This window comes from Eleutherodactylus coqui, chromosome 11, assembly GCF_035609145.1.
Source record: "Eleutherodactylus coqui strain aEleCoq1 chromosome 11, aEleCoq1.hap1, whole genome shotgun sequence".
In the NCBI taxonomy this organism is placed as follows: Eukaryota; Metazoa; Chordata; class Amphibia; order Anura; family Eleutherodactylidae; genus Eleutherodactylus; species Eleutherodactylus coqui.
This window is the reverse complement of record NC_089847.1, coordinates 7,678,699-7,791,062: the sequence shown is the minus strand read 5'-3', so window position 1 is coordinate 7,791,062 and position 112,364 is coordinate 7,678,699. Positions and strand designations below refer to the sequence as shown.

Here is a 112,364-nt window from a genome sequence, read left to right as displayed (position 1 = left end):
GGGGGGCTGTGTTATTACTGGGGGCTGTGTGTTATTACTGGGGGGCTGTAGTGCGGGGGCTGTAGTGCTGGGGGGCTGTGTGTTATTACTGGGGGGCTGTAGTGCCGGGGGGCCGTGTGTTATTACTGGGGGCTGTGTGTTATTACTGGGGGGCCGTGTGTTATTACTGGGGGCTGTGTGTTATTACTGGGGGGCTGTAGTGCTGGGGGCTCTTTGTTATTACTGGGGGGCTCTTTGTTATTACTGGGGGGCTGTAGTGCGGGGGGCTGTGTGTTATTACTGGGGGGCTGTGTGTTATTGGGGGGCTGTGTTATTACTGGGGGCTGTGTGTTATTACTGGGGGGCTGTAGTGCTGGGGGCTCTTTGTTATTACTGGGGGCTGTAGTGCGGGGGGCTGTGTGTTATTACTGGGGGGCTGTAGTGCTGGGGGCCGTGTGTTATTACTGGGGGGCTGTGTGTTATTACTGGGGGGCTGTAGTGCTGGGGGCTGTGTGTTATTACTGGGGGGCTGTGTGTTATTACAGGGGGGCCGTGTGTTATTACTGGGGGGCCGTGTGTTATTACAGGGGGGCCGTGTGTTATTACTGGGGGGCTGTGTGTTATTTCTGGGGGCAGTAGTGCTGGGGGCTGTATTATTACTGGGGGGCTACAGTGCTGGGGGCTGTATTACTGGGGGGGCTGTGTGTTATTACTGGGGGGCTGTAGTGCTGGGGGCTGTGTTATTACTGGGGGGCTGTGTGTTATTACTGGGGGGCTGTAGTGCTGGGGGGCTGTGTGTTATTACTGGGGGGGCTGTGTGTTATTACTGGGGGGCTGTAGTGCTGGGGGCTGTGTTATTACTGGGGGGGCTGTAGTGCTGGGGGGCTGTGTGTTATTACTGGGGGGCTGTAGTGCTGGGGGCTGTGTTATTACTGGGGGGCTGTGTGTTATTACTGGGTGGCTGTAGTGCTGGGGGGCTGTGTTATTACTGGGGGGCTGTAGTGCTGTGGGCTGTTATAACTGGGGGGCTGTAGTGCTGGGGGGCTGTGTGTTATTACTGGGGGGCTGTAGTGCTGGGGGCTGTGTTATTACTGGGGGGCTGTGTGTTATTACTGGGGGGCTGTGTTATTACTGGGGGGCAGTAGTGCTGGGGGGCTGTGTTATTACTGGGGGGCTGTAGTGCTGGGGGCTGTGTTATTACTGGGGGGCTGTAGTGCTGGGGGCTCTTTGTTATTACTGGGGGGCTGTAGTGCGGGGGCTGTGTGTTATTACTGGGGGGCTGTGTGTTATTACTGGGGGGCTGTGTTATTACTGGGGGCTGTGTGTTATTACTGGGGGGCTGTAGTGCGGGGGCTGTAGTGCTGGGGGGCTGTGTGTTATTACTGGGGGCTGTGTGTTATTACTGGGGGGCCGTGTGTTATTACTGGGGGCTGTGTGTTATTACTGGGGGGCTGTAGTGCTGGGGGCTCTTTGTTATTACTGGGGGGGCTCTTTGTTATTACTGGGGGGCTGTAGTGCGGGGGGCTGTGTGTTATTACTGGGGGGCTGTGTTATTACTGGGGGCTGTGTGTTATTACTGGGGGGCTGTAGTGCGGGGGGCTGTGTTATTACTGGGGGGCTGTGTGTTATTACTGGGGGGCTGTAGTGCTGGGGGCCGTGTGTTATTACTGGGGGGCTGTGTGTTATTACTGGGGGGCTGTGTGTTATTACTGGGGGGCTGTAGTGCTGGGGGCTGTGTGTTATTACTGGGGGGCTGTGTGTTATTACAGGGGGGCCGTGTGTTATTACTGGGGGGCTGTGTGTTATTACAGGGGGGCCGTGTGTTATTACTGGGGGGCTGTGTGTTATTACTGGGGGCAGTAGTGCTGGGGGCTGTATTATTACTGGGGGGCTACAGTGCTGGGGGCTGTATTACTGGGGGGGCTGTGTGTTATTACTGGGGGGCTGTAGTGCTGGGGGCTGTGTTATTACTGGGGGGCTGTGTTATTACTGGGGGGCTGTAGTGCTGGGGGGCTGTTATAACTGGGGGGCTGTGTGTTATTACTGGGGGGGGCTGTAGTGCTGGGGGGCTGTGTGTTATTACTGGGGGGCTGTGTGTTATTACTGGGGGGCTGTGTTATTACTGGGGGCTGTGTGTTATTACTGGGGGGGCTGTAGTGCTGGGGGCTGTGTTATTACTGGGGGGCTGTGTGTTATTACTGGGGGGGCTGTAGTGCTGGGGGGCTGTGTGTTATTACTGGGGGGCTGTAGTGCTGGGGGTTGTGTTATTACTGGGGGCTGTGTGTTATTACTGGGGGGCTGTGTTATTACTGGGGGGCTGTAGTGCTGTGGGCTGTTATAACTGGGGGGCTGCAGTTCTGGGGGCTGTGTGTTATAACTGGGGGGCTGTAGTGCGGGGGGGCTATGTTATTACTGGGGGGCAGTAGTGCTGGGGGGCTGTGTTATTACTGGGGGGCTGTAGTGCTGGGGGCTGTGTTATTACTGGGGGGCTGTAGTGCTGGGGGGCTGTGTTATTACTGGGGGGCTGTAGTGCTGGGGGGCTGTGTTATTACTGGGGGGCAGTAGTGCTGGGGGGCTGTGTGTTATTACTGGGGGCTGTAGTGCGGGGGGCTGTGTTATTACTGGGGGGCTGTAGTGCTGGGGGCTGTGTTATTACTGGGGGGCTGTAGTGCTGGGGGGCTGTGTTATTACTGAGGGGCTGTAGTGCTGGGGGCTGTGTTATTACTGAGGGGCTGTGTTATTACTGGGGGGCTGTAGTGCTGGGGGCTGTGTTATTACTGGGGGCTGGGGGGCTGTGTTATTGCTGGGGGCTTTCTGTTATTACTGGGGGGGCTGTAGTGTGGGGGGCTGTGTGTTATTACTGGGGGGCTGTAGTGCAGGGGGCTCTTTGTTATTACTGGGGGGCTGTGTTATTACTGGGGGTCTGCAGTGCAGGGGGCTCTTTGTTATTACTGGGGGGCTGTAGTGATGGGAGGCTGTGTGTTATTACTGGGGGGCTGTAGTGATGGGAGGCTGTGTGTTATTACTGGGGGGCTGTAGAGCTGGGGGCTCTGTGTAATTACTGGGGGTCGCTGTTATTACTGGGGGGCTGTAGTGCGGGGGGCTCTGTGTAATTACTGGGGGTCGCTGTTATTACTGGGGGGCTGTAGTGCGGGGGGCTGTGTGTTATTACTGGGGGGCTGTGTGTTATTACTGGGGGGCTGTAGTGCTGGGGGCTGTGTGTTATTACTGGGGGGCTGTGTGTTATTACTGGGGGGCTGTAGTGCTGGGGGCTGTGTGTTATTACTGGGGGGCTGTAGTGCTGGGGGCTGTGTTATTACTGGGGGGCTGTAGTGCTGGGGGGCTGTGTTATTACTGGGGGGCAGTAGTGCTGGGGGGCTGTGTGTTATTACTGGGGGCTGTAGTGCTGGGGGCTGTGTGTTATTACTGGGGGGCTGTAGTGCTGGGGGGCTGTGTGTTATTACTGGGGGCTGTAGTGCGGGGGGCTGTGTGTTATTACTGGGGGCTGTAGTGCTGGGGGGCTGTGTTATTACTGGGGGGCTGTAGTGCTGGGGGCTGTGTTATTACTGGGGGGGGGCTCTAGTGCGGGGGCTGTGTGTTATTACTGGGGGGCTGTAGTGCAGGGGGCTCTTTGTTATTACTGGGGGGCTGTGTTATTACTGGGGGTCTGCAGTGCAGGGGGCTCTTTGTTATTACTGGGGGGCTGTAGTGATGGGAGGCTGTGTGTTATTACTGGGGGGCTGTAGTGATGGGAGGCTGTGTGTTATTACTGGGGGGCTGTAGTGATGGGAGGCTGTGTGTTATTACTGGGGGGCTGTAGAGCTGGGGGCTCTGTGTAATTACTGGGGGTCGCTGTTATTACTGGGGGGCTGTAGTGCGGGGGGCTGTGTGTTATTACTGGGGGGCTGTGTGTTATTACTGGGGGGCTGTAGTGCTGGGGGCTGTGTGTTATTACTGGGGGGCTGTGTGTTATTACTGGGGGGCTGTAGTGCTGGGGGCTGTGTGTTATTACTGGGGGGCTGTAGTGCTGGGGGGCTGTGTTATTACTGGGGGGCAGTAGTGCTGGGGGGCTGTGTTATTACTGGGGGGCTGTAGTGCTGGGGGGCTGTGTGTTATTACTGGGGGCTGTAGTGCGGGGGGCTGTGTGTTATTACTGGGGGCTGTGTTATTACTGGGGGGCTGTAGTGCTGGGGGCTGTGTTATTACTGGGGGGCTGTAGTGCTGGGGGCTGTGTTATTACTGGGGGGCTGTAGTGCGGGGGGCTGTGTTATTACTGAGGGGCTGTAGTGCTGGGGGCTGTGTTATTACTGAGGGGCTGTGTTATTACTGGGGGGCTGTAGTGCTGGGGGCTATGTTATTACTGGGGGGCTGTGTTATTGCTGGGGGCTTTGTGTTATTACTGGGGGGGCTGTAGTGCGGGGGGCTGTGTGTTATTACTGGGGGGGCTGTAGTTCTGGGGGCTGTGTGTTATTACTGGGGGGGGCTGTAGTGCGGGGGCTGTGTGTTATTACTGGGGGGCTGTAGTGCCGGGGGCTCTTTGTTATTACTGGGGGGCTGTGTTATTACTGGGGGTCTGCAGTGCAGGGGGCTCTTTGTTATTACTGGGGGGCTGTAGTGATGGGAGGCTGTGTGTTATTACTGGGGGGCTGTGTGTTATTACTGGGGGGCTGTAGTGATGGGAGGCTGTGTGTTATTACTGGGGGGCTGTAGTGATGGGAGGCTGTGTGTTATTACTGGGGGGCTGTAGAGCTGGGGGCTCTGTGTAATTACTGGGGGTCGCTGTTATTACTGGGGGGCTGTAGTGCGGGGGGCTGTGTGTTATTACTGGGGGGCTGTAGTGCTGGGGGCTGTGTGTTATTACTGGGGGGCTGTGTGTTATTACTGGGGGGCTGTAGTGCTGGGGGCTGTGTGTTATTACTGGGGGGCTGTAGTGCTGGGGGCTGTGTGTTATTACTGGGGGCTGTGTTATTACTGGGGGGCTGTAGTGCGGGGGGCTGTGTGTTATTACTGGGGGGCTGTATTACTGGGGGGCTGTGTGTTATTACTGGGGGGCTGTAGTGCTGCGGGCTGTGTTATTACTGGGGGCAGTAGTGCTGGGGGCTGTATTATTACTGGGGGGCTACAGTGCTGGGGGCTGTATTACTGGGGGGCTGTGTTATTAAACAACTACACAGGACACCCTTAGTACTTGTCCTAATATATAGGGAGCAGACATGACTACACAGTGCACCCTTAGTACTTGTCCTAATATATAGGGACCAGACATGGCTACACAGGGCACCCTTAGTACTTGTCCTAATATATAGGGAGCAGACATGACTACACAGGGCACCCTTAGTACTTGTCCTAATATATAGGGAGCAGACATGACTACACAGGGCACCCTTAGTACTTGTCCTAATATATAGGGGACCCAGACATGACTACACAGGGCACCCTTAGTACTTGTCCTAATATATAGGGGACCCAGACATGACTACACAGGGCACCCTTAGTACTTGTCCTAATCTATAGAGACCAGACATGGCTACACAGGACACCCTTAGTACTTGTCCTAATATATAGGGACCAGACATGACTACACAGGGCACCCTTAGTACTTGTCCTAATATATAGGGACCAGACATGACTACACAGGGCATCCTTAGTACTTGTCCTAATATATAGGAGACCAGACATGGCTACTCAGGGCACCCTTAGTACTTGTCCTAATATATAGGGACCAGACATGACTACACAGGGCATCCTTAGTACTTGTCCTAATATATAGGGACCAGACATGACTACACAGGGCACCCTTAGTACTTGTCCTAATATATAGGGAGCAGACATGACTACACAGGACACCCTTAGTACTTGTCCTAATATATAGGGACCAGACATGGCTACACAGGGCACCCTTAGTACTTGTCCTAATATATAGGGACCAGACATGACTACACAGGGCACCCTTAGTACTTGTCCTAATATATAGGGACCAGACATGGCTACTCAGGGCACCCTTAGTACTTGTCCTAATATATAGGGACCAGACATGACTACACAGGACACCCTTAGTACTTGTCCTAATATATAGGGCCCAGACATGACTACACAGGGCACCCTTAGTACTTGGCCTAATATATAGGAGACCCAGACATGACTACACAGGACACCCTTAGTACTTGTCCTAATATATAGACCAGACATGACTACACAGGACACCCTTAGTACTTGTCCTAATATATAGGGGACCCAGACATGACTACACAGGGCACCCTTAGTACTTGTCCTAATATATAGAGACCAGACATGACTACACCGGACACCCTTAGTACTTGTCCTAATATATAGGGACCCAGACATGGCTACACAGCGCACCCTTAGTACTTGTCCTAATATATAGAGACCCAGACATGACTACACAGTGCACCCTTAGTACTTGTCCTAATATATAGGGACCCAGACATGGCTACACAGAGCACCGTTAGTGTTTGTCCTAATATATAGGGACCAGACATGACTACACAGCGCACCCTTAGTACTTGTCCTAATATATAGGGGACCAGACATGGCTACTCAGTGCACCCTTTGTACGTGTCCTAATATATAGGGGACCCAGACATGACTACACAGGGCACCCTTAGTACTTGTCCTAATATATAGGGACCAGACATGACTACACAGGGCACCCTTAGTACTTGTCCTAATATATAGGGACCAGACATGACTACACAGGACACACTTAGTACTTGTCCTAATATATAGGGGACCCAGACATGACTACACAGGGCACCCTTAGTACTTGTCCTAATATATAGGGGACCCAGACATGACTACACAGGACACCCTTAGTACTTGTCCTAATATATAGGGACCAGACATGACTACACAGGACACCCTTAGTACTTGTCCTAATATATAGGGACCCAGACATGGCTACACAGCGCACCGTTAGTGTTTGTCCTAAAATATAGTAGACCCAGACATGGATACACAGTGCACCCTTAGTACTTGTCCTAATATATAGGGGACCCAGACATGACTACACAGGGCACCCTTAGTACTTGTCCTAATATATAGGGGACCCAGACATGACTACACAGGGCACCCTTAGTACTTGTCCTAATATATAGGGACCCAGACATGGCTACACAGAGCACCGTTAGTGTTTGTCCTAATATATAGTAGACCCAGACATGTCTACACCGGGCACCCTTAGTACTTGTCCTAATATATAGGGACCAGACATGACTACACAGTGCACCCTTAGTACTTGTCCTAATATATAGACCAGACATGACTACACAGGGCACCCTTAGTACTTGTCCTAATATATAGGGACCAGACATGACTACACAGGGCACCCTTAGTACTTGTCCTAATATATAGACCAGACATGACTACACAGGGCACCCTTAGTACTTGTCCTAATATATAGGGACCAGACATGTCTACACAGGGCACCCTTAGTACTTGTCCTAATATATAGACCAGACATGACTACACAGGGCACTCTTAGTACTTGTCCTAATATATAGACCAGACATGACTACACCTGGCATCCTTAGTACTTAGTCTTATGAGCTTGGTTCTGGTGCTGTATTTATGTTAATAACTTGATTCTGGCACCACATTTATAACTAATCTTTTCTGGTGTGCGTATGCTGTTATGCCGCTCTCTGTAACGCAGAATACAGGCGGACTGCCCACCACTGAGATATAACGTTTTTGGTTTTTTTGCCAGGGGCACAGAAAAGGAATTCAGCATAGGTTGCAATCTAAGGCCTTATCGCAGCGGGATCCGACCCGGACGTCTGCAGCGGTCTAACCCATATTACTGGTATGAATATTGGCCGTTCAGAAGTCTGGGAAAGTTGGGGCTGCCGCAGACATCCGCTACTTGTTGCCCAGCTATGGAGTGATACAATGTGTTAGACTTCGCCACCTGACAACACAACACTGGCATGCCAGCGCTCCACAGGGGTGGCAGCAGTGACTTGGCAATTAGTCAACAATGTATCAATGACAACTTCCCGAAAGGAAAGCTCCTGCGCCGATAAGGATGACGTCATCAATGAATATACGGCGCCCGGGTGGAGCAGGAAACAGAATACACATAGGACCATCCACATAAATCACCGAGGGGCTGAATGGCTCCAATCTACTCCCATTCTAAAAAATAACTGATGACATTGCCAGACGGAAAACATTCCTGCAGCAGCAGCAGGCGACGGCTGAGTTATAGTATATTGTCTCAGAGTGGGTAATATACCATCCTATAGTATATAATATACCATCCTATAGCATATAATATACCATCCTATAGTATATAATATACCATCCTATAGTATATAATATACCATCCTATAGTATATAATATACCATCCTATAGTATATAATATACCATCCTATAGTATATAATATACCATCCTATAGTATATAATATACCATCCTGTAGTATATAATATACCATCCTATAGTATATAATATACCATCCTATAGTATATAATATATACCATCCTATAGTATATAATATACCATCCTATAGCATATAATATACCATCCTATAGCATATAATATACCATCCTATAGTATATAATATACCATCCTATAGTATATAATATACCATCCTATAGCATATAATATACCATCCTATAGCGTATAATATACCATCCTATAGTATATAATATACCATCCTATAGCGTATAATATACCATCCTATAGCGTATAATATACCATCCTATAGCGTATAATATACCATCCTATAGCATATAATATACCATCCTGTAGTATATAATATACCATCCTATAGCGTATAATATACCATCCTATAGCATATAATATACCATCCTATAGTATATAATATACCATCCTATAGTATATAATATACCATCCTATAGCATATAATATACCATCCTATAGCGTATAATATACCATCCTATAGTATATAATATACCATCCTATAGCGTATAATATACCATCCTATAGCGTATAATATACCATCCTATAGCGTATAATATACCATCCTATAGCATATAATATACCATCCTGTAGTATATAATATACCATCCTATAGCGTATAATATACCATCCTATAGCATATAATATACCATCCTATAGTATATAATATACCATCCTATAGTATATAATATACCATCCTATAGTTATAATATACCTTCCTATACCATTTAATATACCATCCTATAGCATATAATATACCATCCTATAGTATATATTATACCATCCTATAGCATCTAATATACCATCCTGTAGTGTATAATATACCATCCTATCGCATATAATATACCATCCTATAGTATATAATATACCATCCTGTAGTATATAATATACCATCCTATAGCATATAATATACCATCCTGTAGTGTATAATATACCATCCTGTAAGGTATAATATACCATCCTATAACGTATAATATACCATCCTTTAGTATATAATATACCATCCTATAGTATATAATATACCATCCTATAGTTATAATATACCATCCTATAGCATATAATATATCCTCCTGTAGTGTATAATATACCATCCTATAGCATATAATATACCATCCTGTAGTATATAATATACCATCCTATAGCATATAATATACCATCCTGTAGTGTATAATATACCATCCTATAGCATATAATATACTATCCTATAGCGTATAAAATACCATCCTTTAGTCTATAATATACCATCCTATAGCATATAATATACCATCCTGTAGCATATAATATACCATCCTGTAGCATATAATCTACCATCCTGTAGCGTATAATATACCATCCTGTAGCATATAATATACCATCCTGTAGCATATAATATATCATCCTATAGCGTATAATCTACCATCCTATAGCATATAATATACCATCCTTTAGTATATAATATACCATCCTATAGTATATAATATACCATCCTGTAGTATATAATATACCATCCTATAGTATATAATATACCATCCTGTAGTATATAATATACCATCCTATAGCATATAATATACCATCCTATAGCATATAATATACCATCCTGTACTGTATAATATACCATCCTATCGCATATAATATACCATCCTATCGCATATAATATACCATCCTATAGCATCTAATATACCATCCTGTAGTATATAATATACCATCCTATAGCATATAATATACCATCCTGTAGTGTATAATATACCATCCTATAGCATATAATATACCATCCTATAGCATATAATATATCCTCCTGTAGTGTATAATATACCATCCTATAGCATATAGTATACCATCCTGTAGTGTTTAATATACCATCCTATAGTATATAATATACCATCCTATAGTATATAATATACCATCCTATAGTATATAATATACCATCCTGTAGTATATAATATACCATCCTATAGTGTATAATATACCATCCTATAGCATATAATATACCATCCTGTAGTGTTTAATATACCATCCTATAGTATATAATATACCATCCTATAGTATATAATATACCATCCTATAGTATATAATATACCATCCTGTAGTATATAATATACCATCCTATAGTATATAATATACCATCCTATAGTATATAATATACCATCCTATAGTATATAATATACCATCCTATAGTGTATAATATACCATCCTATAGTATATAATATACTATCCTGTAGCGTATAATATACCATCCTATAGTATATAATATACCATCCTGTAGCGTATAATATACCATCCTATAGCGTATAATATACCATCCTATAGCGTATAATATACAATCCTATAGTATATAATATACCATCCTATAGTATATAATATACCATCCTATAGTATATAATATACCATCCTGTAGTGTATAATATACCATCCTATAGCATATAATATACCATCCTATAGTATATAATATACCATCCTGTAGCGTATAATATACCATCCTGTAGCATATAATATACCATCCTATAGTATATAATATACCATCCTATAGTATATAATATACCATCCTGTAGCGTATAATATACCATCCTGTAGCGTATAATATACCATCCTATAGCATATAATATACCATCCTGTAGTATATAATATACCATCCTATAGTATATAATATACCATCCTATAGTATATAATATACCATCCTGTAGCGTATAATATACCATCCTGTAGCGTATAATATACCATCCTGTAGCGTATAATATACCATCCTATAGTATATAATATACCATCCTATAGTGTATAATATACAATCCTGTAGCGTATAATATACCATCCTGTAGCGTATAATATACCATCCTATAGTATATAATATACCATCCTATAGTATATAATATACCATCCTGTAGCGTATAATATACCATCCTGTAGCGTATAATATACCATCCTATAGTATATAATATACCATCCTATAGTGTATAATATACAATCCTGTAGCGTATAATATACCATCCTATAGTGTATAATATACCATTCTATAGTGTATAATATACCATCCTATAGCGTATAATATACCATCCTATAGCGTATAATATACCATCCTATAGCGTATAATATACCATCCTATAATATATAATATACCATCCTGTAGTGTATAATATACCATCCTGTAGTATATAATATACCATCCTACAGTGTATAAAATACCATCCTATAGCGTATAATATACCATCCTATAGCGTATAATATACCATCCTGTAGCGTATAATATACAATCCTATAGTATATAATATACCATCCTATAGCGTATAATATACCATCCTGTAGTATATAATATACCATCCTATAGCGTATAATATACCATCCTATAATATATAATATACCATCCTGTAGTATATAATATACCATCCTATAGTGTATAATATACCATCCTATAGTGTATAATATACCATCCTATAGTGTATAATATACCATCCTACAGTGTATAAAATACCATCCTATAGCGTATAATATACCATCCTATAGCGTATAATATACCATCCTATAGCGTATAATATACCATCCTATAGCGTATAATATACCATCCTATAGCATATAATATACCATCCTGTAGTATATAATATACCATCCTATAGCGTATAATATACCATCCTATAGCATATAATATACCATCCTATAGTATATAATATACCATCCTATAGCATATAATATACCATCCTATAGTATATAATATACCATCCTGTAGTGTATAATATACCATCCTATAGCGTATAATATACCATCCTGTAGTATATAATATACCATCCTATAGTATGGTATATTATGTGGTGCGGACTGAATTCCGCATGTAGGAGGCCCGCAGCGGATTCCAGCTGTGAGCCCAGCCAGTAGCCTTATTTCCCTGTATTACGGATGACCGCGGCGGCTCGCTGCAGTTTCTTCTTTGTCTGCTTACATTTCCGCCGCCGTCGATACGCAATGTTAATGGGCTGCGGGTCGGACGGCTCCTATTGACTTCAATGGAGTCCGTCCGCACAGAATCCGCGGCCCAATAGAGCATGCTGCGATCTTTCCTCCGCTTGTGGAATACGCAATTTCTAGCTGTGAGTATGAGTGAAAAAGCGAGCTTACATGCTTTCCAATGCCGGCGTTTTGCCACAGATGCTCCCCGAACACGGATCACGGATTCCACAACTGGAGGGGGCCCGTGTGACCCCAGCCGTATACTGAAGAATGAAGGCCCTGTAAATATCTAAGTCACTTTAGGATCCATCACATTCTGCTGAATACATCAATACTCCGGAGCTGCACTCAATATTCTGCTGACTTCAGAGCTGCAATCCCCAAGTATATCCTGCTTGTTCAGGGTGTGGCCAAAGCTTGCTCTGGTGATTTGTGTTATCAGAAGTATTGTCTTTACATCAGGCTCAGTACAGAAGCTCAATCTAGGAAAAACTAATCACCCCGTTTATTATAGCAAGTCAGCAGAGCTGTTGAGGAAGGGCGGAGTGTCTGATAACAAGGGTACTGACTATTAGCAATAAATACTAGCAGAATAGTGAGTGCAGCTCTGCAGTATAATACAGGATGTAACTCAGGAGCAGTACAGGATAAGTAATGTATGCACACAGTGACTCCACCAGCAGAATAGTGAGTGCAGCTCTGGAGTATAATACAGGATATAACTCAGGAGCAGTACAGGATAAGTAATGTATGTACACAGTGACTCCACCAGCAGAATAGCGAGTGCAGCTCTGGAGTATAATAGAGGATGTAACTCAGGAGCAGTACAGGTTAAGTAATGTATGTACACAGTGACTCCACCAGCAGAATAGTGAGTGCAGCTCTGGAGTATAATACAGGATATAACTCAGGATCAGTACAGGATAAGTAATGTATGTACTCAGTGACTCCACCAGCAGAATAGCGAGTGCAGCTCTGGAGTATAATAGAGGATGTAACTCAGGAGCAGTACAGGATAAGTAATGTATGTACACAGTGACTCCACCAGCAGAATAGTGAGTGCAGCTCTGGGGTATAATACAGGATGGAACTCGGGATCAGTACAAGATAAGTAATGTATGTACATAGTGACTCCACCAGCAGAATAGTGAGTGCAGCTCTGGAGTATAATACAGGGTGTAACTCAGGATCAGTACAGGATAAGTAATGTATGTACTCAGTGACTCCACCAGCAGAATAGCGAGTGCAGCTCTGGAGTATAATAGAGGATGTAACTCAGGAGCAGTACAGGTTAAGTAATGTATGTACACAGTGACTCCACCAGCAGAATAGTGAGTGCAGCTCTGGAGTATAATACAGGATATAACTTAGGAGCAGTACAGGATAAGTAATGTATGTACACAGTGACTCCACCAGCAGAATAGTGAGTGCAGCTCTGGAGTATAATACAGGGTGTAACTCAGGATCAGTTAAGTAATGCACATACAAACTGACTCACCTTTTTTTATATAAAGTACTTACTGGTCTCTATACACATTACAGAAATATTGGCAATGACTTCTGGGACATCCTGTCAAAAAAAGATTATTTATTCGCTGCCGGGTGGAGTTCCCCTTTAAGAATCGCATGTTAGAAAAGGTCTCTACCTTAGAGAATGGGATAGATGAGTGATAGAGGAGGAAGCCGGAGTGACTCACAGTCTGTCCAACCTTGTGATCACTTCGCGGCACATGAAATAACGCAGCGAGAGTCGTTATTCTCCGGAGTTTAATGGGATTGTTAGTTTAATGTTTGATTTGATTTTCTAGCCACATAATGGCCCCGAGAGGTTCCCTGCAATAACCCGAGCAGACAAACAATCTTCACCATAGTTTCCTACCAAACACGGTAATACAAGGAACAAAAACCCATTCATATCTCAGAGGCTTAATGGACTGTTTACCTTCACAGGCAGAAAGGTGGATTAGAGGCGAGGTCTCCCAGCGTATTTCACAGGCTGGGCTGCTGTGCCCGCAGACTTGGCATCTTACTCAAGTCTACATCCTTTTTAACCTGTGCTGTGCCTGGCATGACTGCAATGTGGCAACCTGAACCGTAAATGGGAATTCCTTCTGTTAACTAAAACGTCGGAGAATTTTGCAACCGTTTATCACATCTCATAAAAGTGCAGGATTTCTGGCCGTGTAACCACCGAGCCCAAACTACCACCAGTGCAGTAATACATACATAACATTACTTATCCTGTATTATACTCCAGAGCTGCACTCACTGTTCTGCTGGTGGAGTCACTGTGTATATACATTACTTATCCTGTACTGCCCCTGAGTTACATCCAGTATTATACTCCAGAGCTGCACTCACTGTTCTGCTGGTGGAGTCACTGTGTATATACATTACTGATCCTGTACTGATGCTGAGTTACATCCTGTATTATACCCCAGAGCTGCACTCACTATTCTGCTGGTGGAGTAACTGTGTACATACATTACTTATCCTGTACTGCTCCGGAGTTATATCCTGTATTATACTCCAGAGCTGCACTCACTGTTCTGCTGGTGGAGTCACTGTGTACATACATTACTGATCCTGTACTGATCCTGAGTTACATCCTGTATTATACCCCAGAGCTGCACTCACTATTCTGCTGGTGGAGTAACTGTGTACATACATTACTTATCCTGTACTGCTCCGGAGTTACATCCTGTATTATACTCCAGAGCTGCACTCACTATTCTGCTGGTGGAGTCACTGTGTACATACATTACTTATCCTGTATTATACTCCAGAGCTGCACTCACTATTCTGCTGGTGGAGTCACTGTGTACATACATTACTTATCCTGTACGGATCCTGAGTTACATCCTGTATTATACTCCAGAGCTGCACTCACTATTCTGCTGGTGGAGTAACTGTGTACATACATTACTTATCCTGTACTGCTCCGGAGTTACATCCTGTATTATACTCCAGAGCTGCACTCACTATTCTGCTGGTGGAGTCACTGTGTACATACATTACTTATCCTGTACTGATGCTGAGTTACATCCTGTATTATACTCCAGAGCTGCACTCACTATTCTGCTGGTGGAGTCACTGTGTACATACATTGCTGATTCTGTACTGATCCTGAGATACATCCTGTATTATACTCCAGAGCTGCAATCACTATTCTGCTGGTGGAGTCACTGTGTATATACATTACTGATCCTGTACTGATCCTGAGTTACATCCTGTATTATACTCCAGAGCTGCACTCACTATTCTGCTGGTGGAGTCACTGTGTACATACATTACTTATCCTGTACTGATCCTGAGTTACATCCTGTATTATACCCCAGAGCTGCACTCACTATTCTGCTTGTGGAGTCACTGTGTACATATATTACTTATCCTGTACTGATCCTGAGTTACATCCTGTATTATACTCCAGAGCTGCACTCACTATTCTGCTGGTGGAGTCACTGTGTACATACATTACTTATCCTGTACTGCTCCTGAGTTACATCCAGTATTATACTCCAGAGCTGCACTCACTATTCTGCTGGTGGAGTCACTGTGTACATACATTACTTATCCTGTACGGATCCTGAGTTACATCCTGTATTATACTCCAGAGCTGCACTCACTATTCTGCTGGTGGAGTCGCTGTGTACATACATTACTGATCCTGTACTGATCCTGAGTTGCATCCTGTATTATACTCCAGAGCTGCACTCGCTATTCTGCTGGTGGATTTACTATATACTTGCTCTGTCTAGCTGAATAGTGAGTGCAGCTCTGGAGTATAATACAGGATATAAATCAGTATCAGTACAGGGTAAGTAGATTATGTACACAGTGACTCATGTAGATATGTAATATGCTGTATATCGCCCGTCACCTTTCCTGCTCCTCTCATATATTTGTTCTGTGTTACATTACACTATTTTTGTTGTATAATCAGAGCCTCGATAATAATGTGACTTCGGGTCGATTTACTATTAGTTTACGATGACCTGAGAGCTGCAGCCGCCCCGCCTCTCGAGGTTCCAGTCCCCGCGATAGTCACAGAGACCCTTCAGCCCCCCTTCTGGGTGGGGAATATGCAAAGTCTGCAGACACTTCCTGAGCCCACAGCTGGGATAAGATAAACAGTCCGGCCCATGTGCTCCGGCATCACTTTCCCTGCTGCTTCTGTCACTGGGATCCTGGAGCCCCCCATATTGTCAGCCCCCCATATTGTCAGCCCCCCATCCCGTCAGCCCCCCATACTGTCGGCCCCCCATCCCGTCAGCCCCCCATACTGTCGGCCCCCCATACTGTCAGCCCCCCATACTGTCGGTCCCCCATCCCGTCAGCCCCCCCATACTGTCAGCCCCCGATCCCGTCAGCCCCCCATCCCGTCAGCCCCCCATACTGTCAGCCCCCCATCCCGTCAGCCCCCCATATTGTCAGCCCCCCCCCCATATTGTCAGCCCCCCATACTGTCAGCCCCCCATACTGTCGGCCCCCCGGGGGCTCCTGTCTCTGCTGTTAGGGGGTCGGGGTACAAAAATGGAGGCGAAAAATGTTACAAAAACATAAAGTATCGCAAGTCGCATCAGAGACTCCGAATGTAGCGAGTAGATGACTGTATCCAAAGGAGGAACTGCGAGTAAAGCTCTTCCGGCTGTGGGGATCGCTGCTCTGCTTGCTGTCAGTGAACACCCCTCTTGTTCACATCCAGAGGTAATATTCCCACACGGCAGTATAATGGAGAGGTTCGCCCGGCTTCCGTATTTTGGACCCGCAGCCGGATTTGACTGTAATGGGTAGTCGCCCTTAACGTGGCGTCCATTCTGCGCCGCCGGCCGCGCTGACAATTCTCCCACATGCAATGCCAATAGCGCATTCGTTTCTATTGTGCGGTTTTTTGCACGCTCCTTCACGCTTGCGATAAAATCATGCCATTTTTTGCGCGATGCGAGAGCGAGTGAAAACGCTGAATTCTGGAACCAACGATTTTCACTGGTTTCCTCCCCATTTGCGATGTTTTCACTCATGCGATGGGGTGTTAAAGAACATTTGCAGCGCCTCCGATCTTTTAGTGTTTCGCTTTTCGTGTCTCCCGCGTTCCCCATTTGAGCCTCCCTTTTATCGCATCACAAAGCTCCAACCTGTGATCTTCGGGCGATGCAGTTTGGGGGCTCATTCACACCCCGCCAATATATGGTGCCCCTTTCTGCAGGGGGAGGAGGCGGGCCGGGCTGGGAGCAGTGCACTGAGCTCCCGCCCCCTCTCTGCTCCTCGCCACTGTTTGCAATGGCAGGGGCAGGATGGGGGTGGAGCTAAGTTCTGCCCCATCCCATTGCAAATATTGGAAAGGGGCGGGAGCTCAGTGCACTGCACCCAGCCCGGCCCGCCTCCTCACCCTGCAGATAGGGGCAGCGTATATAAGCCGGGCGTGAAAACCTGCCAATATCCGGACGTGTGAATAAGCCCCTAACATTAGAATCTAGTATTGTCTATGGTGAAAAACCGCGTGAAAATCGTAAGCGGCAGCGCTGCTCCTGCAAGAAAAAGCATCCCTGAAGCTCCAACATCTCATGCGCAAAATTACGATTTAGCCGCGATTTTCTCACAGTGGTATGGCACTTGTTAATGTGCAGGAGACCTTCCAGTGGTTTGCGCCCGGCCGCCCCGGGGGGTGAACATCCTGCACTTCAGAGCGCTGTCACACGGCCGCGAAACTCGAGCGAGATTTGTGGGCTGCAAGATGCACAAAATGTGTGCGAATACGACCCTCATTGTGTTGGATGGAGACACACGAGCGATGGGGGGCGCAGCCCGCCCCTTCACAAGGCATCGGCCATTGATTTCAATGAGACCTTTAATGCATCGCACGGATCTCGCATGTCACGCGATGGGTGCGCGAGCGCGATGCAAGGTTTCCATTAAAATCCATAAAAAACACTTTACATCCTCGAACAAGTGCGAAACTCGCAAGGGGATCGGAATTTCACCGATATGGGGGGTTTTTGCCTGAAAATCGCCTCGCATCTGCTGGTACATCGCTTGTGGATTTTTTTGCGCTTGTAAATATGCAGCGATTACACTTCCAAAAAGGAAAAAAAAATAAATCGCAATCCGGGCCGCATATATAGGGAATACGCTGCGTATTCATGGACCGAAGTCTACAGACGACCCTGTGAATAAGCCTGAGTGAATGAGGGTTTTACTAGGCTATGTGTCTTATGCCCTATTGTCTCTAGCTGGTTATGCTGAGACTAGTAGTTCCACAAGAGTCTTCCAGAGAGTGACTGACTGCATTAACCCTTTCCAATCCAATTTGTATCCTGGTTTTCCTAGGGGGGCTTACTCTTTTTCTACTGTTATACAGCGGCGCTATCTGCTGGCTAAAGCCAGTACTACATGAGGTGACACGTTGGATAGGCTCCAACAGCAGAGAGGCTGGCAATATACAGTAAGAGGAGCCCGACGGATGTCTTCCAACATCGGAGCTGTACAGCCTTAAATCATAATGTCTTCAGACGTCAGACAGTGGATTGGAAAGGGTTAAGCATCAATGCAGAGGCGGAAGCCTCCAGCCGAATGGAGCTGATTGAGAATGGTCTGACATGGATATGTGAACCCCCCCCCCCCCCCAAACGTGACGCACTTTATGGTTTGTTTCTTGTTGGCTTCGTGGCGAGCGTGCGCAGGATAGGATATGGCTGTATCATCCAACTACTTCCATAGTAACATGTATGCTGGATGTCAGTACTGCCTGGAGCGGGGGGCCGTGCACAGCTCCACCATACAGGGGGGTAATGTCCAGTGAAGTGGGGCCGGCCCTTTATCACCGGATTCACACTGACAGTTGTGATGCTTTCTGATGACTATGATATTTGCAGTAGACGGCAGATATTGCACCATAGCATCTGAATGGCATTGTGCCCACATTGACGTCAATGGCGCTGGAACTGTTATGTCACTTAGTGCCACCGGGTTATAAGAGTCATCACAATCTGCTGCAAACATTTAGCAAGTGACAACTTCTTAAAGCGCCACAAAATGGCAAGAAGGTCTCGTTCAGACGGGCCACAAAGCAGCGGGATTTTGGCGCATTGCTACAAATCACATGTATGTGAAGCCCATGCCTCCCTATGGGTTACTTCACACACCGTTACATGAGAGATCCCTCCAGGGTTGGCAGTGAGCCCCCGGCTAGTCCAGCACTGATGACCGGCCTCGCTGGAAGTCGCTCCGATCGCTGGATTTTCCATATAATGTGGATTCACACTGAAACTGATCCACAGAAAACTTGTCACGTGACTTTATGCCGCACTCCGGGGTCATGGGGGAATTACCATACAGGGCAGCGCCAATCATGAGGGGGCCGGGTCTAATAAAGGGGCGTCTCGCTGTATATTTCGGTCCGGTTCGTTGGGCTGAGAAATCTCTTGTTCTGATTTGTAAACATATTAATCCAAAAGAAACACAGAAAGAAGCCGAGACGCCAACCGCGGCCGCGCAAATGACGAAGACACCGGAGCGGAGCTAGAAAAGGAAAAGGAGGATTGGCCCGATGCCCACCTGTGGATTTTATGTGTGGCATCCGCCTGGATTGTCGCCCGTTATTTAGAATCCGCCTGGATCTAAAAATCGCAGCCGGTGCCATTACATCGTGACTTCGGCGCGGATCAGGCTCCATTCATCTCTATGGGAGCTGAGGATCCGCAGCGCATCCGCAAATACATTAAAATGCGATCCACGATAGACGATCCGCAGCAGATGGACATTGGGCCTTAACCCTTTCCTGCCCGGCTCCTGCTCGCCTGCAGCTTGGTACAAAACTAACCAATTTTTTTTTTTTTAATTCCCTGTAAAATCCTCTGTAATTCCGCTCGTCCGGCATCCGACGGTCCGGAGAGGCTAACTGAGTGATACGAAGTAGTATTTCCAGTAGCCTTCGGGCCACAGCTGCCAGGGTTCCCGTCGGTGCGGCTACAGGAGCGCTAGCGAGGCGGGCGCTCATCCTGGATGGGGGGTCAGGCTCGCACTCAGCCGGGATTCAGGTGAGTCTGAGGTCGGACCCTTCAGGTTCTGCTATTTCTTCTGTCCCTCGGGGGTTGTTATACCCAATCAGGGGGCTGCCATCATCTAATTCTCTGCAAGGTTACTTTCTTGAGCTTTAAGATTCCCATTCCATACAAAGAAGAAGCTTGAAGACGGCGAAACAAACAGTCCAAGGAGCCGCGATGTAAATCCGTCCTACAAGACATACTGAGGATTTAGAGACGCCGGGAGATTCGGCCACTTATGATAACTTTCTACTGGATGGAGGCGAGAATCACGACTCATGTACAGCTCAACGCTGCCTCTAGTGACAGAACTGGGACACTACATACTCAGCATGAGGCTCCAGTCTTACCTACAAGTGACTTTTGTAGCCCAACATAAAGTGATAGAAGAACACGAGGGGTTAATGCAGCAAGTCGCGTCACGCCATCCCGTACGAACGAGGATCTCCGTGCCCTAAAGATGCCCTATATACTTAGTAAGCCAAAGTGAGGGAGTCCGGGCATGGAGATCCCCTCGCAGGGCTTTAGGGGACACTGCGGTCACCCTGGGATCGTTTTCTATATCTACACTGACTGTCAGAGTACAGACCGCAGGCGACCTCGTGTGTCCTCTGTTGTCTGTCACCGCAGCAGATACTTCTGGGACAATGGCCGTCTGACAACACTGATAGCAAACACAGCGATAAGACGCTCGCCATCATCACCGGCCCACTAGTCGCCCGGAGATCACCGGTGATGAAGGAGGTGACAGAGATGAGAATGACCCCCAGAGTCAATAACAACGCTGCAGGCATAATAATGTATGTACACAGTGACTCCACCAGCAGAATAGTGAGTGCAGCTCTGGGGTATAATACAGGATAAGTAATGTATGTACACAGTGACTCCATCAGCAGAATAGTGAGTGCAGCTCTGGAGTATAATACAGGATGTAACTCAGGGTCAGTACAGGATAAGTAATGTATGTACACAGTGACTCCACCAGCAGAATAGTGAGTGCAGCTCTGGGGTATAATACAGGATAAGTAATGTATGTACACAGTGACTCCATCAGCAGAATAGTGAGTGCAGCTCTGGGGTATAATACAGGATAAGTAATGTATGTACACAGTGACTCCATCAGCAGAATAGTGAGTGCAGCTCTGGGGTATAATACAGGATAAGTAATGTATGTACACAGTGACTCCATCAGCAGAATAGTGAGTGCAGCTCTGGAGTATAATACAGGATGTAACTCAGGAGCAGTACAGAATAAGTAATGTATGTACACAGTGACTCCAGCAGCAGAATAGTGAGTGCAGCTCTGGGGTATAATACAGGATGGAACTCAGGATAAGTAATGTATGTACACAGTGACTCCACCAGCAGAATAGTGAGTGCAGCTCTGGGGTATAATACAGGATGTAACTCAGGATCAGTACAGGATAAGTAATGTATGTACACAGGGACTCCACCAGCAGAATAGTGAGTGCAGCTCTGGAGTATAATACAGGATAAGTAATGTATGTACACAGTGACTCCACCAGCAGAATAGTGAGTGCAGCTCTGGAGTATAATACAGGATAAGTAATGTATGTACACAGTGACTCCACCAGCAGAATAGTGAGTGCAGCTCTGGGGTATAATACAGGATGTAACTCAGGATCAGTACAGGATAAGTAATGTATGTACACAGTGACTCCACCAGCAGAATAGTGAGTGCAGCTCTGGGGTATAATACAGGATGTAATGTAGCTATATCACTGATTTAGACGTTTCAGTTACATTTCTGTGAATAAAGGTTTTCCTCGGTACACATAACCTGTAAACGGCAGAGATCTCCAGTAATGACTAAACCGACCGACAAAACTGCAATCAATGGGCCAGAACAAAGTGCACAAGAACAATTAATGCTGGATGAGTCAGGAAGGGGTTAATTTCCTGGCAGCCGTGAACTAGCAGGTACCAGTCGGTGATGTGATGGATGTGACATGGGGCGGCACTGAGGCAGAAAGAGGATTAGGAATCAGCAGAGAGCCTGCACTAATATCTGGCGCCCCTCCCGCCTCCAGTTACAGGCGCCCGCGGTTATATAACTGCTGAGGTGCTCAGAGAAGCTTCCAGCAGGTATTAAAGGGATAAAAAGTTTTTCACTTTGTGCAAACTTAAAGGAGACGTCCTACCAAATAAAGTTACCCCTCTCCTGCGGGGGGCAGCAGGTGGGCGAACTCGACTGTGGCAGTCCTAGTGTTATGAATGGAGGAGCGATGTGCGTATGTGTCCACCACCCCGTTCATCTGGGGACCCCCGTTTCTGGGATCGGTGGGGGTCCCAGAAGTCATCCCCCCGCGGATCAGATACTCATCACCTATCCTGCAAGAATCCCAAAAAAATGTAATGATCCTCCTGCGGCTGAACCTGATGGACGCTCCATGACTCGCGGCGGTGAGCGGCGTTACGTAATCCTCGCATGTTTTTCTCATTTTCAGCTATTAATCCCCAAATCAGCGTCTCTCAGCGGAAGAGAATTTCCTTTTCTTTCTACACGACACTCAAGCGGCGGCGGCTTCTATCTCTCGGCACAGACTTCCCTTCCATCGTGTCACGGCGTGTGTTCTTCACAAGCGCAACGCCGCACGGTATAACATGAGGCCGTGGCAATACAAGCCAGAGAAGACGCCAAGTTCATCAAGTCCTGGACTCCATTCCCTGCTAAAGCAGCATCCAAGATTTAAGGCCGCTTCACACGGGACGATTATCATGCAAACCGCTAATTAGATCGATAATCGCACGATAATTTGCAGCGCGAACGCATGCGCTGAACGACCGATTAACGATGAATCGCCACGTGAAAAGAGTGCGCCATTCATCTGGAAATGACGGCCTGTTTGCTGTGAATGGAGGCGGGCTGGAATGATCCCCGGCGCTCCGTCTCCATTCGCTTAGTGGCGATCCTTTGTAAAAGCCTTGGAGCGATCATCGCTGCGACAGTCGGACCGCGTAGAAGGGCTTCTACAATACCCTAAGGCGGCTCCAGGCGAGCACATGCCCAAATACGCGCACCTCGGCGCCATGTATGGGTGCAGAGAACTAGGTTGACCTGAGCGTGTTTCGGAACATGTTAAAAACGTATCGCAAGTTTGTGCGCTGCGATAGAAAGGAGACTCCATAGGGAAAACGGACGATTAAAAAAAAAAAAGCAAAACGCAGAAAGATGGGGCGCGCCACGTTTATTTCATCGCGAGTGAAAACATCGCAAATGGGAGTGAAACCAGTGAAAATCATTGCGCTTTTACTCTCGCATCGCGCCATTCTGTCGGCCCCCTTTGCCATTGAGATCAGCGGGGTCTATTCTCTGCCCCTTTAACAGGAAAATGGCGCACAGACAAATACGTTCGTCTGAAGGAGCCCTGAGAGCGGCACCAGGAGGGACTTGTATCAGCGATTCACAGGAGGGGTAATGGGAGTCTGATTGTCGAAGATCTCACCGCTGACACCCGGGCTGTTACACCGTGAGCGCAGGTGGCGCCTGGCAGTTGTTGGCACAGCTTGTTAATAGAGCTAACCACCAGCAATTGTTGGGAAAACATGAGTACTAATAGCACCCCAACACCAGCCAATCCAGACACTACCAGGGAACGATCGATGGTTAAAGGAGTTGTCCACTTGTAAACTCTTCATGGTCTATCCGCAAAACAGGCTACCAATAATGGATTGGCAGGGGTTCAACGTCTGGCACCCCCTCTGATCAGCTATTCTCTGGGCTGGTGCGATTGTGCACTGAGCTGATTTCTGCAGGAAGCAGATAGCTCCATTCCCACTGTAGTGGCCAGGCTTGGTATTACAGGCAAAGTTACTATTGAAGTGAATAGCCTGTAATACCAAGTCTGGCCACTAAAGGTGGAACGAAGCTGTCTGCTTCCTGCAGAAATCAGTGCAGTGTACAAGCACACCAATCCAGAGAAGTCCCAGGCAGCAGACCCTCTCTGATATAATGTTAGTTAATACGATCATTCAACCCCATTGAATTGTCATCTCCTCGTTTACACAGGATTAGTTGATGAATGGGCATTTACTTATTTTACAGGCTGCACTTTTATACGCCCTGATGATCCAGCAAAAGTATGTTCCGGCTCGTGTTCTTGTCCGATTAGGAGTCCCTTAAAGGGATTTTCCATGAAAATACTATTGATGATCTATCCTCATTTCCCCGGCCGATCAGCCATCAATATACACTAGGGTCGGAAGGGAAGCCACAGCTCCGACCTGTGTGGTGGCCGGCGCTTGTAACTGCAGGTCTCATTGAAATCAATGGGCCGCGTTATGATTTAGGGGGGCGCAGTTGCTTCTCTCCCAGTAAGATGATCGGCGTCTCCGGATAGTTAATGATAGCTCTCCGTCTCCGCCGCTAGTAAAACGCTCGGATCCTGGCATTCACTATCCGGAGCATCAACCGTCCGGCGACGGCTCTATAATCAGCGACAGTAAAAGACAAGTAATAACCGTGTATTAATCGCGGTGACATCACATTTCCATGACTTCAGCTGGATTTACAGGCAGCCGCTTGTGATGGAACCTGACACCAGCGAGTCACAGCGCAATTATAGCCGCGAACCAGGCAATTATGGCTCAGTGATTCAGCAGCTTCTCCGCAGTTTATTCTCGGCTTCGGAGAGTTTGCGGCTCGGGACAAATTGCCAGGAAAATGTCTTCAATGCGGAGGAGATCTGGGGGGCGCTCTCCTGGGACGAGGGGGGGGGGGCACGGCTGCTGCTGGAGGCTTTCATTTCTGGTTGTACGTTAATAGCTTACAGGAGCACTTTGGAAAAAACTGAAGCAAAGCTCTAGCGTTAAAGAGGTTAACTCACTTCTAAGGAAGCAGACTGCTCCATGCATTATGCAGTGGCCAGTTTTGGTACTGCAGGCTGAGTCTTATTTACTCTAGCAGGAATCAACCTGCAGTACCAACCTAGGCCACTGCACAATGTATGGAGCTGTCTGCTTCCTGCAGCAAAGCAGCTAGAAGTGGGATAAATCCTTTAATGCAGGATCGGGGGCAGGTGGGTAGCATGACACAGGGATTCTATCTTAGGTGGCCCTTGATTTCTTGTGTCATGCTCCGCCCTGTCAGGCCATATAAACATGGGAGGGGCTGCTAATAAATATGTTCTGCAGGGGTATGAATGATCATACTAATAGTTGTTCGCCTCGCACTACCCATCCTCTGACGCACGTGTAGAGTAGTATTAAGTACTTGAATGGTTGAATTGGCGCTCGTTAATCCTGCAATCAGCCCACATATTAGGGCGCTTTAAGGGTGATTTCCCAGGTAACAGGTAACTCTTGCAGACGAGACTCCGCCCAGCTGCGGCTCCCAGTGTTGTAAGCAGGTAACCCCTCCCCCCCCATTCCCTTTTTTCCAGCTGCCACAGAAGTCTATGGATGCTTGCCTCATATTACGGCTAAAGAACAGGCAAGATTGGCGCGGTCCCATTGACCACGATGGGCTACTTTGATCCGTAATACGAACCAACATGGGGCATTCTGCGCTTTTATCTCAGGTGCGTAAAATACGCAGGTCTGAACGCAACAATGCCAACCACTGAGGATTCCCCGCTCCGTGCTAAATATGGAGATTGGCGCAGTTTACGCAACGTAAATAGACGCCGCGGATTTCTAAACTGTAACAATTTCAAAATGTTTCACGCTTTTCCACAGCAAAAAAAAAATCTGCGCAATCTGGCCATCCGCGGTACGGTAAATGGAGGCACGCAGGCTCACCGGCCTCACGGTACTGCCAACGCTGCTGAAGATCTGCGTAGATTCCGTAGCATTTACTGCCTGTGTGAAGGCGCCCTCAGGGGGCTAGTATACAAGCGCCCGCCAATTACTGGGTGGCACCTGTGAGCGCGGGTGCCGCCCAGCAATTAGCGCTGCTGCAGCTTGTTAATAGTGCCAGTTGCTGGGCGGCACCCGCGCTCATAGGTGCCACCCAGTAATTGGCGGGTAAATGCAAGAGCTAGCGGCTCACAGTAGCCCTCGTGTAGCGGCTCCCTGAGGCTCGGTTCACACGGGATGGGTTTGCCGCGGAAATTCGGTGCAGGAATTTCTGTGCGGCAAATCCGCCCGCAGCTCCTTAATCCGGGATTAGCGGCCATTTGCAAAAATCTCGACCACACGGGGTGGGCAATCCGTCGTGGCAAAGCCGGGCGGAACCGGAGATGCGGCGCGGAATTGACAGCCACAGCATGTCAATTCTTTTTTTTTCCCACTGCGGCCTCACTCCTCTTTATGGGGAGAGAAATCTGAATGCCGACGGCCGAACCGCTCCAAAACCTGCGACGACATGCAGCGGGTTTTGAAGCTGTGTCTCTCCTGCGGAAATCTCGTGATTTTTTTGTGCGGCCAAGACGCGAGATTTCCGTCCCGTGTGACCCCAGCCGAAGGCTTATTCATACGGACGCAGCTACACCGCGGATAGACGTTATTGATTGGGGCCGGCAGTAGCATCGCACCGCGTGCTAGGTGTATGCGGAAACAATGGGAGAAACTCCGCCATCACCCGCAGCGGAGGATCGCTGCTCCGCTGATGTGATGCGAGGAGGTTCTGTTACAAAACCGCCTTGATTCCACGGAAAAGTCGCGTGTTGGTGAGCGCGATATCGGCTCGTACTTCACGACTCGCCCGCGGGAAGTTAGCCTGAGGGTGTTGTTACATGAGCGCTACTCTACTATGAAACCAAATCGGACCCGCGCTGATTGCTACTATGGGGGTCCCGGTGCCGGCTGCACTCAGCAGTTCTCCACCTGTGTTTTGCTGCCGTGTTAGAACACAACCCAATGATTGGGCACGAATGTTTGTAGGAACGGTAATTTGCGTGAACATTGGGTCGTGTGAATACGCCCCCGTGGGGTGCGCTGCCGACAGCAGTGAATCTATAAGGGAGACGAACGATTGCATTAATAACCCTTCGCCCCCCATGCGTTATGAATTGGCTTCTGGGAAGCCCAATTTAAGGAGTTTTCCAGGACTAAATTATTGAAGACCGTAAGTCACCAATAGTCGATCAGCAGCGATCAGCTGATTAAAGTGACAGCAGCGCTTCAGTGAGCTTCGCAGTCACTACCGTACCAGGCACAGCGCCGAACTTAGAGAGTACTGAGCTACTATTAGGTCAGGTGACTGATAAACGTGATCAGAAAGGGAGCAAGACGGAGCGTGGGTGGGGCACCCCTAAATATTAGATGCGCCGGCCATGATGGCCAACGGCTGTGAAGATCTGTACCGAAGTGCTGCCAATCCAGAGATGCGCCACATCTAAAGAGCGGGCGCGCTACGGATAACTGGAGATGCAAAAACCTGCGATGTCTATGCGGTGGGTTTTTCGAGAAAAATCGCATTGCAGTTCATGCGTGTGAAATTCACGTGTAATAGGAAAAATCGTATCACGGTCACATGACACCCGTAAGCACACGCACGTTTCACGTGAGTGTGACGCGATTTATAAAACTCGCTCATAGCAAGTTTTCTGTGATCTCACTCAAAAACGGAACATGCTGCGGTTTTATCCGTGCGGGAAGAAAAAACAGCCCCTGTAAAATGAACCCATTGGAAACAAAGGGTTAATACATCACATGCGACTGTCTTGCCCGTATAAAGACTCGGCTTACACAGCCCACGACTTTCTTGCACACTGGCCTATACATTATGGCGCTGGGAGTGCGGCTCCAGGTGCGCGGCTGCGATGGCCGCCCCTCCCGGCCCGGATTTACAATGACAACATTCATAGAGCGCCCCCCTCCGACGCCAGAAGCAGCTGCTCCGATCATCAAACATTTCCAGCCAACAGGGAGGTGAGCAGAGAAATCCTGCAAACTGCAGCGCGTCCTCCGATGGCCGAGGAACAATGGGGACCCCCTGTCCCAGCGCGCCATTCTTCACAGACGGGTTGTGTGTCATCAGTCCGCTCGGGGCTTTCAATTCGAATGCAAAAAAGAACTTATCCCTTAAAGGAGAACTCCCGAAAAACCAAACTGGAGGAGGACAACGGGGTGGGGAGAGGTAGAGTCGAGCGGAGACTCATGGGTCATCCGGGACTTCCTGGCTCCCGGACGGGCCCCCTAATGTCCTACGTGCACGCTCCGCACCCCCTATGACACTCCAGATCCTTCGTCACGTTGCGACACCTGCTAGAAGGTGGGACATTGACTTACAGCAGGGGTGACAATCTCATGGTCACCGAGGGCCACAGCAGCATCATGGTTGCCATCAAGGGCCGTTTATAAGGGCTCGTTCACGCGGGCGTATTGGCGCTCCGTATTATGTAACACGGACAGCTTAATCCCCATTGGCTTTCACATCTGTAAACTTGCAGCGTCCTATTTGGTCCATATATAGTAAACCGCGCATTTACACATGAAGGCGGCAGAAAACGTTGGGACCGCCTAGCGTTTTTTTTTCCACAGTAAATACGCGCAAAATAACACAAGAAGATCCCAAATACAGCGAATACGTACAAGAAAATCCTGGCGAAAATCAGCGGTGCTTTTTATAGAATAATCTCGTATTGCTTCGCCGCCGCCTGCGATTAAATTGCGCGATTTTTTTATCACGAAAGTCATTAGGACCTTATAAGCTTAAAATCGCAATGCAAGTTTGTGCGCTGCGACGCGATAAAAAAAATTGCACATGGCGGAAAGATAGAGCATGACGCAATTTTTTGTTCTCGCAACACGCCGCTAATGTGAAGGAGACCATTGAAAATCGTTGGCGTCATCATTTCGATTTTTTTACTCGCTCCCGCATCGCGCGATTTTGTTGAGCTCTCTGCACTGTGATGGTTTCTCCGCTTCCACCTCTTTACCGTCCTACCTTGGAGGGTGGCTTAAATGCCCGGGTAGAGCGGTTGAGGAGGTGCGCCGAAGCTCAGAATGCAAGATGGCACCCGCTCTGTGCGCTGGCGTCGCCCCTCTGTCAAGAGAGTGTGTCCTCCGGGGAAAGTCCTTCTGTGTCTGGTCCTCGTCACAAGCCACATTCAGCCTGTGGACCTTGAGTCTGACACATATGACTTATAAGAAAAGTTACCTTCCAGTAGGTGGCGCTGCAGAGGCATTATACCTTCTATCATTTGCATAATAAATCCCGTGTCGGGCTCCGCCCTCTCGCAGTGCCACTTTGAGTGTATCTTCAAAAAAACATTTTGGAAGTGAGACACCCCGGGGACACCTATCAAAAAAACAGAGTAGCCTAAGATCCAGTGCAGGATTTCCGCAACGCCCCCATGTGAGCGATAACGCCACCGGTCAGCGACTTCTGCACAGCAGCCCCAACATTTTCGTATTTTCTTGTGGGACAGAAAATCGTAGTAGGCGACGCTTTTCCATCGTACAAAAAATTGCGCAGAAGCGTATGCTAGGCTGAACGTATGCTAGGCTGAACGTATGCATCGCATGACTGTTTATCCCCCTGTAGCACATGGATCCGTTAACGCTACCATTTGGTGCAGTAAAACGTGTACGTTTCACGGATGAGCAGCGCGAACGGGCCGTAAGACACAGTAAAGAGGACTGGCGGACGAGGCCATCGAGATGACAGTAATAGCAGATCGCACAAGTCATAAATAGAGAGAGTGAGCAGGCTGCGATCCCACAGTCATGACGCTGATGGCGCTATAGCGGCGCTTTCCCTCCGGTGGAATATGTCTACAAGCCGCACCAAAAGCTTAATTTGCGCTGCGCATTTCCGAACCGTAATGCACCTGTATACACGTGGGTGCAGAAATTTCTGCATTTTTAGAAGTATTCGTGTCAAGGCACCCTAGAAATGAATGGAATCTGTCGATGCACTCACCATGTGGCAGAAACCAAGAAATAGAGGCTCATGTGAAAGTATCCCCCAACCTACAGATGTTGTACCGCACACTAGCAGCATTACACGATACGGCGCCCTCCGGCGCCCCGAGTCATAGCAGCCCGGCCATCTACGGTAGCAGCACACTAATCCCCGGACTCACAGGGGGGCACATACTTCCTAACTCCCCAGCATTGCTATCCCACTCACGGTGACAGCTCCGTAGATTCGCCCGGCTTCATCCAGGAAGACTCCGACTGTTGACGTTCCGGCGCAGCCAAAACTTTGGGAAAACTGTATCCTGCTATGAGCTCAGCGGCGGCGAAGTAACCGGAGAGGAAACCTCCTCAGGAATAATCACAGGCTGCGCTTCCCCCGGCGCCCCCTCCCTTCATCTACATAAGCTGCCTGATCCCTGGCTTCTGCTTTGGCGGAGTACAGTGCAGGATCCGGGCGCTAATAAAGCCCGCGAGGGGGTGCTAAAAGGCATTCTGGAACGATTGCGCCAAATTTGGTGCAATTACTTCTAATCAGCGTGAAAGGATGAAGTTCTGTCCAGAAAGTTAGAATAAAGAGTCATGAAAAGTTCTGGAACTTCCAACGTACTTTGTGATCTCAAGATCTCTGCTGTCTGTCAGTGAATGAGAACTCTTTTGGTTCTATTATAGCACATTTACACGGGCGATTTTTCTGCGCGTTGCGAAATATTTACAGAAATCACATGGGACATTAACGCGTGCCCGTAAGGGGTGTATGTAGGGCGTATTTACACGGGCGGGTACGAGAGCGGTCCGAGAAACTCGGAGAAATATCGCACCTAAAAAGTTGCAAGTTTGTGTGCGAGGAATTTTGCAAGAAAACTAAAACCCATCGCAGCAGTCGCAATATTCATGCGCGTGAAAAACACACGAAAATCGCGCATTATTTCCTATGGGAGTAAAAATGCGTCGCACCACACCTTCATCGCATGGAACTTGCGTGTACGTGTAAGCGCAGCGTGTATTCCCCCGCCCCGCTGGGATCGTTGATCCTTCCTGAATTTGTGTTACTTTGTTGCACGTTTGGTTTCGCAGTCGCCACCAAGTGATCCGTAGAAGACGCAACGGCGGCGCGATGAGGCGTCAGGATAATAAACGTCGCACGGCGGCACAACGCCCGGCCCAGCGATCCGCGACAAGATTCCAGACACTCCAGGGAAGCCGCGGCCGTCACATCATCACCCTCAGCGCTCATACAAGGTAGCCGGCCATTTTATGAGCGCGACTTCCAGACGGGACAGATGTGATTGCCATTAAACCTGCAGCAGAAGGTCACGCGGAAATCAGGAGAGGAACGCGGGTCCGGTTACACGACTTCTAGTAAAACGAACTGCTGCTTGTCTCATCCCACCATCCAGGGAATACAAAGCGACTCCAGCAGCAGCAGAATAGTGAGTGCAGCTCTGGAGTGTAATACAGTACAGAATAAGTAATGTATGTACACAGTGACCCCACCAGCAGAATAGTGAGTGCAGCTCTGGAGTATAATACTGGATGTAACTCAGGAACAGTACAGGATAAGTAATGTATGTACACAGTGACTCCACCAGCAGAATAGTGAGTGCAGCTCTGGAGGATAATACAGGATGTAACTCAGGATCAGTACAGAATAAGTAATGTATGTACACAGTGACTCCACCAGCAGAATAGTGAGTGCAGCTCTGGAGTATAATACAGGATGTAACTCAGGATCAGTACAGGATAAGTAATGTATGTACACAGTGACTCCACCAGCAGAATAGTGAGTGCAGCTCTGGAGTATAATACAGGATGTAACTCAGGATCAGTACAGAATAAGTAATGTATGTACACAGTGACTCCACCAGCAGAATAGTGAGTGCAGCTCTGGAGGATAATACAGGATGTAACTCAGGATCAGTACAGAATAAGTAATGTATGTACACAGTGACTCCACCAGCAGAATAGTGAGTGCAGCTCTGGAGTATAATACAGGATGTAACTCAGGATCAGTACAGGATAAGTAATGTATGTACACAGTGACTCCACCAGCAGAATAGTGAGTGCAGCTCTGGGGTATAATACAGGATGTAACTCAGGATCAGTACAGGATAAGTAATGTATGTAAACAGTGACTCCACCAGCAGAATAGTGAGTGCAGCTCTGGAGTATAATACAGGATGTAACTCAGGATCAGTACAGGATAAGTAATGTATGTACACAGTGACTCCACCAGCAGAACAGTGAGTGCAGCTCTGGAGTATAATACAGGATGTAACTCAGGATCAGTACAGGATAAGTAATGTATGTACACAGTGACTCCACCAGCAGAATAGTGAGTTCAGCTCTGGAGTATAATACAGGATGTAACTCAGGGTCAGTACAGGATAAATAATGTATGTACACAGAGACTCCACCAGCAGAATAGTGAGTTCAGCTCTGGAGGAGCAGTACAGGATAAGTAATGTAATATATTTATAAAGTGACTCAACTCTTCATGTAGATGAATTCCAGATGTAGCTCTTAATATCGCACACATCAGGAACGAGCTGCGTCTACTGATCACACTTTTCCCCTTAAAATCTCGACCCCTCCTCCCCCCACAAGACATAATCCGGTGACCTGCATCCAGCGTAATCCACCGCTCGCAGCCAAGTGCAAACAGAAGTCTTATGTCTGCAAGGGAACTCAAGATGTTCGCCCCTTTTCTCAGCTCTGCTGTCTGCAACCGCTTCTGACTACATAAGAAGACAAGACGCTGAATCTTCGCTCCCGGATGGGGGGGGGGGGGGGTGTCATTATTTTTGATCTTGTAAGATAAAGGATGCCGAGAGCGGCGACTGCAGTCCGAATCCTGTAGAGACTGACTGTTCCAACAACACTGTGTAATCCCATTCACTGACAGCAATCAGAGATTTTGGAAACACAAAATGTATTAGAAAGTTGCAGAACTTTTTATTGCAGTATCAACATCCAATATCCGATCCTACCTGCAGCGATAACAGGTGTCATATATTCCGCGCAATTCTGCGGCGCAGACGCAGCCCGGCCGCACGTAGAATGGCCCCCGAGTCTGTGGAGGCTTCGCTGCTCGGCTCTCTGGGTATTTCCAGCTACTGTATGACTTGAGCTCCTAGAAGAAGGAGGGGGAAGGATCGGTCCGGCTGCCCAAGTCAACACTGCCGCCTTTGTGCAGGTGGTGACAAGGTATTTAACAAGTCCTGCCGAAAAGCCGGGGATTTATATCCACAGATGCCGAGTCGGAGGGAGGCAAGAACAACAGTCGTCAGATTACCGGAGCGGCTGCAACCTCTGGCTGAACCGCGGCGCAAAGACGGCGAAGTCTACCTGCACTCTTCAAGTGACGCTGGCAGGGAAGGAGTTAAAGGGGTATTCTGGACGCAGACTGACGCTGGGCTCACACGGGCGGTTTGGATTGCGGATTCCACGGGCATTAAAAGGCGCGCATTTTCACTTCTGTGTTCACAATCACGGCTATGAATGGTGTAGAAAAATCGCAGCGTGCTCTTTTTTTGTCGCGGAATCCGTGCCGATGGCCTCATGTCAATGGAGGCCGTCTGACCTGCAGCCCATATGCAGTTTACATTGCGAATGGCCTGTGGGTACCTGCGGCATCGCTAAGCGACAGCCCGCGAAATACAAAAGGTACTGCGCATGACCTCTAGTGAGCCGCCACGGATATTCGCAATACAGAAATAGCAGGCACGCAGGGGCGCCAGCCGTGTCGCCGGGCTCGCGCTATATTGCTTATATGCCATTCGGTCCGGTCCGTCGGCTTCAGCAGGTTCTCTGGCTCTCTGAGTGGGAGGGAGGTAGGTAGGTGCTGGTAAGTTGTAGAACCTGCAAGCTGGGGGCGGAGCTGCAGTGCTGCAGGGAGATAAGCTCTTGCATGCTGGAAGTTGTAGGTAACAGTTTGTTACTGCGGAAGCGATGCTTGTAAGCACAGCGGCAGATCGGCGGCTGCGGGGGGTGAAGAGGAGGGTGCAGGGCGGCAGATAAGAGTCACAGATCGCCGCTACTTGGCTGAACCGCCTAGATTTCAGCATTTTCAGAATTTCCATTTTGTGCCCGTCTTTAACTCTTCCATTCAGGCAGCGGTTTTCATAAGGGGCTTGCCGAAAGTCTGTGCAAGACGTGAAGGAACATCTCGTGTCGCTGGGATCTACCGCATGGGTATGGAATACGGGAGCAGCTCCGGCCAATCAGAGTGCAGATATAGGCTAATGGACCAATGCGCTGTGGGGGTTAAAGGGTTTGAAGATTGCATCAGCCATGGCCGAAAAAGGGACCCAGAACCAGCGGACCAGAACAGAACAACAAGTGGCGGCATTACCCCCTCCAATCTCAGGACAGAAACCAGAGGGTCACTTTAATGGCTCCTCCAGCTTGATGGTCAGCAATCTCTCTTGTGACTGGTGGACGGAGGCAGAAGGTTTAAAATGGCCATATGTAGACTTTGCACCCCCTACGGACATCCGCTGTGCCCTGCTCCGGTGGGGGTTGGGTCAGCGCTGCTTGTGAAAAGGTTCAATAGTTTTGTTTCTACAGCTCCTATGCAGAGTTACATGTTTCCACGGCAACAGACAACAAATAGACCTTCCGTAGTCGGATCCTGCAGTCATAGTTTCTTCCATCAGCCCGTCCTCCTTGGTGACCTACTGAGTATATATTAGCATAAAGTCTGGAAGAGACAGAAGAAAGTATAACTGCAGGATCAGACCTCGGGGGTGGGAGTGTACGGGGTGGAGGGGGGGGGGGGGTAGTGCTCGGACTGTTACTGGAATCATGGCCGATTGCAGTTTGACGTCCTTTTTGGTTCTGGATGCCTTGGGTAATACAAGATCTGGCTGGGAGTGTGGGCCTAGCCCTTAGATAGATGACGCACTGCTCAGGAGAAGCTCAGGAACTTTTAAGGATCCCAGTATAACCCCAAGTCACTTCCACTTGAGGGATATCAATCTGTCCGGTTAGGAAGCAGAAGCCATTGTGAATCAACTCCACCTGCTTTGGTGCAAATGAAAGTGACAGCAAGACACCCCAAAAAGGCACCGGAGACAAGTCCTCTTGTTTTGCGGGCATCCTTGTCACTACCGGTACATGAGCCGCTACCTGCCGCCCAATCAGGTTGTACAGGTAGTGCTGCTCCTCCAGGATGGCACATCCATACGTGCCAGAGCAAGAAGGTTTACGGTGTTTCCTGGCACAAGAGCATGGAGAGGGTACCAGGACATGGCCATTACACAAGGAGAGCCGGACAGCAGGGCATCAACCCAACATGAGGAGCTACCTGAGTCCTACAAAATGACCTCCGGCAGCTACTGACCAAGCTGTCATACACAGACTCCATGAGGGTCCGACCCCGTGTAGTGGTACCTGCACTCACAGCCGAGCACTGGGCAGCTCCATTGGCATTCATCAGAGGACAGCGAAGTTCGCAGCTCCGCCATTGGCCATTTTTTCTTGTTGCAGAGACTTCGCAGGGTCGCTCCGAGGACGTAGCGGTTGTTCATTGAGATCCGATGTCTGATTTAAGGGTTGCCTTAATATTTTTGCACGGTGTACCAATATTTTACAACAAGCGGCGCATCTTTTATGGCTACAAGTTGGATGGAATTCTCGGGTTTTCTGCTGATTTAGCTATTTCTGTAATTCTTATTCAGTTGAACTAATAAAAGTTCAGCATAAAACTTCCATCCCTACAATATAAAGCGCAGCAGCGGCTCCATCGGATAGGAGGCTACAGCCGCAGCGCTCCCCTGCAGCGCCGTACCCAGATCACAGAGCAATACTGCAGGAAGATAGAACACGCTGCGGTGTTTCCGGAATAGCATCGTATGGCGGTGCCCTGCAGGAAGCCATCGCTCATGTGTACCACCGCATTCAAATAATTGGGGTTCATATTAGTGCGAGATTTGTGCATTGCGAGACACGATTTTCTTGGCCGTGTGAAACCGGCCATTAAAGACACTTATCCCCCTTAAGCACAAAACAGGGGATACATGTCTGATCGCTGGGGGTCTGAGCGCGAGAATACGCAGTGATTCCAAGATTGGCGCACAGTCGATGTGAATGTAGCAGCAATGCACATGTTCAACCGTCGCTCTATTCACTTCTATGGGCCGGAGGAAGGCTGCCAAGCGCACTGATCTCCCTTCTTCCAATGGAAGTGAATGGAGCTGCAGTCGGGCATGTGCGCCACTACTCCATTCACATCTGTGGAGAGGGGATAAATGTCTTTAGTGGGAGAAACCCAAGCAGGTAACGAGTGCCAATGGATGATATAGTAAGTCAATCCGCACTTGTTTTAACGCCATTTTACATCAAGCGATTGTTGAGCGATGGTCGGCCACAGACACGATCATTCATGACTTAAGCTGCCCATAGACATTCAGCAACCTTTAGATGAACCATTGTCTGTCCAGCAGCCACATCCCCTGGCTGCCCCTAACAGATGAACGGCTCAGCGGAGGTAAGTCAACGCCACATAACTCTGATTCGGCTTATCTCCCGGGGAATGAAAGGATCGGTCGTTGAAATGTAACATCCCCGATCCTGCTTTCTCTGTCCCCATACACATCAGAGTCGTCTAGCCTCGCCCTTATAGGTGGGTTTGGAGAACTAAAGTCTAACGTATATAGGGACCCCTACAAGGGTTCATCCACATCCCCTGTATACACATAAAAGATGCTGCTATATCGTTAGTCGGCTACTTGCTGGGATGTTGACTTGGGGCAATGACTGGGGACAAACATGGCTGATCATGGGCGCAGTGTAAGGGGTCAACAAAACAATGCCTAATAATGAAGGGTCACGGGTCTGTTTAATACAAATCAAATGCAGCCTTTATAGGAAGCAGGTCTGCAATAACACAAGGCAGATGCACAAAGCAATGAGAATTAAAGGTCTAGAAGAATTTTAAAAAGGGCTAAACATATTAGAAAGGCATCACAGACGGCATAGAAATAAATACAGACGTAATATGGAATCAGCAGAACCGAAGCCATGAAATAGTAACAGACCGTAAGACCGCCACGTGTCTAGAGAACCTCATCTACTAAGTAGAAGGCCAGAGACGGTAGGGTGGAGACGTCTCCATGAATGGACACAAACATCGATGTATGAACAGGTATACAAGCAAAACGGAAAGGCAGAAAGTAATACAACATGGCGGCACTTCTGCTCGAAGCCACTGGATGACGTCTGTATGGAGTTTGCATGGACTTCCTTTAGGTTCTGCAGTGCCGACACTTTAAAAGTATGCTAAGGAGGCTTTCCCAAGAGAGGGATGACAGCCATATCGGTGGTCACCAATCGTTTCCAAAAACAGTTGTAGTTTAAAAGAACCTGAGCGACTCGCTCTTCGCTTTCCAATTAAATTTTTAAGAATTTGAACGTAACTTAAAAACACAAAGAAGAAGGAAGAACCACCCTCTTACATAACAGAAGGACCAATCCAACCATCATCCATGGATTCCCGTCCTCCATGGGCACCACATAAACCTTCTAACCAGATCATTTTGGCGCACCCCATAATGAGATATACGATATTCATCTAGGGTGACAAGGAACGTCCAGAAACATGGCGTCTGCTGATAAAGTCGCCATGACTTCTCCTTCCGATGTCCCATCAAAGCCTTTGGCAATCAGAAGACACCTTCCAAGGTTCTAGGATACGAACCGACCCTAAACCCCAACCAGCGTCAGATTTTAGAAGTCCGATGGATCTGCAATCGTCTTGTCTTACAGCCGTGCCTGGTGGACACAGGACTCAACCCGGAAACCTCTCCGGGAGGCATTAATGGCTGAAGTTCTTGTTGCTGGATGTCTGCAGGAGCTAAACGACTTTTTGTACCTTGTGATGGAGAACTAGTAAAAGGAAAACAGCTGCAGGTCTCCGGCAGAGTCTGAAGCCCTGGAGGACTGCAGATCTCCTGCCTCAAACACTTAGCGTTGGCGTCAGGTGCCGGTGGAGAACTGATGCTCTCCAGAGAAGAGATGCTTTGCTTCCAGGACTTTTGTAGATCCACCGGGACTATTTTTGTGGTCTCTGAAGAGATACGGACAGTGTTTTCATCTGGTTCCCCTTTCCATGGAAGAACCTTCTCAGCCATGGTTGGCGATGGTGGGATCATTCGAGGACTCTGACAGACTCCCAACAGTCCTGCGGATAGAGTAAAGTTTTTGTAGAGCTCATGATGTGATTTACTGAATTTGGTGCATTTTCACACAAAGCATAAGGACAACGGATGGAATTTGACGTGACTCGGATGGATATGGGGTAAACGTGAATCCCATTAAAGACCGTTTCTTCACAATCAGGACATTCTCTATATTTGATGCTTTGGTAGTAGAATGAGGACTGTTTAGCTAAACCTTACGATCTTCTACTCTTCTACATTGACATGAAACCCAGTAAAGCATGCATGTTACTTCTCTGGCACTAGTAGGAAATAAGAAGCTTCCAGATACCCATTCGGTCCTTTGGTGCGAAGGGTAAAAATCCAATCTGTCTGGTCTACCAACTAGAATCCCACGTCTCCGGCTGGTTTAAAGGCATACCACTATCCACAGGACCCCAGTGATTAAGAGATCTGTGCACCCCGAATGTCCCACATGAATGGATCAATGGTGCGCATGCTCAAGCACCGCTACATTCACTTATATGCGATGGTGGATCTATCTCTCTTTGTACCACAGAAGTGAATGGAGCAGCGGTCGAGCATGAATACCCTTGATCCATACACATGGAGAATTTGGAGTGTGCAGACCTCAAGATCTGTGAGGGTCCCAGCAGTTGGACCCCCAGCGATGCCAGCAGTTGGACCCCCAGCGATGCCAGCAGTTGGACCCCCAGCGATGCCAGCAGTTGGACCCCCAGCGATGCCAGCAGTTGGACCCCCAGCGATGCCAACAGTTGGACCCCCAGCGATCAGACATTTATTCCCTATCCTGTTGAAAAGTCTGATCGGTGGGGGTCTCTCCCCGATCCTGAGAATGGGTGTCCCGTGGCCTCCTTTTCTGGTCACTGTGAGCTCGCTGCACCACTGCAGTGAGAAGGAGATGTAATTGATCGGTGGTCGCACATATACGGTAACACTCCATTCATTTCAACAGGGCTGACAGAAATAGTAGAGTACAAGTGCATGCCTATCGCCAGCGGTCCCACTGAAGATAAATGGAGTGGCATCGTGCATGCAAGACCACCACTCAATTCAATCAACTTTTCACTGCGGGGGTGCAGCAAGCCCACAGTGACGAGAAAAGGAGGCCACGGGACCCCCATTCTCAGGATCGGTGACGGACTCAGTGGTGAGCCCCCCACTGATCAGACTTTTATCAGCTTTATTGGTCCAACCCATTTAAAGAAGAATAAGGTGGTTTCTCTGGCTCCTCAATGGGGAGACCCCCTACTAATCAGACGTTTATCGCCGCTCCTATGGATTGGTGATAAAAGTCAATCTTTCAATCTTGGAACAACCCCTTTAAGTCAAACGTAACATCTTACCTGAGATTTTGACATTGTGGGGAGTCTCGTCTGTTGCTCGAGCAAAAAAGGTAATCCCCTCGTCCTCTTCTATCCCAACATCCGAACACTCATCTTCTGAGTCTGGGGTGATCACAATGGAGGCTGAGAGGATGAAAACATGTAAAAATGATATTTCTAGTGAAGCATCATTGGTGCGTCCTGCAGCATGATAAGTATACATGGGCTGCAGTGAAGCTTCAGCGTGTCATGGAGCTTCCAGAACATCGCCTGTAGAGTCGAGGTCACCTGACAGGAAACCCATGCACAGAAAAAATTAATCCGTCTGATGATGTACTATGGCAACCCCAGAGCAAGCATGATATGAATGGAAACCAGTCATCAACTGCAGGCACCATAGACTAAGTTATGGTGCTTATAGTTCAGGCGACGAGGAGTCTGGGGAGCCTCGTTACTTACTCACCCGGCCCCCCGTTCCTGCAGTGTCCCCCAATGACGTGTGAGCACAGTCCCGCTCGCTGTGTGCGCGCTCACTAGGCTGGGAGACACCGCGGGAGCGGAGCACCGGGCGAGTATGAGGCTGAGCTCCTGAACTCCACATCACCTACACTATACGCACCCTAACATACTTTAGGGTGCTCGTAGCGGATGACAGGTTCCCTTTAATGAAGGCCTCTACAACAAGAAGTTTGGCAGATCTTTGGCCGGTTCCAGCAACGTTCGGGTTTTCAAAAGGCAGAAAGTCAATAGATCTCTTCTGATTTGCAAACCCCACATATTCGGTAGATGCCTACAATATTCACTTATGGTCACCAGCAAGCATGATCATAATGATGACGAACGTCAAACCTTACCGGTATTCTCCCAGTTGACCACCCTGCTGTGCCTTGCATTCTGTGAGTCCTGCTCCATGCTAGTTCTTCTCTGTAGGTACCAAGACAAATAATGGTACAAATTAAATGACTACATGTACGGCTCAGGTTATATACCGCTCCGCATCGGCGTGTATTTGGACCCCCCCTATCAGTAGAATGGATCGTGCCTTATTAGCATGTCTCATATCCTAAACCATGCTACATAGGATGCTGAGCCTCGGAGGAGTCAGCCATAGTCTGTGATGGGAGCTGTAAAGTATTGGACATACAGGTTATCGCTGCACGCAGGCCGTCCATCATGAAGCGCCATGCATCGGCCGGTCTACACTGGTGCAAGCAGCGTCGTCATTGGGCAGCTGAGCGATGGAAGAATGTTCTATGGAGTGATGAATCACATTACTTCATCTTTACATCAGACGGATGTACCCGGGTGTGGAGGATTCTGGGGAACACCTTTTACTTGAGAGTGTTGTCCCAACAGTTACATACAGGGGAGGTTCCGTTGGTCTGGGGATGTGTTACGTGGCATGGTCCCGGTCCGTTGGCTGTAGTGACAATAACCATGAACACGGAGGTGACCCTGACATTCTAGACAATAATGTGCTGCCAACACTGTAGCAATACTCTGGGAATGGTCGGCCATACTTCCAACGCTGTGTTACATTGATTTGAGGACATGGATGTTCCACCATTGGACAGGACGGCACAGAGTCCGGACCTGAACCCTACTGAACATCTGGAACGTCGGGTCAGGAAATATAAATAGTGTCCATCTTCTTTGAGAGAACTCGTCAGACGTTTGCAGAATGAATGGAGGGAAATACCAGCTGAAGTGTATCAGACATTAGTAGAAATATGCCACAGAGAGTATCCAATGTCATTAGGGCCAAAGGATCCCCACAAAGTATTAATATATAGAAAAAACTACTACGTGTGATTCCTGCTCAGGTGTCCCATTACTTGTGGTAATTAAGGGATGGAATAATACCTCCACAGTGCCACCCAGTCATTGTTACAAGGCTTGTATAAAGAGTCTCACTTTGGCTTGAAGGAATGCTGCCTTCCAATTGGTGGTGCTGTGGAGGTATTATTCCATCTCCCCTATTTGCATATTACCCAGAGAAGCATGAATGGCCTTTTAAGTCTCCTCACTCACCGTCTAGGTGCTCTCCCTAAGGAGACAAGACAGCGTTTCTGATCCCCATTACTTGTGGTAGGATGGTGTAGAAGGAGGGGTGCTCCATAGCAGAATACAAGGATCCATTCTGGTGCCGCACCCCAAGATACAAGATGATGTCTCTTGGTCAGACAGCGCCCCTCCCAAGTTTGTGATGCCAGTGGAGGGGAAGCATTACACTTTTTATGGGAAAAAGGATGGGACTAACCATGACGGGGCCATGGAAACCACAGGAGCTCTTCTGTATGTACAGCTCTAGTATAGCCCAAGCAGGACCTTATATGATCAGGTCACGTGCCTACAAGGGGCGAGGGCTAATGCCTGCAGACGGTGGAAGTGACCCGGCATCCAGAACAAGCGATGATAGATTACTACATCCCCAAAGAAAAGGTGGAGGAGACGGGCGGATCAGAGCGGGGGACCTTCTAAAGACAATGAGAAACTTCAATCACAAAGTCAAATCCTTCAAGGAAGCCAACATGTTCTGTGAGCTGCAGGATCCGTCGCGTCGCTGATGCGGATTCACTGAATTCTGGGGAATCTACAAGTTCTAACCGGTTTTATGGGAGTTTAGGTCCACAGCTTCACTGAGAGCATCCCCAGGGTATCCACACCATACGGATATTAATGAGCTGCTCGATGTGAAGGCTGGATGTAAGAACGGAGGAGGCAGAGATAGTCAATGTAATCCGCGTCTTGGGGGCTCGTCAGAAAACATACAATAATCTGAACATGCGGGACTATGAACACACTGCAGATCAATAACGGGGCTGTTTCAATGCATGCGATAGAGCCCCGGCCCTCTCATGATTGGCGCTGCCCTGGATGGTAATTCTCCCGTGACCTCGGAGTGCGGCATTAAATCACGTGACAAGTTCTCCGTGGATCAGTTTCAGTGTGAATCCACATTAGATGGGAAAATCCAGCGATCGGAGTGACTTCCAGCGAGGCCGGTCATCGGTGCTGGACTAGCCGGGGGCTCACTGCCAACTGCGGGGGATTAGTCTTGTAACAGGGTGGAGAGTATACAGAGAATGGCGCGATCGAGGAAAACACCCAGCAGAAGGGGATCCTGTAGAAGGAAACAACTCATCCCAGAAAGGGGTCGGAGGAGGATGTCAGGAATCGTTCTGACCAACAGGCTGCAGAGTCAGCCGAATACAACGCTGGAGCTCCAACTAACGTGTCCGAACGCACAACTCGCCGTTCCTCCGCATGGGATATAACAGCAGGCGACCGGTTGCAGCGCCATTGTGTTTAAGAGAAACAGAAAGGTGAGACTCCAGCGGGCAAAAGAGCAAAAAACCTGTATCACTAAGCAGCGGAAAAACATCTCCTGGTCAGATGGATCCAGATGTCTGTTGCTGATAGGAGGTCAGAATTTGGCACAAGCAGCATGAATCGATGCCCCCTTCCTGTCAGCTGGCCAGAACATGTCAGCACCGGCATCTAATCTGCAGCAGCTATTAGAAGCTTCCTAGTCCTACAGGATGAGTTCATCAGCTAGTAGAATCTATACCATGGGGAATTGCTGCAGTGCTGAAAGCCAAGGAGTCCAACGCTACTAGATGGGGTCTCTAATAAAGGGTCTGTTTAGTGTCGTCATGACTACAGATGTCACACAGTTTGTCCCCCGATGGCGGTGTGGGCTTCGGGCAACAGTCTTGCTCTTCGATAACATTGTCCACGGGAAAGAAGCCCCCCACTACAAGTCCCAGAGCGGCTGAGTCTCTGCTATACAGTATACACCAAACTGTTTATTTATTGGGGTGTATACAGCCAGGAGCTCTGCACCCCCAAAGTAACAAAACGTCCTACGAAGACCCCCCGGTTGGCGCTCCAGTGAGCAGTCGGCCTCCCACACTCTCATTTCCAAAACCTATTTATCTCCAGAAGCTAGTAAGCCTGATTGGCGCTGCGGCGGCGGCGGAGGGTCACGCTCCACTCTGCACTAATAGATCCAGAGTCGATGAGTCAGTAATTCGACAAGATGAAAGAAGAAGGGTCAACGTCTGTCTAGCTGAAGAGCGAGGCCGGACCCCCGGACCCCCACGCAACTCATCACGGGAAGACAGAGTAGAGCTGCCGAGCGTCCGGCACGACAAACAGTCCGAGGACCAGAAGCAAGACGCAGTGTGCAGGAAGTGAGGAATTCGATGCCGCAGAGCACTAATCGTGCCGCCCGCTCATGCGCCATCCAGCAACTTTTATTAGGTTAATTGAACTTTTTTTTACAATGGCTTTCAGAGTTTTTTTTCCCTCTCGGTCTTTATTGGAAACAGAGGCCGCTTCATTCAATGCGGGGGACGCGTGCCAATGTACTCAGCGCTCGAGGAGAGGGAGAGGTTCAGCCAAGTTGCATCTGTCAGAAATACAGTAAAATAGATGCAGATCTCAGCGGGCGCTGCGGTGATAAGTTGGGGGGGGGGGGGGGCGTATTTAAAGGGGTTTCCATTTTTAGGTAAATAAAACATGTTTGATGCATAATGGAAAGTTCTCATACTCTGGTGGAAGTGGGAAAAAGTTGCACATTTTGGCACAAACCTTACTAGTGCAAAAAATGTGATTTTTTTTAAAGTTTAAGCAAATCAAATCAAGACAGTTTTAAAGGGGGCGTGGCCACCGCAATCTGATTTATGCATAATTTATGACAAACACGCATAAATTATACACGCAGGAATCTACTCTGCTGGCATAATTTCTTTTTTGCTGCACGGACGGCCCGAGGTGAACCTTATATATGAAGAGCTTTGCACCCCCTCCTTCATCAGGTCCCTCCCGTGCCAATAGGAATCATAGTAAGACAGAGGCTCCAAACTCCCGCCTTAATAAATTCCCCTCTTTGTGTTTAAAGGGTCTTCTGGCGAAAAAAAAATAATTATATATTACGGGTGGGGGAGGGGGCAAAAGGAAGCAAGTGGTACAAACCTCTTAAGACCACAGGACATAAACGTCCTGATAAGTAGTTTCCTCCGCAGGATGTAAGCTTACGTCCTCGCGATGGACCATCTGCAGCGAGAGCCGGCTGTGAATTGACAGTCAGCCTCCCGCTGCAACAGCAGGGATCAGTGAGAACACCTCTGTTAACCCCATAGAAGCTGCAAGCAATCTTGATTGTGGCATATAAAGAGTTCACAGAGAGGGAGGGAAGGCACTCCCTCTGTACGGTTATGGTCCCTCCACCATGTAATCACAGAGGGCCAATGCATTGCCATGGCAACTGGACGCGCCATGGCCTGGGATTGCCGTTATTAGCAATAATAAATTGCAGTACAGAAGTAGTGCAATGTATTATCACAACACAGCAGGTTGAGGTTCCCTACAGGGACGTAAATATAGTAAGAAAAAAAAACAACAAAAAAACTTTTTTCTGCACTTTCCCCTCTTTGTATTCTGCACAGCAGACATTGCAAAAGGGTAAAATAAAAAAAAAAGTTTAAAAAAACGGAGGAAAAAATGCTTTATTTTGGTTCATTTTGCCCTCCAAAAACCACAATGAAAGTTTTCAGAAAAGCCATAAGTAGCCCAAAATGGTACCCACAAAAACTGCAGCTCATCACGCAAAAGACAAAAAGACAAGCCTTCACAGAGCTCCATGCCACGTTCTGGGACTTTGAATGCAGCAATGTAAAGAAAAAACATTTTCCGAAAAAAAGGCTTTTTACTATGCAAAAGTGGAAACACCTAAAACAATATAATTTTGGTATTCCTGTAATCGTCTCAGCCGGCAGAAAAAAATGCATCACGTCATTTATGCTGCAGGATTAACGCTGTAAAAACAAAAAATTGGCAGAATTGATGTATTCTCGCTGCCCTCTAAAAAAAACGTATAAAAAGGTCTACAATACAATGTATGTCCACGCAACATGATGCCAATACAGTCTACAGCTCGCCGCGGGAAAAAACTCCTCATACGGCCGCGGCGACAAAAATATAGAGATGGAGAGGAGAGTTCAAAAATCGTCACTAAAGGGTTAAACGGCTCCCAATCCAGCACGGCCGCTCAGGTCATGTGACGTTCACAGCATTATCACCACTGGAGCCCCCGATGGTCAACGTGAAGAGTGACAGGACAGCTGTGCTGGGGCTGTACGAAGAATCACTTTTATATGACCGGTGGGGGTCTCACTGCTGAGAATGGTGGTCCCATTTACCCCGTCCACCTCACTGCGGACTCACCACACCATCCGTGTCAGAACATCCGCGGCGCCGCGCCATTTATTCTGCCTTCACTGCAGGTGGGAGAAGCTTCCCTGCAGCGACTAGAAGAGGGGAACATGGGACCCCCGTCCTCGGGATCAGCGGTGAGACCCCCACTGATCAGACATCCATCTATCCTGTGGATAGGTGATAAGTGCATCTTGGTACAACCCCTTTAAGAGGGGATTTGTGCTTATTTTCCTATGTGACATCACTTCCCACCTGTTACATTTTCTAATCCCAGAAAACCCCTTTAAACGCCTTGAAATATATCCCTACCCCAAAAATAAGCCCTAGCTGCAAAAGAAAAAAAAGGAATACATTACCCAGCAGGCTCGATTCAGGTCCCTCCTGCTGCTTTCTGGAGCTCCAACGCACTTCTTGCAGTTCTCAGCCGCCCAGAGAAAATCACCTTCTGGTTACGGGAATCATAAATCCCACCTCCAGGAAGCAATGGTTCTGATTGGTTCTCGAGTGCTGCTCAGCCAAGCAGTGCAGCGTTCGGTGAACCGATGCGATGGCTGTAATTGGCTCATTGAGCGCCACATTGATTGGCTGTGCAGCCGTCAAAAGAACCAATCACAGCGATTGCGTTGTGACGGCGGGATTTATGAATTGGCCAATCAATGCCGCAGATTAGCCAATTCATAAATCCTGCCTCCACAATGCAATGGATGTGATCTTCTGTGGGCGGCCAAGGACTGCAAGAAGCGCGTCGGGGCTCCAGAGAGCAGCGGGAGGGACCTGGACCAAGTCTACTAGGTAAGTATAATAAGACATCCCCTGAAAATAAGACCCAGTGTTTCATTTGTGCCAAAAATTAATATAAGAAAGGGTCTTATTTTCGGGAAAACACAGTAATTTTATGATTTCTTCTTGTCATCACTGAATGGAAACTTCTGATTCACATCGAGGGGCCGAGAAGCTGTAAGGAGTTAATACTTCTCACAGTAAGAACTTGTTACATTGAGGGAACTAAACACATCAGAGCTACAAGTCTCTCCGATCGCTTGTTACAATGTATCAGTCTGGGGTTTTGGATATAACTGACGCTCCTGGTTTTAGGTCCGGGGGGGGGGGGGGGGGGGGGGGGGTGTTCATCCCCTAGCTTGTAGTAAAATAAAAATAGTTGGCCCAAAATACATAATTGGAGCAGAATTAACCCCTTCACGACTGCCTAATGTAAATTTACGTCATGCGCTTGTGAGGTGTGAATGGAGTCAGCTCTGATCACTGCAGTTAACCATTTAGATGCCGCGGTCAAAGCTGATCACGCATGTAAACCCTTCTCGCACTCCATCTGCACCCCTCACAACACAATCTGGGGGTGCCCATGGGCTACTGTGGCAGCCTGGAGTCCATTGTAGGTTCTCAGGGCTGCCATTCATAGATGCCCATCCAGCCCAAAAACCGTTACTGATGAAGCATCATCAACCGCTGTTCCGGCCTCATTCATCAGTAATGGTTTTTGGTCGTCCAGATTTGGCCCATCATGCGATAGAACCGGTTTCTCGAACTTTGGAACGTAGTTTGGCCAACGGCTCTGTGGGTGATGGGAGGTCGGGCGGGTTGGGCGGCGTTGGATGAATCTGCTGCAATGACACTTGTGCTTCGTTCACCTGACATAACGACGATCCCAACACGTTCTGCTTGAGACAACGCCATCATTCGCATTGACTGTACTGCAGAAACATCCCTGTGTTACCATGAGAACGAACAAAGTTATGGTAAAATGAAGCGCGCCGTTGGCTTTCTGGTGAAATCCTCCGCCAGTCTGACATATCACACACCGACCTTAAAGTGGAATCCAATATGGCGGCATTCAGAATGGCCGACACATTGATGACATTGGCAGCAGCTTTCTCCCTTCCCCCGCAACTTGTATGCAAAGTTGTATCACAATCTATCAAACTATCCGGGTGTTTCCCCACTTCTGAGACCCCCTGAGTAGGTCGCCCCGTGTACTACGCAGAGCAGAGTCTCCGTTCCCCATAGAAGCACTTGATAATCTCCCCGCGGACATTAAGCGGGAGCCCCGAAACCGATTATCAGCCTGTCGATAATATAAGACGACGTCTGCTCCAGGCGAGAGAGAAAACAGAGGGTTATATAAAAGCCAGACTGCAAAATCCATCATGCTCTCACCATACCGCAGCGCTGGAAAATCTAAGTCAGCGCAGAGAGCGGCGGATTATTCAGGCAGCAGCGCCCGCCGCTCTCAGGCTTATTCTCCAGCTTGTAAAGTCTCCGAACTCGGAGGAAATTGGAGTTTGTAACCTAAAGAATGATTGGAAAAAGCTGGCACGGGAGCAGGGCTGGCGCGGGAGCAGGGTTGGCGCGGGAGCAGGGCTGGCGCGGGAGCAGGGCTGGCGCGGGAGCAGGGTTGGCGCGGGAGCAGGGCTGGCGCGGGAGCAGGGCTGGCGCGGGAGCAGGGCTGGCGCGGGAGCAGGGTTGGCGCGGGAGCAGGGTTGGCGCGGGAGCAGGGCTGGCGCAGGAGCAGGGTTGGCGCGGGAGCGCGGGACACGTCTCCCTCTCAGATCAGATTCGTTTGCTCTGTTTGCTTGCGGTGCGGCCGCCTCCGGCTGATGGGGGGTTTGGATTAATAATACAAGCGTGCGCTCGCAGAATGCTGACTCGCTGCTTTTCTATTAAGACACAATGCGGTGGGTCCTGATTTCTGGAGTTCTGTAGTGTCAGTCATGTGCGAGCCGCAGCGGTTGGTGGGACCGTTTATACAGACGGACCCTGAATTATCAGTAATGTCGCTGCTCACTGAGTTCTGTCAGTCCATTCACACTGCCAGAAGCAACAAATACAGAATCAGCTTCTGGGAAAAGTTCTAGGTTTCCATTAATCGCTATTTTCAAGACCTCTGCTTGCTGGCAGTGAAAGTGAATGATCTGGTTTGTATTCAGAACCTGAAAACCCAGTACAGGTTTCAGTACTGCTCACAGCTGAGGATTTGCTACAGTGAGTCCAATCTAGGGAATCCTCTAACTGTGTGTATATTATATATACACACACTCAGGGTTATTACAGATGATCCCCCCGATGTGAGACCCCAGAACTCCGGTTAATGACACTCAGATACAGAAATCTGATGTCAATGGAAATAAAATCTCAAAAACTTTTCTCCCCTCAGAGGTGTCAGTGCGGCCCCCTTTGTCACCGGACACTCGTGGAGTCACGTCCACCTTGTAGCAGATTCCAACTGACGGATGCAATGGCTTCAGGGATGCCGCAGATCATGGTGGGCGATAGGGGGGCATGTAGACTAATCACAAGGTGTAATTTCCGGGGAATGGGGAGGAATCCATCTGTTTGATGGTCGCCGCTCACTTCTGACTTCATTATGATAATGGGGGCCATTCTGGTGGGACTTCCTGTTCCCGCTGCGGCGGCAGACGCCATATCTGTAGCGGCTCTAGGTACGAAATCCCCTGGATTGTTTCCTCATGGAGTAAGAAGGGACGGACACTTTCCTATAGGTTATGGCGCAAAACACATTCACCTCGGGGGAGTCGCCCGTAAGCTCCACGTAGACCGATGGGTTCCCCTCCCCCACATTCTGATGTCACGTTTGTCGGCTTGAAGGTGGCTTCATTACTAAACACTAAAGACCCCATGAAACCATCACCTTCCATTACAGTCTGCAGACTCCCGCAGAAAGAAGGTCGCCGCGCTTTGTTTCAGGGCTGGAAACAATTGTAATTGGCAGAAACAACACTGCAAACCTTTGCGCAGAATCTCCCACACGGTCGGCGGCGGGACGCCCGGTTCTCTGCTCGCTCTGACGGTGGAGTTCTGAGGACTTCGTGTGAAACTTGCACGGACGCGCTCCGCTGTTTCCACGCTTACTGGTGGACGGCCGGCTGATTTTCGCTAACAGATAGAGCACCACGGACGGATTGTGCGCCTGCTGGGCGGAGCTTCAGAAACTGACATTACTCACCAATAACCCGATAGCTCATTATACTAGGTATATACTATGTAGCGCTCCCATCCATATACTACACCGCAGCCCTCCTCCTGCATGCTGGGCGCCGGTCTCAGGCTTTGCATCCAGGCAGCGGGGATTCACAAGCGCCGAATCCTGGCGGTTGTAGTGAACGTCGGACAGCTCGCGGTTTGTCACATGTCACAATGCCCACCTTTCTCTGATCTCTCACTCTTAGGCCTTGCTCACATGACCGTATAATACGCTAAGTAAGATCGCGGCTATTCTTCTTTCATGTGATTTTATGGCGCATACGCCGTGTGAACGAGGCCTTATGTTTCATTTCCTTGCTATTGCGCCATGTGATTCTCCTAGTGATCCCAGTCAGCAGGTATTTACCTGAAGCATTAAATGCACTGAATTCATCAGATCTTGGAATATTGCAGAACGGAAAGCATCTTTTCAATCTTTCATCATTTTCAATACTTCTGCTTGCTGTCAGTGAATGGATACATTGTTTACAGCCAGAGGATCTAATCTACAGCTCTGTCCAGTATTCTAGGCCTCCAGTACTAAGAACTAAAAAGGAACAGGTCGTCAGCCTCAGGATATAAACAAGAGCGCTCCCATTCACTGACAGCAAAGAGTAGCGAGCACCCGAAAAACAATAGAAATGGCTGGAGTCTCGTCTTTCTGTTTCTCCTAGACATAACGGCGCTGGAACTGGTCGTACGCTGTTATACCATCCGTGCGGAGGAACAGCGAGTTGTGTGTTCGCACACGTTAGTTGGAGCTACAGCGTTGTATTCAGCTGACTGTGCAGCCTGTTGGACAGAACGATTCCTGACATCCTCCTCCGACCCCTTCCAGTGATGAGCTGTTTCCATCCACAGGATCCCCTTTCTTTGGATGTTTTCCTTGATCGCGCCATTCTCGGTATACACTCTAGACCATTACACGATAAATCCCCACGCGGTTGGCAGTGAGCCCCCGGCTAGTCTAGGACCGATGACCGGCCTCGTTGAAAGTCGCTCCGATCGCTGGATTTTCCCATCTAATGTGGATTCACACTGAAACTGATCAGCGGAAAACTTGTCACGTGATTTTATGCTCCGGGGTCACGGGAGAATTACCATACAGGGCAGCGCCAATTGTGAGAGGGCCGGGGCTCTGATAAAGGGGCGGGGGACTCTAATAAAGGGGCGGGGGACTCTAATAAAGGGTCTGTTTAGTGCAGATCACTGAATTAGAGGCCCCTCCTGCATCTGGATCAGTGTCATCTTCACAGAGAAGCAGCAATGAAGTTAATCTACAGACTCAGGACTGGCTAACCCGCAGCGGTCGCGTTCTGTTGGCCGCGGTTCTCATCCGGAGGTTTTCCTATAATTACCCAGAGGAAAAATCTTGAAAATGAATCTTATATGATAACCATGCGAGGATGGAATTACCCGGGACGGCGGCTCTATTTACACAGCACCATTACGTCAATGGAATCCGCTTGTAAATACATGCGATCTGATGTTTCCACTCACTGAGAAAGTCGACCCGGATACAAGAACCTCTCAATATTATAGATCTCGCTGCCAGAGGCGCTATAAACACCCTAATAAACCACCCGCAGCACAAGGAGCGGCTCCAGTTGTGTCCGCGGCGCTGACCGAGGAAAATATAGGAAGACATGGGGCAGAGCGCATCATGCCAGCGTGGAGCTAGAATGTATCAAGTCACAGCGATACATCACATTGCTACATATTCGATACATTGTTACATATTAGATACATTGTTACATATTCGATACATTGTTACGTATAGCAAGGGTGGAAGCAGATCTTCGGCACAATCAGTCTTCCTCTCATTGGGCCCATCATCCCAGCCTTACCTTCTTCCGTCCATCTTTCTTCACCCGGGACTTGGAGGAGCAGATGTTGTGCTTGGTGGATTTGAAGGACTCCAGTCTACGCTTCATGTTCTGCTGGAAGACCTCTTTTTCCTGCCGCTCCTGCTCATCCTGCGTCATGAAGTGGCGGCTGTAGCTGGCTTTGCACTGTAACGAGATGATTCGTTGTGAAGGTCAATTCAATAACGGACCGTTTCAGCACCCGGCAGTATCGCCCCATCGGCGCGGTGGCTACGAGAAATACATGCATCCATTAAGGTCTCTGTCACACTGGCGATTGCGATATCGCCGCGAGAAGGTCGCAGCAAAATTGCAGTTTTCTTCAGATGTTTTTTGAGCGTAAATGATGCTTCTTCTTGTGAAACATCGCGCATCCCCGCCGCCTGCGATAAAATCATGCGATTTCTTGCGTGAAAGTCAATAGACGTTTTCTAATGTTAAAAACGCATTGCATGAAAATCGCTAATCCGTGCGATGGAATAAAAAGGAGGCTCCGTAGGGAAACACGGGCTAGAAAGAAAAAAAATCATAAAACGCAGACAGATAGCACATGCCGCCATTTTTTTTTCACACCACATCACATGAGTGAAAACATCGCAAGGTAGAATGAAACCAATAAAAATCATTGGTTTCACAATTCTGCATTTTCATTCGCTCTCACATAACACGAAAATCTCACGATTTGAAGGAGGACGAGACTCTGGCACATCGCTGCTATTTACTCATTTACTTGGAATCCCCGATGAATTAATAAAGCGTCCTATGCCCAGATTCAAGCTAGGAGAGAAGGACCTTACACAGTTTACCCAAGCCCTGGTCCGGCTGAGGGCGCTATGCTAGAGACTCCCTCCCAACCCAGAATGGGAATAGAACTGCAAAGTCAAGAGCCGTGGCTTTCAAGCGAGACCAGAACCACAGTGGTAGCCCCGTTCTAGCTACCAGCAGGTTGAAGTGGGACCTGCATGTACTATACTTGCAGCTGTCACTTCAAACCATGCAGAGTAGAGCGGGGCCAGTGGGTGACAAGCAGGGGAAGAAGGACAAACTGTAAGTATCCTGTGTTTCTGGAAGCCTTCAGATGACCCCAAGACAGGGGTAACATGGACTTTTGACCATGATAACACCCCCCCCCCCCCCCCCCCCCCCCCCCCCGCATACTTGCTCTCCAATTGTCACACATATGGGTCTCTTTTTGCCAATAGATAAGCACTTGCCCAACTAATCAATCTTCTGTGCCTAACTAGGCTTGTTACTGACTCTACAACCCAGTTGTTTAACCCCTCGGAAGCCAAGGTTAACGTCAACAATGGCACCTCAGGGATTTGACAAAAAAAAACAAAAAACTAAAAAAGTGTTTTAACTTTTTTCTGTTACACAATGTATTATTAGTGAAAAAAAGAAGATAAAAAAATTGCAGGAATAGCTGTTTTATGGTCATCTCGCCTCCCAATAACAGGAATAAAAAAAAAAGTCGTAGGTGGTTATGGCCCCCTGCACATGGGTGGAAATTCTGCAGCGGGATTTCCCGCAGAATTTCCGCCCGTGCCCGCCTGCATAGGATTGCATTGCAATCCTATGCAGACGGCCGCGATTTGTCAAATCACAGCATGTTCTATTTCTATGGGTTTCGCAGAGGCCCGCACAGAAAGGTCAGTAGTGACGGGCCGGCTCCTCTCTGCACAAGCGCCGGCTGGGCGGCAGCCGACACTTAGCAGAGGAGACGAGACGCCGGGAGCGGGTGAGCCGCAGGTCTCTGCAGGGGCACGGGTCCGCATCCCGCTGTGAGAATTGCGCCCTATTGCTGAGTATTCTTACACCCTTCTAAAAAATTTATAAAGTTATTCAATACATGATATCTGCCCCAAAATGAATTATTTGAACTACAACTCGTCCCACAAAATCTCACAAGTTGTTGCACAACATAGAATCAAAGCTATAGAAGCTATGACGACTGGAACGCAGAGGGGGGAAAGAATGTTGCTGATCCTTACGCTGGCTCCACGCGGGCAAACGCCATTTTTCAGGAGAAAATTGCTGCAAAATCGCATCTTCATTCACTGCGATTTGTGAGCGCGAGCCATGCCATTTTTGGAGAATAATCTCGCATAAGTTAATGGGATTTTGTAATGTTAAAAATCGCATTGCTCCGCGCGTTTGTAGCGTTGCGATGAGATAAAGAGACGCCTCCATAAGCGTACATGGGGGATCGCAGAAAGGTAGAGAAGTCACAATCTGTGAACACATGGCAGATGGGAATGGAACCGTTGTAAATCATTGGTTTCATATTCTGCTTTTTTACGGACTATCGCAGCAGGCGAAAATCGCACGATTTTCTTGCCTGTGTGGAACCAGCCTTAAAGGGGTTTTCTAGAGAAATACAACTGATGATATATCCCCTCAGGAAAGGTCATCAACAGTTAAATCGACTGGTGTCTACCATTCAGGACCCGGACTGAGCAGCTGATTGGGCGACTGCTGTCAACACCAAAACAGAGCATCAGCCGCTGCTCCGACCCCTGTGTAGTGGGCGGTGCTTGTAACTGCAGGTGCAGCCCTCACTGACTGCAAAGGGACCCAGCCGGCGAATGGCAAGCAGCAGCCACTACACTGGGGTCAGAGCTAAGTGTTCCCACTTCATTCCCCATGTGTTGTGGCGCTGGCAGTGGTGCCTGATTAGCTGATTGGTCAGAGTCCCGAGCAGTGGACACCAGCTGATCAATTATCGAAGACCTATCCTGAGTGTACTTCATCAATAGTATTTCCCTGGAAGACCCCTTAGAGCCTAAAATTAGTTACATCACTTAGAGGTTAAAATGCAGTTTTGCGCTAAATATGTTTTCTTGAAGCATAAATTAAAAATGTGACTAGTAGGAAGCTAAGAGGTATTTTATAAAACATAGCGCACCATCCTGCGTGGTTTGTAGAGGCCGCCCTTCAGCACATGGTGCATAACCGCATCTTCTCTGTCCCTCCCGCTGCGCACAGTGTCGATGGCCTGAAGATCCAGACACGCTTTGCTCCCATTTTCCCGCCTGGGATGAAAAAAAAAAAAAAAAATATATATATATACACACACATCACATAAAAAGGGACATTAATAGATGTAGGGAGTTCCTGCAATGATTGAGTGATGTCATGTGATGATGTCACTAGGGATTCCCCTCAGCAGATAGATGGAAAGACAAGGTACAGATGACTGAGCGATGCAAATAAGATGACTTATGGCTTCTTACAGAAGGTTGGTCACTGAAGTCTCCGACATGGACGCTCGGCTCGGCATGGAGGGTAACGATAGCTTATCCGGGGATACTATGTGACCTCCCTATGAGAGAGGGTTGTTCACAGGTTAGTGGGAAGGAGGTGAAGAGTTAGCAGAGGCACATCTGGGGGGATTTCTAAAAACGGACACAACATAAGAAGTACAGGAGACGTCTGCAAAAACCAAACAAAAAGAAAGATGGGGAACAATATACATCAAGTGCAAATATGAAGAAGAAGCACTTAAAGGGACCCGCCATCACTTTTTATAAACCCCCGCCATGATGCTACAGCACTTGCCAACTGCGGCAGACTCAGGTTTTGTCCAAATTGCTGGTGTGTTGTATCGCACAAAAAGAATACTTTTATTGTAACGTCTGCAGAATGCAAATTGGGTCTCTGGAGTCCCCCGGGCGGTCCCAGAGGTCCCAAGTCAATAGTGTCACCGTGCCCAGTCGAGGTAGACTGGCAGGTCCAAGGGTGGGTGATATCACTAGCAGCGCTGAAATCCCACGCATGCTCCACCCATCTTACTTAAACAGTAGGTTATACACATGCATAGTGAACCCCCTTCACAGGTAAGTAGGTGCAGGACAAGTCCTCGGAGTGAGGTGTTTCCAGCACATGCAGAATGAAGCCGAGGAGGATGCGTGAGCACATCTACCGGCAAAGGGGGATGGATGGAGCAGGCACGGGACTTCAGCGCTGCTAGGGATGACATCAAGCACCCGGGAGCTGCCAATTAACTAGAGATGAGCGAGTATACTCGCTAAGGTACATGACTCGAGCGAGTAGTGCCTTAGCCGAGTAACTCCCCGCTCGTCTCTAAAGATTTGGGGGCCGGCGGGGGGCGGGGAGTGGCGGGGGAAAGCGGGGAGGAACGGAGGGGAGATCTCTCTCTCCCTCCCTCCCTCGCCCCCCGCTCCCCGCCACAACTCACCTGTCACCCCCACCGGCCCCCGAATCTTTAGAGACGAGTGGGGAGATACTCGGCTAAGGCACTACTCGCTCCAGTAATGTGCCTTACCGAGTATACTCGCTCATCTCTACAATTAACCTGTGGATAAGGGACAACTTGCAATTTTGGTACAACCCTTTTAAGGTTTTCTCCCCAGACCACCCCTTTTTAATTTGGGGGAGATGCTAAAATGCTTGTAAATCTCAATAATACGATTCTCCGTGTAAATGAGCAGTTCTGGAGACCCTTCCCCGATCCCTCTCCATTAGTGCGCCCATCCTCCGCTCCGCTCCCGGCCCTGACTCATTGTCCATCTGGCCAGGATATCTATTTTTGAGTTGGTATATTTGGGGATGGACCGGCACGGTTCCTGCCGCACAGATGCAGGATTCCTGCCCGCTCAGCGCTTTTGCTGATGGCTTCATCTTCTGAATCACCACAAATTCCAGGTGTTCTCATTTTTACGCTTTTGTGTTCCGTTTTGGGTTTTTCCTCCCATTGAAATGTTCTGCAAATATCTAACGTACTTTGTGCTTTAATTTCTCACAATTGTTCCATTTTTCGCCATCATGGAAACGTATTCAGAGGCTGAACACCACAAGGACTGAGAGCTGCTCACAGCTGATGGGTTTGTTACAATGTATCCTGATGGGCAAGCTCCTGAATACATGGACATCACTGACCCCCCCTTCATCCGGATCCCAGGCTGATCGCTCTTACTTCACTACTACATTCTAGCAGACCCTCAGCTGTGGACAGTCTGACTGTGAAGCCTGGAGATTCTGGAAGTGCTGAGGAACTGAAACCAAAAATGAGAAATTTGCAGAACATGTCATTATACAAGGTGTAATCGAAAAACCCGGATCTGGCGCCATATCTCACTACTATGTCCTATAGTGAAATGACAGTAGGGTACTTGAATAGGAAGGTGTGGATGTGCTACATGATAGCATGGTGCACGGCCCCTGGGGAAATGGATTTCAATTTTGTGTTGTGGCCCTAGAGACCAAAACCTAACTGCACAATTAAAGAGTAGAATGTAAGAAGCAGCAATCCGCTTCCGCGTCTCTCTAAGTTCGGTGGGACGGCTGCGATGACTGAAGTAAGGACAGCTTACTCGAAGTGGCTCCTCCACGCATGGAGCCGTTCCACAGTGAGTCCAGGGCCAACGCCATCATTGTGGGACTGTGATAGTGAAGGCGAAGCGCCAATTCTGTGTAGATGCGATGCAGAATACTAGTAAGAGCACGACCCAATGGGAAGACGAGGCAGTTGTCAGCAGTTGGAATTTGGCACGATCGCCTCGTCGGACCTGTGCTCATTCCAGGGGTGTTCAACGCGGATCAGTACCTGGATCTCACGCAGATGACGGCGGACCGCGTCCTGGATGATCGGCCCCCATGACAGCAGAAGGAGCCTCTTCTAATACATTGTCCTCATTTCAGTCATCGCAGCAGCCGCACGGGACTTAGGAAGATGCAGAAAGCAGATTTTTGCTCCTTATGTGCTGCGCTTCAACTTTGCAGTTGGGTTTTGCTCTCTACCTTTTACAGGGGCCACAACATGAAATTTTGACAGGAGTCCCTGTGCACCATGGGGAACCCCCCCCCCCCCCCCCCCATCCACTCCCCCTCGCCCTGTAATGCAGCAGGCCCTGGCCCCACCTCCACAACATAGCGTGGAGACGCAGCACTGCTGTCATCAACGCGCCGGGCGCCATTGTCTTTTCGTTCCCAGCCAGTGAGCTGAGAGCCACTGAGTCGAGGAAGAGTCAGCACCTCCATAACTTGGTAAGTCAGCACACATACTGCCTGAGGCAGACTTTCTGGGGACTGGGGGGCACTTACTTAAAAAGCAGCATAGGGGTGTAATTATTACACAGAACACCCCTCTACTGCTTTATAGGTATGGGTGTTTATCAACTGGAGGCATCTTCCTAATGGAGGGGTGGGGGGGGGGAGGGATTACCTACATACTGCGGGCATCTACCTAATGGGGCGGAAATTACCTACCTACTGGGACCATCTACTAATGTGGGGGCATCACCACCCTCACCCAATCCACCTCCCCCTCTTACTATGCGCGGCACCACGAGAGCGTTATTTGGGATACAGCTCCGTGCTGGAGGTGGCAGCGGCGGCTCCTATCTAACTTGGACCTAAAGGACATCTCGGCAGGTCACTTGGTTCCATGTTTCTGGTGGAACAATTTAAATCCCAACATTTCCACCAGAACAGCTGGTGCAGAAGGAGGGCGATCCAAGGAAGACGGGAAGGAGAATACGTCTGTGCTTCAAGGAGAAAAACTGGTGGTAAAAGACTGCAATATATATCATACATTGGCTTAACTGTTAGGGAGGGGTCAGATTAATACAGTCTTACAATTACAGTCGCCCCTTTGAAGGGACCGGAAGGCTGATGGAGCCCTCAGTGACCAGGAGACACTAGAAACATTCAAAGACCTGATCAGTCAGTGGAAAAAAATCCATCTGGCGTACAATGGTAAACAGGAAGAGGGGATATGAGGGGGATGCAGCTTCAGCAGAAGGGGATGCAGCTTAAGCAGGAGGAGGGGATATGAGGGGGATGAAGCTGCAGCAGAAGGGGATATGAGGGGGATGCAGCTTAAGCAGGAGGAGGGGCTATGAGGGGGATGCAGCTTAAGCAGGAGGAGGGGCTATGAGGGGGATGCAGCTTAAGCAGGAGGAGGGGCTATGAGGGGGATGCAGCTGAAGCAGGAGGAGGGGATATGAGGGGGATGCAGCTGCAGCAGGAGAAAGGGATATGAGGGGGATCTAGTTGCAGCAGGAAGGGATATGATGGGGATGCAGCTGTAGCGGGAAGGGGATATGAGGGGGGTGGAACTGCAGCAGGAAGGGGATATGAGGGGGGTGGAACTGCAGCAGGAAGGGATATGAGGGGGATGCAGCTGCAGCAGGAAGGGATATGATGGGGATGCAGCTGTAGCGGGAAGGGATATGAGGGGGATGCAGCTGCAGCAGATATAAGGGGGATGCAGCTGTAGCAAGAAGGGATATGAGGGGGATGCAGCTGCAGCAGGAAGGGATATGATGGGGATGCAGCTGCAGCAGGAAGAGATATGATGGGGATGCAGCTGCAGCAGGAAGGGATATGATGGGGATGCAGCTGCAGCAGGAAGGGATATGAGGGGGATGTAGCTGCAGCAGAAGGGGATATAAGGGGGATGCAGCTGCAGCAGGAAGGGATATGAGGGGGATGCAGCTGCAGAGGGAAGGGATATGAGGGGGATGCAGCTGCAGAGGGAAGGGATATAAGGGGGATGCAGCTGCAGCAGGAAGGGATATAAGGGGGATGCAGCTGTAGCGGGAAGGGATATGAGGGGGATGCAGCTGCAGAGGGAAGGGATATGAGGGAGATGCAGCTGCAGCAGGAAGGGATATGATGGGGATGCAGCTGTTGTGGGAAGGGATATGAGGGGGATGCAGCTGCAGCAGAAGGGGATATAAGGGGGATGCAGCTGAGGCAGGAGGAGAGTATATGAGGGGGATGCAGCTGAGGCAGGAGGAGAGTATATGAGGGGAATGCAGCTGAGGCAGGAGGAGAGTATATGAGGGGGATGCAGCTGAGGCAGGAGGAGAGTATATGAGGGGAATGCAGCTGAGGCAGGGGGAGAGTATATGAGGGGGATGCAGCTGAGGCAGGAGGAGAGTATATGAGGGGGATGCAGCTGAGGCAGGAGGAGAGTATATGAGGGGGATGCAGCTGAGGCAGGGGGACAGTATATGAGGGGGATGCAGCTGAGGCAGGGGGAGAGTATATGAGGGGGATGCAGCTGAAGCAGGAGGAGAGTATATGAGGGGGATGCAGCTGAAGCAGGAGGAGAGTATAAGAGGGGGATGCAGCTGAAGCAGGAGGAGAGTATATGAGGGGGATGCAGCTGAAGCAGGAGGAGAGTATAAGAGGGGGATGCAGCTGAAGCAGGAGGAGAGTATATGAGGGGGATGCAGCTGAAGCAGGAGGAGAGTATATGAGGGGGATGCAGCTGAAGCAGGAGGAGAGTATATGAGGGGGATGCAGCTGAAGCAGGAGGAGAGTATATGAGGGGGATGCAGCGGAGGCTCTGGCATTACATCTGGGAGGAAAAAAATATACATTTATAGAAAGCAGAAAAGGACCTAAAATCCCGAGGTGTAACATACGTCATTAACATACATGTAGCGTTGCCTCAGTTACCTGATCCGCCAGACTTAATGCGTCCCGAATATTCAGCTTATAGCAAACCTCCCATATCTCGTCCTTGATCCGATATGCAGATTTCCTCATCAGCAGCTGACTCAGGTACTTCTTATCAAACTGCTCCCACCTGGACAGTCCGAGGAGTAAAGCCCAACGAGAAAAACAGTTTAGAAGGGTCACACTGTGCTGCATTCTGCTGCGCCATCTGCCCGCTGACGTAATGGGCAGGGAAGTATGTGCAATACATAAAAAGATATTGTACCCCCCCCCCCTTTATACCCGCACTCTCTCCCATGTGATGCACATCAGTCTCTCTCGTCTGGTCAGAAACATTATGAACAGGGCGACAGATGTGCTAAATACACCACTGCAGATTCAGGCACAAATTGCACCAGAGATCTGCCTTACATGGTTAACCGGCGGTTTTAGGTACTTTCTGACACTCCTTATAACTTGTCCAACAAAGGGGGTGTGGCTTTGAGAAAACAGGGAGTGGCCTAAATTAGACATTTTGTACCAAAGTTTGCACTGTCCAACTATTAGACCATATTAGTAAAGCTGGATTCAGACGACCCTATATCGGCTGGGTATTCACGCCGAGCCGATATACGGTGTCCTCATCTGCAGGGGGGGAGGATGGAAGAGCCAGGAGCAGGAACTGAGCTCCCGCCCTCTCTCCGCCCCTCTGCACTATTTGCAATGAAAGGAGGCAGGGCGGAGCTAAATTCTGAGAATTAGCCCCGCCCCGTCTCGCCTCTCCCCATTGCAAATAGTGCAGAGGGGCGGAGAGGAGGCAGAGAGGGGGCGGGAGCTCAGAGCACTGCTCCTGGCTCTTCCAGGCTCCTCCCCTGCAGAGAGAGACGACGTATATCGGCTGGGCGTGAAAACCCGGCCGATATAGGGTCGTCTGAATCCAGCCTAAGTGTGTGTTACATATTCGTGCAATGTCAGGGGTCACTTACTTGTCTCTCCAGTGATGGTAGCCATGGTGACCAATTATGTCCTCAACGGCTGCCATAATGTGGTCAAAGGCCTGAAGATGAGAAAAAACATCAAAACACTTTCAAGACTACCAAAGTTTTTTCATGGAGATCCCATCATGTATTTTGTCCTAAAGGGGTCACATCAAGATACACAACCCCTCCCAGAATGCGGGGTCCGGGTAATCAGCTGACTGCCAGCGACACGGGGATGTAGTATTACTGGACGGCAGAGTTTCCGCTAGAACAGTAGCCACTTTTATGGAGCCGCCCTTTCTTCTGGGTCATAGAAGGGGGTCCTAATAGAGGGACCTCTGATGTTCACGTTGAAGTTATCTTTAGACAATCATTAAGCTTTATAGGTTAATCATATATCATATTATTGCACTGCAAAGGCTTTTCAGGCATCAAACCACTGAAGACCAACTTTTTGTAGCTGCTAATACACAAACGTGCCAAAAGTCATGGGAAAGGATTATTCTGCAATAATAATTTCCCTCTAGTCTGGCAATGTGCAGCAGCTCGATGTGGCATTGACTGATTAAAAACTTCTGGAGGGATGTTGAGGTGTCCGGATGCACCCCACAGCTCCGGGTATCTGTAGGTGCGGGGTCTCAGGTGTGAACGGACCTCTCCACCACATCCCATAAATGCTTGATTGGGCTCATGTCAGATCAATGTGCCGGCTGCACCAGTCATAGGACCTCTCCAGAATGTTCCTCCAACCAGTTCTGGACACCCTGGGCCCGATGGCATGGAGCATTATCTGCTGGAATATCCATCATTGTGGGGGGAGAGGAAGACTATGAAGGGCAGCAAATGGTCACCAAGCAGTGAAACATAGCAGGAACCGGTCAGTAAGGTGTTCAGGCGGACCAGTGGCCCAACCTATGCCATGAGAGCCCACCACCAGCATGGAGCCGCCACCAGCCTGCACAGTGCCTTGCTGACAACTGGGGTCCGTGGCTTCATGGGGTCTCCTCAACACATGAACCTACCATCAGCCCAAAACAATTAACGCGAGTCATCAATACCACACCCCATGCTGGCAGTCCTCTAGGGTCCAGTTAGCAACCTCACAAGCCCAGGTGGGGCGCTGTGCCCGGGGTCGTGGTGATAACAGAGGCCTCTGGTGGGTCATTTGCTCCCATATTCCATGGAAGGTAAAGTGGGGTATCCTATACGGAATGTGGATGTGATTTCTGCCGGAGTCGCTTGTCTGTTCACATGCAAAAGTCTAGGCAGATACCACCAATCATGAACGTTAAGCATCAGTAGGCGGCGTCTGCGCTGTCCACTATGGGTGGTAATGCCTTCTATGAGGTTAAATGCCCTCACAATTTCAGAAATGGAACGTCCCATCCGTCTGCCACCCGCTATCACACCTTGTTCCAAGTCCGATAATTCACATTGCCTCGCCATGAGAACGCTGGACAGTGTTCAGCCTCACTCACAAGATAACCGCTCACAACTTCTACAGTTAGGGGCGCTCCCGAGCCACCCCGAGGTAATGCCACTTCATCATCAATTTGCATACTACTATCCCAGGACTTTTGGCACGTCCTTGTAATTTGCAAGGCTACAAGCAGTGTCGTGCATCATCATCCACTATGAGACACCACCGGCCCTTTCGTAGCCATACCCAAAAATAACGGAGTATTCGGCATGCCATTGTGAGGTCTCATCTATGTGATATGCTCTTCGGCGCTCTCTGACATCTTTATCTCTACCCCCCATCTCCTTCCAACCACAGAAAAGCTGACCGGGCTCTGCGGTTTGCTGAGGGCACTTAATTAGATGGCACGGAGGATGAGGATGGTGGAGGAACAGCTGCTATGGCTGAAGATCTTACGTGCTCATGTAATTCCTCACTTAGCGTTGGCTTGTGGTGGTCTCGTCTCTTCACTTTCAGCCACTTGACAAGAGGTTTGATGGTCAGACCCTGAAATAGAAGAGAAGAGGAGGCCTTTTTTACATTTTAGCTCCAGTATCCGCTCCTGACAGGTCTAATCCATTTAGTCATAAAACTTCACCTACTACTGAGCTTTACGAAAACCTCCGATTGTTCTGGTTCACGTGAGGAGAACATGTGCTCTCCAGAGCTTCAGAGAGCAGCGACATCTGAAAAGCTCAGATAAAGGCTTCTCATAATACAAGTGCCGAAATCAGAGATGGAAAGGGACTTAGAGACACTAGTGAGCAGTAAGCTGAGTAATGACACCTAATGCCAGGCAGCTGCTGGAAAGCCTAAGATGGTCTTAGCTGAGGACCACTGGAATGCGCCAGCATTGTAGGATCTATTATGAAGCTCTAATAAAAGTACGACATGGATCAGCTTCACACAATGAGCATCATGAGTACGTCATGCAGAGCGGGGTGCAGGATGCATTTCGGGATGATCATCATAAAACACGATCTTCTTTTGATGGCCACTGATTTTTAACCCCGGAGTGCAGGAGAAAATCACGATTCGCATGGCCCTTAAAGTAAAAGTGCCTTACTATAAAAAAAAAACCAATATCGCAACGAGAGCTGCAGAGAATCATCTGAACAGACGGTTTGTAAGCCCTGAAGTCCTGAGCTTTAGCTGCGATCTTTCCATGCCCAACGGGAGGGACTGAAAATATGCATTGCTGGAGAGAGATGGAGGGAGTCCCGGGGGGAACCCCTCTTCATCTCTCTCTGTCTCTTCAGTGAAGGGAAGCCCGCCGCGGAGATGAAAGACGTTCCCCAAGGGCTTTCCTTCATCGCTGGGGACTCCCTTTCATCGCAGAGTGGATGCCGGGGTTCCTCCTGCTGGGGAATCCCTTCATTTCCCCTGCAGGGGAACCCTGGCATCTGCTCTGCTGGGGAATCCTTCCATCCCCCTTTGCCGCCCAGCTCGCAGTTTCCCATAGGAGTCTATGGAGGCTTCTGCGCTTAGTGCACCAAAGATAGGTCAGCATCTATATTTTCGCACAGCAGGTAATTTCAGTCGCAAGTTCCCTCATGAGCCCTAAGGGTGCATTCACACGTTGCTGATTTTTTGCGGATTTTGGTGCGATCCGTAGGAGATTTCACCCTTTCAGTTGAATTCAAATTGCAGAAGTGAAATCTGCTGCAGATCTGCAACCAATCAGCTACGTGTGAACGCATCCCAAATGTTGGATGTTAATCAGTGGTCTGCAAGCCGCAACTCCCAGCTCACTGCGGAAGCAACACTGATAATAGGTTATGGCCTTGTTACACAGAACGATTGTTCCAACGAGCGACAATGCCCGATAATTGTTCAGTGTGAACGCAGTCAACCAATGATAAACCGTTCATTGTTTATCTTATGGAGGCATAAAAATCATCATTGGCGCATTCGCTAATCGTTCCGTTTAAATACCGATCAGTCGTTCTCATTCACTTAAACAGTCAATGCGAACGACTGAACGATTTCTCGTTTGAACGAGTCAACGAGGGTCACAGCAGTCCAAAGCTACTGATCGCACCGACGTCACATCCAATGTGTCATCCGTGTCTGAACTAAGAAATCCCCTATAAGAGGGTTTTGTTTCGCTCCTGAGAACACAAGAGGTGCAGCACTGCGGCCTTTTCTAAGCGTTCCCTGCACAGCAGCGCAGCTGACCACCCGGCTGAGCCAGGGACTGCATCTACTTGACTAGGGCCACAGGAGACCCTCCTTAGTATAGACTCAATACACTGAACGATCACTGCATTTGGAACACCTACTCAAAAAATGGGTTGATCCACTTTTTTGGGCGATCACTGCCCCATGCCCACTGCAGCAGCTTCATCAGTTGGTGCCGATTTTGCGGATAAGTAGGAGCAGATCTCACAGCCCTTTCCAGCAGATCCCAAACATGTTCCATGGGGTTACAGTCCGGGCAGTTTGGGGGCCGGCAGTGAGGAGAATTTATTGTCGTGCTCCTACAACCACTCATTAATGATCTGAGCTCGAAGGTATAGTTCCTTGTCCTGTTGAAAGATGGCACTGTGGTCGGGGAAGACTTCTTGGATATAGGTGTGCAGATGGTCAGCTAGCAGGTCCCTGGAGCGTTCACCATTCAAGGAATGTGGTATCATGACCAACGGTTCTAGGTAATGCCGGGGAAGCGATCTCTGGACCATGACACCGCCAACACTGGCCTTTGGAACCCAACGGGGCACCAATGGGTTACGGCTTCACACCGTTTATGATGCAGACCTGGACATCCGTATGGTTCTGCAGGAAACAGGACTAGACACTGCAGATGACCTTCTACCACATGTCAAAGTTCATGAATGTATTTCCTGTGCCCATGCGAGGCGTTGTTGGTGAGGATGTGGGGTCATCATTGCTGGTCTTCTGCTGTTGAACCCCAGTCTATGCAAGGTACTCCACATGGTCCTTGTGGAACTTTGTCTACGTTCCCTGCTGTTGTACTGCTGGGTCAGTTGGTCCACTGTGGCACGTTGTTCCTGAGATACCGGCACTCTCCTCTAAAATCCACCATACGTGGCCTGCCGTTACATGATCTGTTGGATATCTGTCCATGCTTCAACCACTCTTGAAATCATGATTCAGGAACAGCCAACAAGTGCGACCGTTTCAAAAATCCTGCATCCCCTCCGGGCACCAACTATCTGCCCGCAGTCAAATCACCAGGTTTACCTATGCCTACTAAGTACTGCCTTCTGCTGTACAGAAGAGCGGTCAGCGGATTATCTGAGAGCTGACCGTCACACGGCCATCACATGGTACCGCGTTACTGATCCCAACAGGTCACGTAGCGGCTGCCCCTAATGCAGTGATCGTTCAGTGTATATCCTAAGCAGATCAATCATTGGTATATACACAGCCATGGGGGGGGGGGGGGGGGGGGGTGTCTGCTGCCTTCCTGATGCTGTCAAGTCCCCCCCCCCCCCCTCCTCCAGGGACATCTTTACTTGGGACCTCTGACAGCTCAGGAGACTCCCATGACTTCCCCGTGTCCCCAATGTCTCCTCTGGATGATACTAATATACGGACAGAAGACGTCTCCGATCTGTAAGCAGGTTAGCGACGGTTGGAAGCAGAACTTGTAGACGGCGGCCGAGGAGCTCCAAAGGGGGAGAACAAAATTAAAAATAATAGTGACATGTATTTCCTGATAGAAGCCGATATAAAGGAGGCTTTATAGTGAGATCCACCCCGGACAAAGGGATATTATGTGCTGCTCTGTTGTCCCAACTTCAAAAGGTTCCAGTCGGGAGAAACAAAGATCGCATCGTACAAAGTATTACGGTTCCCATAGAGGCTCCTAACCAGCTTCACCACACTCAAACTGCTGGTATAACCTGGGCGTCCCCTGTGTAGAATATACCAGCCGTACATATATACAGCATAATGTTACACATTTCCTGTATATAGTGATATGGAGCATGCTGGTATAACCTGGGTATCTCCTGTATATAATTATATATGTACAGCTGGTATAAGTTATACATTTCCTGTATATAGTGATATGGAGCATGCTGGTATAACCTGGGTATCTCCTGTATATAATTATATATGTACAGCTGGTATAAGTTATACATCTCCGTGTATATAGTGATATGGAGCATGCTGGTATAACCTGGGTATCTCCTGTATATAATTATATATGTACAGCTGGTATAAGTTATACATCTCCTGTATATAGTGATATGGAGCATGCTGGTATAACCTGGGTATCCCCTATATATAATTATATATGTACAGCTGGTATAAGTTATACATCCTGTATATAGTGATATGGAGCATGCTGGTATAACCTGGGTATCTCCTGTATATAATTATATATGTACAGCTGGTATAAGTTATACATCCTGTATACAGTGATATGGAGCATGTTGGTATAACCTGGGTATCCCCTATATATAATTATATATGTACAGCTGGTATATAACCTGGGCATCTGCTGGTATATTGTATATAATAAGTGGATAAATTATACATATATACATAATTGATCTTGAAGTCTCTCTAGTACAAAAGCGGTTACATTAGTATCACCAGCACAAGCTGAGCTCATGGTAATATATTGTATTATCTGGGTATAGTCCTTACCGATGAGTGACAGCTCGCGCCCTGTAAGAAATATTTTCTTGCCCTAATGGGCTCAAACATGAAGGCAGGGCACCAATGCTGCCAGCTGTCATTAACCCTTCTCAGGGTTACCCTCAGTTACCCACTTTGCATCTTGCAAGCCTCCCTCTTGACAGCAGTGAAGGGGTTAACATCAGGTAATTAAATCACATCAAATAACAGGACAATTAAAGGCAGATCCCACTTAACTATTCCTGACTGCGTTGTGAATGGCGCGTCTGGCGGACGGCGCTGCGGCGCAGCTGATGTATCCGAGGTGTTCGTGAACGATGAAGCGCATTATACACAGATAGAACCACATGTAAGAGAATTAGGGCCAAAGAGATACTAATGGACCCGTCACATTATCATCCTAACCTAATCGCCTGTCACTGCCATTGTATCCGGAATAAAGCCTAATCCGCGTCTAATGAACGGTCCACAACTTTCTCATGTACCGTGAAGTTGTCCTTGCTGTCAGTGAATAAGAACATTCAGAGGCTACAAACCCAAAGGGCACAAAGAGTTCTCCAGATGAGGGTGAATGGAGACGATCTGCATTGGATACAATTGTAACACACCCTCATCTCACAAATCCATCTGCGGTCTCGTGGCTTGTTACAATGTATCAGTCTGCAGGGTGTTTAGATCACAGAGGATTGTCTAGATACAATGTAGCAAATGCTCAGCTGAGAGAACTATTACATCTCTGCAGGTCTTTATCCTCTAGCTATAAGCCAGAAGATTTCCATTCACTGACATCGGAGGAACTTCTGCTTCGGACTTGTTCACACTGGCGGCTGAATAGAACATCATGGTGGAGCAACCTCCGCGAAAAATACTAAAAGAAATTGGGGACAATGTCGTCTTCTGAAGGACGGGGAGCTGGAATCTGTTACATAAATGGAAAAATCCCTAAAACCAGTAGGTGCAGCCGACCCCACGGACCGGCATACCCAACTGGATCAACATTTGGTCAATAGATGCCAAAATAGTCAAAAGAATTGGGTGCAGGGCGCCACCTGTGGCCGTATGTAACCGCATGGACGGATGTTTACCAGACATGTTTATTTAGAAAATGGTTTTAAAAGTAAACAGACATGAAGGGTTTAACTGGCTGAAGCCGGAGCCGAGCACCGCAGGACGGACGCCACTGACTAGAATAGGAACATCCCACTTCTCTCCACCTATTTAGCATTTTCCGAGGCAATGCGCTACTCCATCCAGCCTGCGGGGCGGATGTGACCATTCCCTTCGGGCTCACTCACACGGGCGTAATACGGTGGCTGCATATTACACAGCTGAATAGACATGTAACATATGTATTTTAAAAGCCCATAGCGCATAACGGGTGTAATACGCACCAAAATAGGGCAGGTTGCATTTTTTTCATGCACGTAGAAAGAAAAAAAATGTATGTCTGAACGGCCCAATGGAGATCAACGAGCTTTCAGGACTGCGTATTAAACAGGCCCAGTACACCCGTGTCAGCGAGTCCTTAGGCTTACTTTAGACGGGCGAGTGCGATATTGGGCTGTAAATGACGGCCCGATATCTAGCTCACCAACACGCAATATTGCTGTTTTAGGGTGGATTCAGACGACTGTATGTCGGCTGGGTATTCACGCCCAGCCGATATCTGGCATCTCTCTCTGCAGGGGGAGGAGGATGGAAGAGCCGGGAGCAGTGCTCTGAGCTCCCGTCCTCTCTCCACCCCTCACCACTATTTTCAATGAGAGGCGGGGCAGGGGCAGAGCTAATTCCCGGAACTTAGCCTCGCCCCTGTTCTACCTCCTCTCAGTGCAAATAGTGCAGAGGGGCGGAGAGGAGGCAGAGAGGGGGTGGGAGCTCAGAGCACTGCTCCCGGCTCTTCCATCCTCCTCCCCCTGCAGAGAGAGATGCCGTATATCGGCTGGGCGTGAATACCCAGCCGATAAACAGCTGTCTGAATGCGCCCTTCGCTAGGCATTTTTAGATCAAAACCGCCGTGCTTAACTTTGGGGAAGTAGCAATCCAGCAGCTGTCAGCCCCGGCGGAGGATCATAGAGTGTCTGCCGTTATTTTCAATAGGGAAACCTCGCATCGCATGCACCTAGCACGTGGTTTAATGCTGCCGCCGGCCCTATTGACAACAATGGGTGCTGTGATGTGAGGGTGTGCCCAAAGATAGGAGTGCCACACTTTGTATGACCCAATTCATTTGATTGTGGTTTACATTTGTGCGTCCTGCACAAATCTCACCCCATTTTCCCGGCCTTAGTCATCTCTGCTCAGTGTGGGAGACACATACCGGATTATTGGATTTCTGGATTGTCAGATGAAAGACTAATCCCTTCAGGATGCAGACTTTTTTTTGTCTGTTTTTGATTTCTCCTCTTCACCTTCGGAAAAAACCCAACTGAAGTTTTCCATAAATGTCGCGGTCTGAGGGCTGGTTGGTTTTTGTGGGGAGAGTTGTATTTTACAAAAAGTCTTATTTAGCGGACCAGTTTATTTGCTGTACTAATTTTTAAAATTATAATCCCTTATAAAAAAAAACATACTTCTACCGCCATCTTTTTGACAGTCATAACCTTCTTTATCTTTCTCTCTAGCTGCCCGAGGGCTCGTTTTTTATAGGACGATCTGTGGTTTCTATTGGGACCATTTTTTGACTTTTTGACGGCTTTAAGCTAAAATGTTTTCTTGAAGACTGGATGATGCAACGGCGCAGTTCCTGCGCTGTGTATTATATTTGTAATGACATTCCTGGTGCAAGATAAAGTGTTATTTTGATAGATTAGGCTTTTATGGTTGCGGCAATACCAAATAGGTTTCTTTTTCTTTTAACTATGGGAAAGGAGAGGGGACTTAAAACGTAATATCCTTTTTTTTTAATGAAAAAAAAGAAGAAAAAAAAAAACCTCACTTATTTTTTTTAAATAAATCCCCATAGGGGACTTGAACTTGTGATCGTTTGATCACTTACACCAGTGTTCCCCAACTCCAGTCCTCAGTGTTCTTACTATAGGATATCCTGAAAACATGACCTCCTGGTGGTCCCTGAAGACTGGAGTTGGGGACCCCTGACACCATATACTGCAATACTTCAGAATTGCAATATACGTCATTTCTGCCAGCATTATATTTAAACAGGCCACAGTCTGACTACGCTGAAATACATGACAGCCCTGGGGACCTTCGTAACGTCTCTGGCTGCCATGATACCCATATGACACCTCAAGAGGTCATTGTGCGGGGCCGTTAATAACCCCGAACTCCAATTGGGGCATTTAAATGCCACTGTCAGAATTGACACAGGCATTTAAAGGGTTAACAGCCACGATCGGTGTATGCGCTGTGTGTGGAGGGGGATCCCTTGCACACCCAGGATACTCATCTACATCCTGGGGTGCTCAGCGGTCAGAGCAACAATCAGTGCGGTTTCATTGATCATGTACATTAGATTGCACAGAAAGCCTTGAGAGGTAAGTTATTGACTATCCGCAGGATAGGGGGGCACTTGCTGATCGGAGGGGTCTGACTGCTGGAACCCCCACTGATCCCCAGAATGGGAGTCCAGTGCATCCAGCGTTGGTTGCATGTACCTGCTGCCGCTCCATACATTTCAATGGGGCTGCCAGGGGGAGTTCTTGCGCGACCTCTGCTCCATTCATGCAGTGCCCCCGGGGACCACTTTTTCTCGGGAACACTGGGGTCCCAGGGGTCGCCCCCCACGATCAACTAGTTATCTGCTATCCTGTGGATAAGACAGAGCTTTAAAAGTTGCCCCTTTAATCAGAGCATGACTTCTTGTCCAATGGAGGGATGACAGTGACAGGCCCGTCTGCAGCCTGACTTGTCCGGGGACTGAACCTCCAGGCCTGCACTGCTGTAACACAAGAGGAATCCGGGCTTTGTTCCATTGTGCATGTGACTGCTTCTACACATGACTGGGGTAGGGCTCGCCATTAGCGAGGGAGGAAGCATCTGGGGCCCACTTGCTTAAAACGTGCTTCCTTCTCTAGCTGCTCGCTAGTTTTGTCTGCAAACAGCACATACAGGTGACAGAACGGCGCGATGGCCACAACCCTCTATGTGATGGTCAAGGTTGGACGGACCAGAGGTGCAGCTTAAAGGGGTTGTCCAGAGTTAGAAAAACATGGCCGCTCTCTTCCAAACACAGGAAGCTTCTTGTAGTTGCCGCAGATTAGATGGCGGTGCTGACATGTTCTGACCGGCTGACAGGAAGGGGTCAGCGATTCATGCTGCTTGTGCCAAATTCTGACCTTCCATCAGCAACAGAAATCTGGAGTCTCACCTTACTGTTTCTCTTAGGCACAATGGCGCTGGAACTGGTCGTCTGCTGTTATATCATCCGTGCGGAGGAATGGCGAGTTGTGCGTTCGGACACGTTAGTTGGAGCTCCAGTGTTGTATTTGGTTGCTCTGGACTGTGCAGCTCCTGTTGGTCAGAACGATTCCTGACATCCTCCTCCGACCCCTTTCGGAGTTGTTTTCGCCCACAAGATCCCCTTTTGCTGGATGTTTTTCCTCGATCGCGCCGTTCTCTGTATACTCTCCACTTGTTACACAAGAACCCCCCCATGTGGTTGGCAGTGAGACCCTGGCTAGTCCAGCACCGATGACCGGCCCCGCTGGATGTCGCTCCGATCGCTGGATTTTCCCATCTAATGTGGATTCACCTTGAAACTGATCAGCGGAAAACTTGTCACGTGATTTTATGCCGCACTCCAGAGTCACGGGGAGAATTACCAAACAGGGCAGCGCCAATTGTTAGGGGGCCGGGGGCTGTAATAATGGAGCCAGTGTGTATATGCAGCATAAACAACCAGTTTTAGGTTATTTTCAGGGCGCTCCATACAGTTGGACTCCATCACTATGCAATGATTTGACCTTCACATATAGAACTGCTGTTCCCTCATATAAGGCATTGGGGTCTTCAAAGCAAAAGCGCCCCCAGTGGATTCCCCATAGGGTGTGTTTACACATGGCGGAAGCTGATTTCAGAAGGCACAGCACTCACCGCCGAAGCATTTCGGCCATCGTGCATCACCTGACCAGCGGCACTGCGCTCAGTGCAGGCCGCCGGGTGAAGAAAGTGCTGACAGATGAAGACTTCGGAAATAAGCCCTGTGCCTTCTGACATCAGCCGCCGGATTCGCACGGATGACGGGGTTTTGGAAGCAGAAATGCTGCTGAGTTTGATGCAGATTGTCCACCACATGCAAACACACCTCGGGGGCTTTTACTCCTTTACAGGTGAGTTTTCTGGGTTTTTACAGCCATCCAATAATCCAGAACATCTGCTAATCTGACATGTATTACATTCTGCTGATGCTGGATGAGGGGGGTGTTACTCTACACGCTCCTATCTATAACTAAGGACTGGCAGCCTTCAAGGACAATGCAAATGGTGCCACCTAGTGGTGATATTGTTGATCTGCAGCAATATGAACAATTAGGAGCATTATGAGCATTCTATAAATGACCTACCTGTATACTGGGGGCTACTTATAGTATCTACCTGCATTGTAAACCCAAGGAATGGGGTGAACCCCAAGTGATAGGTGGGGTGACCTCTGGCCCTGATATTAATCTTGAAGCAGAGACTCTCTAGGGGCACCGATGTAGATGAGGAGGTCAGAAGGACTGAAGAGAGGAGGAGGAGGAGGAGGAGGAGGATGCCCCAACTGATTCCTCCCACTATGAGAGTATAGAGGAGGATAACAGAAAATGGCTAGCGAAGAAATTGGGTGCAAGGAGAAAGAAAATGAGCCGTGAAGGTGAGCCTCCTCGAGTGGAAGCCATCTGTACAAATCACTCCGATCCAACTTCCTGAGGAAGGCCCCGCCGGATCCCCTCTGGTCGATCTGTCCAGCAGGCACCCTTGATTCCACCCCCCCCCCCCCTCCTTGGAAGGGGAGAGCGAGGGGCCAAAGGTGGTGGCAGGGTCTGATCCTCTCTATTTGGGGACTACAAAGCCTTCAGGGGGGTAGGTTGTCCTGCTGTCAGTGGACAATGACCCCAATATAGTTGCAGTGGATACAACTGTGCCGCTTAAGAGGGCAAATCCTTAATCAGAAAGGGAGGTTGGAAGGGATAATAAGAAAATGGCCATCCAGTCCGATCATTCATGATGGCGGCACTCATTGCGTCGACACGAGCGACCATTAAAGTTGCTAGCATTAAGTTGAATATGGCTGGATTTGTGGCGTCCGTGCGTAAGGCGAGGCAGGAGTGGAGGCATGGACCTTACTACTGGTCCCTTCAGGCCGTATAGCGGGGTAGCGGTCCTTTATGAGGCTGATGGCAGATAAGTGATTGAATTAGAAGTGTGGAGGTGCGTGATCCTAGATGTCCTCATAAAGGGACCAGAGCTTTGGCTCATTAACATCTACGGTCCCCAAAGTAAGTGGGACCGGAAGGATCTCTGTAGGACGAGCAATTCTTTCCTCGGCAGGTGGCCTTTGGAGGGACTTCAATACTGTCGCAGGTCCTCGATATGCGGGAGGTTCCAGAGGCCGGCTGACTTAGGACAGCGTCGCTCCAGTGTAGTTAGTGGGACTCGTCTGGTGGATGCCCACATTCGGCCCACCCCAAACTACACAGGGTTCACTTATTTTAGAGGTATTCACTGTAGGTCTAGGACAGATAGGTGTTATGTAATGGAGGAAGCCGCCTCCTCAGTCATCGGTGGTGACGTTCTCCGCTCGCTGTCTTTGGTTTTCCCTGAATGTTACAGAAATTTTCTTTGGATTTTGAAGTCTGGGAACCTAGTGGTCAACAAGCTCTACAAGCGGAGGAAGAGGTCACTACACACAAGGAGCCTCCGAGAGCCTCTTATAGGCCAGGGGGGGAACCACTGTTAGGGCCTCCAGTGACAAGACCGCCCATCTAATCACCACAACTCTCATCATTTACAGATCTGCCTGAGATGGAGCCGCATGCTGGGTCTGCAGCAAAACGACACCTTCTCCTGGGGCGCCGGAGTGTTTTTCTGACAGTGTATAAAGCCCGGCAGGACTTGGGTGAGCTGCAGTGATAAGAGCCATTGTAGGTTTCGGTATCTCCCATTATGCAGGACTTGTTCCTCGCTGCCTCGTCTTCAGGCTGACGGGTCAGAAGTACTTCTGTGGCTACAGATAATACGACGGTAATCAGTGGCCCCGCAGCTCTGCGCCGGCATTATGGCGAGAAAGAGCAACATGACAACCCGATCGATGAGTACAATGACCTGGTGTGACGCAGCGCCGAGGACTCTTCATAATCCACGACCTAGATGCAGGCTGAGCATTGTGATTTCATAACTCCTTCTAGGTGCTTGATTTTCTTGGAAAATGTATGTACACAGTGACTCCACCAGCAGAATAGTGAGTGCAGCTCTGGAGTATAATACAGGATGTAACTCCGGATCAGTACAGGATAAGTAATGTATGTACACAATGACCCCACCAGCAGAATAGTGAGTGCAGCTCTGGAGTATAATACAGGATGTAACTCAGGATCAGTACAGGATAAGTAATGTATGTACACAGTGACTCCACCAGCAGAATAGTGAGTGCAGCTCTGGAGTATAATACAGGATGGAACTCAGGATCAGTACAAGATAAGTAATGTATGTACACAGTGACTCCACCAGCAGAATAGTGAGTGCAGCTCTGGAGTATAATACAGGATGTAACTCAGGATCAGTACAGGGTAAGTAATGTATGTACACAGTGACTGCACAGCAGAATAGTGAGTGCAGCTCTGGGGTATAATACAGGATGTAACTCAGGATCAGTACAGGATAAGTAATGTATGTACACAGTGACTCCACCAGCAGAATAGTGAGTGCAGCTCTGGAGTATAATACAGGATGTAACTCAGGATCAGTACAGGATAAGTAATGTATGTACACAGTGACTCCACCAGCAGAATAGTGAGTGCAGCTCTGGAGTATAATACAGGATGGAACTCAGGATCAGTACAGGATAAGTAATGTATGTACACAGTGACTCCACCAGCAGAATAGTGAGTGCAGCTCTGGAGTATAATACAGCATGTAACTCAGGATCAGTACAGGATAAGTAATGTATGTACACAGTAACTCCACCAGCAGAATAGTGAGTACAGCTCTGGAGTATAATACAGCATGTAACTCAGGATCAGTAATGTATGTACACAGTGACTCCACCAGCAGAATAGTGAGTGCAGCTCTGGAGTATAATACAGGAGGTAACTCAGGATCAGTACAGGATAAGTAATGTATGTACACAGTGACCCCACCAGCAGAATAGTGAGTGCAGCTCTGGAGTATAATATACGATATAACTCAGGATCAGTAATGTATGTACACAGTGACTCCACCAGCAGAATAGTGAGTGCAGCTCTGGAGTATAATACAGGATGTAACTCAGGATCAGTACAGGATAAGTAATGTATGTACACAGTGACCCCACCAGCAGAATAGTGAGTGCAGCTCTGGAGTATAATACAGGATGTAACTCAGGATCAGTACAGGATAAGTAATGTATGTACACAGTGACCCCACCAGCAGAATAGTGAGTGCAGCTCTGGAGTATAATATACGATATAACTCAGGATCAGTAATGTATGTACACAGTGACTCCACCAGCAGAATAGTGAGTGCAGCTCTGGAGTATAATACAGCATGTAACTCAGGATCAGTACAGGATCAGTAATGTATGTACACAGTGACTCCACCAGCAGAATAGTGAGTGCAGCTCTGGAGTATAATACAGGATGTAACTGAGGATCAGTACAGGATAAGTAATGTATGTACACAGTGACTCCACCAGCAGAATAGTGAGTGCAGCTCTGGGGTATAATACAGGATGTAACTGAGGATCAGTACAGGATAAGTAATGTATGTACACAGTGACTCCACCAGCAGAATAGTGAGCGCAGCTCTGGAGTATAATACAGGATGTAACTCAGGGTCAGAACAGGATAAGTAATGTATGTACACGGTGACTCCACCAGCAGAATAGTGAGCGCAGCTCTGGAGTATAATACAGGATGTAACTGAGGATCAGTACAGGATAAGTAATGTATGTACACAGTGACTCCACCAGCAGAATAGTGAGTGCAGCTCTGGGGTATAATACAGGATGTAACTGAGGATCAGTACAGGATAAGTAATGTATGTACACAGTGACTCCACCAGCAGAATAGTGAGCGCAGTGACTGGAGTATAATACTAGATGTAACTCAGGATCACTACAGGATAAGTAATGTATGTACACAGTGACTCCACCAGCTGAATAGTGAGTGCAGCTCTGCAGTATAATACAGGATGTAACTCAGGATCAGTACATGATAAGTAATGTATGTACACAGTGACTCCAGCAGAATAGTGAGTGCAGCTCTGGAGTATAATACAGGATGTAACTCAGGATCAGTACAGGATAAGTAATGTATGTACACAGTGACTCCACCAGCAGAATAGTGAGTGCAGCTCTGCAGTATAATACAGGATGTAACTCTAGGATCAGTACAGGATAAGTAATATATGTACACAGTGACTCCACCAGCAGAATAGTGAGCGCAGCTCTGGAGTATAATACAGGATGTAACTCAGGGTCAGAACAGGATAAGTAATGTATGTACACGGTGACTCCACCAGCAGAATAGTGAGCGCAGCTCTGGAGTATAATACAGGATGTAACTGAGGATCAGTACAGGATAAGTAATGTATGTACACAGTGACTCCACCAGCAGAATAGTGAGTGCAGCTCTGGGGTATAATACAGGATGTAACTGAGGATCAGTACAGGATAAGTAATGTATGTACACAGTGACTCCACCAGCAGAATAGTGAGCGCAGTGACTGGAGTATAATACTAGATGTAACTCAGGATCACTACAGGATAAGTAATGTATGTACACAGTGACTCCACCAGCAGAATAGTGAGTGCAGCTCTGCAGTATAATACAGGATGTAACTCAGGATCAGTACATGATAAGTAATGTATGTACACAGTGACTCCAGCAGAATAGTGAGTGCAGCTCTGGAGTATAATACAGGATGTAACTCAGGATCAGTACAGGATAAGTAATGTATGTACACAGTGACTCCACCAGCAGAATAGTGAGTGCAGCTCTGGAGTATAATACAGGATAAGTCATGTATGTCCATAGTGATTTCACTTTCCTATAAATTCCTTCTACAAGTAAATCTCCCTTTAAGATATTTGATATTTTACAAGAAAAACTTCAATGTATGTCCCGTTGCTACTAACGAAGATAGACCATCGGGTCGTAATCCTGCTCAAGCCTCATTACTAAGTGCAGAGCGGTGGTTCACCTACCTGAAACATGACGGTGAAGAACACCACCACGATTGTAGTTGCCACAAAATAGTCTTTAGCTTTCACTTTTCTCCCATCCAGTAATATGACCAGAGCAAAGGCGACCGCTCCCCGAAGACCACCGTATGACATCACAACTTGGTCTATCCTGTCCAATGGGAGGAGTCGGAAGTGGTTTAATACGCAAGTCTGTAGCACAACACCTAGAACATAAAATTATTTGTCAGCGTCCTTTCTGGGGTAATCTCACTTTCAACAAGCCCTTTTATTAGGGAGCTGCTACCCCAGCGCTCGTGGCCACTATTCAGACTCGCTCTTTAGGCGGTATTCACATCGGGTTCCGCTCAAGAATTCCGTTCTCCTGCTCAGTTATGGAAAAACCTGCACGGATCCATCCTACGGTGGAATCCAATGGTGCTGAACAGACCTCACTGACTAGAACGGCGTCTGTCTGGCTTCTGTTAGGTCCTCCAGGCAATAGCACATCATGCAGAGCTATTCCATGCGGGATCTCCTTCCAGAGCTGCGCCCGATGTTCTGAATGGGTTTTCCATGGAAAATACTATTGATGTGCTATCCTCAGGATAGGTTATCACTAGTTGATTGGCTGGGGTCCGGCGCTCAGGACCCCGACCGATCAGCTGAGTGAGTGCATGCTGTCAGCTCCACAATAACACAGAAGTCTGTGCGCTGACCTGTGTGTAGTGGCCGGCACTTGTAACTGCAAGCACGGCTCTCATTGAAATCAACGCAAGCTCTACCTGCCGTTATTAGACTGCGTTTTATGTTGCACTTGTACTTCAGAGCTGCAGTCAAAAGTCTGCTGTGCGCTACTGGAAACAGTCAGCAAGATTGTTGCCAGAGACCCCTTAAATGGATTTTCCAGGACTAAACTATTCATAACCTACCTTCAAGATATCTCATCAATAGTTGATCAGCAGCGGTCTTCTGCTCGGGACTTCCACTGATCAGCTGATTGATCTAACAGTGGCATCTGGGAGAGCAACACTGCCACTTCAGGCCATGCCAGGTACTGCGCCATATATTGCATAGTGGCAGTGCCTGGTATAGCAGCTCAATCTCAATCACTTGAATTCATTTGAGCTGCTCTCAGGCCATGTGACCAATAAACATGATGTCACAGGCCTGACAAGAGGTGGCGGCGCTCAACCGAGCACTGTGGCCTGTTCAAACAGCTGATTGCTGGGGTTGCAAATGGCAGACCCATGCCAATACCAATGAACTATTGATGACCTACCCTGAGGAAAACCCCTTCAAACATTTAGTTGCACCCCTATAACCCGGGGCAGTTGTTTTCTCCTACATCAAATTACAATGCATGAAAATGAAATCTCCCAGCATTCCCTTCTCATTAATGAATGAGAAGGGAATGCTGGGAGATTTCAGCTCTGAAGCCTGCAGATTAGTGAATACAGCTGTTGACTATAATACAGGATACATTGCAAGTTATCCTCTATCCACAGGGAGAGGGATAAGTTGATGATTGGTGGGGGTCTCACTGCCGAGACCCCCGCTGATGTCAAGAACAGGAGTCCTGTGTAGTCTGTCCTCCTCACTGTCGGGTTACTGCAACCCCCACAGTGAGGACAAGACTGAACAGAGCGCTGTTTGAACATGCTCGGCCACCGTTCCCTTCACTGCGGGCGGAGAAGTGACCCTGCAGTGACAGGTAGAACGGGACATGGAAGTCCCAGTCTGCAGATTAGCGGGGGTCTTAGTGGCAAGCCCCCCATTGATCAGCACGTTATTCCCTATTGTATGGATAGGGGATACATTGGATTAGTGGTACAACCCCTTTAAGAAATGTATGTAACGAACTTGGCTGTTACAGCAGAAACCTGGCTGTTAGGCTCCCGCTCTTCCCAGCCCAGGACACCCGTGCCATGCTAAACCTGCAGTAGCGTAAGTGGGCACATTGGCAGATTGAGAGCCCACTAGGGACTGCCATACAAATTAGTGTTAGCAGTCCCCAACAGGTTTAGCCAAAGACTGGAGGACAGGCGGTTTCTTCCCCTCGGCAGCAGAAAGACTTGAGTAGCGCTAGTCGCCGACTACAGTAACAACTCACCAACAGCCCTGAAGACAAAGATGAAGATGAGTGTGGACAGGACCAGCGCGGTGTCCCACGTCCACTTGGATGTGTCCACTGCAGAGATTCCCAGGAAGATGAAGATGATGGTCTCGGAGCTGCTGGCCAGGGTCTTCATCGTGTACTTGACGGTGGTCCGAGATTTGTTGGAGATGTTGGCTTCTACGTATTTTTTGCAGCACAGGCCACAGAAGGTCACCCTGCGCGGAGAACAGAGAGATCTACCAGGAGGAGAAGAGACTCTACATACCCCCATGTATCTATAGACCTGGGTGGGACAAAAACCACAGAGGAACTACAAAGCCCAGCAGTGTCACATGATCATACAAATAGAAAATGCCAAATCAGCAATATTTTACACTGACCGCCCCTTTATCAGCCCCATCTAGTAGCGTTGGACTCCTTTGGCTTTCAGAATTGCAGCAATTCGTTGTGGTGTAGATCCCGCCAGGTGAGGAGATCGTTCTGCAGGAATATCGGCCCCTGCGGACAGGAAGCTTCTGGTAGTTGCCGCAGATTGGATGGCGGTGCTGACATTTTCTGATCAGCTGATAGGAAGGGTCAGCGATTCATGCTGCTTGCGCCAAATTCTGACCTCCTATCAGCAACAGAAATCTGGACCCATCTGACAGGAGATGTTTTTCTGCTGCTCAATGTTACAAATTTTGCGCTCTTTTGCCCCCCCGGGGAGGGGTGTCTCACTTTTTTGTTTCTCTTAGACACAATGGCGCTGGTACTGGTACTGAGGAACGGTGAGTTGTGCGTTCGCACACGTTAGTTGGAGCTTCAGCTTTGTATTCAGCTGACTGTGCAGCCTGTTGGTCAGAATGATTCCTGACATCCTCCTCCGACCCCTTTCAGTGATGAGCTGTTTCCGTCCATAGGATCCCCTTTCTCTGGATGTTTTCCTCAATTGCGCCATTCTCTGTATACTCTCCACACCACTATATGAGAAAACCCCCATGCGGTTGGCAGTGAGGACCCGGCTAGTCTAGCACCGATGACCCGGCCTCGTTGGAAGTCGCTCCGATCGCTGGATTTTCCCACCTAATGTAGATTCACACTGAAACTGATCTGCGGAGAACTTGTCACGTGATTTTATGCTCCGGGGTCACGGAGACTATCCATAGAGCGCCGGGGGATCTAATAAAGCAGCCAGTGTGTACTGTACCAACAGATGTGTGACCATAACCCGTCCTTCCCAAGAGCACCACAAGGTGGTGCTGCAAGTTTACAATATCATGGGGCATCAATCTAAAGAAGGTTTTTATTTCTAAGCTCCGCATTGGTCGTGTTATTAAAGGGTTTTCCGATATTAATGATCTGTCCTCAGGATAGTTCATCAATATCAGGTCGTGGGGGTCCGCCGCTCAGAATCCCCACCAATTAGCAGTTCGAATTGACAAGAGGTGAGCGCCGCTGTCATACGAGGCACGGCGCCGCACACTGTATAGCGGCTCATCACTCTCACGTTGCTGTAAATGAATAGAAACATTCCTGTACATCCAGAGCCCGATGGCCTGCGCCGCTCTCGGTTCGCAACAATGTATCAGATTACTCTCATAATAAACCTCTGTTTGTAAACAATTCTTCAGGGGAGTTCTAGATGCAAACAGGGGTTTGTATTCACTGACAGCATGCATGGATCTTGTTCCAGGGTTTAGTATTCATTATATGACATAATCGCCCTCTGCACCGCGGCGGCACATCATGCGCGGACCCCGGCGGGTTGTGTGGGCTCCGGCTTACATCACTCTGTGTTTGCTTCAGCCGGTCACATGGATGAGTCACGGAGGAGCGCCGGCTTCACCTTGTCCTTTTCCCATCGCTCGTGACTCAGCCTTTTCTTTTTTTTTTCTTCATTGTATTAGCAAGGGAGCGAGAAAACTGCAGCGATGCGAGGAGGCTGCGGCCACCGTGACCCCTCCTCGCTGCAAGGCCGTTACTGGAATTTTAATGCAACATTATCATCAATGTCTTTGTAGAGAGCGGCTGCCTGTACTGTACATTATACCGCCAGTACTGTATATTATACCGCCTGTACTGTACATTATACCGCCAGTACTGTATATTATACCGCCTGTACTGTACATTATACCGCCAGTACTGTATATACCGCCTGTACTGTACATTATACCACCAGTACTGTATATACCGCCTGTACTGTATATTATACCGCCTGTACTGTACATTATACCACCAGTACTGTATATACCGCCTGTACTGTATATTATACCGCCAGTACTGTATATTATACCGCCTGTACTGTATATTATACCGCCAGTACTGTATATACCGCCTGTACTGTACATTATACCACCAGTACTGTATATACCGCCTGTACTGTATATTATACCGCCTGTACTGTACATTATACCACCAGTACTGTATATACCGCCTGTACTGTACATTATACCGCCTGTACTGTATATTATACCGCCTGTACTGTACATACCGCCTGTACTGTACATTATACCGCCTGTACTGTACATTATACCGCCAGTACTGTATATTATACCGCCAGTACTGTACATTATACCACTAGTGCATTATACCGCCAGTACTGTACATTATACCACTAGCGCATTATACCCCCAGTGCTGTACATTATACCACCTGTACTGTATATTATACCGCCTGTACTGTACATTATACCGCCAGTACTGTATATTATACCGCCAGTACTGTATATTATACCGCCTGTACTGTACATTATACCCCCAGTGCTGTACATTATACCACTAGTGCATTATACCCCCAGTGCTGTACATTATACCACCTGTACTGTACATTATACCGCCTGTACTGTACATTATACCGCCAGTACTGTATATTATACCGCCAGTACTGTATATTATACCGCCAGTACTGTACATTATACCCCCAGTGCTGTACATTATACCACTAGTGCATTATACCGCCAGTACTGTACATTATACCGCCAGTACTGTACATTATACCGCCTGTACTGTACATTATACCACTAGTGCATTATACCACCAGTACTGTACATTATACCACCAGTACTGTATATTATACCGCCTGTACTGTACATTATACCGCCTGTACTGTACATTATAACACTAGTGCATTATACCGCCAGTACTGTACATTATACCGCCAGTACTGTACATTATACCGCCTGTACTGTATATACCGCCTGTACTGTATATACCGCCTGTACTGTACATTATACCGCCAGTACTGTATATACCGCCTGTACTGTACATTATACCGCCTGTACTGTACATTATACCGCCAGTACTGTATATACCGCCTGTACTGTACATTATACCGCCAGTACTGTACATTATACCACTAGTGCATTATACCGCCTGTACTGTACATTATACCGCCAGTACTGTACATTATACCGCCTGTACTGTACATTATACCGCCAGTACTGTATATACCGCCTGTACTGTACATTATACAGCCTGTACTGTACATTATACCGCCTGTACTGTACATTATACCACTAGCGCATTATACACTCAGTACATTATACTGCCTATATTATACCGCCTATACATTATAGCACCTGTACTGTACATTATACTGCCTCTATTATACAGCCTGTACTGTACATTATACCACCTATACATTATAGCACCTGTACTGTACATTATAGCACCTATACATTATAGCACCTGTACTGTACATTATAGCACCTATATTATGCATTATACAGCCTGTACATTATACATTAGCCTGCAGTGTCGGAGACCTTTATTGTCTGAATGGAGGCACATTTCAGGTTTTATGTAATGCAGTATGCTGATTTTAAAAATCAAGATGAAAAAAATTCTCTGAAAATCGGAACACCTCCCTAAATGACCGGAAAAAACGGAAAAATATACCGCCTGTATATTATACCGCCTGTACTGCACATTAGACCGCTTGTATATCACACTGCCTGTACTGTAACGTGCACCAGGACCTTCCATGCCAGGCAGCTCGGATTATGCATCTATACTGTACAAGGCCTGTAGGAATCTCCTCTCTACACCTGGGCGCATCTCTCACAATGCCAACCACAGCGCTCGTTGTTGGCAGCACATATTAGTGAGGGTTGTGCTGCCAACAATGATGAAAATGTGACCGATCCTTCGTCGCATCTGCAGTCTGAATTGGCCTGTGTGAACGTCATTCTAACGAGCGCTAATACTGCAGAGCAGCGCTCATCATTCTGCTTATATTGACTCATGTACAGATTGTTCTCCCCACATCTCATGCTATCTCTGCCCTATTACCGCCATGTACCTGCGCGCATGCGTCTGATCGAGGAATGCAGCGGCGCCTTCATTTTTTTCAACTGAGGTTCCCCTCTTCAGATACCGCAAAAGTTCTTCCTGCGCCATATGCAAATTAGCGGTTGTCCATCCAATGGGCTTGCCTCTGCAAGCGGTCTGGTCTCTTCCCATGCCTCTTCTGCTCACACGTCCCCTTCTTTGCTGGATTAGGCCTCTAGACGCCAAGAGGCGCAGGAAGAACTTTGGGGGTCGAGATCTGAAGATGGTCGCCTCAGTTGGGAAAATAAATTCATCGTGTAGCGACATTCCGATCCCGATACTAAACCAAGGGCGGTCGTACTTTTATGTGAAGCGTTTAACATGTCCGCTGAAGGCGGGGAGAAGGCACTCACGCCAATATGGAAGACAGCGACACCATCTCTGCAGTGAGGTGAGCGAGATACACAATCAGGAAGATGAAGAGCGGCTCGATGATGCGGACTCTCTTGGTGAAGCGGGTGATGAAGGCGAGCAGGAAAGCGAAGACTAAACCGACCGCCGTTCCTCCAAGACTCACTACAAAGAAGGAGCCTGCCGGGAGAGAGAAGAGAAGAGAGGATGACGGGGAAGGGAGGACGACCCGTGGCACCAGATCAGTTATGCGGGCACTGATCAGCCATGCGGGCACCGATCAGCCATGCGGGCATCACACTACCAGCACTAATAAGGTCCATGAAAAAATGGCTTGTGGACTTGGGTGAGAAAAAGTTACAGGGGGGCACATTTACCAAACTCTTTACGCCAGCTTCTGGCATATAAAAGTCGCAACTTTTTGTTCAAAAAGTTGCAACTTTTTAGTTTTCTGCGCCAGCCTTGACATTTTTCTTTAAAGTGGGCGGGGCTTGTTGGGAGGGAACATGGCTGACCCGAACCTGCAGATTCACAGATCATTAATTCCAGAAACTGGTGTCAATTATACCAAAAATGTAAGTCAGGTCGGACCTTTCTGAGGAGGCGCACAGAGATGACGGGATGCATGAAGAGGCGTGCGCACCGCGGGAAATCATACTAAGCCCGGCGTCGGAAATGCCGGATTTCGTAGATTTACCCCAGAGAGCCAATATCAGCCCCATTGCACATATGATCAAGAGCAGAGGCGTAACTTGAAGCTCCCGGGCCCCAATGCAAAACTTGTAACAGGGCCCCCAACTATAATGCTTTATTCATAGTACTGGGCTCCCTATATGTAGAAGAGGAGCCTTATGGGCCCCCTGAGGTTCCTGGGCCCGGGTGCAACCGCATCCCCTGCATCCCCTATAGTTACGCCCCTGATCAAGAGTCAATCAGGACCGATCACCCAATGTCAGCCATGATCCAAAGTCTAATGGAGGGCAGTTCTGTGGACCTTACAGACGGGTGAGGGGCACATAAATCATGGAGCTGGCGCTCACACATCATGGTACAATAACATAACCCGCTCTTAGGCCGGGTCCATATGGGGGCTGATTTCCTGCGGAATGTCGCCCCTGAGTCCGTACCATTTGGTGTGAACTTTGAAGTGTGTCCGATCACATATTTCTGAGCGGATTTCACCGCCTCAGGGATAAAGAGGTGAATTCCGCAGGAGAAATGGCGACAAAATTGTCATGCTGGGGAATTGAATTCCGCAGCGCATGTCAATTTCGGCATGGGTTTTGTGAGGATCCCCCCCTTACGGGTTCTGCCACTGCGTTATATATATTTATTCTGGCAGAATGCAACAATTTCATTATTTCCATCTTTCGTCATGTTACAGATCATTGACTTGGAAGGAAGCTGCCTTCCAGCAGGTGGCGCTGCAGAGACATCTGCAATTTGCATATTCAATTTCCCAGGAAGCATTGCATGGTCTAGAAGTCTCCTCATATTAACTTGGCACTCTCCACAAGGAGAAGCAATACTCCTTGCAACCCAGATCAGATGCCGCTTATCCAGCCCAAAACTTATGGTACACTGATGAGGGACAAGAACCCCAAAACAGCTGTTTGTACATGGATATCTCTTCCTTCTGGGGAAGACTACCTTATATTCCCAGTCATGACAGAGGTCAAACATTGATTTATAGGGAAGCTAACTTCCAATAGGTGGCGCTGTAGAGTCACTGTGCCATCTATTTGCATGCCCAAATTTCCCAGGGAGCATTGCATGGCCTTACAAGTCTTCTCACTCCAACCGGACGCTCTCCACAAGATTAAGCCTTACCCCTTCTGGCCATTATTTTTGTAGCTATACCTTTGCTTCTGCTGGCACTCTGTAGTGCCAGCCGGGCATGAACAGGGATCATTTGGGTTTGCAATATACAGGCCTGACTTTCAGTGACCTAGAAAGGTGGCGGAGGGGTAGAAAAGTACAACTGCACATGTGTGGGCCAAGTGGCGCCGTGATAGAGGGCTTATAGTCTGGGGCGAGACTTGGGTGAATAGACAATGCGACCCGCAGTACTAACGCCAGGGAATGCCATATCCATCAATGGTAATCATCTTTGTAACGGGCATGGTCACTTCAATGGAAGCAGTGGAGACAGCAGAGATCAAGCAGTCGGCTATCTCAGGAGCTCCGAAGAGTCAACGAGGTGCAGCCCGCATACACTACGGGATGCGCTGGAGCCATGATCTAGGGATTGGTGGGGGTTCCATCAAGTCAGATCCCCCAATCAGCAGGTTATCCCCCAACCCCTTTAATTTGTAGCATTCTGCCTGAATAAACAAATGTTATGGTGACACATCCCCTTTAACCCCTTAGTGACGCGGCCCATTTTGCCCATAAAGACTAATGATTTTTTGGGGATTTTCATCTTCACTTTTCAAAAGTCATTACTTTTTTATTCTCCATCGACACGGCGGCAGGAGGCTCGTTATCCGTGTGGCCAACTGCAGTTATTGGGAACTTCTTTGGGTGCATATAATGTATTGCAGAACTTTCATTAATTTTTTTTTGGAAGGAAGAAAAAATAAATTGTCCTGTTTTTTTATTTCTCCTTCTACAGTGTTCGGGCGCAGTCAGACGGGCGTATTAATGTGCAAATTTTTGTGCTCAGAACGCACAAAAAGTTCTCTGCCCGCTATCCCCTGCTGCGGCTGCGACAGCTGCAGCAGGGGATTCCTTGGATGTGAAACCCCTGGATGCGGTCACATCCAGGGGCTTCACCTGTGGTCAATAGAGCCGGCGGCAGCTGCGGCGACCCCACTGACATACAGAGAACATCGCGCTCCTCTGCTACAGCTGTGGCAGAGGATTTCTTAATCCCGGCGGGGAGTTCCCTTGTCACAGTCACACTGAATCACAGCATTGTCACAGTGACAAGGGGACTCCCCGCGGGGGATGAAGAAATTCGCTGTCACAACTGTGGCAGAGGATCGCAATGTTCTCCAATTTAATTCAATGGAACCGGCACTACAGCCGGCTCCATTGAAAGCAATGGGCTGCCGGCAAGCCCTGCTGTGAACTTTGGGGAAGGGCTTTAAATATAATTCAAAAGCTGAGTGCTGCCTCTGATTGGTCACAGTGCTCAGCCAATCAGAGGCAGCCTTTTCAGCAGGCAGGGATTTTAAATCCCCACTTGCTGAAAGCACTTCAGAGCAGTGCAGGGAGGAGACCCGGCTGGACGCGCCCAAGCCCCGGCAGCTGCAGGGAGGTGAGTATACATGTTTTTTTTCATTTATTTACACACTTTAGGGATGATTTTCAGGGAAGTGCTTATATTTAAAGCCCTTCCCCGAAAATCACTGCAGAGCTTGCCAGCATCCCATTGCTTTCAATGGAGCTGGCTGTAGCGCCGGCTCCACTGAATTCAATGGGAGAACATCGTGCTCCTGTGCCAGAGGATTGCGATCTTCACTGTATGTTCTCAATGGGGTCGGCCCCATTGAGTACAAGGTGAAACCCGTGGATGTGACAGCATCCAGGGGTTTCCCATCCAAAAAAGTTGAAGGCCGCAATTACCTGCGTTTTAAAACCCGCTGCCATTGAAAAACATTGTTTCTATATAGATGCGGGTCGCAAATGCAAATTAACATACGCACATAAAAACGCCCGTCTGACTGAGCTCTTAGCACGTTTAATTTATTGTATAGGTTACGAATGTAACAATGCCAAACGGATTTTATTTTGTTTTTCATACAAGAGGGGATAAATTCTCAGCTAAGTTCCAAGAATTAGCCCCGCCCCCGCCCCACCTCATTGCAAATAGTGCAGAGGGGCGGAGAGGAGGCACAGAGGGGGCGGGAGCTCAGAGCACTGCTCCTGGCTCTTCCAGCCTCCCCCCCTGCAGAGAGAGCCGACGTATATCGGCTCGCCTGGGCTGATATACGTTCATCTGAATCCAGCCTTAAGAAGTGGGAAATGCCCTCAAAAATCATTGCGCCCTTAGGTCCAGAATCGCCCGTGTCGCTCTTGGCGTGTGTAAAACCGCGCTCGGCGTCCACTGCGGTAGAAGGAAAATACTACAAGCTCTGGTGGCTGATAACTAGCAGCTCGCTGCGGGTACTCACCCACGCCTTTTACGTAATCGCCAGCCTGGACGTTTCGCGGTCCCATCTCAACAAAAGCATTAAACACTTTATACAAAACCTGCAAGGTGTAAGAAGAGGAGACATAAATAAGTGCTGTCAGACGCCTCGCCGGAGGGAAGGAGGACAATTATGTGCTAATTACAGCAAATACAATCACAGCAGAGGATTATTAGTGTTATTAGAGCAACCCCAGAAGAGGCATTATAGGAAAAATATAGCCCTCATCCATTCCGTGCATTTTTGAAGCCTTGGTAATCCTTCTAGTCACCGACTAAACTGCTGTACATAGAACAGAAGCAACAGCACAAAAACAAAAAAAAAAGTTTTGGGTCAGGAGGGGAATCGTTTCTCCTTAGGGAGAGCACCTAGAAGGTGGGAGGAGACTTATAAGGCCACCCATGCTCCTCTGGGAAATATGCAAATTGAAAAAAGTACAATGCCTCTACAGCACCACCTATTGGAAGGCAGCATTCCTGCAAGTCAAAGTCACACCTTTCAACAAGCCTTGTAACAGTGACTGGGAATATGAGACAAAGCCAGAATCTTCTCTAGAAGGAAGAGCTAATCATACACAGACAGCTGTTTTGGGGCGATCGCCCTTCAGTGTCTGGCAGGTTGCTGGCTTGGCTGGTGAGAGGCCTATAGATGTGGGTTGGGAAGAGTATGGTTTCTCCTTAGGGAGAGCACCTAGACGTTGAGTGAGGAGACTTACAATGCTTGTTATATCAGACCTTTTAACAAGCCTTGCAACAATGACTGGGAATTATGAGCCAAAACCAAAGCCAACCCCCTCCCCGCCACCCCCTCCCTGACCCTCGTCTATTGGCATCTCACCAGCCAGAAACCTACTGCACACTGACGAGGGGCAAACCCCCTGAAACAGCTGTCTGTACATGATGAGCTATTGCTAGTGGCTTTGGCTCATATTCCCGGTCACTGTTAAAGGACTTGTTAACAGGTCTGACATTGATTTGTACGTATGCTGCCTTTCAGTAGGTGGCGCTGTAGAGGTTGTGTTCCATCTTCCCATTTAGGAAAAAAGATTGCATTGGTTCAAGTCTCCACACTGTCAAGGTGAGAGCAGAATAGAAATACCCAAGATGTACTACAGAGCTGTGCTGATGTCAGGGTGCACACACTCCGATGGAAATAAATCATTTATTACAAAAAATGAAAAATCTAATTTTAAACAATCAGGAGTGTGCATGTGCCACCCCCAGCACCCCCAGCCCCTCCTGCACCTCCAGCCCCTCCTGCACCTCCAGCCCCTCCAGCCCCTCCAGTACCTCCAGCACCCCCACCACTTCCAGCACCTCCAGTACCTCCAGCACCCCCACCACCTCCAGCCCCTCCAGTACCTCCAGCACCCCCACCACTTCCAGCACCTCCAGTACCTCCAGCACCCCCACCACCTCCAGCACCTCCAGTACCTCCAGCACCCCCACCACCTCCAGCACCCCCACCACCTCCAGCACCCCCACCACCTCCTGCACCCCCACCACCTCCTGCACCTCCAGTACCTCCAGCCCCTCCTGCACCTCCAGCCCCTCCAGCACCCCCACCACCTCCTGCACCTCCAGCACCTTCAGCCACCTCCTGCACCCCCATCACCTTCAGCACTTCCAGACGTCTGCTGTACCGTTGTGGGGTTACAGCTCCTATGTAGAGATGCAAAGAATAGCCCCTTTATTAGATCCCCCGGCGCTCTCACGTTTCGTGCTTCCCTGGATGGACATTTCCCCCGTGACCCCGGAGTGCAGCATAAAATCACGTGACAAGTTCTCCGTCGATCAGTTTCCGTGTGAATCCACATTAGATGGGAAAATCCAGCGATCGGAGCGACTTCCAACGACGCCGGTCATCGGTGCTGGACTAACCGGGGCCTCACTGCCAACTGCAGGGGTTTCTCAGAATGGCGCGATCTAGGAAAAATATCCAGCGAAAGAGGATCCTGTAGACTGAAACAACTCTTCACTGAAAGGGGTCGGAGGAGGATGTCAGGAATCATTCTGACCAACAGGCTGTACAGTCAGCTCAATACAACACTGGAGCTCCAACTAACGTGTCCGAATGCACAACTCGCCGTTCCTCCGCACGGATGGGCTATAAGAGCGGACGACCAGTTCCAGCACCATTGTGTGTAAGAAAAAAAAAGACAGACAAGACTCCAGCGGGCAAAAGAGCGCAAAACTTGTATCACTGAGCAGCGGGAAAACATCTCCTGGTCAGATAGGTCAAGATTTATGTTGCTGATGGGAGGGCAGAATTTGGTGCAAGCAGCATGAATCGCTGACCCCTTCCTGTCAGCTGGTCAGAACATGTCAGCACCGCCATCTAATCTACAGCAACTACAAGAAGCTTCCTGTCCGCAGGGGCCGATATTCCTGCAGGACGATTTTATCACCTGGTGGAGTCTACACCACAAAGAGTTTCTGCAGTTCTACAGGAGTCTAAAATGACTCTTGATGGGTTCTAATAAAGGGGTCATTCAGCATAGATGTAATGTAGTTGGAAGTCAATTCTTAAAGCAGCCGCCGCTACAGGCGGAGCTACAGATGCAGCTCTGAACTCCCGAGTTGTACAAGTGTCGGGTCAGCCTGTCCTCCGAGTGACGTTCTTAGACTGCGTTATGAAATCACAATGCTCAGCCTGCATCTAGGTCGTGGATTATGAAGAGTCCTCGGCGCTGCGTCACACCCGGTCATTGTACTCATCGATCGGGTTGTTATGTTGCTCTTTCTCGCCATAATGCCGGCGCAGAGCTGCGGGGCCGCTGATTATCGTCTTATTATCTGTAGCCACAGAAGTACTTCTGACCCGTCAGCCTGAAGACGAGGCAGCGAGGAACAAGTCCTGTATAATGGGAGATGCCGAAACCTACAATGGCTCTTATCACTGCAGTTTTCAAAGAGATTTCACCCCGTTACCAGAGGGGGGCGCATTATTGGGATGTGAGAAGCTGGATGGTTGTATCGATGAATTGGTCCCCACCGGACGTTCTGACCAGACTGTTAGATGGTGTTCGGACCAGTGGATGTGTGAGGGCACACAAGGTGACCGGGCTCAGGACGCCCCCTACAGACCACCAGTAGAGAGGAGCAACTGATCAGACTGTTAGGAGGTGTTGGGATCAGTGGATGGGGCACACAAGGTGACTGGGCTCAGGACCCCCGACAGACCACCAGTAGAGAGGAGCGTCTGACCAGACTGTTAGGAGGTGTTCGGATCAGTGGATGGGGGCACACAAGGTGACCGGGCTCAGGATGCCCAATACAGACCACCAGTAGAGAGGAGTGTCTGACCAGACTGTTAGGAGGTGTTAGGATCAGTGGATGGGGCACACAAGGTGACCGGGCTCAGGACGCCCCCTACAGACCACCAGTAGAGAGGAGCGTCTGACCAGACTGTTAGGAGGTGTTGGGACCAGTGGATGGGGGCACACAAGGTGACCGGGCTCAGGACGCCCCCTACAGACCACGAGTAGAGAGGAGCATCTGACCAGACTGTTAGGAGGTGTTGGGACCAGTGGATGAGGGCATACAAGGTGACCGGGCTCAGGACCCCTACAGACCACCAGTAGAGACGAGCTCTCAACCAGACTGTTAGGAGGTGTTGGGACCAGTGGATGGGGGCACACAAGGTGACTGGGCTCAGGACGCCCCCTACAGACCACCAGAAGAGAGAAGTGTCTGATCAGACTGTTAGGGGATGTTGGGACTAGTGGATGTGTGAGGACACAAGGTGACCGGGCTCGGGACGCCCCCTACAGACCAGCAGTAGAGAGGAGCATCTGACCAGACTGTTAGGAGGTGTTAGGACTGGTGGATAGGGGCACACAAGGTGACCGGGCTCAGGACGCCCCCTACAGACCACCAGAAGAGAGGAGTGTCTGATCAGACTGTTAGGGGATGTTGGGACTAGTGGATGTGTGAGGACACAAGGTGACCAGGCTCAGGACGCCCGACAGACCACCAGTAGAGAGGAGCATCTGATCGTCCGACAAGCACTAGCAGCTCCAACTGTTTAGTTGTCCGCCATCCAGAGACAGGGGGCGCCATAGTTATACCCCTGTCTGCCAGGACCATTTTTAGGTGCTTGGCTGAAGGACATTTAGTCTCACAGCGGCCATTATGTGAACGACCTTTGTCACCCACTGTCACTTCCATTTGCAGTGGAGTTGTGAATGATATAATTGGATGCTCCAGAGTGGAACTGGGTTGTCTTTAGTCAGGAATCCAGGCTTAGTTTGGGCATGGACGACGGCCGTGTTCGTGTCTGGAGACATCATGCTGAATGCCGCAATCCTGCCTTTGCTGTGGAGCGGCACACTGCCCCCTGCTGGTGTGATGGTCTGGGGGGCCATCACATATGGCAGTCGGTCCCCCCTAGTGGTGGTACAAGGGACAATGACAGCTCAGCGATATGTTCAGGGCATCCTGCAGCCACATGTTTCTCTCATGGCGGCTTCCAGCAGGATAATGCTCGGCCGCACACACAAGGGGGTCCCAGGAGCCCCCACAACATTGTCATACTTCTGTGGTCGCCCGGTTGCCAGATTTATCACTAATAGAACATGTATGGGACCATCTGGGACGCCAACTTCCAGACTATGGAGTTTGCACACTCTGGAGGCTCAGTTACAACAAATGGCACAATATGCTGCAGGATACCATAAAGAACCAGTATGCCTCCATGTCCACACGTATCACATCTTGTATCCAAGCTAGAGGTGGTACAACAGGGTACTAGAGCCTCCATGCCCGTCTGTATCACATCTTGTGTCCAAGCTAGAGGTGGTACAACAGGGTTCTAGAACCTCCATGTCCACATGTATCACATCTTGTATCCAAGCTAGAGGTGGTACAACAGGGTACTAGAGCCTCCATGTCCACATGTATCACATCTTGTATCCAAGCTAGAGGTGGTACAACAGGGTACTAGAGCCTCCATGTCCACATGTATCACATCTTGTATCCAAGCTAGAGGTGGTACAACAGGGTACTAAAGCCTCCATGCCCACCCGTATCACATCTTGTATCCAAGCTAGAGGTGGTACAACAGGGTACTAGAGCCTCCATGCCCACCTGTATCACATCTTGTATCTAAGCTGGAGGCGGTACAACAGGGTTCTAGAGCCTCCATGTCTCCATGTATCACATCTTGTATCCAAGCTAGAGGCGGTACAACAGGGTACTAGAGCCTCCATGCCCGTCTGTATCACATCTTGTATCCAAGCTAGAGGCAGTACAACAGGGTACTAGAACCTCCATGCCTGACTGTATCACATCTTGTGTCCAAGCTAGAGGTGATACAACAGGGTACTAGAGCCTCCATGCCTCCCATATCACATCTTGTATCCAAGCTAGAGGTGATACAACAGGGTGCTAGAGCCTCCATGCCCGTCTGTATCACATCTTGTATCCAAGCTAGAGGCGGTACAACAGGGTACTAGAGCCTCCATGCCCACCTGTATCACATCTTGTATCTAAGCTGGAGGCGGTACAACAGGGTTCTAGAGCCTCCATGCCTCCATGTATCACATCTTGTATCCAAGCTAGAGGTGGTACAACAGGGTACTAGAGCCTCCATGCCCCCTGTATCACATCTTGTATCCAAGCTAGAGGTGATACAACAGGGTTCTAGAACCTCCATGCCCGTCTGTATCAGATCTTGTATCCAAGCTAGAGACGGTCCAACAGGGTATTAGAGCCTCCATGCCTCCCATATCACATCTTGTATCCAAGCTAGAGGTGCTACAACAGGGTACTAGAGCTTCCATGCCTGCTTGTATCACATCTTGTATCCAAGCTAGAGCAGGTTCCGTGCATCCATCATGGCAGGGATGTGACTGACGAGGGTTGTGTTGTATTTCCGTCAGTGAATAGTAAGTGAAGCGAGTCTGAGGTCTAACGCACATTAGAGGGTCTCCACATAAGAGGACTCTAATATCAGACGGGAACCATGGCAGACCATTAGGACAAGAAACTGAAGAAAGATGGTGGTGTAACACAGAGGAACGGGGCATAACAGCTGGAAGGAGGATTGATGGAGGCGTCTAACAAAACCCGTCTGTTGCCCCGAGCAACCGATTGCGAGCAACTTTCATTGCTTAAGCTGTGAGGTAAAATGAAGGAGGCGCTGTGAGCGGTTGCTCGGGGCAACAGACAGGTCTGTCAGACGCCATCATCAATCTCCCTGCAGGCGTTTTATAACTAGAAGAGAATCTTTAGGACATTAAATATGTGAAATCCGCAAGACGCCGCAGACACCGGGGTGGGGGGGGGGGTCCGCCGTGGGCGTCTGTCATCATGGAGACCTTGTGTAATCCGAATCACCGTCCACACCGCTGTCCGCGTGTCTCCACACCCCGGAGATCAGGCTGGGCAGATGCACATATCTATGGGAATACAGTTCACGTCCGCTGACCGCCGCTTTATCAGCCCCCATCTAGGAGCGCTGGACTCCGTTGGCCTTCAGATCTGCAGCAGTTCATCATGGTGTAGAGATCCACCGGGTGATGAACTCATCCTGTAGGAATATCGGCCCCTGCGGACAGGAAGCTTCTTGTAGTTGCTGTAGATTAGATGGTGGTGCTGACATGTTCTGACCGGCTGACAGGAAGGGGTCAGCGATTCATGCTGCTTGCGCCAAATTCTGACTTCCCATCAGCAACAGGAATCTAGATCCATCTGACCAGGAGATGTTTTCCTGCTGCTCAGTGATCAAGTTTTGCGCTCTTTTGCCCCCTGGAGTCTCGTCTTTTTGTTTCTCTTAGACACAATGGCGCTGGAACTGGTCGCCTGCTATTATAGCCCATCCGTGCGGAGGAACGGCGAGTTGTGCGTTCAGACATGTTAGTTGGAGCTCCAGCGTTGTATTCAGCTGACTGTGCAGCCTGTTGGTCAGAGCGATTCCTGACATCCTCCTCCGACCCCTTCCAGCAAATAGTTATTCACATCATTAGGATTCCCTTTCGCTGGAGGTTTTTCTCGGTCGCGCCATTCTTTGTAGACTTTCCACAGCGTTACACGATAAAACCCCCCACCGTCGTCAGTGAGCCCCTGGCTAGTCCAGCACCGATGACCGGCCTCGCTGGAAGTCGCTCCGATCACTGGATCTTCCATCTAATGTGGATTCACACTAAAACTGATCCACGGAAAACTTGACATGTGATTTTATGTTCCGGGGTCATGGGGAGAATTACCATACAGGGGAGCGCCAATCACGAGAGGGCCGGGGCTCTAATAAAGGGGTCATACATAGTGCTCCCGTCTCTTCATAGAGGACCTGACATCTCCTGTCACTGCGGCCTCCAACAATGTCTCCTTCTGCTTTACACCTGCCCATTTCACGCTGCTTAGATTTGCGTCCCGCCATGGTGATTGGTCAGGTGGGCGGTCCCCTCTCCTCACTGTCAATGGGTGATGTCAGAATTGACTGCCAGCAAGTGATGGGCACCGCCCACTTGACACATTCACAGTGCCAGGAGGTAAATCTAAGCAGTACTGTTTGAGTCAGCAGCCGGCCCCACTGACATGAAGACATGACAGATACTGTAAACTACAGCAAGCGTCACATAACATTTCCCTGCAAGATCCTATGTCTTATGGCTGATTAGAGTGTGAGCTCTTCAGAACAGTCACTGTGCCAACCTAGTGCGGCACCATACATCTGTTATACATTAGCGCTGCGTGCGATATGACGGCTGCTGACAGTGACAGTTGGTTGTCGGCTCTTGTACCATCTGATCCTCCTAATCACCCTATATGCCGTGCAGCCAAGAGGATGTCATGGCAGCGAGCGAGAGAGGTCTGCGTGTCACTCGCAGCTGCTAAGAAAGTGATGAGGCCAACATGGCCGCCCGTGCTGCCGATTATCACGACGCTGGAGACCAACACCCGCCATAACGGCTCAGACACGGGTACTTCACTCACACCCATATGGCGGCATATCCAACAGCTTCCCCCTTCAGAACCCCGGAGAGCTGGGTGACGACCACTGCAGGAGCTGGATTGGCATTCTCACACAGCTTTTTCCGAAAAAGAGCGCAATTCTGGCACCGCGGCCAGATGACATTTTTCCTTTTATCTCGCTGCCTTCTGAGAGACATAATAATGTTATTCCCCGCTGACAGCGCCGGATGGCGGCTCGCTAGTCTTATGTGGGATGAGTTATATAGTTTAATATCATTTAATGTACTGAAAACGTAAACATTGTCGCGGGGGGGGGGGGGGGTTATAAGACATCCTCACGCCTCCACCACGGATTTTTGGGTTCCGTTTTTTCAGCGGTTACTGTGCGGTATAAATATTGTGTTCACGTCTCTCTGCGGTTGCCAACTTGAATTCGCTTTTTTGTTTCTTCCTGCAAACTTTTCCAAAAATCCGGGACCGCCGTCGCTTTTTATGGGCGCATTGGAGGAGCATAATTAATCAAGGATTTTTAGCCCCCTCTTTAAGGAAAAAAAAAAAAAAAAGGAAAAAGGGATGACCCTCCGTCCGACGCAGCAAGTGTTCAAAAGTGTCTAAAACACTAAATGTGGTGCAAAGCATGTTTGACCGTTTTCTGGAGCAATTTGTCGAATTTTCAATAATAAATAAAGTATTCAGGAATTTACAGGCAGTTGGCATCCCTGCTCTGCCGGCCGGTCCGATGAAATCGGGACCAAATTTCTTTGGTAATTTTTGGTTTTACTATATTTTAGAAAATAAAAAAAATTAAAAGCAAAAAAAAAAAAAAAAAGTAGCTTTCTGTCTCTGCATTTTGAACTTTCCTCCTGCCGATCGGCCTGTGGGAGGGGTTTGTACGGTGGGGCGAGCCGTAGTTTTTATTAATACCAGTTTTTGTGTGCATAGAACTTTTATAATTTGTTATTCTATTTTTTGGGGAGGCAAAATGACCAAAAAGTGCAGCTTTGTCATTTTGGGTATTTTTTTATATTGTGTGCAATACATAATATTTTAACACTTCATACTTTTATGGACGCAGTGACAACAATTCTGTTTTTGGGTTAAAGGGTTTTTTTTTAATAAACTTTTAATACATAATTACACCACAGCTAGCGCTGGAGGTATCGGGAGGAGCCGCAGGTCCGCTATGTCTTCACGACAGCCACATCGGTCCACCTCGTACGCACAGTGTCATTTGGCGCTGGCTGCTGAGGGAACGACAGATCCCTTTGGGTCTAGTACTGCTGGCTGGGGTGAGACTGCCCAGCCTGCCCATCAGCGTTTGTGTTAGAGTATTTTAGCCGGTTACACAGTTGCCCCTTGGCACCCCCCAGTTACTATTTGGTCAGTCTATTGTTCTGTCTCTAGCTCTGCATCCATTTCGACCCTTATCTCCTTTTATACTTGTGCTCCTTCCTATTGGTGCCTTTTTGTGCTCATTGGGTCTACTCCATGTGGTCCATCCCAGGTACTTGCCTCTCTGCCTTTTTTTCACTTAGGGTCATAATAGGGAAGTCTAAGGTTCCTATAGTAGTGTCGCCCTTGTCAGGGCGGGTGCCCATTCACTAAGCAGGTTAGTCCACTACTTTTCCCCATCTTTTACCGTGGTGTGTATCTTGTCTGCCTATCCCCAATTGTCTTTGCACTTTTTGGTTTCGTCCCTATCGGACATGACCTACGTATATCATTTATTATTATTAGTAGTAGTATTAAAAAAATAAATTCTAAAAACTTTTTTTAGCCCCTCTTTTAGGCCCATTGTCCACTGGCGGATTTGATTTGCAGAATCCGCGTGGGACACCTCCGCGGAAGATCCACAATTCAAGCCCCCTATATGGAAACATGGGCATCCGCAAGTAAATTAAAGCATGCGGATTTGTTTTGCAAATCTTTGGGTGCGGAAAACAAATCGCAGCGCGCTCCATTTAGTACGGACTCCGTGTAGATGGCTTCCAATGGAAGCCATCCGTTCCGCGGCTCATCCACAGTTGACACTGCAAAATGGCCGCGGATATAGTACTGTACTGCGCACGGGCGCCGGGCGGCACTTCCGCACACATCTGCAGTACAGAAAAAAGAAGACCCGTACAGGTGTGCAGGGTCAGCGGCCGGATTCCACTGCAGGCTCCTGCATGTGGAATCAGACCCGCCTGTGGACATGAGCCCTAAGTCCTACAGTGAGATTTAAACGCATGTCCTCCTGATTGCTTGTATAATACACTGCAATACTTCTGCCCTGCAGTGTAATCCTATCACATTTTGGTCTTCAAGCTACATCCTGGTTCTGAGGACAAAGTCTGTCCAGGGACCGGAGGGGGTAAGTGTGGGGTGTTATATAACTGGATGGTGTCCCCGCTATCTGCATACTGCCATGGATCAGCCTTTTCCTGGGGCCCCTCTGTAGTCTTCCGACATGACTGCATTGCCCCTACTACTGGATGCAGACTGTAAGGGGTCCGCGCTGGGATCACACATGCAGTTTTTGCCCAGGAGTGGATTGTATAGATAGGGGAAATCTAAAGGCAGGCGAGTCCAGGACTTCTCCCCGCTGGATCCACTTCCCCAGCAAACCCTACATCTGCGGCTCCAGACGAATGGGCAGATTTCCAACTCAACAAGAGAAGAACTCAACAAGGACTGTTTATGGGGTTATTTATAGGGGGCAATTACTTTCAGAGACTGCCGATCATACATTTTCCGGACCATTAATTCCCCCTGAGATAACGCAATCTGTCGAGAGGCAGCCGCCGCTTCTATTGATTTAGCAGATATGGAAGCTCCAAGAGATATGGACTTCTGCTGCCGCCTCCTCTAACGCTGCCGGTTACCATAGAGTCGTCTGTGTGACGATCGCTCATCGCTTTATGGAGCGTTAGGAACATTGCTCCCAGCTTCTGGGGGTCTCGGCCGGCCCTCACATGCCGCTTCTAAGCCCAAATAGCTTAATCAACAACGTGACGACTCGCATTCCTGCCGCCGCTTCGCCTTTGTCTCAAACACGCGGCTGCATTACAGCTCTGGACAAGCTCTGATTAATGGAAGACGGAGTCATAGGAAGGCTCAGGCTGTGAGAAGACGCCCCGATCAGCCAACTAATGAGGGGACGCTCGCTTATCGGCTGATCACAGCCAGAAAAGAATGATAATCATCGTTGTCGCCGGCGCATCTACGAAGGATGTGCTGCCAACACTGATGAACTGTATAGGGGGGGGGGGGGGGGGGTAATCATATGCACAATCATTTGTTCTGTAATGCATACTAAAGTGGCGTGTATAAAGACAAGATAAAAAAGCACCGATCTCGCTGATTGGCGCTCGTTGTCCAGCACTAGCGGTAGCTGCTCCTGTTTTCCCAACAATTGCTGGGCTGCTGGTGCTGCCTGCAAATTAGCAATACTAAGGAAGTGTTAGCACTGGTGTAATGCACCTGCAGCTCAGCAGTTTCGGGGAAATGTGAGTGCTAGCACTAATGCAATAGTACCTATTTACCCATTTCCCAAAAAATTGGACAGCACACCCCCCCCCCCTTCCAAAAAAAAAATGGTGGCGGCTCCATGTACGGAGGTATTGATTTCCGGACACATTGCTGCCAGGGGAGATTAGCCAAGCACATACGACACCATACATACAGCATCCCATGGGTGCTGCGGTTCAAGCACTGACGCCTGCAAGGAGTTCTTATGCTTGCTGATTTATAAGGTCTGACCACTGCGATCCCCACCAATCCCTAGAACAGGGCTGCACCGCGTCCTAAAATGTGGGCCCCAGTGGTTGCACATGCACGCCATTCAGTTTTATGGGACTATTGGAGATAGTTGTGTTCAACTACTGTCTGCAGCAATCCCAGGGAAATGGACGCACAAGTGTACAGCCGCCACCGTCTACGCTTCAGGACACCCCGAGTCCGGATCTAGGGATCCCAATGGTCAGACCACCACTGATCAGCAGGTCATTCCCTACTGGTTGCTCTTGGTAATAGTCAGTGAGCCTGCTGTCAGCCAAACTCCCTAACAGCTTACAACGCAGGAGGCAGATATTTGCAATGCAAATCACCAGAGCGGCTCTATGTAGACTCGGGGAGTATGTAATAAAATAAGCCGTACTCCCCTCCCTAAAGAGACCCTCCAGCTTTGGGAAAAGAATTATGTCGAGTGCAGGTAAACATAGAATGGTAGAGTTGGAATGGACCTCCAGGGTCATCGGGCCCAATATACCCCCCACCCCCTTTGGTCCCAGACAAAACCGTTGTCCCAAAATCGGAGAGTTGCTTTTAGTGGTCCTTGATCCCGCAGAAGACCCGGTCCTTGCCCCTTCTGATCCCAGAAGAAGCTGCGGCAGTCACATCCCATTAATTATACACTTGACTGCTAAGCCAATCGCAGGCTTCAGTGTTGAAGTTATGAATGACATGCGACTGATGGAGCCAGTGATTGGTAGAGCAGTCATGTATACAATGAAAAATATGTGACCGCAAGAGCTTCTTCAGGGATCGGAGTGGTGGCTTCGGGGCTCTTGTGCTGGACTAGGGGGTCACATCAGGAGGAGAGTGCACTATATTTCTATATTTTATTACAGCCGTGAACCATTCTATATATTCTTTTTCAGTCCTGAAAAACATATTTAAAAAGCAAGGAACATTGGGAGATTTCAGCTCTGAAGCCGTCACATTAACTCTCTGCAACTTGCGGATTTCAAAAAACAAAAACAGCACTGTTGCCCACTTTCCTCAGCCTCACCCAATATGTACGAACAGATACTAATGTGTGAGACACGTACCACGGTGACGGCGTCGTTGAGCAGCGATTCTCCAAATACGATGATAAATAGGGTCTCGTTGACATGAACCTCCTCGAACACGGCCAGCACAGCGACGGGGTCAACGGCCGAAATAAGACTGCCGAAGAGCAGGAAGTCCATCAAGCCGGCCTCCACCTGGGGGTCTACAGAGATGGTAACGTTACATCATGGGGTAAAGTCATGGCCAACCTTTACATTAGAGATCGGCAGAATTCTGACATGCAATCTGGAGGAGAAAACAACCTGAAATCACTCAGAATCGGTTCAAGACCAAAGAGGATCGCTCAAAATTTGTTCAAAAGATGGGATGATTGACAGTTTGAGCGATCATTTTGCATAAGCTGCTAATGGGCATTAATGCCCATCAGCAGCTTATTACCTTCATTTGCATGTAAATGAGGCTCCCTTTGCTGTATGCAGATAACAGGTGGTCTGTTCTCTGCATACAGCCCCTTTGTTCTCCTGTGGGACAGCAGCTGAAAACAATGTTATCAGCACTCCCATGGAGAATCACAGCATGCGGTCACTGCTATCAGCTGCCTGGCTGGATTTTAAAATCAACATAAAATCATCGTTCAGCGGAAAAGTAAAGGATGGTAGCATTTAGACGCAACAATAATCACTCAAAAGACATTTTGAGCGATAATCGTCCCATGTAAATGGGGCTTAACTCAGGGACTAAATTAAAGGGACTGTCACCTACTTTTGGTCCTATTAGCTGATCTTACGGGCTGACAGTAGGTGACCCACTGAGTCTGGGGATGTAAGTGTTATACTTACCTCCCCCATCGATCCCCGGGGTCAACGCTGGAAGCTGCTGCTCAATGCATTGAGTGGCGCGCTAAGCAGTCCGCCCATTCTAGTTATATAATGGATGGACTACTTAGCAGCGTCGCTCTGCACTCCCACCAGTGGAACGATAGGGAAGGTAAGTAGAACGCTTACATCCCCGGACTCATCAGGTCATCTACCTAGGTGATAGTCTCTTTAAGCAACCCTACCTGCGACTGACTGAACCGCTGCCCAGCACCAGTAGAGGGCACGTCTCTACCAGCGGCTCCTGCCAGTGTAACAGGTCTTATCAGAGCAAGGAGACATCAGAGGTGGGAAAGTAGAGCGCTACAGCAAGAGTGCCGAGATCCACAACACCTATGAGATGAAGCACTTACCCATGAGCCCCAACAGCTTCACCCCCCATAGGGCTATTCCCGTGGCAAAGGAATTCCAAACCGTGCCCACCACAGCGTACATGAGAATGGCACCGATATTGTCAAAGAAGAGGCGACTGGGCATGAAGTAGCCGGAGTCCAGGACTATCGGGGGAAGCAGGAAGAGGAAGAACATACTGGGCTCCAACTGGAACTCCGCCCTCTGGGCGATGGCGAGGACGATCCCTCCGAGGGCGAGTCCCAGGATGATCAGCAGGCAGCTCTCGGGAACTACGGTGGTCACCCTTCTGGACAGGTGGAAAACTGCAGCGAGAGAGACACGTAGATGAAGAGTCTTAGGTATTACATGCAGATACGGACGCGGATTTGATGTGAAGAGTGAAATCCGCAGCATAAATTGTACGGTGGATTAAAAATCCGCTCCGCAGGTCAATTTACGCCGCATCATTTTTCCGCCATGTGCGAAAGACATTTCTTCAAATCTCAATTATAAAATGTCGCAGACAATTCTGCTACAGTAAGGGTTCCCACCCACTGGCGATATTTTCTCCACTGCGATGCGATTCTAAAGTTAATGTCTCGCATCGCAGTGCGAGAAAAAAATAAAAATCGGCATAACGCCGGGATATCGCCAGTCTTTTCAATGGGGCCAGCGGCAGCAGCGCTAGCCCCATTGAAAAGAGATGGAGAATGCCGGTGACTTCTGCCATGAATGAATAGCTAAGGGCTATATGTGATTGGCTGAGCGCTCAGCCAATAGCTAAGCAGTAGCTGCTATTGGCTGAGCCCTCAGCCAATCTACACAGCCCTTTCAGGAGGCGGGGATTTTTAAATCCCCGACTGCTGAAAGAGCTTAATAGCAGTGCCGGGGAGCCAGCAGGAGGACGCGGCTGAGAGCAGGAGAGGTGAGTAATACATTTTTTTATTTTTTTACCACTTATTGATGATTATCGGGGAAGGGCTTATATTTCAAGCCCTTCCCCGATAATCATCCTGCTGGGCTTGGCTGAAACCATTGATTTCAATGGGATCGGCAGCAGTGCTGATCCCATTGAAAGCAATGGAATAGAATGCCGTGGACTTCTGCCACAGCTGTGACAGCTGTGACAGAAGTCCGCGGCATTCTCCCTATGCTTTCAATGGGGCTAGCGCTGCTGTCGCTGGCCCCATTGAAACCACTTGCGATATGCCGGTTCTATACCGGCCTCTTTCTTGCGCTACGAGAGTTTTCTCGTGCTCTCGCAGCGCAAGAAAGAAAACATCGTCAGTGGGTGGGAGCCCCAATGTGCAACATTTATGCAATGTGCGAACGCACCCCAAGACCCTCATTAATGCACGCCGAGACCCCCAATCACACAGGAGCTTTTACGCTTGCATTGAAATGCACATCAGATTCCGCGCCATTTTAGCATCACATTGATTTCGATATCCATATCGTAATGCCTGCTGTACAGATCCGCGACAGTGAAAAAAACCGCTCAATTCTGGACACGAAATCTGCACAGGGAAATCCGTACGAAGATGACCCCCACCCAATGGGATTAGTCCAAGTACGAATGCGGGAACTTGGAATTCAAATCCGCGGCAGAAATTCGTTGCGAAAATATGTCGTATCTTTCTGGCGTGGATTCAACATTGTGTTAACGAGCCTGCGGCGGACTCATACGTGGCGGAAGCCAACACTCCGACAATGAAAGCTTGGCTCCAGCTACGGCTCCTCGAGATCGCGGCTTTTTATCAGTTTTCACGTTCGCCAATGATAGAAGTCACAGTTCTTTTGTCCCGTGATCATTTGCAACTTTTTTTTGCGCATTTTCCACCAAACGCGGTGGTGACCCACTTAGTAGACGTGGGCCTATGTACTGCTTATGATTACAGGTTCGTCCCGCAATACGGCTCCTTCCGTTAACAAGAATGGCGATGGTCCCTCTCCATAAAGACACTTCATAAAAGGTCCCATCTACTTGGTCAAGCCCTTGAAATGTACCCCATGAAGACTGATTACGAGTTTTATCGCCCGGCTGATATCCAACAAGAATCCTGCGAGTCTGCTAATTACACGCTACTATAATAAGACACGTTACCTTAGTTACTGAAGACACATGTAAATTCACAGATCAGACTCCGAGAATCCTTTAAGACAAGAGAGAAAGCCCTATAATAATACGAGACGGATCGGGGGCCTTGGAGGCGACATCCCCAACACACGGTGGAGTAAAATACGGATACGAGAATCAAGACGAAACGTGTGCCCTTAAAGGGAACCAGTCATCACCATCAATGGTACTCAGAGGGCAGGTCCCAAGGAGGTCGCCATGCTCCCCGTTCCTGCGCTGTCACGCATGTGGAGAGTAGAGCAGACTGTGCATGCATACACTCATAGAGAACAGTGTGCATGCACAGCCGAGTCCAGTGACCCGTTCACACGCCAACTTCTACGGGGAGCCAAAGAAGTATATTAAAAAAATGTACACATCCCTGGACTCCTTGGGACGGGCCCTACGAGCACCATGACTCAGTGGGCTATAGTAGGCTTCTTCAGGTTCTGAGTGCCAAAGCAGTTGCTATACCTGCCCCCATCCTCCATGGCACCGCATACCTCCTGGTAGCTCCGTCCATGACACAGCACCCCTCCTTGATGTGTAGAAGGCCTCCCTATTGCAGCGGGCAGACCCAGAAGTCCATCCGAGGGCAGCTATAGGATATAGGTTATTTCTATAATGAGCACAAAGTGCAGCTCCTCTCAGGACTCAAGGCAAGAAGGGAGCCAAGAAGTGCGGAATGAGTGGAGATATCAGTCCTCTGGGCAGGAGAACTGTGAAGCTCGATGCACTACATGTACAAGCATCAGGAATGCAGTCCTCTCTACATCAACCAAGATCACCGAGAGCGGCGGAAACATGTAGCAGGAATTACCATCAACGTACGGGGAAACTGGATAGGAGCTCACATGTGTACATTAATGGAAGTCACCAGCGAGTCATGGGCAGCAGGGCATGGTCAGGAAAGACAAATATGGCACATTGATACCTGGAATGGTAGGACATCACCCAACACTCGAGGGGGAAATAGAATGTCACCCCAACACTCGGGGGGGAACAGAACATCACCCCAACACTCGAGGGGGAAATAGAATGTCACCCCAACACTCGAGGGGGAAATAGAATGTCACCCCAACACTTGAAAGGGAGGAAGGGGTGGGGGCGGATGATTGAAGTCACCCAACACTCGAGGGGAAGGGACGATTGAATGCCACCCAACACTCAATGGGGGGGTGAGAAGATTGAACGCCACCCAACACTCGAGGATGGTGGGGGGGGGGGACGACACACACACGATTGAACATCACCCAAACCCTCGAGGGAGGGGACAGAACTTCACCCAAGACTCGAGGGAAGGGACAGAACGTCACCTAACACTCGAGAGGGGGGGGGGGGGACAGAACGTTACCCAATACTCGTGGGGGGGGGGGGGGGGCATGGTTGAGCCCCACTTCTACGGTTACATTCAGGGATGTGATGTTACACGTTTCCTCCAATGTGCATTATGTGACCCCCAGCCCCCCGGACTCTGCGCATCCTGCCATTCAGTACAATGTCATTACACCCATTTGCACTCTCATCCCCCCGGCCCCCCAAGCTCCGAGTCCCCTTAAACTTCTCCTTCTCCCTTAGTAAACACAGCTGATTTAACTAAGAGGAAAGCAATAAATAGTACTGCTGAGCGCGCACCATGGAAACACTCGCTGCGCGAGGACAGCTCCGCTCTTATGAAACCCCTGACAGAGGATACAGAACACAATGTAACCGAGCAGCCGACACACAGCCATATAGACGGAGCCGCGGCGACAACCCAAGGGGAACACGAAGGAAAGCAACTTCCGGATACTAATATATATATATACACACACATATATACACAAACACACAGACACGTACACGTATGTATACAGGGTGTAGGGATGGAACCGCTCCCTACTTTTCCGCTCTGTAGCTTTCACTCCTTTTTTCTAAAGGGATTCAGGGTTTAACGTAGAAGAAACATAATCACTGGGTAATGAGTCTGCAGTCTCCTAATACAGTCCTCATCATTTGTAAGATCTCTGCTTGCTGTCAGAGACTGGTAACGTTTTCATTTACATTCAGAGGGTGACCTAATAATTTCGGGCAATACCTATAGTCTAGGGTGGGCAAGAGACCAGAAGTCCCGGCTGTTCATCTCATCCAGGGTTGTCTACATACAACTGTAGCAAACCCTCAGCTCTGAGAAGTAAGAGGTCAGGACAGGTTTTCTTTATCAGGATACAAAGTATCACGCAGGGGGGCCTTCCATCTCCCCAATATATTCTAAATGCAGCAGCCAGGCTCATCTTTTTCTACTACACCGATGCCTCCACCCTGCGCCAGTCACCACACCGATGCCTCCACCCTGCGCCAGTCACTACACCGATGCCTCCACACTGCGCCAGTCACCACACCGATGCCTCCACCCTGTGCCAGTCACCACACCGATGCCTCCACCCTGTGCCAGTCACTACATTGATGCCTCCCGGCTGCGCCAGTCACTGCACTGGTTGCCCGTCCACTGTAGAATACAATTTATACTCCTCACTCTCCTCCATAAGGCTCTCCCACAGTGCTGCGCCACCCTATAGCTCCTGCCTCATCTCTGCCTGCCACCCTTCCTGCTCGACTCATTAGCTCAGACTAACATCCTCTATAATCTGCCCCCCTCTCGGATCCAAGACTTCTCCTGAGCTGCACCACTTCTCTGGAATGTGCTACCTTGGACAATCAGGTTATTACACTATCCTGTTATAAGCCAGATGTAAAAGCAGATCTCTTTAGGGAGGCCAATCACATCCCCTAATCTAACTTTTCTCCACTTGTGGCCCATTTACATGTAACAATTATCGTTCAAAATTGTGCGCTAATCGTTCAGCGTAATCGTTGAAGTGCCGAGCGAGAAGCCCGTGAGGTCCAAACGGACTGCAGGAGCGCTGATGACCTTAGCGGTGATCTCAACACTCGTACAGGCGTTTACCCGACTGTCGGTCCATGTAAAAGGGCCATTACCCCTCAAAGCATGATCCCAGTATACCCCCCTCCTCATATATGTACAGTCACAGACAGCAGCCGGTGAGCGGCTCATACAGCTTCACGTATACTACCCTATATACAAGATGGCCGACCGTCGTACAGAACAAGCACTGCTGCCCCTCGTGCCCCCCATCGCCTCCTCACAGACTGTAAGCTCTTGTGTGCAGCACCCTCACCCCTATTAGTATAATCCTGTATGTAATATCTGCTCCCTCCGATCAGTAACTTGATTATGGTGGCGCTCTAACAATACAGATTGTCGGAGTGAAAAGCCGTCCACAGGGGCCACATTTACACAATGACCACGACTACCTCATGAGCCCGCAGGATGGTGATACTCCGCAGCTTAGCTTTCAGGCCGGACGCAGATTACAGCAGCCGGCGAGACGGAAGGTCAAAGGAAGGAGGAAAAGTTACAGATGATGGATAATTCAGCGGGAGGATAAAGAGATTTCAGAGTACATTTAATTAGACAGTCAGTATGGAAGGAAGGGACAGATTACAGACCGTCTCCGAGGGACAATGACAACTACTCCCCTCTGTAGCTTTCCACTGGCGCACTGCGAGCGGCCCCCCGGAGTTCACACCGCTGACGTCTGAGCAGAGCAGAAGCTTCCTCAGGAGCTGCAGCTCTTCGGGATAAGGAATGCATCATCAGCGATACGTCTGCAGCTACACCAACGTGTACGACACCGGTCTGATACCTATCATCCTCAGCCATATTAGGTCTCACGGAGCGTCCATTTGCATCACTCAAAGGATTTGGCTTACTCCGATTCTAAACTCTACCTGCCAGTCCAACCCAGAGAGAGATCTCCCTCTCCCGTACCTCTCGACGAGTAGAGCCGTCCCTGCAGGGCTTCAGCTGGCCACGATGAGACCACCGTCCTCCTCACCTCCATACTGCATAGGAGTGGTCAGAACTCGGGCGGACAGGAAGGAAAATCGCCACCGGAGTGACAGTCAGACAGTCACAGAGCTGCGAGTGCCGCCCAGTGCCCCCTTATCTGTATGAACCAGTAGGTACCGCCTGCAGCCTCCAGGTTCAGCCTGCGTGGACCCTTCTCCTCTTTGGGCCGCATGCAGCCCTTAAGCTGGAGACCCCTATTATAAAGTATACACTGAACGGCCCCTTTATCAGCCCCCCATCTAGTAGCGCATTGGACTCCTTTGTCCTTCCGAACCCCAACAATTCGTTGTGGCGTAGATTTGACCAGGTGAAAAACTGCAGAAATATCGGCCCCTTTAAAGCTTCTTGTAGCTGCCGCAGATTAGATGGCGGTGCTGACATGTTCTGACCGGCTGACAGGAAGGGGTCAGCGATTCATGCTGCTTGTACCAAATTCTGACCTCCCATCAGCAACAGAAATCTGGATCCATCTGACCAGGGGATGTTTTCCCGCTGCTCAGTGATACAAGTTTTGCGCTCTTTTGCCCGCTGGAGTCTTGTCTTTCTGTTTCCCTTAGACACAATGGCGCTGGAACTGGTCGTCCGCTGTTATCCCATCCGTGCGGAGGAACGGCGAGTTGTGCGTTCGGACACGTTAGTTGGAGCTCCAGCGTTGTATTCAGCTGACTGTGCAGTCTGTTGGTCAGAACGATTCCTGACATCCTCCTCCGACCCCTTTCAGTGATTAGCTGTTTCCATCCACAGGATCCCCTTTCGCTGGATGTTCTCCTCGATCGCACCATTCTCTGTATACTCTCCACACAGTTACATAATAACCCCCCCCCCCCCCGCAGTTGGCAGTGAGCTCCCGGCTAGTCTAGCACAGATGACCGAATCTCGCTGGAAGTCGCTCCGATCGCTGGATCTTCCATCTAATGTGGATTCACACCGAAACTGATCCGCAGAATACTTGTCACGTGATTTTATGTCGCACTCCGGGGTCACGGGGAGAATTACCATACAGGGGAGCGCCGATCATGAGAGGGCCGGGGCTCTAATAAAGGGGTCAGTCAGTGTATATAAAAGCCACGGACGCACAGGTGAGACGCAACCTTCCGCACATTGGCATTACAGACAACCAGCAAACTAATCTTCATAGACCAAGTGTGGGAAGGCATTCTGAGACTCCTCTCCTGGCACAACCAGGGGGCAGTAATCCGGTACCAGCAAGTACACCCGTCCCCGTCCATAGTCGTCACTTATACTAGGACTACAAGCCGCAAGTCCAGTTTAGCCCAGTTCCCCACAAACCCATACAGCCTGCAGAAAAGGAAAATAAAAAATTTATAGGGATAACGAAGAGTTAATACGTAAAAAAACCAACACAATATAGATTATGTAGGGCACAGCAAAAGAAGAGAAGGGGGACTTGTTATTTGTATAGCGCCAACTTATTCCGCAGCGCTTTCAGGTAATTTATTTATTACCCCCCACCAAGCTGGGGGCTCATTTTACCGACCTCGGAAGGATGGAAGGCTGAGTCAATCTTGAGCCGGCTACCTGAACCAAGCAGGGATTGAACTTGCAACCTTCAGGTCGTGAGCGAGAGCTTAGGACTGCATTCTGTGCCACATGAGGCCCAAAAGCAGGAACACAACAGTGTATGGAGGGCACACAACAGTGTATGGAGGGCACACAACAGCGTATGCAGGGCACAGCCAGGGGGCACACGATAGCGCATGCAGGGCATGGCCAGGGGGCGCACAAATGGTTAAAATAAGGGACACCAGTCACTGTAAGTTAAGAAAAATGAGTGGGTACAGCACAGGGTATGATATGGGGTTGTAGTAGAGAATATAGGAGGGCACAGTACAGGGTATGGACTTATGTGGTATACTGTAGGCTATAGTAAGAGTGCACATCTGTACAGGGTATAAGACGGCACAGCACTGGATCTAAGAGGGCATAGTACAGAGTACAAGACGGCACAGTACTGGGTATAGTGTATGAGAGGGCACAGCACGGGGTCTAAGAGGGCACAGCACGGGGTGTACAGTATAAGAGGACACAGCTCGGGGTATAGAAGGGCACAGTGTGGGGTCTAAGAGAGCACAGTAGAGGGTGTAAGAGGGCACAGTAGAGGGTATGGAGTACAAGAGGGCACAGTACAGGGTATAAGGAGGGCACAGGGTACAAGAGGGCACAGCACAGGGTATAGAGTATAAAGAGGGCATAGTACAGGGTATAAGAGGGCATAGTATAGGGTATAAAATGGTATAGAGTATAGGAGGGTACAGCGCAGGGTATAAGAGGGCGCAGTACAAGGCATAGAGTACAAGAGGGCAGAGTATAGGGTATAAGAGGTCATAGCACAGGGTCTAATAGGGCACAGCACCAAGTGTAGGAGGGCACAGCGCAGGGTCTAAGAGGGCACAGTGCAGGGTACAGAATATAAGAGGGCACAGTGTGGGGTCTAAGAGGGCACAGTAGAGGGTATAGAGTACAAGAGGGCACAGCGCAGGGTATAAGAGATCACAGTACAAAGTATAAGAAGGCACAGCGCAGGGTATAAGGAGGGCATAAAGTAGAAGAGGGCATAGTACTGGGTATAAAAGGACACAGAGTATAAGGGGGCACAGCGCAGGGCATAAGAAGGCACAGTACAGAGTGTAAGAGTGCACAGCTCAGGGTATAAGGAGGGTATAGTACTGGGTATAAAAGGACACAGGGTATCAGAGGGCACGGCGCAGCGCACGGAGTCCCGGCCGGCTCTCCCCTCTGGTCGGCGCCCCAGCAGCACTCACCGATCTTCGCCAGGCTGGCCACCAGGATCCACACGGCCACCAGGTAGGGGGTCTGCACCATGTGCCACTCCCAGCGCACCACCTGGAAGCCCCCCGGGCTCTCCGCCTCCTCCGGCTCATGGTGGGAGCAGAGCACCGGGCGCCGAGGAAGGAGCAGCACCAGCAGCAGCCGCTCCATCTCCTACCGGAGAAGATGCTGAAAGCCGGGGAAGCATGACATCACGGCCAATCAGGAGGCGAGCAGAGGCAGGTGAGCCCGTGACGTCACCCACCATGTGCTCCGCAGCCAGCCCGAGTGTTGTCATAGTCAGCCTCATGTCGTCATCACATAACTATATACAGCCTGCTAACATCATCACTCCGCTCTCATATATATATATGTACTTATCTATACATAACTATATACAGCTATTACACACAGATCTATACATTCTGTATATACCTCCATTGTATCCGTCTATACATCCTTCATATCATAGAATGGTAGAGTTGGAAGGGACCTCCGGGGTCATCGGGTCCGACCCCCTGCTCAGTGCAGGATCACTAAATCATCCCACACAGATGTCTGTCTGCTCTGAAGACTTCCATTGAAGGGGAACTCCCCACCTCCCGTGGCAGCCTGTTCCACTCATAGTCTAATATGTGTCTCCTCCCTTTCGTACTTTTTTGAGCGCTGGGCCATCTGATGTAGAAAGAGTTCCTCAATATCTTCTACTTGTCCCGGCGGCCTATAGTAAATGCCCACAATGGTGTCCTTTCTGTTCTCTCCTTGTATTCTTCCCCAAACAGTTTCTACAGAACTCCCAGCTCTGAAGCTTGAACCTCCATGGAGATGAATGTTTTCCTAACATACAACACAACACCTCCTCCAAGTTTCCGTGATACCTATGACATCATATGTCTCTTCCTGTGTTCGGAGCTCCAGTTCTCCTTGTTTGTTTCCCATGCTCTGGGCATTCGTGTAGAAACATGTTAGTTTGTGATCGGTGTCTCTTGCTCTTCTACTTGCTTTCTGAATTTTTTGTCTTTGTTCATTATTTCCACTTCTAATAACAAGGTTCTTAGATGTATGAATTAGGCTGGATTCAGACGAACGTACACTACCGTTCAAAAGTTTGGGGTCGCCCAAACAATTTTGTGTTTTCCATGAAAAGTCACACTTATTCACCACCAT

General features: G+C 48.8%; 1 protein-coding gene across 1 annotated transcript; it reads right to left on the bottom strand.

Annotated features, from left to right (window-relative positions):
• Positions 1-37,040: 37,040 nt before the first annotated feature.
• Positions 37,041-111,283, bottom strand: SLC9A5 (solute carrier family 9 member A5). Its single transcript, XM_066583856.1, has 16 exons — positions 111,191-111,283; positions 102,399-102,701; positions 101,209-101,372; positions 88,464-88,542; positions 84,348-84,525; positions 79,682-79,902; positions 77,593-77,795; positions 63,057-63,146; positions 61,187-61,257; positions 60,222-60,351; positions 55,025-55,113; positions 54,697-54,823; positions 51,774-51,938; positions 40,560-40,629; positions 39,727-39,849; positions 37,041-38,382 (listed from the first exon to the last, which is right to left on the bottom strand). The coding sequence occupies exons 1-16, from the start codon at positions 111,249-111,251 to the stop codon at positions 37,922-37,924; spliced, it is 2,535 nt and encodes an 844-aa protein (XP_066439953.1). The 5' UTR covers positions 111,252-111,283; the 3' UTR covers positions 37,041-37,921.
• Between the last annotated feature and the right edge of the window lie 1,081 nt (positions 111,284-112,364).

Coding starts and splice junctions, on each gene's coding strand:
- SLC9A5 (XM_066583856.1), bottom strand. CDS start 111,251: ATGGTGCAGACCCCCTACCTGGTGGCCGTGTGGATCCTGGTGGCCAGC. Junction 102,702..111,190: donor GGCCAGCCTGGCGAAGATCG/GTGAGTGCTGCT, acceptor CTCTCGCTGCAG/TTTTCCACCTGTCCAGAAGG. Junction 39,850..40,559: donor GGTCAACTGGGAGAATACCG/GTAAGGTTTGAC, acceptor TCATCCTCTCAG/CCTCCATTGTGATCACCCCA.